Source organism: Malaclemys terrapin, chromosome 14, assembly GCF_027887155.1.
Source record: "Malaclemys terrapin pileata isolate rMalTer1 chromosome 14, rMalTer1.hap1, whole genome shotgun sequence".
In the NCBI taxonomy this organism is placed as follows: domain Eukaryota; kingdom Metazoa; phylum Chordata; order Testudines; family Emydidae; genus Malaclemys; species Malaclemys terrapin.
Genome location: NC_071518.1, coordinates 6,285,631 through 6,403,491, shown reverse-complemented (window position 1 = coordinate 6,403,491; position 117,861 = coordinate 6,285,631). Strand labels below are relative to the sequence as shown.

The window sequence follows — 117,861 nt, the reverse complement described above, 5'->3', positions numbered from 1 at the left end:
ACTGGTTTTGCAGTTCAATATTTACCGACATCTTTGTGCCGAGCAAGTATTTCGCCAACAGGACACTGACAAAAAGACGCCTGGTGAAATCAAGGTGATGCCGCTAGTTCTCGGACGTTGCTGCTGGGGGTCACGGGAGGCCTACAGAGTCACTCCCACCCCCACCCCAAACCTCAGTATAAGCAGAATGTCTCAAAAACGCTAAAGAAAGAAAGTGTGGTCCAGTGCACAGGATACCCGAACGGGAGTCGGGAGATTTGGAATCTATTCCTGGCTCTGCCCCGGATCCACTGGGAGGTCTCGGACAGTCACCTGCATCGCTGTAAAATGGGGATCATCATAATTTAATTTTGAGATTATGGTAGTGCCTAGGGAGCCTGTCTGAGATCAGGGCCCCATGGTGCCAGACACTGCACTCATGCACCCTGTGAGAGACAGCCCCTGCCCTGAACAACTTGCAATCTAAATAGACAAGACAGATAATGGGAGAGCAAAAGGGAGTCTTTTGATTCCCATTTTACAGCTGGGGAAACTGAGGCACAGAGCGATTTAGTGACACGCTCAAGATCACACAGGGAGTCTGTGGCCGAGACAGAAACTGAACCCAGATCTTCTGACTCATAAGAACATAAGAACGGCCGTACCAGGTCAGACCAAAGGTCCATCTAGCCCAGTATCCTGTCTACCGACAGTGGCCAATGCCAGGTGCCCCAGAGGGAGTGGACCAACAGGCAATGATCAAGTGATCTCTCTCCTGCCATCCATCTCCATCCTCTGACAAACAGAGTCTAGGGACACCATTCCTTACCCATCCTGGCGAATAGCCATTAATGGACTTAACCACCATGAATTTATCCAGTTCTCTTTTAAACGCTGTTATAGTCCTAGCCTTCACAACCTCCTCAGGTAAGGAGTTCCACAAGTTGACTGTGTGCTGCATGAAGAACTTCCTTGTATTTATTTTAAACCTGTTTTAAACCTGCTGCCTATTCCCAGTCCAACCATCAGGATTTCCTACCTTTTGCAAAGTGCTTTGAAGATGTACAGATGAGACGCCTTCTATAAGTACAAAGTGTTGTAACAGGAGAGTGCTTTCCTGGCAAAGTGCCCTTTCCTGTTTACCACTGCAGGGAGCAGCAGGACTAGGAGGGAGAACTACTAGGTACCTTCCCTTCCCCACCTCCCCACACAGCGCAGAAGAAGAGGGGGAGATGGCAGTCCCCTTAGAATGCAGCATCAAGCACTTATTTGATAACTGCCAGATCCAAGGGGATTGGCCGAGTGGAACTCATCCTAAAGAAAGAACAGGAGTACTTGTGGCACCTTAGAGACTAACAAATTTATTAGAGCATAAGCTTTCGTGGACTACAGCCCACTTCGTGTTCTTTTTGCGGATACAGACTAACACGGCTGCTACTCTGAAACCCATCCTAAAGAAGAGACCCTGCAGTGTCGAAGGAGTGAAAGTCCTTGGAAAGGCACTGGAAGGATGCAAATGACTACTGATGAGTTTGTGACATAGGTAACTGCTAGGGACATGGGGGCAAATTCACTTTTTAACCTCAGGGAAGAATTTGGGCCATAATTTGTACCAAGGATCTCAGAACACTTAAACACCCCTTTGCACTTTTAGTTAAGCCTCTCTACACCTCAGGGCATGCCGAGTATTACTAAGCCTATTTTACAGAGGAGGAAACTGAGGCACAGAGAGGGTAAGTGACTTGATCCTGGTCACAGAGTGAGTCAGTGGCAGAGATGGGACTAGCGCCCAGGAGTTCCCAGCTCCTAATGCTCTGCTCTAAATCACTAGACTATACTTGGGATGGAGCAGAGTTCCACTGCCCCCATCTGTGATCTAAGCCAAGGGAGGAGGAATGGTGAAGTCACTTAATAAATCGTCTATCCAGTGGTTTTTCATCACTCCATAGATAGCTCGTAGCCTCCTGTGCATTACGCTTGCCATGTTGTCCCTTTGCAACGCGAGCAGGAGGGGCTGGTTCAGGGTACGGACGTATCTACTGTGGCAACGCTGCCCTCCATCTGGATAGTGAGATTGGCCTTTTCGGCCATCTTCTGGCAGTACTCGTATGTGGACTTCTTGATCCACTCGGCTGTGTTGCGCTCTGGCCAGAAGAGGATGACGTAGCATTTGTAGAGGAACAAGGCGGCCAGGGAGCTGTAGGCGGATAACAGGATAACGACACCTAAGACGACATTCGCCATCTTCCCTCTGCTGGAGTGCAGGACGGGGGTGACGGCGAGCCAGGTGACGAAGAAAATCATCATGGCGTAGGCAATGACTTGGACATCATTGAAGTTGGCCGGCAGGGACTGGCTTTTCATAGCGCACGCCAGGGCACAGAAAGCGAGGAAACACAGGTACCCGTTAACAAAAGAGGAGCCCAGACCTGCATCTCCGTGGCATTCCAGGAGTATATGGGGCTCTCCCTCTGGGTAAACTCTCCTGGCATCCGGGGGGTCTAGATAGACCCAAAGCATGCAGGTGAGACACTGGATATAGGGCCCCACTCCCATGATAATAAGATAGAGTCTCATCTGGAGCTTGCTTGGCCTCTCTACAGGACTTTCAAAGGAGCAGAGGATCTTGGCAAGCAGGCTGGAGAGGCAGAGAGCACAGCTGATCCCAAACACCGGCTTCTGAAGTTTGCATTTGAGGCTGGTGGGTTCTCCTATGACCAAGAAGGTGCTGGAGAAAGTGCACAGGAAGCCTGTCATGTTGCCATAGAATATAAACCCACCAGCAGTCTTGACAATGGGTGTGTCGCCGTGCCGGATGTACACGACCAGGACCGAGAGGGTGAGCAGCATCCCCAGGGCAGCCAATCTCGCCAGCAATATGCTGATGGTTTCCAACCAGGACAGGTAGACACAGCTCTTCGGCCAGCATGACGCACTCCCACAGTCTGATCATTCGCTCAAAGGGCAGGGCCAACACTTTTGAATGGCTGGAAAGACAAGACAAGCCTCTGTGACCAAGCAAGGGTTCCCTAAGAGATGGGGGACACGGAAACAGGCCTGAAAAGGTCGAGACCCCAAAGTCTCCTGCCGTCAAAGCAAACTGATGGCCCCCCTCTCATCTCAGCAGGGTCTGGCCCAAACCAAACTGGACCCTGATCCTTCATTGCGGCCCCAGGTATGACTCTATTCATCCAGAGAAGGCCTATGGCACTACAACCTGGTGATATAAGTCCTCCCCATCCCCCAAACCAGCATCCCCCAGACCAGCATCCATCAGTGCACATCAGCAGAGGCACCGTATGGCTAAGCACCGCCTCACCTTTACTCCCTGTGGTATTACTGCAGCCCCAATACCTGTCCTTTTCTCCCCAGAATAAGCACAGTGGACTCTGCCAGTGATGCTTTAACAGGGAATTCCAACCAGCAATTAGCCTCTGAGAGGGAAAACATCCCAGCTCATCTACTTCTGCTGCTGTTCTTGACCCTCCTTATATATTATGACTTCTCCTTGGTGCAAGTGCCTTCTTCTCTGCAGCTCCTGCTCACAGGAACCATCTCTCCATATCTCTTCTCCCCAGTACCTCTCTATCTTATTTCAAGGCACATCTGAGACCACGTCTTTTCACCTTTTTCCGCACCTCTTAAACTTCTCTGCCCCCCTGCACTTCTTTAACTCTAAAGGCTCTGTTCAGCATTTTAAGAGACAAGTGCAAAGTAAAATTCTATTGGATTTATATTAATGGTTTAAATGTGGCAGGAGAAAAATAGAGAGCCCATTAAAAATATCGGAGGGGAAAAGCTCATCTATTGGAAACACAGGAGTTAAGTAGGTACTTCAACCTTTGTCAGATCAGCGTGCCAAGGAACATGGCGTTACCCGAGCCGTTGCTGTAAGTCCCTGCTTCACACTTGTCACAGTTGTAGCAGCAGTTCAGAGGGAGAGAGTCATGGGGTTTCTTCCTCTGGCCAGGCTGACAGCCGCGCAGGCAGGACGAGCTTGGCACCTGTGTGAGAAACAGATAGTCACAGGGCACCTGGGGGGCATGTGATGTGCACAGAGCCCTGTTTCCACCCACCAATCCTAGGCGCCCGGGGGCAGCCAGTTTCTCTGAAGGTTTAATTAAGCCCATTGGAATCACCACTACAATGGGGCACAGAGCGGGGTGTTAACAGAGCTGAAGAGTCACCTGGAGTTTTGACGAGAAACGCATCATCAGGGTGCACGACACACAGGATGACATGGAATTACGTGCATTCCTTAGCCTGTCCCTGCAGAGCCTTCTCGGTCCAAGTACCCGAGTCCTTTTTTGTCCAGGAGGCTTCTCGCACCCCTTCTCTAACCTAGTTGGCACTAACTAGACCCACCTGCCAGCATGACTCAGCAGTCATCACCCTGAATCCCAGCGCCGGAGTTTAGCACCTGACAGCCGAAGAGCCCTCGGTTCCTATACAGGGTCTGAGTCTGTCACCCAATACAGGGGCTTGTGTGGCACTGGCTGGAAAACGTGAACAGACTTTCCTTGGCAGGTCTGGAGTAGAAAATACCACCACCCCCCTCACCTCCCTTTGGCTGGAGTGGGGCCAGGTGGTAGCGTTCACTGCTTGGCGGGTCAGGACTCCATCTTCTGAGACAGTCCAGGAGAAAACATCGAAGAGGTTCCAATTGGGCAGGATTAGTGGAGTGTAGTTGGAAAGAACAAAGGCTTCAAACTAGAGTATGGAGGGAAAGGAAATCATAGAATCATAAAGATTAGGATTGGAAGAGACCTCAGGAGGTCATCTAGTCAAACCCCCAGAGATCAGACACGCCAGAACAGACCAGAACAATAGCAATATTCAGGAACCACAACTTCTGGGCAGGAAGGAAGGAAGAATTTTAAGCTTCAATCTGAGTTATGCATCTTGTTCCTCTGTAACACAGGGGCAGGGCTTATAGGAATCGCATTTTGGTCAAGAACAACTGGAGCATCAGTTTAGTGTGAGAGATGCTATGATATCTCAGCAATGGACATCATAGAACAAATGCAGATGGATTAGATTGGAGTCGGCAACGTTTGGCACGTGGCTCGCAAGGGTAAGCACCCTGGTGGACCGGGCCAGTTTATTTACCTGCTGACGTGGCAGGTTCAGCCGATCGCGGCCCCCATTCGCTGCGGTTCACCGTCCCAGGCCAATGGGGGCAGCGGGAAGCGGCGTGGGTGAGGGATGTGCTGGCCGCGGCTTCCCACCACCCCCATTGGCCCGGGAGAGCAAAACGCAGCCAGTGGGGGCCGTGATTGGCCGAACCTGCCACGTCAGCAGGTAAATAAACTGGCCCGGCCCGCTAGGGTGCTTACCCTGGCGAGCTGCATGCCAAACCTTGCTGACCCCTGGATTAGATAGAAGATCTGGCTGGAAAATAATTTCAAACTTGCAATTTCACCTTTTTTTTTTTAAATGGAGTTTCAAAGAAAAGGTTTTCATACTTCAACCCTTTCTTTGACCAACTCTGATAGAAAGATTGAGCTTTTACCAGTGAACCATGCCCTGCCCTTGTAAATAGATATACTTGATGAGGTAATTGGTACAGGCTGGTCAAAATTTTTTGGTCCAGACCGTTTTTGATCAAAGAAAATTTTTCACAAAAGCCACTGCTGTCCATGGAAAATTGTAACTGTTCATTGAAAAACCGAGCACCTGAAAACTGAAAAGTTTTTGGGTTTCAGATTAAAACTGTGGATTTGGAAATGTCACCAAAAGTACTTCATGGGAATTGGCTGCATCACAGCCAGGGGCTTCAATGATCACTGCAATGGCTCAGCAAGAGGGGATACTATGGTGCATCATGGGAGAGACTCTTGCCTATATGCTCGGGGTATTACTGATCGCCATATTTGGGGTCGGGAAGGAATTTTCCTCCAGGGAAGATTGGCTGAGCCTCTGGAGGTTTTTCGCCTTCCTCCGCAGCATGGGGCAGGGATCACTAGCAGGAGGGTCTCAGCCGATTGAAGTCACTAAAACACAGGATTGGGGACTTCAACGGCAGAGTCCAGGGAAGGGTCTTGCGGCCTGCAGCATGCAGGGGGTCAGACCAGATGATCATAATGGTCCCTTCTGACCTTAAAGTCTATGAGTCTATGAGTCTATGAGATGTAGTCCAGCCAGCAAGCCCAGGCCAGGCCAGCCCAGCCCAGCCCATAGATGGGAAAGAGAAATCCAAACTAAAACTCCCAGGAGATATGTCATGGCTACATTTACAAACTGACATTTTTAGCTTTTGGATGAAAAATTTTAATTTTGATTTTTTGCTGAAAAGTCTAAATTTTTCTGTGGAGAAAAAAAAATTCCACCCAGTTCTATTAATAGATTCTGGATACTCTGTGTTTCACCCTCTTCTGCTAATTTTGGTGGCTTTCTTCTGGCATGCTATTCTGATTTATACATTGGTTTAGATCCCCATGGCTGAAGAGAATTGTACTTATTCCAAGGGTTGGGCTTATGTATTTTTTTACTTCCTTATGATGCTTAAAGAAAGCCTGAAAACTGTTCTACTTTAGAAATGCAGGTTTGTTTAACCTCTTTTACCTGGAAGACTGTGGACAACTGGAGTGCAAGTAGGTTATAACACTAGAGGCAACCAGGTGAGGGAAACATGATTAAAGGAGATGGGAAGTGATTTTTATCCAGAGTATTTGATCTCTAAAATGGTCAATGCCTTTTTAAACTGAAATGCTTGAGGGAAAGTTCTCTTTGTTAAACAGCCAGTGCCCACCCAACTGAAAAAGTTCCCAGTCGACATCCCTGACACATCCAAGGAACGATCCAGCAAAAACAAGGAAGACAGTCCTAATATTTCTAAACAAAAAACAGAAAATAAACCCCCCTAACAAAATAAAAAGTTTTAAAACAACCCATTTAAGTCTTCCCTCTACACATAAACTAAACAAGGGGATACAATACACTTTCCCCATTGCAAGTCACCTTTAAACAATAACCTGTATTTACCTGGGATTTAAAAGTATTCGTTTCCCCCATGTGGGCACAGAGAATTTTGTTGTCTCTGCAAAAGGCATCAATGGCCAGCTGCAACTTGCTGAAGAAAGTGGCCAGCTGGTAGATTACATCATCTGATGCCAACCTATGAAGGCACGTAGCACATGCATTGATGGGCTCCCGGGTGCAGTTCTTTTCTTCAAAAGGAAGATGTACTTCCAGGAAGGGTAGATAGTTAAAGCAGATCTGGTGCTGCAAGGAGTTATTGACGTCACAACGATAGCAAAGTTGTCTAAACATGTACTCAAGTGACTCCTCTCCAGAGTCCTGATGACCTAGCGTTTGCAGGTATTCCGGGAACCCAGGGATAGTCCTAGCTCTCTTGTGCAGGGACATAATGCCATCATAGTGGTGAGGTACAGTAATGAGTAATGGAGCTTTGGACCAGAAGCAACACAAAATCACTTGCTTTCCAGGGACACTTTCCACGAGTGACATCTCGTGAAAGTTACCGCTATAGTCAAAAATGACCGTCACGTTCCCCTTAGTCTTCATGATACTGCTGTGCAAGGCCGTTGCGTTTGCAGAGCCCTGCTCATGCATCTCAAGGCAGAATTCTTCCTTGTCCTTCTGGGTGAAATTTCTGGCTATGTCTAATATTTCCTTTTCATAGTTCTGGATGACACCGAGCACATTCCAGCCCAAGAACTGGACGAGCGTCGTCAAATTCTCAACAGCCCCTTCGCCATCCAACTCAACCTCTTTGCTGTAAATCATCAATCGGTCATGAAGAATGAAGACCTGCAATACAAGGGCCATTCTACTTTAAGCATGGCACATCCCTCACCAGAGGTGGCTCTATGTTTTTTGCTGCCCCAAGCACGGCAGTCAGGCGGATTGCTGCGCTGGTGCCTGGAGCCACCCCTGTCCCTCACCTGAGTGGTCTTTCATGACTAAAGCCAACAAGGGACCTGATCCTGGGAAGCACAGGAAGGCCAAGTCCTGCTTAATTTATGAGATCTGATAAGATCACAGCCTGAGGTACAGTGGTATAGTTGCAAAGTCAAACGTCCTTGGTGGATCTCCATTAAAGTCAATGGATTGCCACCAGGGAAGTGGCCCAAGCAGCACTGCTTTTTCCAGCCAGAACAATTTATAAATTGAGTGTGCGCACAAGCAGGCGTGCATGCACATCCACCCGCACACCCCGACACATACATGCACACATTGCCATGTGCATGCACGCTTACCGTTGGCAAATGCCCTGTACAAAAGACGACATTCCACTTAAATCTCATGCTGGAAGAGGTGATGAGGGTGATGATTGGCTCCTCTCCGTTTACATGGTTGGTCCAAATACGTTTGAGATGGAAAAAGCTGCACCTGGGAGGCATTTCACGAGTAACGATTTTATAGCCCACACGGAGGTTGCTGTCCGGAAACTGTGTCCTGGTTTGCAGAGCAAACCTTATTAACTGGGCCCAGATTAAGTCTTGCAAGCTGGGAAGAGAGAAATCAGTCAAGACAACATGGCACACTAGGGACTATGGACTAGATGCATCAGGATGGAATTGCATTGCACAGGTGCAAACAAATGGATCTGGGGCAAAAACGTGATCATGCGCTTAGCTAGCTGCAACCCATTCCACTTCACTACTAACCAGCTATGAACATCCAAGCACACAAGATCTGCTTCGTCCCATTTTCTCTCCAGGCCATGGGGGGCGGGGGGATGATATGTTAACACTGGCATGAGAAGGCAACATGGGAAATTATTATAATTATTATTTGTATTGCAGTAGTACATAGGAGTTGCAGTCACAGACCAGGACTGCATTATGATAGATGCTGTACAAACAGAACAAAAAGACAACCCCTGCCCCAAAAGGCTTCCAAGCTAAGGATTTCACGGGATTTCTGCATTATAGCTAGGCTGTTGGTCTCTCTTAGCCTTTCCATTATTAACCCTTGCTTGTGGGTGTTATGAGATCAACTGCAAAAGGTCAATCCAAGACAAAGCCATGGGTGGTTTCCAGATGACATGTAGGGAGCCATTGCTAAAATGTAAAGACTATTTAATCCTACTTATTTTTACTAAAAAGCTAGTAGCCGATTTGTTTAAAGGGCATCTGACACTATTCGGCAAGTCATGCTCGAGGGCTACGAATGGGGGAGTGCATTGGATTAAGATAATACTGCTGCGGCTGGAACAGATCCATGCCAACAGCATGAAAATTGGATTCCCGCCTGCCTGTATGCTACTGGGATGCGCTGTACAGCTAAGACAGCACTAGAGTAGCCCGAAACTGATCAGCCAAAGGAAAAAGTCTTGAAGATAAAACGGAGCTGGGAGACAAGCAAATGCAATGGGTTAAAAAACAACCTAACAGGCACGTTACCTGACCTAGGAAGAGAAACACACTTCAAATATCCCCAAGACATAGACGTCGCCCTCCTGTTCCCAGATTCCTTCGCACTCTTGAACGGACTCTTGAGCCGAAACCAGGTGTGTGACAGCAAGCAGCAGAGCCCAGCCAGTGACGGACATCTTGCAAAGTGTCCTCTGCTAGATCCGCTCCTGGATGCTGTATAAACGGATACCTCTGCCCCACAAGCCACAGAATTTAAATAAAGCACTTGACTCTTCCCACACGCTCTCGTCCGTCACCCCAGGTGGTCCCAATGCTGGAGGCTTCAGTGGAAAAGATTATGAAGAACTCCATAATGTTCTTAGTTTGGTGTATATTCCCGACCTGCCCGGCTGGCTAGTGTTATGTGTCGAGGCATGAAAACGGGTAGCTAGTTAGAACAGCTGCAGATTCATGGATTCTGAGGCCAAACCCCCCCTGCTATAAACAGTCCATGTCTGGGTTGCAGAATTCGACTCTTGGAAACCAAATTGGAAGCAAAACCTCAGTAGAAAATTCTGCTAGAAAATGCCTCTCCAGGCAGTCGAGGTTGCCCTGTGCGGTGGTTGAGCCCCGTTCACCCATACCAAACTCCCACCCCATCTCTACCCTGCATTCTGCGCGTTTGGTAGTTTATGCAAACAGGAAACGTCCCGTTCCGGAGCTATCTCCCCCTGGGTTCAAACGACCTGTAGCCTTCAGGCCATGCAAAAGAGCCGGGGAGGTGGTGGAAGAGCCATTTGCAAAAAGACACAATTAGCAGAGAGGCAAATTCTGCATTTAGCATTTTCAAAACAAAAATCTCTTCTCTGGACAGGTGCTGCTTCCAGAGAGGAACCTGCCTCCCGTGGTGCCCTCCTGCCCCAGATAGAGGCGGGAAGATGGGTATTCACCACAGAGAGAGGGACCCCAGTGTATCTAAACCTTCCGTCTCCTCCATGCGTGCATGGAACCTGCAGGATGATTCCGCTCGGCTCTTGTCTCCTTCCCCTGCCCAGCAGTGGCCCCATCTTACTCCTGAACACTTCACACTCCCACCCACCTAATGCACTGAGACTCATCTCCCTTGGTCTGAGTGCCAAGCTAGAAGGCCTCATCTCCTTTCCCAGCAAGCCGGGATCTTCACGTGCTCAGCTCACCTCTTCCTCGCCAGCCAGCCCCGCATCAGAGCACAGTGCCTGTCCACCGGGAGCCTGACCTGAGAACCTCCTATCCAGCCTTCAGGAGCTGGCCTTTCCTTAATGGGATTCACGCCTTAGCACCTACCAGGACCCAAATGGTTAATTGAAATATTCAGGCAGACGACCAGGTGTACAACTGAGACATGCTTATTGGGTTCTAATGCAAAGCCACCAGATCACAGCACTGTCAGTTGGTTGATTTCACCACGTACAAGGTGCCTGATGTCAAGCTCCCAGACCACAATGTTATGTAAGAACAGCCCACTGGCACAATCCCTAACCACTCACCCCCCCCCTTGACCCCCATCAAAGGAGACTGCCCCACCCAGCGGTCTGGGTAATTAGAAGCCTGCCCAGGCTTCCTGCAGTAACACTCCTTGAATTTGCTTGCAGATGTCGGGATCGTCTTCATTTTTCTTTCTCCTCATTCTCCCCACATCCCAGTGAGCAACTCTAGGTGCAACCCCAGGTCTCACTGCGACTCCCCCTCCATGGTGCCAGGGACTTTCTGAGACGTTGCTGCTGTGTGTCAGTGGCAGCCTGTTTTCCTGCCACCCCATTGGAGGCAATGGAGCTGCACGGGGGGGGGTCACAGAAAGTGGAATTTATAGGCAACAGGACAGTATCTGAAGGTACAAGTTGACCAGCAAACCCTTTAGTACTGGTGATGATGCACAAGATGGAAAGACCCCAACTTGGCTCTCAGAGCCCTGGGGTATGTGACTCTACAAGCATCTGAGTGCAGGAGGGCTAGCGGCTCCCTGGTATCTGGCAGTGAGTTTCAGCCGGCCAGTGTACACCGACTCATTAACGTCAGACTGTATCGGATATGGGTCACTTATAGTTTCATTGGCAAACTACCACCATGTTGATCATTAATATTCTTGCGTGGCGTGTGTACGGGACCTGCCCAAGAGACCATACAAATATTAAGAAAATGTGATACTCAAATGTGTTTACTAGACAAAGGACAGGCCATCGCCTCCAGCCAGGTGCCATCAAAGTCAACTAGCAATCACATGTCCATTGGCCATTCATTTGCATTTTAGCAAACACCAGCCAGGGAAGAAACCAGCATGGAATTTCCTTCACCAGCAGACTCCATGTCTCCTTTCTCATGGTCTGAATGAACTTTACTTTGGGGGGAACCTTGAGAGGAATGTGTGACAGGTTCCCCCTAGGGTGCCACTCAGCTCGCCTGATCCACCAGCCTGGGTTCTCTTTACACTGTGCTGTTGTGACAGGCTCTCAAGCCCCCTTCCAGCACACACACAGGTAGGGACACACCCAGCCTTAATTTCACACAGAGGCGTAGATCAGCTCGGCATGGAAAGGCTCAGTTAGGGAACTGCCCAGCACTCACGCACACACCCCCTCTGGAGTGTAAACCCAAAACTGTATCGTCTTGCACTACACAGAGAACTATGCAGTGTAAGCTCATAAAATTCGCTCTCTCCCTCAGTGTGGAGGAAGATCTGCACAGCTTTTTGCCCCCCAGTTATGAATTCCACAAACTGGTTTTAGAGAAAACAAAAAAGTTTATTAACTAGAAAAGATAGATTTGAAGTGATTATAAGGGATAGCAAACAGATCAAAGCAGATTACCCAGCAAATAAAGCAAAAACGCAATATAAGCTTAAGATACTACAGAAACGGGTTACAGGTAGTAATTTCTCACTCTAAATGTTGTTTTAGGCAGATTGCAGAGGTTCTTGAAGGCCAGCTGCTCTTGCTTGCAGCTTAAACTCCAGGTATTTCTTTCACAGGCCAGACACCTTCCCAGCCTGGGCTCAGTCCTTCTCCCCCCCTTGGTCTTTGTTTAGATGTTCACAACAGTCATCCTGGGTGGGGATTCAGTGAAGAACAAACCCTGATTATGTCACTCCCCTGCCTTAAATACGTTTTACATATGGCAGGAATCATTTGTTTTCCAAGGTGGTTCCCCCTGTCCCCCAGTGGAAAATTACTGGATTCTATCATGGCGTCCAGTACCAGGTGACATGATCACATGACCCTGCAGTGTCAAAGCAGCCATGAGTCCAAGGCCATTTGTAGCATCGCTGGAAGGTGGGAGATTAGCATCTTTAAAGACCTACTGTTCTCCCTAATGGTCCACTGACTTGTTCCCAGTTAGCCAGCCAGACTGATTGCATGCTGTCTGGTGGGTGTTCCCCAGGTGCAAACACTTTTGTAGTACAGATGTATAGTCAATATTCCTACCTTTAGATACAAAATTATACATGCATACACATAGGATAATCATATTCAGTAAATCAACCTTTCCAATGATATCTCACATGCCTTCTCTTGCATTAAACATCATAAGTATGCTATAATCATATTATAACAACATTTCTATGAAGAATATGGGGTGTAGTGTCACAGAATCCATTTCAAAGGTTGGTTGGATTATAAAAGAGAAGGGCAAAGAACCCCATGGTAGTGTTCACCTAGAACAACAAAGGAATTGAGCACTTTGGACATGGTGGAAGGTTCTGTCCAAGGGGGTGGGCCGCCATCTTGCTGGAAGGCATGCAGTAAGAATCTGCCCTTGAACCAAGACTGTCGTTTTGTAAAGCCTTGGTCTTCAGAAAAGGTTTTGCAGTTTGGTTTGCTTGTAACCGTTTCTAACTCTATCCTTTATACCTGTCCTCACTTAAAACCCTCTCTCCTTGTGCTAATACACTTGTTTTACTTTTAATCTAAATCAACCCAGTGCTGTGTTTGAACATTTAACCCCAGTTAACGTGCTAAGCTATGCAGCTGCTCTCTTTAGAGGAGCTAACGAACCTTAGCGTTCCTTTGAACAATCCAGGAGAGGACTGGACATTGCAGAGCACATGGTTTGGGGGAAAATTCAGGGCTGGGGAGCACTGGGGGAGACCGGAGTGTGGAACCCAGGATGCCAGTGATACAGTCACTTTGCAAGGTAGAGACACATGTTAAGGAGCAAAATGGAGACCCCGTTTCAGAACTGGCTCAGTTATAGTCAATATAAACAACCCCCTCGTGATTGTTCTGCAACCCAATGAGCTTTCAGTCTGTCCCACACTCATGCGTACAATCCCCAGCCACAGAAATCGATGTTGTCTCATCAGAGCCACACAAAACACACTAGACTGCATCTGCGGAGAGCTCTTCTCTTCCACCATTGAGTGACTTTCCATTGCATCTTGCAGCCTGGTTTCCACGGTTGCTTCCCCCTTTAAGCTCCCTGCCTTTGCACAACACATTTTCTCATAAGCAAAAGGCCAAATAAGTGTCTATGCCCATGAGACTGCCCCACTGCAGGTCAGACAATAAAGGGCTAACGTGTGGCAAATCATTTATGGTTTAAATGAGCTGGTGCTGTGCAGGTTGTGTTTTAACCCGCGAGTGAATTTAGTGATCAGCTAGTGTCTTGCACTGGATTGTACAGCATGGATTTAATCAAACAGTGAATTGTGACCCCCCATGCCAGTGGTTCTCAACCAGGGGTATGTGTACACAGAGGTCTTCCAGGGGTACACCAACTCATCTAGATATTTGCCTAGTTTTACAAGAGGCTACATAAAAAGCACTAGTGAAGTCAGTACAAACTAAAATTTCATACAGACAAAATAAGAAAGTCGGCTATTTTTCAGGACTAGTGTGCTGTGACACTTTTGTATTTATGTCTGATTTTGTAAACGTGTAATTTTTAAGTGAGGTGAAACTTGGGGGGACGCAAGACAAATCAGACTCCTGAAAGTCTGGAAAGGTTGAGAATCGCTGCACTACACTACCAGTTCTCAACAAACGCCTCCTGTGACGAAGCGGGAACTTTCTGTAATATGTTTACAAGGCCTGTATGTGCCTCAGTTTCTCTCTGCACTTTGCTTTGTTAAAAGTGTTAAATCTGCTCTTGGGGGCAGCACAGGTCATGAGGTGAGGGTGTCGCCTGGCTGTCTGGGCTGCAGGGAGCAGGGTGGTTAAGGAACCTGCTGAAAGCAACCCATATCGATGCAAAACCCCAGTGAGACAATGGAAAAACCCCAATGACCAAACATTGACACCTAAGGGCACGTCTTCACTACCTGCCGGATCGGCGGGTAGTGATCGATCTATTGGGGATCCATTTATTGCGTCTAGTGTAGACGCAATAAAATCGATCCCCGATCGCTCTGCCGTCGACTCCGGAACTCCACCGCAGCGAGAGGCGGAAGCGGAGTTGATGGGGGAGCGGCAGCGGTCGACTCACCGCTGTCCTCACAGCCAGGTAAGTCGACCTAAAATACGCAACTTCAGCTACGCTATTCGCTTGGCTGGTGACTTGTGCTGGCTCGGCCAGAATGGACAACGTTTGAACCTTTATTTCTCTGCTAACCTAAGGACTTCCCGTACTGTGTTTCACTTGACTAATAAACCCTACTCTGTTTTGAAAAGGCTGTTTGGGGGCACTGCAAACACTGGCTGGGGTACATTAGTCCCTGAAGAGTGGGCAAATCTCTGCCAGGAGTCTATTCCAGTCGGACACGCCTAACAGAGCTCACAGTGTGAAGCAGGCGCGTTGGAGCTCAACCTAGGAGGGGGTGAAGCTGCGGGGCCTACCCTGAAATTATAGTGGGACTCCTTAGGGGTCTGCACATGGCAGGGGTTCCTCCAAGAGACTGTTTACAAGCGGGGGGGGGGTGTAGCACAGATCCTGTGGCTCCATGACACCGCCCACCCCCAAGCCTTCAACTGTTTTCAGTAGCGATGGCACTGAATCAACCCTGTGGATGCAAACATCCCTGAACATTGGTGGATTTGTTATTATTTGCAACACCACCGCTCATGGTCTCCAATCCAGGAAGGACCCCCACTGCGCTAGGTGCTGTACACTGTGAGAGCCAACACATCCCTGCGTCAGCACGCTGACAGTCTAACCAGGTAAGACAGAAACGGTGAGAGAAAGGAAATACAGATGGGAAACTGAGGCACAGAGAGACGAAGTGACTTGCCCAAAGTCACACAAGGTATGTCTATGCAGCAAGAAGAAACTTGCATCAGCAAGTCACAGAGCCTGGGGCTCCAGCCAGAGCCCAAACAGCGAGGGTAGATTAAGGCAAGAGCAAGTGAGAGGCTGGTCTGAGGGACAAGCTCTGAAGGGGTTGGCTCCAAAATTCTCCATAGGGTCCTCCAAAATTTGTAAGTCCATTTTCCTCTCCCCCTCCCCTTGCTTTGGGCCTTGATGGATTTGTTTGGTTGGAACCAGGCTTTGCCTGAGCCCAGCCCTGCAGAGGCCTTTACACAGCAAAAAGCAGAATTACAAACAATTTGAGCAACACCCAGCATCCCCACGTTCGTTCCACCCCCCGCTTAGGCAGACATGTCCATGGTGGCGGTGCTGGTCTCCAGTTGGATGCTCAGATTGGCTTTGCTAGCAACCTTTTGGCAGTACGCATACGTGGTTTTCTTGATCCACTCTGTAGTATTGTGATGGGGTCTGAATAACATAACGTAGCATCTCTGGAAAAACAGGAAGGCCAGGCCGCTGTAGGAAGACAGCAGGATAGACACGACGGCCACCATATCAACCATTCGCTCCTTTCCCGACTCCAGAGCTGGCATCACGGAGAGCCAGACAGCAAAGAAAGTCACCATCATTAAGGAGATGCCCTGGGAGTCGCTGAAAATCTTAGGCAGGGAGAGGGTTTTGACAGCAGCTGTGAGGCAGCAGAAGGCCAGGGCACAGAGATACCCGATGCTGAAGGAGAAGCCGATGCCTGTTTCGTTGAAGCACTCAATGATCAGGTAGTCTGCCTTCCTGGGGTAGGAACGCCTGACCCCAGGAGGGTCAAGGAGGAGCCACAAAAAGCAGATGATGCACTGCAGAGTGGGGAGGACGCCAAGAACAATCAGATAAAGGCTGGTCTGCAGCTTTGTCGGTCTTCCCACGGGAGTGGTGAAGGCAGCCAGAATCCGGACGCATTTGGCCAGGATGCTGGCAAGGCACAGCGTGAAGCTCACCCCGAAGGCCGGCCGGCGAAGTTTGCACTTCCAACCTGTTGGCTCCCCAACAAAGAGGAACACACTGGCAAAGGAGCCCAGCAGGCTGGCCATGTGGCAGTAAAATATGGGCCCCCCGGCAGCTTTGCCGATAGGGGTGTCTATGTGCCTCACATACAATGCCGTGACAGAAGCAGTGAGGGCCATCCCCACTAGTGTTAACATGATCAGCACAATGCTGGGGGGCTCGGACCAGAACAAGTACACCACGGCCTTCTTCCAGCAGGAGACCTGGCCCCCGTGAGACCACTCATCCTGGGGACAAGACCAGCAGCTCTCCAAAGCTGGAATGCAAAATGACAAGCAGTTGAGGAGTCATGTTTTCCATGCACTACTTAGAGGACTCTTCCAGTTCATTATTACAATTACTGCCACTTATGCTCGCTCCCTGGGAGTCCTATGCCCCATCATCCTTCCAGCTAGAAGGAATTCTCTCTGCAACCTGGCGGGTTAGCTCTAGAACAAAGGCTCAGAGAGCCTCCTAGTTTTAAAAGACTTGAAGTCCATATTTAAACATCTAGATCAGTGGCCTGAGCTACTGAAAACTGCTGAGTCCCCAGCAACTCCCATTAATCTCAGTTGCACCAAGACAATTGTGCAGTGCAATGGGTGAAAAGCCACCTTCCAGACCCCCAGAGAGGATCAACTTGCACCCTGGAGCATGAGATCTACTCGTCTGCACCTGCCAGTGTTTAGAATGGCTGTAGAATTACCCAGCCCTTTCACAAGCTAGCCAGCTTCTCAGCATCTGGCAGGGCTCTAGGTCGCTCCTCAACTCAGGTGGGTGCCCACTGGGCCAGCAAAATAAACTCACCTGATCCATTGCTGTATGTCCCAGGGCTGCAAACCTCACATGCATAACAGCAGTGCTGAGGCAAATCCGGGTGCAGCTTTTGCACTTCCCCTTGGCCACAGCCTCAGGAGCAGTGAGAGGGCAGGATCTGCAGGTCAAACACAGACAGGGTTGTGGGCAAAGGCTTCTGGGAAACAACAGAGAGGCCTAAAATCCTGTGGGGAGTTTATTGCTGTCTTGATGCAGGAGGATTTGCATCGGCAGTATCAGGAACTGCACACCCAAACCCACCAGCCCCTCTGGGGGACAGTTACCCCTTAGCCCGCCCAAGGGAGAGGTGGGACAGGTGGTTTCACTCAGAAGCACCTGCCAGACATGGGTCGGCGTCAGGAATCAGGGTGTGTGGCAGAGCCAGTCTCCGGGCAACCAGACGAGTGCAGCTGGCCTGTAGCAGGCTGCCTGATTGGTAAGAAGTGGCAGCAGACTGGTTCGTAAGTCAAGCAGCAGTTTGGCAGCTGCTCAAAGCATTTGCCCCCAGCTGAGAACATCTGTGTATGCTTGTTCCCTGCCCTGCCCCAGATCCAGCCCTCTCCCTGCCCCAGGCCCCCTCACAGGGCTATATACCCAGCCACTTGATACTGCCCAGCTGAGTCAGACAATTTCCCACACCTGCCTGCCTGGCTCCTACAATGTTCCTCCTTCCCCTCACTCCCGCTGTCTGATTGGGACCTCCCAGGAAAAGGCCCAGTTCCAGTCTCTGGATCCAGTGCAGGTCTCCTACCTCCCGTGTTTGCTCTCTGTGTGGGGGGAGTAGGGAGGGTGGGAAGCAGTGGCTAGGGGTTGGGATGTGGAGTCAGGTTAGACGGGTTCCATTACAGGCTCTGTCACTTTGGTGAAGTCACTTGAAACTCTCTAGGCCGTAAGTTTCCCTGTCTGTGAAAGGTGGATGGGGACCCTGACCCTCCCTTTGTGAGGAACATTGAGATCCTCCTACGAAAGACTCAAGCAATGGCCTTTATTGCCACAGGTGTGAGAGCGGCCTCACTCACCCGGATGGCTCCCCCGCCCCGCAGGCCCACAGTCCTCGCCACAGGGTCGTAGCTGTCAGAGGCCGCTCTCTCCACGTCTACGTCCAGCTGGGGGAGCTTCACTTCTCCGTCGTCGGTGACGTTCCAGTAGAAGACCTCAAAGGAGTTTGGATTGGTGAGCAGGAGGGGGGAATATTTATTGATGAGAAACTGCTCCAACTGAAAGAGAGACAGAAACGAAAGCAGCTTGGACACCAGCTGCGCAAGTTAAACAGAGCCAGAAGACACGTCTGTGTGTACCAAAGATGCTACTACAAGTAGAGCGAAACACACTGGTTTGCTGCTCCCTCTAGTATTACGGGATGTAGAGAATCAATAATATTGAAGCAGGTGCTTGGCCATTTAAGCCCAGTGGAATCTTTGAGACTGTTTTGGTTGAAATACAGTCACAGTGGCACAATTTGCTGGACATTCATGTTTGCCACATTCACAAATCTGGAAGAAAAAAAAACAGCCAAATTAGTTGTACTGGGCTATATTTGTAACAAGCAGCATCACGTGCAGGTTAGCACAGATGCTGCCGTGGGGCTCAGAATCAGCGCTTTCAGTTGGCTGTTCCATGGCGTGGCTAAGAAACCAATTGTTGAAGGTGATTTTGTAGTGTGAAATGGTACCTGTTCTCTATTGAAGTCAGAGCTGTTCTGTGTCCGGGATGGCGGGTAATTCTGGGACAGCTCTTCTAGCGCTCTCGCTAGCTTTTGCATGAACAAATCCATGATGAAGATGACATCCAGATAGGCTAAGCGGTCCAGGCACAAATGGCACATGTTAATAGCTGGAGCTCCGAGGCAAATGTCTGGGTCACGATGGCTTAAACGTGCAGCACTGATGTTGACTGGCCCAGGGTTATTGAAGTTCCTGCAGGGGTTCTCTGAGCTGGGGTTGGCTGTGCACTGGTGACACACCTTGCAGAACAGATACCCGACGGTTGCATTTGCAGATGGGTGTGTATTCGTGTCCAGCAAATAGTCAAGAAACCCAGGAACCAGGCGAGGCCTCTGGTGCAGAGACCATATTCCCTGGAAAACTTTATACTCTAACCCAGCAAGTCCCAAAGTGACCCCATAGCAGCAGTGAATGATGTGTTTCTCCATGGTATGGTTTTCCTCTTGCCCTGCCCTTGACATGTAATACAGAGCAGACTCGTCCATCACCAGTGTGACGTTTGATTTTGAGGAGGAAATCTTATCCATCAGTTTCTGACCATCAAAGATGCTCTGCTCTGTAAATTCGATGCATATCTCCCCTTGGTCGCTTTGTTCAAGGCCAGCAATGACATCCCTGGCTTCTAACTCATACCGATGAATGAAGCCAACCACGTTCCACTGGAAAGCTTTCAGCGGCCCCAGGATGCTTGGCAAGGCACCTCTGAAATTCATCTTTAGCGGGAGCGGTGGATTCGAATCTGGGAAAGGTTAATTTCCACCTTAAAAAAAAAAATCTTGCATCAGTCGGACACTGAATTACAGCAACTTTTCCGCTTCTCAAACCGGAGGTACCATGGCTGGGAAGAGGGGAGAGCAGAGAGAAGGGCTGTGACTAACCCAGCATACACTGAAGGAGTCTAGCAGAGGGGTATGATCCATGGCTCTGCGTTGCACAGCACACTGCAGATCTGAACAGACCCAGACTTTCCATGCTGCCATCCAGTGCTTAATTTGTAATGAACAAGGTGATGGGGCTCAAGCAATTTTTTATTTTTTTTACACTTTCATATGCCAAGCCCACAGGTGCCGGGGCTATGAACTGCCAAGATCTGGCACAAATTGAGCACTGCCACCATCAAACTTTCCACTTTTTCTCTTAAATTTTCCAGTGCTGCCCTGGAGCAGCTGAGGGCTGGCAGAGCATGCTGGGTACTGCCTGGCAGACAACGTCTCTCAGCGAGAGTAAAGGTCTCTCTGGCTTAAAAGGATGGGATTACAGAAATCATTAGCTGGTTGATAATGGAAACTGCCTCCCTTGGTTCTCGGCAGAGTGGCAGAAGTTATGGTGATGGGACTGGATCGGTGTGAAGTTATGGTGATTAATGGATAGAGAGATTGTGACAGAGCAGAGCAGGGCTGATCTAACAGCCATAAATCTGACGAGGTTTTTAAAAGACAAAGCCATCTAGAATCACTTTCATTATTAATACTCAGGACCCCCAGACACAGGAGCACTGGGAAGTTCTTAATAGCCGTACTAGAGATGCAGTACAACGCCACACAGCCTGGAGACAAGGCATTCATTTTATCCCACAGGAGAGGAAAGCTGGGGCAAACCCCCGCTCCCTGCTCTCAGGTTGTAAGTAACAGAGCTGGCGTGGGCTCTGTAATTAACCTCTGGTTTTTAATGACTGAACATTAGAACTTGAGAACTTCATTGGCGCTCTTAAACTAATTACAGTAAATCAGAATTAACACTGCGTAAGAGCAGGGCCGCCCAGAGGATTCAGGGGGCCTGGGGCAAAGCAATTTCCAGGGCCCCTTCCATAAAAAATGTTGCAATACTATCGAATACTATATTCTTGTGGGGGCCTCTGCTGGGCCTGGGGCAAATTGCCCCACTTGCCCTCCCCCGCCGGGTGGCCCTGGGAAAAATAAACATTTAAAAACCTTCCGCATCTCGGCACAATCCCAGTTTTGAGAAAACTTCTTTTCAAGTCACCTTTACAAGGTATCACCGGTTCTCAGCATCAGCTAGTGCTAAAAGGCACTAAAGCTCATTAAAAGGGTTGGACAAATATTTTCCGTCAAAACTTTTTTTGGATCAAAAACTAGGGGTTTTTAAAAAGCAGAAAAAAAATCACGGACAAGGTCTGCTTTCCTTCAAAACTTGTTGTGGTTTTTTTAATTGAAAAGCTGAAATTAGTCTGCCAAAACCTGAACATGGCTTGGGGTTTCAGAAGTGTGTGGCCAAATATTGCTGCTTGCTGTGTTTGATTGTTTAAAGAAACAATACAAAAATTCTGCTTAAATAAAATCCAGAACTTTTGAACCACCTCAGCTTGTGACCAAACGCCTGAGCCCATCCAGTCAGAGATTTTTCCAGGTTTCTGATACTTTGCTGGCTTCCTTGACTCATATCTGTCTCCATGACTTTGGGTTCATTTAGGTTAGAACATAAGAACATAAGAATGGCCATAGTGGGTCAGACCAAAGGTCCATCCAGCCCAGTATCCTGTCTACTGACAGTGGCCAATGCCAAGTGCCCCAGAGGGAGTGAACCTAACAGGTAAGGATCAAGTGATCTCTCTCCTGCCATCCATCTCCACCCTCTGACAAACAGAGGCGAGGGACACCATTCCTTACCTATCCTGGCTAATAGCCATTAATGGACTTAACCTCCATGAATTTATCTGTTTCCTAGAGACTGGCTCCATGGGGTCCCTCACAAACTGGAGACGGTTACTGGGGGTTTGTCTTTAGTATAGACTATGTACATACTCCACGAACTGAGCATTTGAGCTTGTTCCAGAATCTGGGATGAGCCTATGTTGTGAAAACTGAAATGCTCAAAATAGCACATGCCTGTGAATGGACACAGGGTGCTAAAATTAAATTAACCCAGGGGTTCTCAAACTAGGGGTCAGGACCCCTCAGGGGGTTGCGAGGTTATTACTGGGGGTCGCAAGCTGTCAGCCTCCACCTCAAACCCTGCTTTGCCTCCAGCATTTATAATGGTGTTAAATATATTTAAAAGTGTTTTTAATTGATGGGGGGGGGGTTGCACTCAGAGGTTTGCTATGTGAAAGGGGTCACCAGTACAAAAGTTTGAGAACCACTGAATTAACCCCTCTGGAGCCTCGGGGAATGTGGGGGGGGGGTCTCCCTTGGTAGGGTGGTGTAGGATATTGCTCTTCTCATGTGATCCCTCCCCCATGGCTCTATCACTGTTATCTAAAGTGGCTAATTTGAAATGAAGCTCCCTCCGCTGACATGAATCTCCCTATGGCACTGAAATTCAATGAGATGTGAAAGGGACGGCAGCCCTAAGGGAAAAGATAACAGCTTGGCTCTTCTGCAAGCCTCAAACTGCTGAATGAGCTTTAGGGTAGGGAAGGCTGTGACTCCCCAAACAGCCTGGCCCTGACCCCTATCTGACCCCCACCCACTTCCTGCCCCCTGACTGCCCCCCTCAGAATCCCTGACCCATCCTGCTCCTTGTCCCCTGACCGCCCCCTCCCAAGATTCCCCCCCCCAACCACCACCCTGGGACCCCACCCCGCACAAATCCCCCCTGCTCCCTATCCACCCCCCCGCCGAGTCCTGACAGATCCCCGGAACACCCACGATCCAACCCCCCATTCCCCGTCCCCTCACCGCCCCCCACAGAACCTCTGCCCTCTCCCTGTCCCCGGGACTCCCTGCTCCTTATCCAACCCCCCACCCCCGGTCCTGGCCCCCTTACCATGCCACTTACCCCTGCCTCCCCCCTCTCCTGGAGCCTCAGCATGCCACATCCAAATTGCCCCACTTGCCCCCCCTCCCGAGCATCCCTGCATAAGAGAGAAGCAGCAGTGGGTGGAAGGGGCTGCAGTAAGGTATGTTGACCAGACAGCAAGTGTGAAAAATAAGGACGGGGGGGTGGGGTAATAGGCATCAATATAAGAAAAAGACCCCAAAATTGGGACTGTCCTATAAAATCGGGACATCTGGTCACCCTACAGTAAGGTTATTGGGGGGGGGAGGGTATCATCCCTCCCAGCAGCTGCTTGGCATGCTTTCCTTCCTCTGCCTGCCGTTAATTGGCATAGGCCACCACTCACCTGCAGCACGTTAACGAAGAGCGAGCGTGCTGGCTCCGTGTCTGCGTAGAAGATAGTCACAATGGTTTGTGCTCCTTCCCTGTGAGCCCTGTCCATTTCGTCGAGGATCTTCTCAGAGCAGCCCGGGGGCTGCTCGCAGTACGTAACCAGCTTATACCCCAAGGAGCCAGCCCCATCTGGGCTGGCATGCTGCACGGCAAACCTGAACGCCTGGGCAAGGACGTACAGCTGGAGGCTGGGAATCAAAGCAAAACAGGCCGCTGTGTAAGGCTGTGTAAAATCCATGCTGCGAATGACCTGGCAGATCTCATGGGGCGTGATTTCCACTGGTAAATACAGGCTTCCTAATACAGGACTCCTACTGATCTCTCCTTAAGAATCTTTGCTTTCTCTATCCCAGGGCTGGTGTCTCTGGGTCTTAGCATCTAAGGTAGCAAGTAACTTGCTTAGAGGGGAACCTGATTCTGTACCAATCTCCCCCTGCGAGGAAATTTGACATACAATACTAGAGACACTACAGGGCCATGTCCCTGGGACACCTTGCCCCGAGTGACTGCTGTGTATACACAGTTAATAGCTAAACCAACATGGCAAAACCAGCCAGCATGATGCCTCCAATAAGGCCACCAGAGTCAGGCAAACAGGAGAGTAATAATGATATTTTTAGATGCAACTTTCATGTAAATGGAGCCTATACACACAAGGGAACGACATCAGACACCACTGAAATGCAGCTACTTCTGGAGTGGAAAGCCATAAAGCAGCAGCCTGCTGGTACGTATCACATTAGGTAGCAGGACGGGCTGGTGGCAGTTTTGGCCAAGCACAGCGGGGGAATTCCTATGTCTATGGAAACACTTCACCGATTCATTGCTATCCACACAGACCAGGCAGGGTTTGGGTTTGTAAGGTCTCATCTGAAATACTCAGCACGTCTGCTTCAGCAGAACAAAGAGCCAGGTTGTCTCCCAATGGGATTTGGACCTGCAGTTCCAGGGCACCTAGAGGTGACAAACCAGATGGTTGGGCTACTCCCTGGTGGCCATCGATTGCTCTGTAGTCAAGGGTTAAAAGTCACCAGCAGCAGTTCATTAACAGCTTCACTGAGAGGAGTAAAGAAATCACGGAACTGGGCACTGGACTTTTCATCCCCTGCTGAATTGTCTTTCCCCAGAACTGCTGGACAATCAGAGTTAGCCCCTAGCAGCGATCCCCCCACAACCCAGCCATGCATCTTCCCCCTGCCTGGAAAACCCCAGTTGGCCCATCTACCTTAGCCCAGCTACCTGGCTTACTGTCCTCATATTGCTTACTTCCCACTACCCCACCGCACGTCCTCAGCAAAGATAGGGCTGGTTAGGGAGCTCGGAGACTCCACATCATCTTACTCAAAAAACTGTGCGGCTCGGTGTCGCAGACTCTGAACAGCCCCAGCACGTACAGGTCTCCTTCCCTCGCCACGAGGGGCTCACACTGCTCTGCAGCAGCTCGGGTGGGGACCAGTGGCAACTGCACGCCCCCCAGGGCCAGCACGGCCATCAGCTTACAAAGCCCTAGGAGTGGCATGTTCAGCTTCTTGCTTTCAGCCAGTGCCCCAGGGTGGTGTGCAGGGAAAGGTCATTTATGGGAGAGAAACCACAGCATTGCAATAGAGGGCAGAGCGCAGGGAGAGACTGAACTCAACAGGCAGGCACTTGCCCCTCCCCGGTAGGCTTTTGTACTGAACACACATCCCATCTTATCCAAAGGGCTGAAAGGTCACAGGTCGCATGGGCAAGGGAAGCAGGCCAAGTTCCCACCACAAGGGGGTAGAGTTAGGAACTACCTGTAGAAAGTCTATAACTGGATTTTACAATACCATTCTCAAGGGGGAAGACTCCTTACCCCAGCTGGTCAGAGCCACTGCACTGTGAACACTTGTGTTGTTCAAAGATAGTTTCTAGTCACGTCCTGCTGATGCTACAAATACAACTACCTCAGGGGACAGCATAACTAGACTGCAGTGCAGATGGGACCTAAGCATATTGTTACCTGGTCCTGGGACCAAGCTGAAGTCAGACAGATCAGGGAACTATTGTACTGTGGGGGAACCGGGCCTCCCTGACAGTTCTACTGAGCACAGACAATCTCCTGTTGTTTTCCCCCTACGGGAACAAACTAGGGTGACCAGACAGCAAATGTGAAAAATTGGGACACGGGTGGGGGGTAATAGGAGCCTATATAAGAAAGAGACCCAAAAATTGGGACTGTCCCTATAAAATCAGGACATCTGGTCACCCTAGAACAAACATCCCCTCCTATCTTTACTGTACAAGAGTTCTCTCTTGTGCAAAAAGCACCTTCAATTTCCGACATCTCTTATTACTGTTGATTTGAATGAGCGGAACAGGAAAATGGACCCAGAACTTTGAAAGTTACCAAATCCAGCTTCCCTTCTCAATTTGTGCCCCTCCCAGTATGTACCAGGGTCAAAATAGAGCCAAGATTAGTCTGACTTTAGAAAGTAAGGGCCCTCTATCAAATGTGTGGCTACGCATCCTCGAGCGAGTCAGTTACATGGAAAAGAAGCTGGTCTCACGTGGAAGCTCCGTTGGTGTTCAGATGAAGTCCAACCGTCTGGCCCCGTGGTCAAAGTGAGAAGCAGAATTCTAGGCAGCCAATATGTTTATACATGGCTTCAGCCCTTAGCAGCGTGGCCCAGGGAAAGATCTAGGGCCACATTAATTGAAATACTCCCATCTACTTCAATGGGTTTTGAATCTTGCTTCCCCCGTGCCCGGGAAAGTGATACTAGGGCATCTGCTGTCTGGAAGAATCAGGGCATTTCCTATACAAAATACAGTAGCCAACAAATATTGGGCTATGCCTCCTTAAATAAATACTCACGTCTATCCAGACAGGCTTCCGAACAACTTCCCAGTTCCTGTAGGAAGCCTATTGCCCGGGACTGCGCCAAAGCAGAACCAAGCTCCTGGTTACATACACCCTGTGCTGTAGAAATGGGATCGGTGTGTCCATGCCACTGCCATGCATCATGTGACTCAGGGGAGTGTGTCAGGAGCTGAAAGTCACATGAGTGTTGGAGGGGATTGCCTAACAGTGCACGTATATTGGAAGATAGAGCCTGCCTCTCAGACTGATCCATTTTTATTTTTATTTTTTTCACATTGGCCATAGGCAGAGTGGAAAACCAAGCTGCTCTCCACACTCATGCTGGATTACAGAGGTTTTAAGAAGATACACGGACTTCCTTATAGAACATGGATTGGTTTCTGCTGTGAAGTGGTAACCAATCAGTGATCAGCAATAAAAGGCATTATCTGTCACACTGTGAGCTCTCACATCTGCATTTGCCTATTTTCGAACAGTAATCAGACCATGACCAAATTTCTCCATGTAGAAAAAGTCCTATAAAATGTTTAAGCAAAGGCTGCAAGTCGATCTATTTGGTCATAAAACGGTGGCAGCTGTTTGTTATTCTCCTTGCAATTATTCCGTCTTCCTTAATGTGAGACTACACAAATCAGTCCTAGAAATGCCACAGAACACCAGAGACTCCGATTTGAAAGTAGTCTGGTCTTTAGCGGCAAGGTACTCATGACATTGTGCATACAGTTTTGATACTGCTAAGAAATGGTCTTGTCTACGTGACAGGTACAACGACACCACAAGGTGAAGGCCTGGCTGCAGCAAGAACAGGCACACCCACGCTAGCTGCAATCTAGGTCCTAGTGAGGGCTAGCTGCCCCCGTACAAGCCTGCCCAGACCCTGGCTAAATACTCGAGTTGCTAGGCCATGCTGGGTCTGTGCCACTGCTCCTGCACTGTGTTACTCGTTGCTAGCTAATGTGGGTGTACCTGCCTGCACGGCAACCAGACCTCCATATGCAGTGTGGACATACCCTAGAAAGGGTTTGGCAGTGTGGCTAGTCCAGTAAAACCTCATTGTGGGGGGCACAGCTTACACTAGCAAAAGTTATTTTGCCGGTATGGCTTCTTACTAGTTCCCTGAACAAAACAATCGATAAGGAGGCAGGCTGGTTTAGTGGGTAGAGCATTGGACTGGAATGCAGGAGATCTGGGATCTATACCAATTTGTTTCACACTAGTCACTGAACAGCGGACAAAAAGGGAGGAGACTTGGCCACTACCCACCAGTCAGGCTAGATTTGAACCAGACACCTAGAAGTGCAGAACTCCTGTTCCCATTGGAAACTGTTTTCCTCCCACCCTCTCTCCTAGGAAATATTTTATAGCCCCACCACTGAGAGAAGAGGACAAGTTGCATCAGGTGTCTGGGCCCATGTGCACACACGGTGGTAGATGCGGACGGAGATGTCTTGCAAAGGAAGTCTTATGCTCAGTTTTGTTCTAACCTATTGTATATGCAAAGCATCATCTGGGAACCGATTTTACTGGTGAGGATAATTACCATTTTTACAGGCGGGGAGGGGAGAGGTGGCAGATGTATGGAAACGATATGGAAATAGGTTTGCAAGCCTAATTTTGTAGATTATTCCCCATGTGGATAGAGGAGTTTTAAATAAGCTTCCTGGGTTAGATTTGCTAAACAGCAGGGGGGAGTATGAAAGCCAAAGCCCATTATTCAAAGGAAATTCCTTTTATATCTTAACATTGAATAATTGCTTTTTAAAATACAGCAAAGTGAAACGTCCTGGGGCTTTTACAGAATCCCGTCTCCACTGTGGGATCTTCAGGCCATTCTCAAAAAGATTCAGTGTAGGGAAAAAATAAATCAGGCTTTGTTGCCTCTACAGCTCCAGGGCAAATGCTCATGCTTTAAAAAGGTGCAACAACGTTATCGTTTGTAAGAAGTAGGTTAGCACAGGGAGAAGTGAGAAGGGGGACTGAATGGAATGAGAGATGGGGAAATATTGCAAATAATCAGATGGGGAAAGGGGGGGAGAATGGGAACATTGCTTCTTCATGCACTGATATTGCTACAAAAACCAAAACACTCCTCACGCTTAATATACAGTGATGTGCTAAATGTAAGGAAGTTGATTGGGAGCGGGGAGAAAGGGCGTTTACAGACAATTTATTCCAATCCCTCACCACAGTCCAAAACAGGAATGCATTATTTAACCCTCTCAGTCTTCAGGCTTAAAATATGCTCAAACAAATCCTTAAACCAAGATCCCTTGGGAAATCAAGTCACATAATCCCAGTAAAACACATCAATTGTCTAAATCACCCTCAGCACATGATATGGCGGTAACTGTTAAATACAGTGTCAAAGTCAAACTGAGACCAAATATATATATATATAATTATATTTATATAAAGAGTAAAATACAGCATTTAGAACCCCAATGGAAGCAAACATTCTGTAACGTGGGGCAATACATTTAAACATTTTCTTTGCATTTCCGTTAGTTTTTTTTAATTTTTATATTTTTTAGAAAAAATACACGTGCAAATAACATTTTCACTGCTAAACTTTTCTAGTGTTGGAAGAAAACAGCAGAATTCAGGAAAGGAAAAAATGAGAGAGATATTGAGATCAGACATACTGTACGCTAAACTTTGACGATCATCCGCTACCAGCCAAGGGTGGAGAGTTCACTGCTGGAGCTGTCCCTATGTCCATCAACCCACCAATAAGAATAAAATTCTAAGTGCAGGCTACATTCCTAGAGCAGCGATTTCTCCCCAAACAATATAATTCTAGGCTAATACATCCCATACCACCAATCCTTGGGAAAGCGACAACCACTGAATTTTAGTTAGGCAATGCAACATTCAAATTCATCCCCCCTTTGGGAACCAGGATGGAGCAGAGTGTGTGCTCCCAGTTCTTTGGCTTGGCTTTCCCCCAAGTTCAGTACCTCATTTGCACAATTACGGATAAGCACGTCCCACAGGAGTCCGCCCGGGGTTTAGGTACCAAAAGTAATGTGTACAATTGAGATGCTTGGCAATGCTGCACACTTCAGAGCAAGGGGCTCAACCCCTGTGTATTTGCACAGATCTGAACCCTTCTCGTTCCACCTTGGAGGTTTGCAATCATCCCTCGTGTGTCTCAAGAGATCTCAAAAGGGGAAAAACAGGCCAATTTGTCAAACTCTCTCTCCCAGGCTGAGCGCTGTCTTGGGGTGCGGGTCATCTCGGCTGGGGTTACTTTCCCTGACAGGCTAGTGAAGACGAGGGACTTCATCACTTCTACTGCATCTCCAAGGTGAAATCTAAAACCAGCCTCCACAGCTTGAGCAACGCAAACCTGGAACCGACTTTGCCAAAGCCCCTTCTCCAGGCGGCACGGAGGGGATTTTAGAATGGGTCTCGCCGCTGCCCCAACCCCCCACTCATCACTGTATTTACTCTGGCTCAGAAACGCAAGGCTCACGGTATGCCAGGGACACTGACGCATATCAAAGTCAACTCATTTCTACTTGGATCTGGAGGGTAGCGCTGGGGTGCCTGGGGAAGGAAAAGCTACGGAGCAAAGCTCATTTCTGAAGCCTTAAGGCTGTCACAGTTTGCTTGTTTTTTTAAACAGGTGCTGCAGCTCCCAAGGCCGGTAATTACGGGGAGGGTTTGACTCAGCAGTTCCTTGCTACGGAGATGAATCTCAGGACATTAAAATCCTCATTGCGCCAACATGACCTTGCATGGTGCTGAGGGGCAGGAGGTTACCCCCGAAGACACAGCTTTGAAGAAGAAAGGGGGTAAAGTTCATAAACTAAAACAACTGATGGGAAAGGTCACCGGGGCTGGGGGCTCTGAGCCAGCTAGTGCTTACATACCTATGTGTGCAACTTTAATCAAGTGATGTCAGTAGGTCTAGACACATGCTTCAAGTTTTGCTTATCGCTTGAGTGCTTTTGCTGGCCCTGGCTAGTGGGGTCTAGATCTCCCTCCAAACCAGCTGGCTGGTCCGCAGACAGTGATCTCCTAACTTAACTTCAGCAGAGAACCAAGCCTCGCTTCCAGCAGAGCACTCTGGAGACCCTGGAGCTGAGGGGGAATGGGGGTGGAAGGTGACTGCTCCCAATCCAACAGCAAGCAAGGAGCTGACCTTTGCGTCCATATGCTGGACAGGCACAGGAGAGGAGATACAGCCCTATGAGTCAGGCTGGCCATCTGTCATGGATGGCCACTGGATCCAGGGTGTCTGCCTCTTTTCCAAGTGGGGACAAGCACCCTGCAACGCTGGCACGACTCCCCTCTTACCCCCTCCTTGGGTGTCTCCGAGCGAGAGAGAGGGGTTATTGGGAAGCATCTGCCAAGCTTTCTGGGAGCCTGACTGCCCCAGCTCTCCCGCTTTCCACAGGGGAGGGGAGTCTCAGGAGCCTCGCAAGAGAGCAGTGACCAGGGCCGCTCGCCCAGTATTCCCCGGCGGTGTACTTGGCACAAAGCAGCTCTGACCTGAAAGGGCTGAGGCAGGGGATTGTGACAGTGGGCGAGTGCACTTGGCAACTGGGCTGTGGGTGTCAAGGGAGTTAGCTAGCTAGCATGGGCAAAGAGAGGCGACTCTGGGAGCTGTGGGGAACACAGAGGGCTTTACTGCCTTGTGCTACTCAGCTGTTCCCACTTAATATTGCAAAAAAAAACACCTCCTAGAGCACATTCTCTTTAGACTGCTCTGGGATCTCTCATTTGCACTTAGTCGTGACTTCTGCCTTTTAACCCAGGACCAAAGCACGGACTTTTCCTATTAACGCATGATGAACAACAAGTCTTAGTAGTAAGTAACTGACGACAACATGGACACATCAAAACTGGCATGGATCAGAAGAGGCAGATCTACTGCATTTGCAATCTGCAGGAAAAGGATCACCTGCCCCAGAGCTCATGAACACCACAATATTTGGTCGCATACCCAACTCCAAATGCCGCTGCTTCCGACACGCTGAGGAGACTTTAGCACTTTTACAAACATCTACGTAGGACGTTTTTTTCATTTCCTGGGCATCAGTCTACGATTACTGGCTTGCTTTGGGGGCTAGGAAGAATCACACAGCACACTTAAAAATCTCAACATGACTGGGAATATTGGCAGAGAGGTCACTCACGATGTTAAATACCCTTCTATAGATTTAGGAAGTTACACTGCAGGGCCAACAAGTCAAGAGGCAGCATTAAAACAAACCTGCGACACTATGAATCTTACAGTACGTAACCGACAGCACAGAGCAGCCCCGGACAAAATCCCTTGAAACGCAGGCTCATGTAAACAGAGTTCAGCGACGGTAATACTTTTGAGGGGACACAAAGCATTGAACACACACAGCAAAATGGTCACCTGAACACCACAACACAAGCAGCATTTCATGTAGACAACTAAACGATTTCTATTGTAAATTAGTACTAGGCTGTAAATCCTTGCTTGACAGCCACCGAGCATGTGAAGGGGCTCAAAGCTTGCCTGCCTTTTGCATGTGTCTGTGCTCCACAGCCTTTAACATGGGCTTTCGACACGCCTTATGTTCCCAAGGGAGAAGCAATCCCATTTCCCTTGCATAAGGCTTTTCTAGAAGAAATTCCAGCATTGATCTCTAAGGTCCCTGAGTTTTGCTACAAGGTTCCCATTTTTATCGAGCCATCTGCCCCTACCAAAAAAAAAGGTTTATATAGTAAAGCCTACGGCCTCTTTTAAAGTCACTGACATTATACCTGGATAATTCTAGTCACTCCATCCCTCTCTAAACACTTGACACCCAAGCTTCACTGACGCACTCTGCATGCCACACTGGTAACAAGGGACCCAGAAAGAAATGAAAGTCTGTGTACTCTGCTCTACTGATTACAATATATCCAGGAGGCTGGAGTCACAAGGCCAGGAATAAAATGAGTATTTACAAAAGGCCTTTTCAGGATGGCTCATGAAGCTGATTGGTATGGGAGGGGTCAGGAAGGAGAACGGAGGATGATTAAATTTGTGGGAAAATAATAAGATTAATATTTCGTTTCCACTTGGAACAAGAACAGCACAATCTGTAGCGTGGCACGCAGAAAGCCCAGAGGCCGAGTGACTCACTAGCACCTGCACTGGAAGTGTTATTTAAAAGTACAGACAGACGTGCATCAGTCTGGTCTGGTACGTCTGAAAAACTGGTGGCTGGAAGCGGTGGTTAACAGGAAAATGAACCTGGGTTTATTTTGTACTGGGGCAAGTCACAAGGACACACCATGCTCCAATCATTTCTGGTGTGTCTCCTGCCCCCGAGTTACTCCCCCATCTGGGGGCCAGACTCTCATCCCCTATATTTCCATGTCCAAGCCTTGAACTACACTCCATTGCTCCACCAAGCAAACTGAAATGGGGTGAAGCTCTAGGGGAGTGGGCAGCTGCCATTGCTGACCATCTCCTGGTGGGAAGGCGCCACTTGGAGGATTTTCAGAGCAATTTAGAATCTGCAAGAGGAAATGCACCATCTCTACCAACAGAACCCAAGCAAAGCAACCCCTCTCCTCCTCTCTCCAGCTGACGGCTGTGGACCGCTACAGATTCCCCTGAACAAGGCTGCCAACAGTCTATCGAGCGTACTAAGGAAGTTCCTTTATTTGCCCTTATACTGAGATGTACACACTTCACCCGCTTTCCTTGAAGCGGATACAATAATGTTCTCAAAGGGTCACCGTGGAAGAATCTTTGTATTGAAGGAGGGGGCTGGCTAGCCAGTTACTGCGTTGCTCTGACTGCAGCAGAAAGTTCTGCAGGAGTTTCTGCATGCCTGCCTATCACCCAGACCAAGAGGGATGTTTTCAGATAGATAACAAAATGCACTTTGACACAAAAAATCAGACTATCTGCGGGTCCACAATCAGTCTCCTACCCTTTCCCAGAGCGGGTCCCATCTGCCCAGATTTTGCACTAAAGAATTCTCTCCCTCTCTAGCCCCAATAATGGAAGCAATCAACGTTTCCTTTGGAAGGGCTGTGCAAACTGCAAGGGCATCAGCCCATCTCACTGCAGAACAGTAGGTCGAACCAGATGATGGGACAGATCGCTCTGATCTCAAGGCTGGTTCTTATCGCAGCAGCTGCTAATCTGCCAGAGCAAAACGCAGGGTGCACCTGTTGTGGATAAGCTTTCAACGCACGACACACTACAAGGAGGGTACAACTCTTGATCTCTGAGCTGGGGGGGCTTAGAGTCCTGTTTGCACCTGGATTAGCCACTGGGTACCAACCTTCTAAAGTAACAAGCACGCAGTGCTACCATTTAATTCCCACGCTTTACATCCAACCCCCCACCCTGCCTACAGCATCTCTTGACCTCATCAGCTGTTGGCTACTGAAGCAGTCACATCAGGAAACAAAGTTTTCAGCAGCATGGCCAGTGCAAGGCACCTCCTGGGTGCCTGGGATACAGCAATCCTGCCCCTTCCCCGAGCCCACAAACACACAGGGATCTTGAGCAGTTACTCCATTTTACAGACAAAAACACCTCTTGGAACATTCGACTCAGACAATGTGACGGGGCTCAGGGACGAAGGAGCATCTGAAAAGGGTTGGTTTTGTTTGAGCTCCTATTTCTACGGGCTGCACGGCGCAGCTCTAAGGTTTGCTGACAATCATGCAGGTTTATTGTGGTGGTTTTACGTAGCCCATCTTCAGTTGCGGGTGGTCTCTGAGGAGGAAGAGTCATCCTCCCACTCCGCACCCGCACCCACTGCCGCGCCTCTCCGCCTCTCTCCAAACGCCAGACACAGGCCAGACGGCTATTCAGCCGCCATTTGCTCAATGTGATCAGTAAGCAGCTTGTTTTGCTCTGCAATGCAAAGAGAAAATGAGATTGTGAGGCCACGGTTTAGCATTCTGCTAAGATGAAAGGAGAGGGACGGTGGTACGCGCGTGCGGGGCAGATGCTGTTCTAAGGGTTCTGGGGGCAGTGACACAACTAGCAAGGTACCAGCATTTTTGGTTTTTATTTGGTTTAGAAACTATTGGATGGGGAGTTTCCCCAAGTGAGTCTTGAACTGTAAACAAACCAACGGTACACACGGCTCGATTGGGAGCTGCTGTGAAGTGGCATCTCTCCACTGTAATCACCCTGAGCTACATTAATTGACCCCAGCTGGGGATCCAACCCCATTGAAATCAACGGTATGGTGCCCATTTGCACCAGCTGGCGATCTGGCCCGATTTACTCCAATGAAGCTGCAGCAGTTCACACCAGCAGGGAATCTGGGACCATTAACTTCACTGGCACTTTAGCAATTGACCCCATCTGGGGGTCTGGCCCCATTGACTCCAATGGCGCTGCACTCCGAATCTGACCCACATGTACATGAAGAAACATGCCAGGCATTTCAGACTGTGGCGGTGAAAATACGGTGAAACAGTCTGAGTTTGCCAGAGATTAGGAGGAGCCAGTGCTCTTTGCCCAGGATACCCACGGTATTTGACCGATACGCCCTCTCTTCCGCCATTGCAATTTGATTCTCCTGGCATGCGCCTGTCGCTGGGAATGGAAGCCAGCTTGGAAGTCAATTACTTCCCCACCTCTTCCCCACCAGCCATGTTCCCCTCCCTCCAGCGCACAGCCCCCGCGCTTGCCCTACCTTCATCCAGGTTGCCAATCACGGCCTGCTTCTTCAGGAAGTCGTTGCAGAGCTTCTTGCTCAGGCCGAACGCCAACATGTTGTGAGTGAAGGTGCTGGGGAAGAGGAGAGACACATGGCACGGGCACTGCCGAGAGTCTCTCATGAGAAACCCAGGCTGGACCACACCACTCCCCCCTCCCACTTCACTAACTAGCCAGTAGGGCCGGGCCTAACCGCAGCGCTCGGCTCTGGAGCGCCCCAAAAGGCAGCGGTGTTGGGATCGGGCCTCCCTTACAGTTCGGGGGTTGGAACAGGCGTCGGGGGTGTGTGTGTTGGGCATACCCCGCCCTTCCCATATTGCTACATGGGGCAGGGGTCCTGGTCTGGAACAGGTGAAGCCCCCGGCTCTAGAGTTCAGCGTACACCCCCCTGGTGGCTGCAAAGAACCTCTCACCTTCCCCGCCAATCTGGGGGTGTCTGTTGAACTCTCCCCCTTCCCCACACCCGCTGCAGCCATCAAGGTAACCCCATTTCAGCCCTCACCTGACAAGAGTGGGGAAAGGGGCAAAGGGGAGGGTTCTTCCAATCCCAGTCCAAGCCATGGGCAAGAGGAACTTAGTGGATTTCTTCCTATCAAGGCGGGAGAATCCTTGTGTTTGCTCTTAGGAGGGGATAGGCATGAAGAAGAGGGGCTGGAAAACCCTGGACACTAGAATGCTGGTTCTGAGAATCTTTATATAGATTAAAAAAACCCACTACAGCGTTTTCCATGAATGGACAATCTCAATACAGGAATGACAGCATTTCCAGGACAGCGTTCGGCTCCACCACCGAAGCTGTTTAATCAAGGAAGGAAATGCCAACGGCCCAACAACCCCTTTGCTTTGGCATCAGTCTGTTCGTCCCCTCAGACAGACTGAATTTCTGTCCTTCGTTATCAGAGAGAGACCCGACCCAAAGCCCTAAATCTGAATGCTCGGGCCCCGAGCCAAGCTTCACTGCTCTGTCCCCATCTCTTTTTATTGAGTTTTTGTCCATGACGACAACGGACAGGCTCCTTCTGGCCACCCAGACGCAGGCGTTATCAGTCAATTAGCGCATGCCTTACCCAAGCTGCCCAAAAGTGATGTTCTCGTTAAACCGTAGGCTGTCGTCACGCTCCTCCTGGGTCATGTGACACCACTTCTCCCTGCAACCACAGGAACAGATCTTGTAGCAGGAAGTCCCCGTGCAGCCTCCCCTCCCCACCCTCACATCCATCCAAACCCTGCTGGCTGCCGAGACACAGCAGCAGGCTTGTAGGAACTGTGGAGCTGATGAAGAATATATCAAGGCAGCCTGGAGGAGATCACAGGTGGAGAACACCTGCCTCCATGCCCTGCTCTCTCTCTTCTGGGCAAACGGCTGAGCCGTCCCTAGGCTGGAGCTGGCAGACACTGCAGTGGTGAGGGAAATCTGCAGTGTACACGAAAACGAGTCCCTATGCCGATGACAAAAGGGAGAGCTTGACAGCAGGGACACATCAGCATGTGCCTTCCACACGCAGCTCTGAAATCTGCCTTTAATGCCAGTTACTGGGGGTGGGTACTGGGGGTTCGCCGTCTGGAAGCAGCAGTCCCTGAAGGCAGTAGCATGAAGGTAAAGTATTCACCCACGTCTCAGGCTCAGTTTACATATCAGCCTGCGCTAGTTTAACTCAAGGGGATGGAGGGGCTTAATGGATTTATTTAAAGGAGTGTAACATCTGTGTTTAGGCCTGGTCGGCTTCTAAAAATTAGATCCACCCAGCTACATCGCTCAGGGCTGTGAAAAATTTCACGTCCTGTGCATCAAAGCTTGCCTTAACCCCCACTGCTGACGCAGCTGGGTCGATGTAGCTACCACCTCTCGCGGAGGGGAAAAAAACACTCCCGTGGACGTGGGAAGTGTCTACACTCTAGCGGCACAGTTCCCCTGCCATGGCTGTGCTGCTGTGGCAGAGACATGGGCTTAGACCAGGACTCAGTCAGGTTCACCCCACCTCCTAAAAAATAAGATGCAGAGAGATCTGGACTCCTGGATAACAAAAAAAACAAGGGAAAAGGTGTTGGTTATGCCTCCTTTTCCATGGGCTGCAGTCACACGACTCAGGCAACTACCTTAATTACTATGCTGTGCTCCAGATTAGGCTGCATGGCGTGTCACACCGGGCCATTGTGAGCGAGGTCCGACAGGCTGTGTGGACTGGCAATCATCAAATAGAAGGGAGCTGACGAATCAATGGAGTTTGATTCGAGGGAGTTTGAAATGAGACAACAGTCCTCCCCTTGAGGAGTACGGAGGGCTCAGTACACAATGCTAGCCACGCAGCCTGCATTCTCCGAGGAATATTTTGAGCTAGAGGATACGGTCTCAACTTGCCTCCGGAGGTCTAGCAAGGTCACTGAAGTTTCTTGCCACTGCAACTTCATTTTCAAAATAGTAAACCTTGAAAACGGGATCTACGTTTGTTGAATTCCCATTTGGGGGAACTGACAAAAGCCTTGAAATAATTAATACTCTGAAGTGCAAGCGCCGTGGCAGATGATTCCCAACAGCACCGGCAGCTCAGCACCTTTTGGACTGTATTTTGAGCTCTTTACCCAACAAGTCTGCATCCACTCCCTCCTCTCATTAGTGAGGAGCACTGAGAAAAACCGAGTGGATTGACAGATGCAATCACCTAGAATACACACAGCATTTGTGTTCTTGCCGAGCATTTCATTATCAGTGAACGCTACATTATTCCCAGGAGCTAGATGCATGTTTGACCATGAAACTAAATCAGCCTATTGTAATTTCGGTCATAGCCAGCACCTTTTTTGTACGCTCCCTCTCACATATTGCCCATGAAAGGTTACTGTGTGCAATCAAAACTAAAACCGGCGGAGATTGTGGGGCTCCCCGTACAGATGTTTTACTGGGGGTCTTTCACAAAGCCACTATCATGCCAGGACACAAGTCATTCTAGGTATGTTCATTACACTCATTTAATACATGCACATGGGGAAGACTAGAGGTCAGGGTTTCAGATAGCCCTCTACTGAACAGAAATCCGGTGGGGGGTTATGTACAAGGTTCAGAAGAGGATAAAGAAAAGGGAAGGAAAAAGGAACAGGAAGAAGAAACAGAGGAGTGGCAAAAGGAGAATAAAAGGAACAGCACACGAACTTCCACTGCATGTTTAACTCGCCTGCACCTAACTGGAGTTGGAGGTGCTGCTTCCACTAGAAATAGATGGTGGCACTAGGGTATCTTCTCAGCAAATTCCATAGTGTAACCCTAACTAGAACAAGTGTTAATTCCTGCTGGGACTGGTGAACAGCCCTAGTTCTCTCAGATTGCTCCCATGTAGGGCCCAATCCAGCAAGCCCTTCCTCGTACGTTCAGTTTTTGTTAGACAGCTTTGCAAGATTGGACCTAGAAGCTGCAAGGGATCTAGCTGCTTCAGTGGAGTCTGTGTGGCCAAATTCTGTGCCATACTAGAAAGTTTAGGCATATGTTTAAAAGCACAAAGTCTGTCAGGATCAGGTTCACTATAGCAACCAATATATGCACTAAATCTGAAGGCTGCCAAGGCGGGGAAAGAAAATCAGCAAGGTGCTTTAAACGCTGGAAGCAGAACTTTACACATCTCACTGTCCCAGTTACAGAGGAAGCGTATTTAGGTTTTTCTGCTCTCTTTGTATATTCTTGCTGAGAGAAAACAAGATCAAAGTGACCAAGGGAGATTCATGATGCTTCTAGGTCTGTTATTCAGAAATAACATGTTTGCAAAGGAAAAAAAAATATGTCTCTACTTAAATACCTGGATCTTTATACTGGCACAAAAGGCCACTGTAGCGATCAATTTGTTTCTTCACTTAATCCCTATTAGAAGGGCACATGGATTAAAGCTTTGACTATTATTTACAATGTACTAGGGAAAGGATATTTCTGCAAAATGAGCTTCTAAAATTCTAGCTCCTCAGCAGGGCAACGCACCAGCAAGCTCAGGATGTTGGACTACAGAGAACTCCAGGTTTGAGCAGGTACACGTCCAATTCTGGTCAGCAGTGTGATTTGTGAGGCATGAGGGTTGAAATTCACCCCCTCTGCATGCAGAGGAGATGTACAAGGCCCTTGCATCAATTAAGTCCCATTTAGTCTAGGCCCCATGCATGAGTAAATTTCACACCAGGCAACTAATTGAGCAGTGCTCTGCTTACACAAATTGAGTCGATTTCCTTCCCTAACAGACATCAGCTGCACTTTCAAGAACTTATCTGTGAGCTCCAAACAGTCCTTTTTTCAGGTAGGCTTTTTTTGTTGTCACTTAAAATGATTTGTTCCAGGATCAGACATCAAGATCTAAAAAATTTTTTTAAACCAAAGAATCTTTCCCCAGCCCCAAATTCCAGTTTGTTCTTGACTCTGATCCCCAGTAGATCGTTTCTTGAACTTGTAAAGCTCAAGAACATAACTCTCAATGCAACCTGCTAGCTTCCCCTCATGGGCACTTTTTTTTTTTTTAAACATAAGCCACGATTTAAAGAAAAATAAATAAATAAGGCAAGATTGCAAACTGGCAAAACATCTTCACAACCTAAAGCAACAGCAGCGTTGGAAACGCACTAAGGCAGGGGATTGAATATACCTTGATTCAGCACCGCACAGGAGTCAGGAACTGAACGCGAAAAAAGCAATGCTCACCAGACCACACCATTTCACAGAGTCAGTAGCAAAGGAAGAAATAAAATAAGGAAGAGAGGATAGAATGACATTCCCCCCTGTATGCTAGGAGACTCAGTTTGTGTCCAAAAACTGCCCATGAAACTGGAGCATCGCACAGCTGCCAGTGTGTGAAGTGGCACAAGAGAACAGAAGTACAAACCATCAACTGCTCTATCCATCACGGAGCTAGTTCATTACCGAGAGACCTCAATGCAGCGGCCTGTGATTAAGTTTTGTTTTAAAATCCACCAGATCGAAGGATTATGGATATAATTGCTTCCAGTTTTCTTCTAGTCTCACCGATAGCACTATCCCCATTTCCTGAAGGTGGAGCCAGATCTGAATTTGTGCCGATTTCTCATTTGAGCAGGTGGTATTTCTGAGCCCAGCCTGCATCCGAGACATTTTACCATGGTGGCAAAGTTTGGACCTGAAGTGAGTCAATGCTACTGTAAAAATGCAACAAAGTAATGCGGACAGACACACCTCTTTTCCTCTTCCTCTCCAGTGTTCCCTCTGGAGTGGCAGCAGAAACAGGGTCAACAAAGGTTACATGTTAAAGATCATGCAAGATATATGGATGGAGAAAAAGAGAAGAACAGATGAAAGAAAGAAAGTCATTATAGGCAGAGAGAAGAAAAAAGGATTTTTGTTATTTTTCTTTCCCCCTTGCAGGAAAATCGCCTTCCCAGTGATCTCAACTCTTCTCCTGTTCTTCCAAAGCAATTACCAAGTATGAAACCAAACATTTCTACTACATGCCCCCAGCCACCCTGGGGAAGGACTTTAGGAAGTTGTTGCTTTAGGGATTTTCCTCCTGCAGAGGGCTGCGAAGAGAGAGATACAAACCCAGCTCGGTAAGAAAAGGTGTTCACAAAAGCAGACTCTCTCGTGGAGGCCTTTAAGAAAAGGAAGGACAGGGGAAGGTGTCTCACTGCAGGGACCTAGTGTGTCTTTCTAGCCTGGTCAGAGGGGGTCAGTGACTGCTGGGCACACTCAATGACTGCGTCTCAGGAGCAGGTGAACGGTTCAATGGGAAGCTCCCATCTATAAAGCAGGGTTGGAGTCGAACACTGAAAGGGACAAGTCTTTGGACAGAAGATGAGTTTCTCATCACCTTTAATCCCCGAGGGCCAAAGGTCAAGGTCCTTAACTCAGAAACTCCCATCAGCTTCAACAAGAGTCTGCCGCGGGGTACGTCTACACTTGGAGCTGGAGGTGTGATTCCCGGATGAGTGAAGCTGCAGCAGCACGAGCTGCGGGATGAGCTAGCCGGCTTGAGTATGTACCTAGGGTCTCTGACAGGCATGTACTTGCAGTGGCTAACCCGTCCCGCTGCTCACACTGCCATGGCTACCTTCTATTTTTAGCATGGTAGCTTGGTGAGAGCTAGCATGTGTTTATCTCCTCAAGCTGAGAATTGCAACCCCAGCTCCATGTATAGACATACCTCAGTCAGGACTTCAGTGTAGGCCAAACCCTAGCGAGTAACCAGGAGACCAGAACCCATTCTAAACCAATGCTGAGAAAATGAACGACATCAGGATAGCGGCTTCTCTTTGCCAAGCCAAACCCTAACCGAGGCACTGAAACTGTCGCTACCCAGGAATGCAATGAACTAGTTTAAGCCCTTTTCATGCTATGCACTGGACACCATACAAGGAGCTATACAATATGGTGAGAGACTTGGTCTGAGCACTGGACTGGGAGCCAGGAGCTTGCAGGTTCTAATCCCGTCCCCGACACACTCACTTCCCTCCATCTCAGTCACCCCATCTGTACCACGGGGATGAGAATGCTTGCCTGCCTCCAGGGAGCTGCAAAGATTAATGTTTGTAAAATGCTTTGAGAATGAAGAGCCCAAGGTGTTATAAAACGAACCTCGTGGTGCCTACAGAAATGCAGCTATGATCTTTAAAGCACAGAGATCTTTAGAAACAGACCCCCACACCACAGGCCAGAAGGGCTGTAAATCCGGAAGGGGTTTACATCTGCATGCGACTTTTGCACGAAGCCCCTCTGTAGCTCTGGGGAAAAGGACAGAAGGCCAGGGCCTGCTTTGATTGCTCAGATTCAATACTCCATCACCATTATATGAAAGGAAGCTGCAGCATCAGTGTCACGATCCCCTTTGCAATCCATTGCACGTGAGAAGCTGGAGGCATTAATCCCGTAGGAGAAACCCTTAAATACATACATGCTCCTGCATTAATGATCACAGCTGGAAGACACTGCAGGTTCCTAGAACTGGTATTTATCACTGGCTGCTATGATAAGAAGCTGCTGGTGAATCTCTTCTTGCAGATATGAACCCGATTTTCATCTCATTCCTCTCTATGAAGCAGTGAGCGCCATGTCTGCATGCCACCTTACCTTGCACCCACATGGAGCAGGCAGAGCTGGAACCAAGCCTATTGCTTCGCCCCCTGATTTCTAACTTAAAAGGACTTGCAGTGGTTTTATTTTATTTGCAGAGACCAGGGCCGGCTCCAGGGTTTTGGCCGCCCCAAGCAGCCAAAACAAAAACAAACAAACAAAAAAAAGCCGCGATCGCGATCTGTGGGGGCAATTCGGCGGGAGGTCCTTCACTCCCAGGCGGAGTGAGGGACCGTCCGCCGAATTGCCGCTGAATACCTGGACATGCCGCCCCTCTCCGGAGCGGCCGCCCCAAGCACCTGCTTGAGAAGCTGGTGCCTGGAGCCGTCCCTGCAAGAGACTGTGCCGTCCCTGTCTGAAGGGCTGGGATCAGCAGATCTGGCTGTCTCAGAGCTCTGCCAGGACCAAGGTGTCTCAGCAGTTTGCTTGCTAAATTTTGGAAACTGTGGTCATGTGAAATGTGATCCTGGCAACCACTTGTTTTTGCAAGGCGTTTATCAGCCAACTGCACATCTGCAGCATGTTCACGGTCAACTACAGCAGAGCCTGGATAGAGAACGGGATCCAATTTAGGAACACACAAAATTCTTTTCCAAGACAAGAAACTCACGTGCAATGCTCAGTCTGCTGCATGAGTTCACCTGCTGGGGGCTTTGGATATAAAATGGATCCTTTTCTTTTCAAAAGGAAGAAAACCCAGCTTGTCAGCTTTTATATTTTAACTATATTCATTGATTCATAGATTTTAAGGCCAGACAGGACCATTTGATCATCTAGCCTGATCTGCGCATATTGCAGGCTATTCAATTTCACCCAGTTACTCTTATGTTCAACCAAACAACTTGCATTTGGCTCAAGTTTACCCTCTGGAAAGGTTTCCACTTTCACTGGAAGACACCCAGAGATGCAGTAATCATCACTTCCCTCGGTAGTTTGTTCTCATGGTAAATCTGTTAAAAATGTGTGCCTAATTTCCATTTTGAATTTGTCAGGCTGCAGCATCCAGCCATTAGGCCTTGCTCTCCTGGATTAAAGAGCCCTGTGGCACCCAGGAAGGCATTTATACACTGTAATCAAGTCATCTCAATCTTCTTTGTGATCAGCTAGACAGACTGATCTCTAAGTCTTACCGCAAGGCATTTTCTTCAGCCGTTGATTCTTTATGAAACTGTTTTCTGCACCGTCTCCAATTTTTTCAACATCCTTTTTAAAATGCAATCATGATTGTGTGCAGCATTCCAGTATCGGTCTCATCAGTGCCAGATAGAGAGAGAAAAATCACATCCCCACAGCTACTCTCTACTCCCGTTTATACACCCATGGATAGCAGCAGCCCTTTTTGCCCGAGCACTGGGAACTCATGTTCAGTGGCTTATCCACTCTGACCCAGAAATCCTTTTCCGAGTCACTGCTTTCTGGGATACATTCCCCCATTCCGCAGGTCTGGCCTGTATCCCTTGTTCCTAGACTTTGCATTTGGCTGCATTAACACACATTTGGTTTGAATGGGCCCAGTTTACTGACTGATCCAGATCTCTCTGTATAACTGCCCTCTCCTCATCCGTATTTATCTCTGCTAATCTTTCTGTCATCTGCACATTTTATCAGCAGTGATTTGATATTTATTGCTAGATCATTGATAAAAATATTGAATAGTATCAAGCCTAGTACCGCTGCCTGAGGAACGCCACTAGAAACACACCTTCTCAATGAGTCCTCACTGACAGCTGGTTTATGAGATCTGTCAGTCAGTTCTTAATCTATTTCATATGTGCTCCATTGTTATTGCATAGTGATAATTTATTAATCAGAATATCATGTAGTACTACATCAAACGCCTTACAAAAGCCTAAATGTATTATTATCTATGCGGTTATCTTTATCAACCAAACTTGTAATCTCATCAACGAATGAAATCAGGTTTGTTTGACAAGATCTATTTCCCATGAAATCATGCTGACTGGCATTAATTATATTCCTATCTTTTAATTCAATTCCATATCAACTTTTACATTATTTTGTCTCTGACTGATACCAGGTTAATTGGCCTGACCTGGGTCTTCGTGCTTGCCCTTTTTGAATACTGACACAACATTAGCATTCTCTCCATCTTTTGGAATTTCCCTGATATTACAGTGTTTATTAAAAATCTAACATCATCAACAGGCCAGAAATCTCCTCAGCCAACTCTTTTAGGACTCTTGGGTGAAGTTATCTGGACCTGCCGATTGAAATATGTTTATGACTATGAGATGATGTTTAGCATCCTCCTCAGTCGCTAATGGAGCAGAAATAACTTTATCCTGCTGTCTGTCTGATTTGGGAATTTTCTTTTGATTACTGTCATCAGCCTAGGACTTATCTTGAAGTTTTCAGTGACAAAACTACTGCTCATAACTATAACCATGGGGTATGTTAACAGCATACCAAAGCTGCTTATGTCAGACACCACGTTCACCAGGGGAATCTCAGGAGATGTGGGTAACACTAGAAGGTTCCTTTACAGCAAAGTTTTGGTAGCAGAGTTTAGCATAACATTTGCGGAGCAGTGAGAATGAAGAGCTGGGTTTCCCAAATGGTGACTAAGTTAATTCCAATAGGGGGATGACCTCTTTACTGGGGGCAAATTAACAAGGACTGCAGAGAAGCGACCGCTTTAAAAAAAACTATGGGGACAAATTAGGACGACCAAGCACAGCAGAGAAGAGTTTCCAAGGAGCTTTAGACTCAAGATTCAATCCATTACCTCTGGATTCCTGTCTACAAACAGGAATGAGTGTCAAATGCACCTCTGGTGTAAGCAGGTGTAATGCATTCCCATTGAGTACCGCACCTGCATACTTCAGGGCTCAATTTTGGCTTAAGTACTAGAAAAAGGGCCTTCACGCTATCACTTATGTCTTGAACGGTCTCTAACTGATACCACAGACCAGGCAAAGTCATTCTTGCCTTATCCCGAGTCGGCAATTTACCCTGCTTTCACATACCCCGGCGGAGTCTCTGAATGATGCACACATCCCTGCAAAGCTGCTGAAACCCTGGAGACCCTTCGTCACAGCTGCGTGCATGGGGAGGGAGATGGAAGCGTTAACAACGCTACAAATCTGTAGCAGGAATTGGCCCAGTCTGAGGCTTAATGCCGCCACAAAAAGCCTTGGTGCAATACACACCAAGAGTGCAACTTACATCCCTCCCCACAACAGCCAAACCAGAAGGGCGGCAAGGGCAGACTTGTGTATGTGTGTGTGTCTAGGTACCAGTGACAGCACACATGGAAACACCCCACAGTACCCAGGCACTGACTGACTGGGAGCAGAGTTTATGGCCCATCTCCCAGTTGCCTTCTGACTAAGGTCAGGCACTAAAATACTGCGTCCATTTCTTAACATTTGACTTCTACAGCAGACTGAGCCCTTCATTCCTCAGGAAGGGGAAACGCTTCGCAAACTACACACGTGCACCAGAGAAATGCACGCAGCTCTGGGGTGGGCACCGCATGCTCCATAACAGAGCGGGGAGATGTGCCAGTAGGGGCCATTTAGGCTAAGCTAAGACAGTAGGACAAACCATTCCTCTCCCATGAATTAGCATCCTGCCTGTGGGGCGTGGCCACAGGGGGTACGGTTTCACCCCCAATGGGCATAGTACTCGCTGTACACACGCCATGGAAGGATGAGGAGCTGAAACAAGATTTGAAACTGCAGTTCCAGGGGGAATCTTGGAATTTCCAGCCTGAGGCTTAGATTCCCGAGCGCCTCCCTCCTCCCCCCGAGCCAGCACGAACCTGACTATACCATGGCCAATCACCCGCTGGGTGCCAGGTCTGAATGAAGGGATATTGATATGGAAGGGTTCAGACCAGCGCAGAATGTTACTCTGAGTCTAGAGGGCTTCCCCTGGCCTTCCTTGGAGCTGCTAAAACAAACCACAGCGATGCTTTCTGTGGATTTAGGACTGTCCTTTAATTAAAGCTAAAAGGTAAGTCACTGAACCTGATATTTTCACAGTGTCCCAAAGCGAGTTGCAGGACGCTACTCATTTTAAATCTGCTCTTGATATTTTCATTCAACAAGCTGTGCCCAGGCTCACGTTATGCAGCTGCCCTTTCCTACCTTCCCAACGGTGCCACATGAGACAGTGCAGCTTTTCCAAACCTCGGCAATATTTGCCATATCCTGGCCACAGCTGAGAAAACCTATTTATTACAAATGTGTTTTGTTTTTGCAGACAAGGAAAATCAGCCATCCGGTTAGCTCAGAAAGGCATTCTCATCACAGAGCAGCTGCCAAAGGCACATGACCTTGCGAGACATTTGCTCCTGCTAATTTCATGCTTCATAAATGCAAGTTGTATTAATGTTCAGTAGGATCTTCCATTGGTTTGTGTTTAAAAAATACTGAAAACATGCCAGTCTTTTCCGGTCCATCAGGGCACTTCATATCTGGTAAGTAGCTGAGTCCTAGATTTTGGCATTTTTCAACCACCGATCTCAAAGCACTCTACAAAGGTAAGGAAGCATTGTCCCCATTTCACAGGTATGGAAACTGTGGCAAAGAGCTGATTCGCCCAAGGTCACACATTGAGTCAGTGGAAGAGCAGGAACAGAAGCCAGGTCTCCGGACTCCCAATCCAGTGCCTTATGCACATCGCCATGCTATCTTTCTTAAAGGGACACTGTCAGGTTAAAAACAATTTCTTTTAAAGTAAGTGACCCACCCTCTGTTATAAGCAACATTTCAGAATACTAAGTCAGAGAGAATTTTAAAACCCAAATTGATTCCTCACCACTTATGAAGCTTATTTCAACATTTAATTCAGTAACTTGAAAGGTCAATTTCACTTCTCTTTTGAGTCCATCTAATTTCTACTTCTCCTCTGCCTGTACCATGCTGCCACCACCCTTTCACAACACTACAGAGGATTTTGCAATCCTAGCAATGAAACCTCCCATATAATTTTATCATTTCCCTGCAAGGTCTCTATTAACACAGCTCTCGTATGACTTGCATTTAAAAAAAATAAACAAAACAGACAAAAAACCCCTACTATATTTTGGACCCAAGCTCTGCGACTGTGTCCCTTTAAAAGCAACTAAAAACAAGAAAATCTTTGAGATCCCAAATCCTCAACAAGATAAATGTCTAGACTTAAATGACACGTGTATCTATATTCAAAAAGAACACTGGAAAATGTATTCTTTCCTTTGCTTAGCTGCCTAGACCCAAGCTCAGGGTTCTACTTCCATAGCAGCCCTGTAATCAAACACCCAAGGCAGAGCATTTCCCTGCAATCTGCTTCTGTTTCGGTAGATCAGGTCAATAGCGGCAGGACCTTGGGTTCAGGTCTTGGCAGATAGGTAAAAGGAGACTGATCATCATCTATTTGCTATAGAAACGTAGCTATTTTGGAGAGATGATTCCAGGGGATTTCTCCTGCCCCAAAGGCACACGGCCTCTATAACATCGATGGGAACTGCACAGCTGAACCCCTCTAAGCCTATGGTAACCAAGCCCCTCAATGTTATTTGATCACAACTTTCTGTGATCGAATAGAAGCTGCCTTAGATGCTCTCCTATGAAATTGCAACCTCTGAGAAGCGCTGATTTCCCACCCCTGCAAGTTCTAATGGCCGGGGCTGCACTGCAAGGACCAGCCCTTTCCAACAGCTACTATGCAATAGAGGCAGCCTCACTATGCACTGGACCCAATGCAGAGAAAGGGCCTTCAGAAAGAAGGCCTGGAGGAGGGGACAGGCTCCTTTCACCGTACTCCTCCCCCATAACGCTCCACCCGGGATTCCAAGCTCTCGGACCTTCATGCAGTTAGTTCTAGAATTAGCCATGGCAATTGCCTTCGCAGTGCAGCAGGATTTAAACAGCTTTCAGCTGGGCGGATTTCTCAGCAAACTGCTGCAGCGGGACGGGTCTAACCTGTCATCTCCACTGTTGGTGGGACTGAGGAGTTTGAGGGTGAAACATGGGCTGTATTCCCCTTGCCTTCCAGCCCTCCCTTGCCAAGGGCAGCCAGGATTTCATGTTCACGCCCTACCTGGTGGTGGGAGATCTCTTCCTCCTCTCGCAATGGACAGCATCGAAAAAGGCTGCGTTCCAAAACCTCAGGGTGTGCCTGCAAAACAGGGAGAAGGCATTGGAGACGGCGCGTTGCACAGGAGAGCACGGCCGCCACCCCAGCAGCACCTCCGAGCGACTGCGGGGCACTTGTGCACGTACACGGGTGCCCTCCCCATAGATCCAGCCTTTGGCTTCTATGCACACAGCATGCAGCAAAGAGAAGTCAGCTTTACTGAGTTGTTAATTCCTGGTTTTGAGGGGTTTTGATCAGTGGCTGCGTTGACAGATCTCATCATTTGGGGGCTGGGGGTGGGCAAAGGGAAGGCAGAGTCAACTCTCCATGTGCAAAGAGTAGAATACTTGGATCAGGCACATGGCTGAGTTATGGGGAACGGCAGCACGTCACTCGGCCAGCATGGCAGGACCAGCTCTGGGCACTGTTCTCTGAGTCGCTCAGGGCCGGGGTTCCCCCTCATACTGCTGGTGCTGGGCAAGTGGATGCTAATGCCAGCTGACTCAGAGGTACCAGGCACAGCTGGGCCCCGGGGGCTGCAGCGGAAGGCGGATAACCAGTCTTTACCAGATAGGCTGCTGCTTCAGGTGCATATATAAATAGATCTTCTCTCCCTTCTTCTCCTCTTCCTCCTCCTCGGGGCTGTACAAGGAAACTGTCGGGAAGCAGAGTTGCACACCAAGGCTGTGAGGAGGCTGATCTGTACGAACACTAACTTAGCACTCCTAAGCCACTCACCCCCCCCCACCCAAGCAGTCACCCCGAGGTATCGAGGGAAAAAAATCAACTCAGACCATCCCTAGTGGGCGGAGACAAAAGCAGCGCTGCTTTGGTTTTCCTCCTCAGGCTGCTGCTTGAACTAGAGGAGCTGGTCCATTAGCTCAGAGGCAGGAGCCGACACAAACCTCTATACAGGGAAGGGCGACAACACCACATCACAAAGCACCACACTGCGTGCGTGCAGGTTACATTCAGCATCCACGGGATGCTGCTATGGAACGGGAGATGCTACTGCTCTGAACAATGGATTGGAAAAACGTCCTCTGGTTTCACTGCAGCTTCCTTAGGTGCCCCTGCAAACCGCACTGAGAAGTTGTCAGTCATTCCCTGTGGCAATTTCACTCTCCCGGTCACTTGACATGACGCTGGCTGTGCCGGGGCATTTCACACCGTGTCTGCCCCCTGAACCCCACCCTAAGGTCCTGGGGATCCCTTTGCTAAAGTCATTGATTTGCGGCTGCGCTGCTTACCTGTCTTCTGCAGCTTCTCCTTCGGTTTGTCTTCCCCTTCCCTACAGCAAAGAAACCGTGCTGGTCAGCTCCTCCCTCTCAGAAACAGCAGCCAGCTCCCCCTCCTATCAGCCCACATAATTAAGCCATTCAGCCTGCTGGCATCCACCTCCCCCATCCAGCCCTTGGGGCGAGACGCAGTGGTGAGACACAAGAGGCTGACCGAGGTGCTAGCCATGGCCAACGTACATTGGAGCCCTTGGGAGAGTTTCACCCAATAACGTCATGCCCACACAGACTATTTCCCCATAATGTCTCCGGTGCTTTGCAGCCACACTTTCCTCTCAGGAGTGGGCAAGCATATTATCCCCATTCTGCAGATGGGGAAACCAAGGCACAGGGAGGCTGGCTGATTTGCCCAAGGTCACCCAGGAAGTGCAATCCAGCTCTCCCAACTTCCAGTCCCACGACTAACCATTAGAGAACATTCCAGCTCTGGAATCACCCCCCTTGCAGAGTTGGGGCGCTCAGTCGGAAAGCCCCTGGAAGGTTGTTACCCTTCTCTCTGCATTGGGCGTTCTCACACTCTCACTGAGGGAGCCACATCTAAATGGAGAGGGTGTCTTGGGGACACCTGCACGCCCATTTGTGATCACACGGGCCACCTTCCCTCCAGCTCCCACTGGTGGTCAAACATCGCCTCCCTGGCGTTTAGTGCATTTGTAGTTTAATGAACTTTACAGGCTGGAAATGAGGCGCAACAACCAGCAGCCTGTGGCCTGCCAAATCTCTTCCACACATCAGCACGTTCTCTCTGGGCTGCTGATGGTCCACAGAGCAGTTTGGGAACCACTGCTCTACGCCCAAAGAAATCCAGCTCCGGAGACCACCTGTCTCAGCACAGATAGGGACAGACGTGTAGGCCTCGCTGGGAAGCCCACGTAATGCTAAGAGCTACAACCGGAGAGCCTGAATTAGCTCTCAGATCTAGGGGCCTTGTGCTGGATGGAATCATACCTATCCATGTGTCTGTCTCACGCTCTAGTGACTGCAGAGCTGGGTGCACATGCTATAGGGGAGATAAAGCCCTGACAGGTAACGGAGGCCCTCCTTTAGCCACCTGAGTAGAGGCACCTGCTTTCAGAGCAGGAGGTCGCCTGTTCTACCCCAGATAGCACGCGCTGAGGGATGAAGGGCACAGCCCGTTTGTCTAGCCCACAGCACACGTCCCCTACACAGGGCGTCAGAGCACTGCTGGAGCAATACTCACTCGCTTTTCTTGCCCGTGGGTCCCTTGAGCTTGGTTTCCAGCCCCCCGAAGAAGCCCTTCACATTATCAGTCTTGGCTGACGTGTTCTTCAAGAGTCGCTCGGCAATGTCTTTCTTCTCAGCCAGCCAGCTGTTTGCCGACTTCAGGTACGAGTCGATGCTCCCCATGGGCTTCTCCTTAGCCTCTGAGGGCAGCACCTGGGCTTTACCTACAAGAGAAACAGGAGGCTTCTAGAAATGGCTCTTTTAAGGGATCCCAGGATATCTAAATCTAGGCTGCTCCCTACCGCAAAGACGGCTGCACGGCTTTAGCTACAAGCGCCTCAAGTACTTACTCCTAGAAAGGTTACAAAGACACCAGGTTTTAGCCACATGGAGACTAAACCAACACCACAAGGCTTTACAAGGCAAATCCCCTGTGTCAGCATCTCCGTCTCTCCAGGATGCATCCTTCGCTTTAAAGCCAACAGCGTGTGCATGATGGCCAGCATCTCCTGAACCAACAGGTGGTGCAAGACAGACTGCTGAGGGGTTTGGCATCCTCATAGCTAGAGAGCAGAGAGATTCTCTTGGCTGCTGCAAGGACAGTCAGAGGGGGAACAGTCACTCGGGACGTCACTGGTCTGAGATCTAGAGCAGTGGTTCTCAACCATTCCAGACGACTGTGCCCCTTTCAGGAGTCTGATTTGTCTTGCAGACCCCCAAGTTCCACCTCACTTAAAAACTTGGGCTTCAGCTTCAGCCCTGAGTGGTGGGGCTCGGGCTTTGGCTTTCTGCCCTGGGCCCCAGCACGTCTAACACAGGCCCTGGCGACCCCATTAAAACCAACTCGCCCACAGTTTGAGAACTGCTGATCTAGTATATAGAGCCGTATAAACAAGTCATTGTAGGAAATTTCAGTTTGCGTTGACTTCACTAGTGCTTGTTAGGTAGCCTGTTGTAAAACTAGGCAAGTATCTAGATGAGTTGAAGTGCCCCCAGAAGACCTCTGCGTACTCCCAGGGGTACGGGTACCCCTGGTTGAGAACCACTGTTCTAGAGGAAAACTCTTCCCAGCAACCGACCGGATATTTTACGAATGCCATTTCCCCTCTCCACTGCATTCACCAAGTCCCTCACTCTCCAGCCCCCACATTGCTCGGGGTCTCTCATTAGGTTACCCATCTATTTCCTTTAGTCCTTTGGGACCAACTAATCACCGCCTCACTGTGCTACGAGGCCGCATCAGCCCAGCTCCACTCGCTGACTCCCCAAGACAGTTTAACAGTATTCCCTCGCTGGCAGCGGGACAGGAACGGCGAGTCAGAGAAACTCAGCAATGAAAAGACGCTGGCCCCAGTCATGAAAAAAAAAAAAAAAAAAAAGCTGTCACTGGACGTTGATTTCTTATTTGAAAAGCTCCAAGCTCAGCAGAATCAGAGGAGCCCGGGTTCCTAACAGGGGGAATCTTTGAGCCTCACGAGTCCGTTTTAACCTGAGCTCACGAACTTTGAAATGAAGTAAACTCAATCGCGCAGCACTGCCATGACCCCCTCATGCTGTGCTGAGCTGATAACACGGGCCTTAGAACGGCTGCATTTCCTGGCCGAGAACACGGGAACAGGGACCCTCTAATAATAAAGGAGAGATGTTTAGAACAGCCGGATTCCCCTTCTACTGCAGCTAGAGAAAGCATGCGCCGCAGACCCAGGTTTCAATATTTATCTATCATGGCTCCCATCGGCCCAATAGCCAAGCACTCCTGTAATAGCCAGCTGACATCTCTTCTGATGAATGGACAAGGACACACCAGAGTTTGTCCCCCCTTGGGCATTCGTGGTAAGACATTGAGCACCAAGGGGTTCAAAGCAGCCGTGAGCTGCCAGACGACGACATCTGGAGCACCCGCGATACACTGAGAAACACGCTCCCCTCTCTCTGCATATACATAACTCACAGTAGCACTAATGACAATCATGCACAGGAAGAAGAAGAACCCTCAATGCCATAACAACACCGGGCTCCCAAACCCCGCTCAGCTCGTGCCGGACGTTAGTTCCAGTGACTGCGATACCGATTCCACCTCCGCGCTGGGCATTTGGTGCAGGAGCAGCACCCGCAGCCAGAGGAACATGGACAAGGAGAGAGAGAAGCGAGGAAGCTCCTGTTTTTTAAAATGGACACAATTTTCTGTTGAAAATGGCCCCTAAGGCTGAAGAGTTCCCTGTTTAAAAGTGCGTTGGATTTAGACCAAGATTTTCAGAAGTGACTAGTGATTACGGGTGCCTCAGTTTCTGCGCATCCAACCAGAGACCCAGGAAGGAGGCCTGATTTTAAGGTGGTCCTGAGGCCCCCCCGCTCTGAAAAATCAAGCTGCTGAAGTCTCTCAAGTTGGCGCCCCACAAATCACTAGTTAATTTTGAAAACTTTGACCTTTAGTTTTTTAAACTTTGGTTAGAAAATTCAGCCCCCAGCAGATACCATTCTCAGTGACTGCCTCCCAATCTCAAATCAAGCGGATGTTTCTGCTTGGGATTAGGGACGTCATCCTAGAGCCAGCTGTGCCCCTCCGAGTGAACACACGTCTGTTCTAACAACCCACCCTCACGCTTATTCTGAGTCGTTTCAACACCCCTGCTCCTTCAGCCAATATGAGAAAGGCACTGGTACGCACAAGCTGCTTACCGATGTGATAGTAAGTGAAACACATGGTCATTAGATTTTTGGCAGGACCAAAGTCATCCATCTGGTGACACCTGAAATGGGTGGGAGAGAGAGACACAAGGAATTAGCAGCCACACCTACAGCAGCATAGCAGAACTGGTAGATACCCAGAGGTACCAGATGTTTTGGTACCAGGCCACCTCCTCCATAGTGTCAGCTTAACCATACTCACCCTCCAGGTACTGTAGATCCCATTTGGGAAATGTCAGACTTCCCAACTGCTCAGAGCCCCATCCACCCCAGCATTACCATCTCTAAATCCACCTACCTACCCAGGAGCAGCTCCCCCGGCTGCTTTACACTAAACCAGACACTCTGCTTCCAAGCAGCACCGTGCATTCACACTGGAGATGCTGCCAATTGACACGTGGCCCTCAAAGCAATTTTGGTGCAATGCAGCTGGCACAAAAGGTGCTTCCAGAGACATTGCTCTGCGGTTCAACTGTGGACAGGCAGCTATTCAGTTAGTACCGGTTGCTGACTTTCTACTTAGCTGAGGCTGGTCTCCCGGAATTAGGTGGCGTGAAAGCAAAGCGTCCCTCTGATGGCTCGGTGAGTAGGTTACAAGAGGGCTCAGTTGTGAAAAAGGAAATCAATCCTGCTTTGATATCTGCCATTACTTACTCGAACAGCACCACCGCGAAGGACTGCACCAGCCGATAGAAAGTCTGCTCCGAGACGCACTTGGAGTTACAACGCTGCAAAGACAAACAAAGCCGACACACGCCAGTGTTAGCACCGTTTCCTCTCCATTGCCACTGAGAGCGCAAGCTCCGAAGACCTGACGTGAGTGCTCCCAGAGAATTCGCCACAGTGGGGCTGGGCCACTGGATGCTGGTTTGACCGTGTGGAACTTTACTTGGGAGCTGGGAGGGGTTTTGATGAGTTATTTTGATTTTTTTTTTTAAATGAAACTGACAGCTTCTAACATTCTGCTGCCTGGTGATTGATACAGTCGCATTTTTAATGTAATTCAATACATGCATCCCTTTGCCCCCGGCTCTCCCCACTGAGATGAGGCATGGTCTCCAAACACACCACTCTGCTGTTCTAACAGACGTCCAGGAGACCCACCCTCCTGCCAGGCACCCTCAACTGCTTTGACACAGAGTAGTTAGCATCAGGCAGCTGTTATCCCCTGCTCACCTGAGCACTGACGTATCTTGCAAACCACTCCCTGCCTTTTCCGTTCTCTCGGCTGCACAGCTCCCCAAACTTGGCCTTCTCTTCTTGGTCCAGGTCCTCCCTGGAACGGACAAGAAATCAAACACTTTAAATTCCCCTCCCGCACTGAGCTGCTCAGAAAATCCCTGCAGCCTGTGAAACAAGCCGAGGTATTCGGAGAGCCAGGAGCAGCCCGTGGGGGGAAAGAATCCATGAGTTCTATCAAGGACACAATCAATCAGGGACGCAGCTGTATCAGCAGCGCTACATGTACAGGACACAGCTGTACTGTCATGCACATACCTGCTGCTCGGCCACTCCATTCTGCTCCTGGTCTTCACTAATAGATGCAGGACGTCTATAGGAGCAGTTTTTTTGTTCAGTGCATCACAAATCACCAAGGGTATGTCTACACTGCAACATGAGCCCAAGCTTACGTCTAATCCCTACATCTAATTACGTCTAATGAGTCTAGGCTGCAATTGCGCTAACTCAGGGCTCTGACACAGAGTCCCAGGACCCTGCAGGGGTGGAGGGTCCAAGCTCAAGTTAAGCCGGGACTCAGGATCTGAGCTCTATTGCTTTGCAGTGTAGATGCAGTCCCGCTTGACTTGGGGGCTAAGGAGTCAGCTGGAAGTATCCCATAATTCCATGGGACAGATTTCTTAGTCCTCTCTATCCCCACAATCTGCAATGCACTCTATTGAAAACGGAAGCCATCCCTGCTTTGCGAATAGCAGCAGCTCAGGTCGGCGTTGACCCATATTCTTCTGATCACCAACCTGCAAGCATGCTGCCAGAGAGCCGCCTGGGTTTGCAATGGAGAGCGAATCGATCAAGCTTTCTGCAAAAGCGAGCTGCTTCCTGGTAACATGCAGGGCAGACAGTAAAGTTTTCCCACAGTGCACCACATTCGGGAGTAAGGGGTAGCTAGGGACTCGGACATTGTTACTTTGATTCAGGTCTGCGCACGTCAGTGTGGACATCAGAGCTCTAGGTTCAAGCACGGATTAGAAAAACATCTTAACATAAGGTTAAAATACATCGACGTTCAAGCCCAGGATTCCCTAACACAGGTCAGCTGATTCGAGTCCCACTAACCCTGGGCTTACGTTGCAGTGTAGACATACCCGGAGTTACACATTAATCTTGCAGTAACCCCCAGAGGTCCCTATTATTGACTTTTGCTAGACACTGTACAAATACATGGTAAAGATACAGTCCCTGCTCCAAAGAGATTACACTGGCAATATGGATTAATGACAAGACACGATCGGGGGATGAATATTTCTCGCCAACGCAGGGAAGGGAGGGATCGTGGGAGTATAACATTTATTGGTCTACCTGCTGAAAGACACCATGACTATTAATATAGCATCATAGGTGGTACGTGGCATTTTACAGGAGTAGCAAGACAAGTTTATGATCCAATAGTCTTGGACAACTCCTAAACCATGTTAAATGGGCACGTCACCTTCCTTAGCCAGGGAAGGGCTGAGAGAGGTGCCAGAATTTCTTTACACACCGTAAGCAGAGAATAAAGTGCTCTGTGGTGGAAGTAAGAGGCGAGACACCAATACAGCAGCTGAAGCACAGAGAAGAAGCTGTTAATGAAAATCAGGCAGGGGCTAACCAACACCAGCCATGCACAATAGATTCATTCTGCGTTTGGAGCCGAGATGGCTGCCTGGAAGGGCGGGGGTGGGCAAAGCCGCACTGCTTAGTGGGAGTGTGATGCATTTTAATTGGGGCCTCTTCGGCGCATGGTTTCAATTTAGTTTTAAAAAACCCCAAGCAAACCAAGTCATTGTGGCTGTGAGGAGCCGAGGTTTCTGCTCTGGGTTGGGATGATGCAGCATTGCAGTCCCCAGGCGATAGCACTTGTAAACGAGATAGAAACATTACACATCTCAGGGGCTTCTCTAGTGCCAAGAAAGAGTGTTTCTTAGTGAAAAGAATTGCCAGCACGGAGGCAGCCAAGTGGGTTTTCTCCTCTCTCGAGTGCTCAGACTTGCCAGGAACCTTTTGAAAGTGAAACGAGAGCTCTACTCTCAAGAGCTATTCACTCAGCAACTCAACGAGGGCAAAACCTCATCGGAAATAGAAAGGGAGCATCGCAGGGCCAAAAACATCTGCTCTCCCGGCCTGCGCTCTTCACACACAGTGCCCCGGGAGCACTGACCAGCACTGTAGGAGTCAACTCGTTTGTAAGATGAAAGTGCGATGGAAGCTCAGGGTAGCGCGGATGTGAGAGAGCGCAAGGTGCGAACTGACCCCCAAGCTAGCCAGACACAGACCGACTGCACACTCAGGAAGGACAATGTGCCCGACCACCATTGCCAAGTGCTACCTACCTAGAGAGTTTTAGCAGGACTGTAGCAGGGTGTGGCAGTGCCCCGTTGGCTTCTGCCTCTGCTAGGTTCACAAAGTCACTCAAAGACCCTGGGTTTAGTAACCACTGGTGCATTTTATTCTCAGGCTTGTTCCCACACCATTTCACCACGTATGCGTAACCCTTCACCAGCTGCAGGCAGGAGGGAGGGGAGAGCTATCTCCCAGCTTCATTCCCCACCTTTTCCCTTTCCTCCTGCTCTCCTCTGGCTTCATTCCCCTCAGGCTTTTATGCAGCCCCAGGGTAATTAGGTAGCAGCTGTCTCCGCTTCCCCAATTAGGGCCAGGTTATCTCCAGCCCACTCTAATTTGTTCACCTAAGGAGGAGCGGGCGTGACAGAGGGCTGAATCTGCAACCCTTTGCCCAGCACCCGGTCACAAGGACTCAAACCTTCCCTAGCTCCCATCACTCTTAAATTTTGTCTACACTACCGAAGTGAGCTGGGCGTGCCAGATGCAGCCTCAAGCTTTAGCTAAACACAAGGGGGTCAACGTCCCTCGCTGCTAGACAGCTTCTAGGGCACGGTTACGGCACTGCTTGCTGCAATGGGCTTGAGCCCCTCAACACCAGCAAGACAATCACATTCAACCCGGCCCGAGTTGGAGTTCATATTCCCCAGGCATATGCACTCCCAGGAGCTCCTGGGTATTGGGGAAATGAAAAAAGATTCACGACATCAATACAGGCCTGTTGCATCTTACGCTGGGGTTACGTTCCGCAGTCACGCAAAGTGAAAATCGAGTATAGTCAAAATTACATTGAGTGTAATGGTGGGCGGAATCGCCCACACTACAGGTACAGTATTAAAGTTGTTTTTCTCTTTTTTGTTTTTGCAGACCGCGCAAACTGAAATTGCACATGTTAAATGCGCGTAAGATGCAACACATCTGTACTAAAAATTCTGGTCAGTTTCCATTTGAGAGAGAGAGAGAGAGAGAGAGAGAGAGAGAGAGATCTCAGCTTGGATCTGGGATGTCTCTGCAAGGAGAGACAAGGAGAGTGAGGTCATATCTTTTATTGGACAAACTTCTGTTGGTGAAAGAGACAAGCTTCCGAGCTCCACAGAGCTCTTCTTCAGGTCTGGGAAAGGTAGCCCTAGCATCACAGCTAATACAAGGTGGAACAGATCGGTTAGGATAAGTAGTTCACACATTGTCAGAGACCATTCAAAGTGCAGCGGCTCTGCAGTCATGGGACAAAAAAAAAAAGGGGGGGGGCAGATAAGTGGGTTATAGATTGTTGTCATAAGCCATAAACCCAGTGTCTTTTTAGGACCATGATTTTTAGTGTCAAGCAAAGCAGGTTTTCTTTGAGGACAAGGACTAAGAGGTCAGACATGGAGTGATCGCTTTCTGGAAAGTGCTCACCCACAGGTGATAATGTTTTGGTCTTTTATCATTTTTTGTTGTTGTGAGAGGTCATTCAAGTGTGTAGTTGATTGTTTGGCTTCACCCACATAAATGTTATTGGGGCATTTAGTCCACTGGATGAGGTCCCCTACATGTGACAGGCATGCGCAGGACCCAGGAATCTCGAAAGGTGTTTTGTGGGCGGGCACGCGCTCCGTGTCTGACCTCACTGTCCTCGTCCCCAAAGGAAACTTGCACAACATCTTCAAAAGACGAGCCTGGGAACTTAAGTAACTTTGCTAGGACCTAAAATTGGATAACAGGTAGAAAGTTTTTCCTGTTTGGATAGTTAAGCTCTGGAACGGGCTTACAAGGGAGGCTGCGGAATCCCTGTCATTGGAGGTCTTTAAGAACAGGTTGGACAAACACCTGTCAGCGATGGTTTAGGTCCTGCCTCAGGGCAGGGGGCTGGACTAGCCCTCTCAAAATCCCTTCCAGCCCCACGTTTCTAGGATGAGAGTCTGGATGGCATCTCCTGCACCAGCGGACCTGAAGAAAGCTCCAATCCCCACTAACTCTGATCACTCTGGGACATTTGGCTCTTTCAAAAAGAACTCGACAATGCTTCGGCAGTTGAAGTGCTCCAGCCACTGGTTCTAATGCTGACCAGTATTGTCCTCCTGCCATCTTGAATCTGCCCCCAATCTGTCTGTTGCATCCATCTGCTGTCTCTTGTCTTAAGCTAAGTCTACACTACCCTTTTGTCAGTACAACGTATGTCGTTCAGGAGTGTGAAAAAACACCCCACGCCAGCGTGGACAGGGCTATGTCGGGGGATGGTTTAATTATGCTGACGGGAGAGCTCTCCCCGGTCGGCAAAGAGCGGCTACACGAGAGACCTTACAGCAGCGCAGGTGCATTGGGACAGCTGTGCCGCTGTAAGGTCTCTAGTGTAGACAGTGCCTTCTTGTCCTGTGTTTGTACAGCACCTAACACAATGGAGCCTGGTCTAGGATTGGGGCTGCTAGACACTACAGTAATGCAAACAAATAAAACTGCTCCCTTCAGCCACTTCATCACTTATGTTCTGGCAGAATCAGGTAGAAGGGACAGGCCTCTGTGCCCCCCTACAATCTGGACCCCCACATGCCCTGTCCCATCTACCTTTCAGGATTTATCTGCACTGAACACGACCTCCCCAGCCCAGAGGGGCTCAGGAAGCGGGCCAGTTTCTCCTCTGCAATTGACACGATGGAGGCGGCTCCATCTGCCACCCCTCTGACTCTTCCTGGCAGCTCCAATCCCCTGTCCAAGGAGCGCTTTGTCCCTGACAACCCCTAGCTGTGCTCTGAATCCTTCCAGCTCTACAGCAACTCCTCGCTCTCCCTTCCAGCCTGCATCCAGCTCCGCGGTTCAGCAAAGCCGCTTTGGCAGCCTCACGTTACCGTGCCCCCCCCCATCCAGCACAATCCCCAGGTGTGGTAATCTCCCAGTTGGGCTGCTTTATGGCCGTGCTGACAGGTGGCCCTGTTCCCTTTCCCTGCTTCGTGCTGCTCTTTTGCTCTCAGAACGAAGGAAGGAGCCACCGATTTCCAGCGCAGAAATTCCCCAGCAACGACTGAATCACCCCGAGCCAAACTATCAGCCCTGCCTATTGCTTTCCACCAGACAATCTGCTCAATCACACTGGATGCACTGAACCGGGATATTACACAGACCGAAACAAGTAAGCTTCACTGTCGGGATCAAAGGGCCCGAGACATCCGTCGCTGACAAACAGCAAACAGACCCCTGTGTGCATTGGATCCCCTGACATTACGATTAGCGAGGAAGTCTGCATCAGAGCCTGGGCAGCGCAGAGATGTGCAGCAGGGCGAGAATGGAGCAGGGGACACGGTCCCTCCGCCTCCAGACACAGCCCCATTGTGACTAGATGCAGAAAGCTCTCCCTGCTCCTCTCTGCCGACCCCCCTCACTCCCGGATCCTACACCAGGCTAGGCAGAGTGATCGAATCTGGCAGCCGGGCCTGAGTCGGTAAGTCAGCACCGCAGGCAGGCAATCAGAAGGGGACGTGCCGTTCCAGGCATTGCAGTCTGAGGAAGAGCCGCACGCAGGGGACATGCTCGATGCCTCAGCGGCTCCAGCGTATGGCAAGACACCATGTCAAAGGCCATTTCCCTGCAGTCACCCAAATCCAGGTACTTAGCACAGCTCCACTGGCCAAGAGCCTTCCTCTGCTAGACAGCTCTGTGCTACAGTGGCAGGTACAGGGGCTGCCTAGAGAGCCGTTATACCAGACAGGTCAATTCTACCTCTCCTTTCCGGGGTACATGCAACACAGCCACCTGCATGTAGGGCTGGAGCGGGACCACATGCACAGGCAGTGCCCGAATTCGGACATGCTCCTAGAGCGGATGCCCCATACCACTCCCCGGCTGTCACCCCCCGACTCGTTCATTATCTCGCTTCATAACCCGATCTCTGCTTTGTACGGGAGGAATGGAGTACTGGGAAGCATGCATGAGAGCATGCACCCCTAGGCTACGGAGCATAGCAAAAGGCCAGCTGCTGAGCCCCTAAGCAGCCCAGCACGTGAGGGCAAGGAGGGGAAACAATAAGTCTGGTTAATTTCAGTCCTGTTGGAAGAAGGAGGGGAACTTGCAGAACCTGATCTCCCTCTGCGTGGCTACCACCCTCTCCATCAGAGGATCTCCAAGCCCTTTACAAGCATGAGTGAATTTAGTCTCAACCTCTCATCCCCACTCATGAGATAAGTAAATATCCCATTTTACAGAACGACAAAACTGAGGTACAGAAAAGGAAAGGGACTTGCCCAAGGTCACAGAGTGAGTCAGTGGCAGAAGCAGAAGTAAGAGCTGATCCTGACCTCTTGAATCCCAGTCTCAAGTTCCTCTAACACTGTGTGGAGGGGAAAATCTACATTTGCCAAATGCAGAAGGGGGGAGAATTTAAGCTTAGAAAAAGGGCGAACAAAGAAAAGTCATGCCAGTGGAAGTTATTCAGCAGCGTGCTCTGGAGGAGGGGGCAGCTTCATTATTCCCCACTCCTTCCCAGCATGCACCTCTGCACAGGACAATCCCCACCGGGCCTGGCTCAGTCAACCCCGTCCTATTCCAGCATGCACCTCTGCACAGAGCAACCCCCACTGTGCCTGGCTCACTCACCCCCCACTGAAGATCTTCTCCACGTACTGCCTCATGAACTCCCGGCGCTCCACCATCACCTCGTCCTTGGCTGACTCCGTGCTCTGGTTGGACGAGAAGGACTCATTGGACGAGGAGCGACGGTAGTTGTTCCAGCTGTGATGGCTGGGCGAATCCCCCATGTCGTTCTCACTGTCGGCCGACTCCGTGGTGTCGCTCTCCTCTCCTACAGCCGCTGGATCCCCCAGGTCCGCCAGTAACTCATTGCCGCTGGAGGGTTGAGGGGGCGAGGGAGGGGACTCAGCGGGGACAGAGGCAGGGGGCTCGGAATCAAAGTCAATGAGGTTCCCCACCGGCACGTCGGTGGCCTCCATGGCTCGTAGAGCGGGCGTGCAGGGGCAGGTACCAGGGCAGGAGGCCGCTTTGGTGTGACTCGATTTCCCTTTCGTCTGTCAGTGAGATTTCAAGGCCATCTGCAGCTGTGTGTCAAAGACGCTCCTAGGATAAGCCGGCTAGAGCAGGCACGTCCCCCCGAGGCTCCAGGCTATCAGACGGCATCTGAAAGGTAAGACACAGTCACCACTGAAAGGACAGCCTGGGAACTGGCATCATGGAGCCACTCTGTGGGGTCACGACAGCCCCAGCCAGAACAGCGGCGGGCCCAGAGCCTTCCATCCCTCTTTATCCTCCCAGTGACTGACACTTATTCAGCCAATTCCCACTCCTCCTCCACCAACAGTGGTTGCTAGCAGGACAGGGAGACAGTGACTAGCCGGTGCTGGCTTTGCAGCATTTAGTAATGCCATCTAAACAAACAAACCAACCCACCCATCAGGCAGTTGCAGCTTTTCCCCTAATTCGCCCATTTCGCTTGTTAATTTAATTAGCTCAGGCTCTGCTGGCTTGTTGCTGTACACGGCGTTGAATCACAGAAGATTAGGACTGGAAGAGACCTCAGGAGGTCATCTAGTCCAATCCCCTGCTCAAAGCAGGGCCAACCCCAACTAAATCATCCCAGCCAATGCTTTGTCAAGCCGGGCCTTAAAAACCTCTAAGGATGGAGATTCCACCACCTCCCTAGGGAACCCATTCCAGTGCTTCACCACCCTCCTCCTAGTGAAAGTTTTTCCTAATATCTAATCTAAACCTCTCCCACTGCAATTTGAGACCATTACTCCTTGTTCTGTCATCTGCCACCACTGAGAACAGCCGAGCTCCATCCTCTCCTGAACCCCCCTTCAGGTAGTTGAAGGCTGCTATCAAATCCCGCCTCACTCTTCTCTTCTGCAGACTAAATAACCCCAGTTCCCTCAGCCTCTCCTCATAAGTCACGTGTCCCAGCTCCCTAATCATTTTTGTTGCCCTCCGCTGGACTCTCTCCAATTTGTCCACATCCCTTCTGTAGTTGGGGGGGGGGGGGGGGGGGGGGGGGGGGGGGCAAAACTGGCTGCAATACTCCAGGTGTGGCCTCACCAGGGCCTCCACCCCCAGACTATTTACTGGGTCCCGACAGGCCATAAACATTTACAAAGGGGTCCTGAGCATAAAAAGGTTGAGATCCACTGCAATAAAACATATTACCCCTCCCACCTTGTCTCTCTACTAGCCTGGGACCAACAACTACCCTGCATAAAAGCAAAGTAGGCAGATGTTACTCTCAATTAGCTGTCTCAGAACTGTATCCCATTGACTCGGCTGAGAGGCAGGAGAGCTCAGCACCATACAAGACCACACCTTCTTTTGAAGAGCCCAGGAAACAAGTCACTAACTTTGATTTGCTAAGGATAACAATGCAGCTGAGCGAAACTGTGCATGGCACAAGTGCCAGAAGGGAGCCAGGGAAGGACACACTGACCTCTGTGGTGGTACACGGGGATCAGGAAGGAATACTGAGTAACTCACGTCCCAGCGGGCAGCACAGACACACAGTGTTGGGAAAAGGAAAACAAGTCCTTGATTGAGACACAGGCTTTTACTGGTGAATTCGGGTCAACAACAGAATCTGTGCCTGTTTCAGATGCACAGGAACAGGGTCTGAATGATCAACCTCACATACAAATTTATCAATGTAAAGTTAATTTTTAGCACTGACTGATACAAGCCAGGTTGCCTTTGATCTTCATGGTGTTTCACAGACATTTAACCAGTCCTCAGCTCTGCAGGTATTCTAATCCCGGTTTTCCAGCCAGTGAAACCAAGATACAGAGAGGTGGTGTGACACGCCCGAGGCTGGACAGCGAGTCAGTGTCAGAGCTGAATTCAGTAGGTGCTCATTCCCAGTCCTGTGTCTGGCCTGCACACCTGTCCATCTGCCATCAATTTCTGTCACAGGACCCGGGGGGGGGAGGGGGGAGAGACAAGAGGCTTTTAATTACCATCCTGGCTGACTTACTCACCTATCCTCTCTTCTTAATTCTTAGACCCAAGGGGTTACAGCTAATTCTGATGGGAAGAGGGCTTTGGGGGAGACAGTTCAGGCAATTCTACTCTCTACCAGCAGGCGTCACTGCATGGGGGGGGGGAGAAGAGGAATAATCCTAAACTAAACTACACAAGCTTTACCAGTGAACCAATCGAGACTGAGGTCTTGTCTACACAGGAATATGGCACTGGTTCAACTTAAATCAGTTTTTAAACCAATTTAGTTAAACTGATACAGTCTGGTATGGGCATTCCTGTTTTGGCTTAAGAGTGGCTTATTTCAGTTTAGCTTCACCTGTTCCCAATTGATTTACGCTGAACTGGAAAAAAATCACTTTCAAACCCAAATGAGAGTGCATCTACACAGGGGTTTGAACCGGTTTAACTGAATCAGTGTAAATTCACACCTTAGGTTAAACTGGTGCAACCTTCTTATGTAGACAAGGCCTGAGCCTCCTGGAGTATTTGTTTTGGGATATGGGTGCATGGCACCTCTCTGCATTTCTCCCTGAAACTCCTTGTCAATCCAACTCTTGTGGGTGTCTTTCCACTGACTGCAACAGGCATTGGAGCAGACCCTTAAGGAGCAGTAAGGAGTAACGGCCCCTTAGAAAGATGACAGAAGTGACGCAGAGGCCTCAGCCCTTCCCTGGAATTAAGGCGGGGAGAAAGGGCCGTGTTATGCTTTCCTAGAGATGGATGAACCACACAGCCAATCTGCCATCACTCCTCGATTGCAGAGGCGCAAGGAATCCTCCATGCAAAATGAGGGAGATGAAGCTTTACTAGGGACTGAGATCTGAAAAGCTCTACACCTCCCCTCTTCAACATGTTGGTCTCAGGCTCTCGCTCCCCTCCTAAACAGGTCACGTGTGCACATACGCTCTCTAAAACCCCATCACAAACAGCGGATGCTGAATGGACTAAGCAGAGCTTGTTGCCAGCAATGCACCAAGTGACGGATTGCCCTGCAGAAAGACCCTCCGCATCAGGGAGCAGCAGCTTAATTCCCAAGGAGCTAGTTTGACCCAAAGGGAACAACACACAGCAGCGAATGCGTTCGGACAAGCAAACCAAATACGAACAGAAAAGCTGCAGCAGCGAGAGAGACAGGCCCCGCAACCCAGATCAACAGGAGCAAGTACGCACCCACCCAACGGGACATACAGCATGTGCAACATCCCGCGGACCACGGGCAGAGCTAGAAAAGGCAATCACAGAAATCCCTGCATGCCAGCCCTCAGTCCAGACACACACACACACACACCCCCAATGCCTGCAAACCCGGAGATAGTAAAAGCATTTATTTTTCAAAGTACTGTTGTTACTAATCCTGTGCATTATGGGTAGCATCTAAGGACCAACCAAGAATGGGTCCCCATTGTGCTAGGTGCTGTACAGACACAAAATAAAAGACAATCCCAATCCTTGCCCCGAACATTTTACAATTGAAATAGACAAGACAAGAGCAACTAGGGGACTGGGGTATAACACAAGCAGAGTGGACGTGATGGCAAATGGCATGTTGGTGTCACAACTGTTCTCCTTGGGGTAGGAACTAGTGAACCCAGGAGCACAACTGGAGCACACATCACGCTCTTTCACCATTTTAACCCTTGCCTTACCACACTGTGCTTTTCCCCACCTCTGTGTACCAGTATTACTTGCTGCATCAATATCTAATTTAGATTAGTAAATCCAGAGTTGGACTGGGCTGATTGAACGAGCCGGTACTTTCCCCAGGGAGAGGAGTTTTGTATGCCAGAATCTCAGCTTTCATTATATATATATGAGATTTTTCCAAAGATAACTAGAGGATTTAGCCACACAACCCCTGTTAAAATAAATAGTTGTCTGAAAATCTCAACCTAAGTCTCTAGGTAACACGATGCTCTTGGATGGGCCACTGGCAATGAGGATCAAACCCTCAGGATCGAAACACAAGAGCCACTACTGCCAGAGCTAAAGAACCAGGCTCGTCAGTTCAAAGGCTGGAGCAGACCTGAACAGCTGGTCCTGAACTGGCCCAGATATGTCTGCACAGCAGCTGGGAGCGTGCTGCACAGCCCAGGTAGACAGACATGTGCTAGCTCTGCTTGCCCTGAAAATAGTGGTGTGGCCATGGCAGCATGGGCAGCAATCCCACCCAACCCTCTGGGTACGTCCTCGGGAGTCCCAGGTTCAATTCCATGCTCTGCCACAGACTCCCCGTGTGACCTTGGGCAAGTCACTTAACGTGCTTGCTTGAGCAGAGCTAGCGTGTCTGTCTTCCCGTGCTGTGAAGCACCTTCTCGAGTGAAGTGTATAGGAATCCTAAGGGGACAAAGGGAGCATGCTGCACTACATTAGCGTGGGTTACACGTGGCTGGCAAGAAACATGCAAGAATCAATCGATACACCGATGTCTGCCGGAGCCTGCAGCAAGCCTGAAACGAGGGAGGTATCAGCTCAGAAACCTGATTTCAAATCATCAAACATGCACAGTCTCCTAAGGACCATTGCTCCAGCCAGTGGGACCACACGGATGGTGTCTCGCCAGGCATCGTGTACTGAAAGTCCCAGATCTAGCTCAAACCCATGAGAAACCGAATAGTCGCCATTTAAATGTCAACATGTAACTATGGGAGAGACAAGGTGGGTGAGTAACTGGACCAACATCTGCTGCTGAAAGAGCCCAGACCTGAAGAAGAGCTCTGTGGAGCTCGAAAGCTTTCATGGAACCGACTATCCCAGATCCTGGGACCAACACAACTACAACAACACTGCAAACAACAGGTAACTATTTCACTGCTAAACAAAGCACGGAAGAAAAGAAAAGGAGGATCATAATATGGGGACATGTGATGTCTACTGGAAGCAGCATCTCATGAATGGGTGGAGCTTGGGGGAGTAAATCTGCACCGTTCCTCCCCACATCGGGCCCCAGGGGCAGGGATCTACCTTTTTAACTGTCTCTAAAGTTGGGTCTAGCACATATAAATAAAACAGATTACAATAAGCAGTGTTAACATCTGCGATTAGTTTGCAGCCATTGCACGGGGCCAGGTCTGCCCACCTAGTCACCCGGAGTTACACAGGAAAAACGGCACCATTAAATGTTGTTGCCTCCCAACCGGCAGAGCAATTTTTCACCGAACTGATGTGATTTGTTTTAGCTGATTGCTGGTAGGAGCGTGGAGTGCAGACTCCTGCCTATTGGGTGGGCTTGGGTCCTTCTCTGATCTGCCTTCTGCTGCAGAGGAAAGGGAAAACGGTTTGCTGGCATCCCATCCCAGGGTGTCACATCTCCAGGTGCGGGGAGAGATCGCCTTTAACTGAATCCCTTTTGCTGCTGATCGGCCCCTGGCCCATCCCATTCCTTCACTGGGAAGAACAGGGACTTGGTCTTTTAAAGCTCTGAGGGGTGGGGGAAAGATTCTCCCACCTCTTTGCCAGTCAGTAACGTCAATCTGATCGTGATCAATTCCTGGCTCAAAGATGGCTGCCTCCCTCTTTCCGTCATTCACCCAATGCAGCAGGCCACCGCCTCGGCCACTCCTCTCATCCCGTCGGTCGTGGAGAAAGCTTCCAGGCGTTCGGTTCTCTTGCGGCATGCAGGACGTCGCCATCAGCGAGAGCAGTATCAAGGGCAGATGGCGCCATCTCCTGCCCTCCGTTCTTAATGGGCTCTCGTCAGCAAAGCCCCAAACTAATTCCAATCGCCTCCAGCGCTGACAGACACTCCCATCCACATTGGTTAGGTTCCTCCAAAAGGCTCCCCACACAGAAAGGGATTCCTCTCTGCCCCCCGCCTCCATGTCGCATTCCCTCCTCCTGCCTGCCCCATTCCACACACCCAAACACTTCCCTGATCCAATCCCCAGCCCTGCCCTCGACATACATGGCACGTCTACACTGCAAGACGGGGGCGTTCTTAACTCGGGTTAACACAGCAGTGCAGACACGGCAGGTTAGCAGCTCGAGCTCAAGCCGATAGACTAGCCTGGGGTTGAATTGGAGTTGCTAACCTGAGTTAAAAGCCAAGTTGCCACGTCTTCACTGTTATTTTAATCCATGCTAGCTAACCCTAGTGAAGAAACGCACCTTTTTTGCAGTGTGGACATAAACCAAAAGGGATGGAGGACTCCAGGGGTAAGTTTTCAATTTGACACCCCGCCCCCGTAGGGAACCATCTGTGTACTCACTGCTGCTATTAAATCAGGAGCAATGAAAAGCCACTGGGGAGGACAGAATTTCTGTTTCTTGGGAGCACAGACCCATCCAAGAAGCCCCAGCTGACAGCACAAGGGACAAGCTATGGGGGAAGAGACTGGCTACCTGCCCATTCTGTACACAGAGAGCCTTTAGGCCCACCCACTCAGCCAAGCCACCTGCTCAGCAGCGACACCCAGTAATCTGCTAATTGTATGGCCAGCGGCAATCACCAATAATAAGCGCCTTCAGAGTGCTGATGTTTCAGGAGGCATCAGACAGCAGCTGCGGGAGCCCCCACCCCATCCCTGTGCTTTAACAGCCTGCCCCAAACCCAGAACAGCTCCCCACCTGCTTCGCTGAAGGCGGCTACAGCAGGCTCTCCTCTGAGCGAGGACAGCGCTGCTCCAACAGGTGGATTACCATCCGACATACACAGGGTCTCGCCACCAGCCTCAGAGAGTGAGCCGCGACCTGGCCTTTCTGCAGAGCAGTGCAGAGCCCGAGTTCTAGTCGCGCCACTGAGCACTTTGTTTACCGTAGGCTATTCCACACAATCCCACACTGTATTTTAACAGCCTCGGAGCATGTAACACATTAACTAGAGACAGGCCAGGATACGAACTCTAACCAGCCCCAAGCTCCGCACCTGAGTTCTGTGACTTATGCCCGTCTCTCCCCACAGAGATGTGCCATATTTTTACATGCTCAGGTCACATTATCAAAACTGGCTGTTTTTCATTGCCCCCCCCTTCCTCAAGTCACACACAAACATTCCCACCAAAAAAGACACAGGAGGAAGCCCAGCGTAACACAAAGGACAATCTAAAGGCTGTGATTTGCTTTGCTTTATTGGATTTCTATTCCCCAGAATGGCACGCTAGGAATTAAACTGACACGGCAACCCTGCCACGAATAAAGCCAGGCTTCTTTCCCTCCGACATGCCCAGCATCTCATACCACAAGCAAGGGCAGCGTTCGGTTGAGACACATCCCCCCACTCCACAAAAGGTTGTTTTACTTTGGAGAACCACCTTCCTGTACTGGGAGAAGCAAATATACCCTATTCACAGGTTAACTCCGCTCGCCCATCACATATTCCACAGGCTTTCCAGACCTCGTCTGCCAATTTCCAAAGACACTGGACAAGAGTCTCAGAAGCAATACTGATTTTGGATGCCTAGCTTGAGACCCCTGAAAGGGGCCTGACGTTCACTGAGCAGGAACGCAGCCAAAATTGCTAGATACCCACCGAAAGCAGAGTTCAAGGGTCAGTTCCCCCCCGCCCCCGTTCAAGAGCTAATGACTGAAAAAAACTACAATCAAGCGCGGAAGTTCTGCAGTAGGGTGTTCGCAGCGTCAACTGCTCTGGGGAAAGACTGAATTCTGAAAACAAGGCTTGGAAACCGATTTGCACGTGTGTGTGTCCAGAGTAACCATATTCAGCCACTGGGCTAGGATATTATGCTCTTTTTTAAAAAAAAGCTTTTTATTTCAATCTTTAATGAAATAAACGCTCTTGGAGAGCAACAGCAGCTCTCCCCCAGTAAAAACAGATGTGCATTTGGCCACTCAATGAAAGCCAATAACTCACTAATTCAATTTAATATGTAGGAAACCTCCATGCAAAGGATCAACAAAAATGCGCTGCAGAACGCAGAGCCAAAGATGGAACCAAGTTTTATTCAGTATACCTGCAAGACTGAGAGCTGGCCTCTTAGAAGGGCAGCTGCTTAATAAGGATGAGGTTAGAAAAGGAAGATCACGGGTATTTATTTAGGTTTTTAAAACACATCCATCCCACTCTGTTTTGCTCCCATTTAGCTGCACTTCCTGGAACATGACAGCTACACATTAAGAGCACTTTTCAATCTAATTATTCTCAGACAGACTGATCAATAGGGTCCTCTGCACCAGCCTGCACTCGGAGTCCCATCAATCCTGTACCAGGCAGATCAGAAAGGCATGCGAAGATTCCTAGCATCGAGCAAGTACAGCTTAGGGACAAAAGATATTCAAGGTTTGGGAAGCTGAGCATTAAGAAAAAAAGAGCCAAGATCCCTCATTTTGCCACTGTTCCGCTTTAAACCACTGAAAAGGTTCATACCACGTGGCTGGAAATGCACAGGCAACAGCCTAACACCGTCCATGTGCCATTCATCTCTCCCTTACACACACAGAATAGCAGGACTCTCCCCTCAAACATCTCCCTGTAACAAACAACTACGTAGAACACTTTCCTCAGAACTGACTACTACAAATCTCACCACATTACACACCATTATCTGCTTCTCAGCAGGATAAAGGTCCTATGACAGTACCCAGGGCAGTGCCAGGCTTCTGCCTGGGAGAAGTCAGGCCTATAAAGAACCTAATGGATAATTCAGTGCAACACACTACATCTAATTCAAGTTTTCCTGCAAAGCACTGTAACAGGCTAGCAAATGTTTGTCTAGAACAGGGGTGGGCAAAATGCGGCCCGCAAGCCAGATCCGGCCCTTCTAACGTTACTGACCGGCCCGCCAGGCTCTTTGGCTGCCCCCTCAGGATCTCCGGGCCAGTAAAAGTCCCGTGGCGCACTGGGACACTCAGGCAGGCTGCCTGCCTGCCGTGGCCTCACGCCACTCCCGGAAGCGTCCGGCTGCTGCTGGCATGTCTCGGCGCACACCTGGAGGGAGGGGGGCGGGAGGCAGCTCCGAGCACTGCCACCGCCCACCCCCATCCTCACAGCTGTGGGGGCGGTGCCTGCGGGCACCAGCAGTGCACAGAGACACACTGCTCCTCTCCCCCCAAGGGGCACGCAGAGATGTGCAGCGGCAGCCAGCCGCAGCCACTTCTAGTAGCAACATGGGGCCACGGCATGCAGGCATGCCTGAGCCCTGCTGCGCCGCCGGCTGGGAGCCGCCTGTGGTAAGCGCCTCCCGGCCAGAGCCTGCACCTCACACCCCCTCCCGTACCCCAACCCCCTGCCCCAGGTCAGAACCCCCTCCTGCACCCAGACCCCGCACCCCAATCCCCTGCCCCAGCCTGGAGCCCCCTCCTGCACCAAACTCCCTCCCAGCGCCCGCACTCCCTCCATTAATATAGTAGAAATGTGCGGCCCGTGACGACTTACCAAAATTCTTGGAGTGGCCCCCCTGTAAAAATTATTGCCCACCCCTGGTCTAGAACGTACTTCCACACACCTACTGTCAGATGGCGTTGACGCGATCTCCAGTGAATGGGCTAAGTCAGAATCTGCTGATTCACTGAGGCAAGTGGCTTGTTCCCCTGCCTGGACATAGAAGTGTGCGGGCCGAGCAGTCCTAAGGGAGGATCTACAGGAGCAATCAAGCCGGGAAAGAAGGTTTGAGCTGAACACTGTTAAAACTGGGCATTAAGAAAAACCAACTTTTGGAGGAGGGGGTGAATTTCTATTCTAGAAGGCTTGCCGTCTCTGTGAGCAGGTTCAGAAAGGTACCCACCCCAGAAAGCCAATAAAGATTTGTAATCGCTCGCTGGGTATCTAATTATACTATTCTTTAATAAAATTTCATTAAGCAACAAAAAGAAGTTTTTCTATATTTCTAGCTGCTCTGAGTTTGAACCTAGATCATGTTTTGAAAAAACGGACCAGCCCAAACACTTGGGAAAGGTCCCTTCCAAGCACTGCTCAGCACTTTCATTATAGGATCTTGAAGGACTTTGCAAACATGAATTAAACCTTAGCACCCGCATAAAGCAGGAAATCACACCAGCTCCACAGATGAAAACAGAGGCAAAGAAAAGTGAAGGAATTTGCTTCGCTGAAGCACAGAAAGTCAGTCACAGAGCCAGGAATTGAAGTCAAGAGTCTTGTCTTCCATTTCCCTGCTCCTAACTTTAGGGTATATTTCCCTCCCTCCCTCCTTCATCAATAATTACATGGGCAAATTTAGATCAAATCAGACATGTTCCACAACTTCCAAAATACAGCTAGGAACAGCAAAGCCTGTGGATTCAGAGGCACATGGCTCTTTTCAACTGGATTATGATTCCCATTCTGAGTTCAGTAGTGAACTGAAATGGAAAGGGACTTCCCCAATTGATTCATTTACAGGATTATGAAATAGGTACTGCAATTTCAGGGCCGCTTTCTAAACAAAAAATTACACCATTCAACTAGCCGAACAAGGTCAGTGGTACATATAGCTGGCTGCAAACCTGCTTGGGTAGCAAGTGAAGACCCAGGAGTACATCTGCCTCCTCAGAGGGGGAGAAAAGTTGGAATACATACGCTAATCAGCTTCTTCCCATTGAAAACCCAAGAGTGAAATAGCAGCAGCAGAGAAAGAGTTGGCTGGAGCCGACTGTAAATTCAGCTGCCTTGGGCCTGTGGGTTTCACCACATAAGAGGATTTTGTAATCCCAGCTGACATTCTAAAACAGTCTGCTTTATTATTAGAGTACCCTGAAGGGGAAAGGAAATGGGAATCTTTTCCAAGTGCTTTCAGATTCAGGTTGATGACTTTGCAACGCAGCAGTGCATGGTGGGCCTGACCTAACCGCTGTTCTGAGTGGGCTAATGGAAGTTACATCTTTAACCCCTTACTATATAAACGAAAGTTAACAGTAAAGATGCAGTGTTGACATTCACCCGTTTCTAGTTTAAAAGGGACCCTCACTGTCTTAATCGCATTAAAAAAAAAAAAAAAAAAAAAAAGCCTTTGCTACGTTAAATATCACCCCAATTATCAAAACAGTAGAAAAAAGGGAAGGGGAATGACTTTTTATTGTTGGCGCTGTTTATCTTTTTGCCCCTCTCAGCTTGGACAATGGAAAGAGACTGGTTGTGTTCATTTGCTAGACAACTGCACTCCCTGGTACTCCTGCCTTGGCGCAATGCTCCCAGGGAATGCCAGACTGCTTAAAAACATTCCAAGGGGAACGATGTATTTTTAAACACACTGATGCCAGCCTTAAGGTTTGGGAATGGCCTATTTGCATCAATCAGGCTCAGTCTGACCAGCTGGTGGCCTTTTAAACCAAGCGGGATAAGTTAGCTCGACCTGTATGTGCCCAGCTAACCGCAGATGTAGCCTGCCCGTCTTTAAGGGTCATCTCAGACACCCCCACGTCCAGGGTGCCAGTGAAAAGCAAGCCACTGGAGCTGTCCAGTGTGCTGTTTCTCCACTCCCTCCCCCAATGAGCCCCAGTTCAGGTTCCAGTCCACATGTGAATCAGTGACTAGCAACCAGGCCCTCGTGTTCTCTAGGGCTAAAACACACCTGGGGAGCAAGATCACACCTGGCTCCTGCAACAGGGCCAACGGAGCACACTAGCTGCTAGGCCAGTGTAAGGGAGAGAAGAAGGTGCAGGGTCGCCTTCTGTGGATTCTACTTTTCCCAGCATAGCTACTGGGCAGGCAGATGCAGTGCCATCTTCCCCACAGGATAGTGGGCCTCCCCCATCCCCTGGAAGGACCATCGCTAAGGTAAGCGGGTAGTTCAATCTCCACCACCAGTGACCCCTCTGCCAAGATTGCAACAGCGGTGCTAATTCCAGTGTACTATACAATTCCCCCCCCCACACACACACACACCCATTTTAAAGACAAAAACAGCTGGGACAAAGAACAGCACATGAACCCTGGGACGTGAACCAAATTTCATCCCAACATCTGATACCAAAGATCCGTCTCCATCTAAAAGGGCATCAAGCTGTTTAATTCAGGTAGTACCATTCCCCTCCCTAACGGGAACTAACATTAAAACCTCTACTGCTCTGAGCCACCACGCATTTAAAACTTCTGGCTGTCTCCCATCTGCAGGCAGAAAACAAAATGGCCAGAGGAGAATCTGCTCCCTTTAGAAACTAGTAAAATCTAGAGAGGGGATATTGCAATAAAACCATCTGAGAAGAACAGCTTTGAGTTACGCTGAAAGGCAGGCTTTGGGAGCAGAGAGTGCTTGAAAAGAATCCAAGTGAAGACAGACCAGGAAGGAGACTCCGATTTCATAGATTCGTAGAGTTTAAAACCAGAAAGAACCATTAAATCATCTAGTCTGACCTCCTCTATATCACAGGCCATAGAATTTCACCCCATGCCCCTGTAAAACTTGTTTTATTCAAACATATCATCCAGAATTGGATACAGGTGGGAGCTTTTATATCCGTTCTAACAAGGCCTACGCTACTAATCAATTGCTTTGCCAGCATAAGAACGTTAAGATCAGAGTTTAGCGAATAAATCTTGGTCGCTGAGAGCACAGAAAGCTAGAAGAACACCTGACAGCTCTTTAGCGATGATGAAATTTCCGAAAGCCCAATGCTAGATCTGACTGCATCCATTTATCTGCTGATACACTGCTGGAGAGGAAATTGCATCTAAGAATGAAGAAAAGCTGCCGCCATCTGTGGATTTCCTAATCAAGCATGAGATGAAATATACCCCAGCTCTCTCAGCAGCAACTCGTAATAAGACTTTTGCTGATCCAACACCGCAGCTCAGGGACGTGCAGTACAGTGTAATACGTGGCAGTGATGGCATAAATATAGGTGTTGCAATAACCCTGTAAATTTCCTGAGATTAAAGTGTCGTCAGCTCTCAAATGCACAATGTTTGCCAAGTGCCTGATGCTGGAGTTGGTACCAAGAGATACAAAGATAGGTTTCTTTGTACAGCGCCTAACACAATGGGGTCTTGCTCCACAACTGGGGGTCCAGCTATACAAACAGCAACAGGCTTTGCCCCCGGCGACGTAGAGTCTAACAGACATGGAGAAGGTCGGATGTACTGGGTGACCCAGAAGAAGGGGTTAAGATAGAACATTACATTTGACTGATGAAGGGTTAGGGCAGTGTGGGCCACATTAGAGAGGAGAGTCGGTCTAGGAGGATTTGACAGAGGACAGGGTGGAGGCAGGCACGCTGGAGTTGGAATGACTTCCTGTGGCTAGTGGTTCAATGCATGGATGCACAGAGGAGAGAGCGGGGAAGGAAACAAAGGCAGCCTTGAGGCTGGTATCATTGCTGGGGCGGGAGGGGGATGCGATGAGAAAGCAGATCTGAGATGCAACCCAGGCAGAGCTGTGCAGATCCTTGAAGGAAGTAAGTCAGCACTACGGAGTGGCAGGCAAAGGGAGTGAGCCAGTGGATGGGTTCAAAGAGCATAGCGCTTAAATCAGAGCAAGAGACCAGGAGGTAATTTTGTAGGTTTCATTTTGGATGGGCTGGGGGATGACGGTGACTTGGGATTTCCAGGCTCAGCACACATTTTTCCGACGTAGACATGGCCTTTTCTGACACGGCCTTTGAGGTCAGACACTTCCACTCCCACAGCTAACCCAGAAGGAATTACCCACCCCAAAACCTTACGGATTGTAACTGAGCAGGAGGAGAATTCTGGGCCTGGACATGCAAATGAGCAGGGCACAGCCCAGTACCCCAAATGAAGACTGAGTCATTCAGGAAGTACAGAACCAACTTTAATGTTATAACTAAAGAGAAAAGGGAACTGAACAATGACAAGCTTATTCACTAGCCCAGCAGGAAAACAAAGAAACCAAGATTTAAAAACACTGGTTGCAAAACCATCAGAGGAGCAGGATTAGAGAGGAAAGTGATGCAGATGCCAAGGTAATGCTAGCAATCAGACGATTAAGTTGCTTTTAATTATCCTTTTCCCCCCGAATGGAAGACAGTGCAGCTTAGAAACTCATCTACAAAAACAGCACAATCCATTTTTAAAAAGTGAAAGGACAAGGCCAATAAATCAGTCTCCGTACATCAAAAAAAAAGGAGTTTAACAAGGGGGTGTTCAACATAGTTATAGCTCGATTGGGTTACAGCAGCTTGGTCTGATCCGCGTAGGACAGGACACACAACCTTAAAAAAGGATGTGCTTTAGCCCAACTAGAGATAACTGGGTTTAGCATCCATGGCTGAACTGTTTCGACTGCACAGAGAGGAAACCGAGTCACCCTGCCAAGGTCACACAGATCACAGACATCAGGTAACACATGAGAAAGCCAAAGGAAATCCTGCATAACAAATGTTGGCAGCAGAGAAGTGGGTCTCCTGGGAAGACTAACACCCGTTGCAAGGTTCTGAGAGTAAGGAAATAAAACAATTACCGACATGACCTTCACCCTCAACAAGAGCCTTCATACTTGGCTTGCGCACAGTGAGCATCAGGCCAATGCACCACTTATCATTGACAGCCACAGTCTTAAATGGTGAACAGGCCTCACGCTGGCCCTTTGCATAAGGCAGATTTAAGAACGAATGAAATTGAGGAGGTTTTTTCCCTGCAGGTAAATGGATTAAGCCTCTCTAGAACTGGGTCAGAGGGTTTAGGCCTAGCAGCACACACAGCCAACCCAGGCATCTGAAAGCAGAAGATAACATCAGGTGTGAGACCCTCCTCGCAGCCAGTGGGGCCACAGAGAGCAGTCTGCACCTCTCAGCAACTTGCAGGTGGTGCTTTCTTAGCAATTCATCTCTGGACGTTTCTCCCCGCTCTGAATTTCTTCAGGTCCCTGTTGGATACGGAGTCAAAGCAAACAGCAGATCCTTGTTAATATGCACCAGTGACAGCGGAAGTCCCTTTGTGAAGCCCTGAATTTTGTAAAGCCCACTAATGTATGCGATGCTAAGGTGGAGAGAGTCAGGACTCCTGGGTTCCGTTCCCAGCTCTGCCAACAACTCGTTCTGCAACTTTGGGACAAATCCCTTAATCTCTGTGCTGCATTTTAGCTGTCTGTAAAATGGGGATAAAGCCCCAAATATTCAAGAGAAATTATGGTCCGTGCACAGCCTTGACCCTTGTGCCCAAGTCAAGGCTGGCGTGCACTAACCCTAACTCTCTCTGCTTCACGGATTGCTTTTGAAGATGCAAGTCAACACCTATGTACCTCGCAGGAGAGTCAGTATAGCTTAGCACAGCATTTTGCGATCCTCACATAAAGACGCTGCAGGAGCTCAGGGTATATTATTCTGAAGAGCTCTAGCACTACAATGGAAATACAGAGAGCAGAGCAGGGCACTGGCTGCTTCATTGCCCTGAACATGAAACACACACTGCGCTACAGGTAGTTGCGACACAGGGAGCCTGCGAAAGATTAGCGGGCAGATTAACGCGGCCCAGCTGCAGAATTGTCAAGCCCCACTACAGCGAGGCCTCAGCATCCGACCAGAGAGAAAACAGCTCCCGTCTCATCGCAATTAGCATCTGCGATTTCCACAGCTGCTTTTGCTCCCCATCTGCGTTTGTTTAAAAGGCCACTCGACCCCGCCCACCAGTGTCACTTATTATCACTGGAATTATAACCTTGAGTCATCCCTTCTGTGCTGGTGCAATTTGCATAATTATGACATTGGAACCCACACTCACATCTGCGAGCTCCATGGAGACCAAGTTCCAGCCCTGAAGTCAGAGGCTATTAAAAGCTGTAATTAAAATGAAACAACCTTTCGCTGCTTTCTTTGCACGTACAAAACAGACACAATAGCAGCTTGCACCCATGTTCTCCCCAACCCCAGCTGGCAATCTCCTGGCGAGCAAATATTCCTTCCGGGATCTGCAGCGCCCCTCCCTGTGCGTCTACGAGAAGAGAAACGTTAGCTTCTCTAGTTCACAGTGGATAGCAAGCCGATGCTCAATATGCAGGGATACCAATATTTTCAGCATCGGGCGCATGCAAAAACGCGTATGCCCTCACGACGGCAATTCCTGCAACCGTGCAAGCAATTGTGATAGACGTGCAAACAAAGAAAACAGTGCATCATTAGGCCGAGCCTATTCAGCCCCTGGCAGACTTTTGAATCATTCTGTTGCCAGAGTTTTAAGCACTGACTGGAGTGATGTGTCTAAGCACAGGCAGGGGCAGCGTGGGCTAGTGCAGTGTTTCTCAACGCCCCGGCGCCGGTCCCTGAGATCTCCCTGACACAGATTAGGAAGGCAGTGAGCCGGTCCCCGGTATTAAAAAACATAGTCTAAATAGACTAAAAGCATGAGACTAGCAGCCAGGACCTCCTGGGTTCTACCACCAGCTCTGCCACTGATGCTTCACCTCCCCGTGCCTCAGTTTCCAAATTGCAAAATGGTGACATTTACTTGCTTCATGGGAGGGCGGGGATGAGAATGCAATATACTTATTAAATATTATCCTACAACCCAGGCACTGTGGCAAGTAGACAGATCACCACAGAAAGGACAGAAAAACCCACCCAGTTGAACAAAATCCCCTCCATGCTGTGCCACTGATTTTCCGTACTCTTGTTGCCCGTTACAATGATCAGCTCAGGCCAGCTTTCTCCCTTGCAACATACCTTCCCCTCCTACTGGACCCGGCAGCGATGTCCGAATCCTAGAATCAGAGCAAGTCCCTCTGGAAGGGATCACGATGTCACAGGACGCGCGGCCAGATCAGGCGAGAGAGAACACAAACAGTTTAAGACCTGATTCTGTACCTAAAATGTAGGTCGATCTAGCTAAGTCGCTCGGGGGTGTGAAAAATTTCACACTCTGAGCACCACAGTTAGATCGACCTAAGCCCTGGCATAGAAATGGCTGGGTCAATGGACTCCTTCTGTCGACCTAGTTACCGCTTCTTGGAAAACCGATTACCTACGACGACGGAAAAATCCTTCCTGTCATTGTAGGAAGTGTCCGCCCTGCTGCGACGCAGCTGCAGCATGGACGTACCCATAGAATAAAGGGCTGAATAAATGGAGGGCTTACGCCTGGTGGCATTTCCCTGCCTGTAACGTGACAACTTTTGAACGGAGCTCTGCACCCGATCCATTCCAAAATTCCAGGGAACGTTCTAGGTGTCCACGGGGAAAAACTGGCATCCGGTTAGCAGGCTCTGTAGTTTCAACCAAGTCCGTAACCGTCTACAGATCAAAGAACCGGTTGATGGCGCCATTCCAGCCTGGCACACCTCCCATCTCCGCTCTGCCCAGGACACAGTTTAACATGTTGACACCCTGGATGACTTACCTGCCAGACGGAGAAAAGAAAGAAGAATGGTAGGGGAAGGGAGACAGAGCCCTGATGCAGTGGGGAAATGGGGGACAAAGGTATGGGGGAGGGGGATGCAGAACCTTTGCCATGGTAGGGAAGAAGGAAACAGGAGGCCCGAGGGGTGAGAAGGCGGAATAAGGGGACACACAGAGCTCTTGGCATGGAGGTTCAGTGGGAGACAATGGTATTGGGGGGGAAGGACATGGGGGACACAGAGCTCGCTCCATGGTGGGAAAGAGCGGGATGGGGTACCCAGAGATCCTGCTATACAGGGGAGAAGGCGCACTGAGCCCCTCACAAGAGGAAGAAGGTAGGGGGTTGCTGGGAGTCCCTGACAGAGGAGGATGGGAGGGTGGTGTCCAGGGAGCTTCAGGGGAGGGTGAGGAAGAGAGGGATGCAAGGAGCCCCAGGTGTGTGCAATGGGCCCAGCCAATGGAAGCAACAAAGCGTGCGACCCTCTAGTAACAATATCGTCTAACTCTGTGAGGAAAAGCCTGTCTTTATGCGTGATGCTGACATGCAGGCAAAGCCAGAAGAGAGGGACATCAAAGCTTCACAATCCATTTAAACCTTGGTCTACATTTAAAAACCAGATTAGACCTAGCTACCTCTCTCCCCGAGCACCGTAGTTAGGTCAATTAACCCCATGGTTTAGACACGACTAGGTCAACGGAAGCACCATTCTGTTAATCTAGCTACTGCCTCTCGGAGAGACGGATTAAAACTACATTAACGGAAAAAACCCTTCCATCGACATAGCAGCATCCATGCTGTGGCAGCCAGAAATGTGCCGCTGTAGTGTAGACATGGCCTAAAAGGTCCCCTGTGCGACTTCCCCAAATGGGTAGATCATCTCCAGGAGACCCAACCTTTCCTGTCACTGTTGCTCTCATTAGCACCATCTGTGAATAAATCCGAGAGACAAACTGAATTCCTTTCTCCACATGCACTCCCCCTGCCCCCACATAATCAAATCTTCATTCCAAATCTACCAAACACACATTTTAATTGTTTGAGAAACAGTTCTGCTCATACCGAACACTCCTGTAGCCTCCTGTTTGACTCACAGTGTCCCCAAGTCCAACCATTCACCTCCCAGCAAAGCCCAATGACAGCAGGAAGAGGGACCCTGTCAGAAGCTACGGCCTGGTCTACACGGAAGGGTTCGGTCAACAAAGCTACGTTGGTCAGGGATGTGAAAACGCCACACCCCTGACTGGCATAGTTATGCCGACCTAACCCCCAGTGCAGACGCAGCTGTGTCAATGGAAAAATGCTTCCAGGGATGTAGCCACAGTCGTCTGGAGAGGTGGTGTTTCTACAGAGATAGAAAAGCCCCTTCCTCCATTGTAGACCATCTCCTCTATGGGCTTATGCCAGCATAGCTATGCCAATATAGTCTCCGCAGACCAGAGACAGCCTAAACAGTTGCTGCAAAGTGAGTTTAACATCTCCCCAGCTGCGTCAGAACGACCCTGCCTCATTCCTCCTGCATCCCATCAACCCCCTCTTCCTTTCCTGCAGCACACCCTCATTGCAAGGGAGGTAAAGGGAGGAACAAACAAACAGAGCCTGAGACACTGAGAGACAAGAGCCAATTATGTCAATGACCTGCCATCATTTACTTCTGACAAGTAACACTCTGAATTGGAAAGGAAATCAACCATCAGTCAGTCAGTCGCAGGCCCTGGTATCCATTAAAAAGACACATATTTAGTCTTTCTGCAGTGATGAGCTGTATCCCCATCGAAGCTAGAAAGGGAAATGTTTAAGGGATGTGGTCAGGCTAAACACTGGGGACCAAATTCTGCTTGTACACCAGTGTAAATCTGGAATAACTCCATTGGCTCCTGCAGGTTTATACTGGTGTAAGCACACAGAATTTGGCCCAACGCACCAATAACCTTGTGTATGTCACCAACAGCCTCTAAATCATTAAAACTGGAAGGCTTCATACACTAATTTACTTGACACTATTAATGCTGTTTGCTGACGCTTGCTCTCTCTTGGACAATAAAATAGAAATTCAATCAATTCCGGTTTGTTTTTTGGTCTATTTCCCACTACCAACATACGGCTGCAATGCTTGGGTTGCAGACACCACAGAGATCATTTACTGACTTAAAAAAAAAAAAATCGCTTCCTTTGGAGTTTAAAAAAATAAATAAATTATGAAGGTTTTATAAAAACCCTTCCCCCAAAACTCTGGGGCTGAACTGAACCTGAAAGCAACTGTTTAAATAAATGACAGGTTTCAGAGTATCAGCTGTGTTAGTCTGTATTCGCAAAAAATGTACCTACATAATATAATATACATACAAAACACAATTTTTCAAAACAACATTTAAAAATTACAGAACCTGTCACTATTTCATAACTGTGCTAGTATGTCTGCAGGAAGATGCTATTTTGATATTTCACAGGCCTGGGAAGTACAGGAATGTAAAAGGGAAAGTGGCAATAGCCGTAAGAATTCTTAGCTCTTATCTAGCACTTTCCATGAGTAGGTCTCAAAGCACTTTACAAAGAAGGTCAGTATCATGATCCCCATTTCACAGATGGGGAAACTGAGGCACAGGTAGATCAATTACTGTTCACGGTCAACTAAGTTCTACTCATTTTCTTTTTAAGGGTGACCCAGTCCACTTCTTTTCTTTTAAAGAGATGGATAATTCAACCTTGAATATTAAAGCTGATTTGATTTTTTAAAGAAGAGAGCTATCTTGCAATTCTGGAAGTCTCTTGCTTTTCTTGTGCATCCCAACTGCATCATTTCCATTATATCAGATGCCAGCTTCTTATTTTATTATATTTAAAAAAAAAAACAAATTAAACATCTCTTAAAGGGAAGGGCTCTTCAAGAGCACCATTTAGACCACCTTTTCCACTGCACTGAAAGTTTTCCCTTTAATTCCATCCAGCAGGACATATTTTTCAGCATCCAGAGGAGATATTAGACTAAGCCAGATATCTGAGAGTTCCCTTTTTTCTTTTTTGGGGGGGGGGGAGAAGAGGAGAAGACAGACAGGAGCCCAGATTGACCTTGCTAAGCCATTTGATGATCCAGCTACTTTCATAGCTGCAACCCCTTAAATGAAAATATTTTTAACAAGCTTTTCACGCACTAGAGCTCTCAGAAATAAGCTCAGGCACTGACTAATTTGAACTGCTGCCTCCAGCCTTTTATTGAGTTACTGGGATATTACTCCAAGAAGCTGATCAGCAAAGCTGGAAACCTGTCACTGAAGCACAATACTGCCAACGCCTCGGGATAAGATTTCAGATCATGAGTTTCCCACGCCAGCAGGCGGCCTGTCCGTGCACAAAAGGTACCTCTCAGCCAGGGAGAGAAGCTATAAAACGGATTGCTCCACACTGCACCAATGGGCTCTGAAGCGAATGCAATCCAACCATCTGCAACCCACTGCATTAGTGCAATGAGAAGATTTTAAAGGGACAAGGATGTTTTGCAAGGGGGATCCCCAGTGGAAAGAGAACAGAGAAAAATCTCACGCACACACCCTGACCCAAATAATTCAGACCGCTCTGCAAAAGCTGCGCTTCTCAGGCAAAAACCGAGATCTCTCCAGTTCCAGGCTGTCCCCCACACGCCAGGTTCCCTGCTTTGGCACTCAGTCATTTCCCTTCCTTTTCACCTCACCTAGATTTTACCTGTCAAAGCGCCTTTGTTCCCTATGCTGTTCTGCTTGTTCAGTGGCAGGTTATCAGAGCTCAGAGAGGGTCTTATCTGACTTCACAGGAGCAAGGGGAATGGGGAACAAGCAAGATTATCCATGGTGTTCCACTGAAGAAGCTGCAATTCCTTTCTCAGGAGCTCATATGCACCTAATCCACCTCCGCCCCTCAAACATACACCCCTCTCATCTCCTCTCCCCATGCCTGCCCAGCACTCATTGCATGTCAGCTCAAAGAGGAAGGAAGGTGTGTGTGTGGTGGGGGGGGCAGAAACATTGTGTAATTTTGACAGGGTTCACATCAGTGGGTTTCTGTTCCCAAGCACAGGACACTCCAGACAACATTGCAACTAAACTCCCCAACAGCAAACCTCAAAGAGAACAAAACACAAAGCAAGGGCATTGCCTCTCTGCAAAACTAACCAAGCTACACTGGTCAGAATCGGCAGCGGTTTACCTCTTCCACTCAGGAGTCTGAGAATCGAAGCAATATACTTATAGGGCACCGTCTTGCATGCTGGGCTTAGATGCTGTACTGATGGACAGCATGCCAACCCCTAAACCAGACAGATAGTTCCACTATGAATAAAGAATTTCATGCATCTTTAAGTTTAGCAAAGTTAAAATAAATATCTCCAGCTCTCTGGTGATCTCGTTCAAAAGCAGTGCAATTACTGTAACTACCGCGGGTCATAAATTACCTGCTTTGCCACTTGCCTGGTGATCTGTGCCAGGAAAATGAAGAAGAGGAGAGAGGGAGAAACGTCCAACTCTAGGCAGTTGTTGAGAGGGGAGGAGAGAACAATCCAACAGCAAGGGGCAGATGCTCAGCGCAGTGCGCAAAGCAATTCAGCAAGCAACATCCAGCAGCCACCAGAGCTGCGTGTGTGTGTGTGAATCCTCGTGCATCCGTCTCCAAATCAGCCACACGCGTGCACACCCACACGCACCCTGTTGATCACAATAGGCTCTTGTCAGTTTCCCCACCCCGAGTTCCAAATAGCAATTCGCACACAACATAGTCACTGACTCAGCTAATCATTTCTCTCTTTCACTTAAAGGTCAAACGCCGAGGGACTTTTATTTATAATGCCATTTTCGGAGCAGACAGCGAGGAGCACGTCCCAGAGCTACCAAAAGGCTTTGACATTTTAATTCCACAGAGCATCAGAGCAATAAATGGTGGGACATCAATAGGGTGACCAGATGTCCCGATTTTATAGGGACAGTCCTGAATTTTGGGTCTTTTTCTTAAATAGACTCCTATTACGCCCCACCCCGTCCCGATTTTTCACACTTGCTGTCTGGTCACCCTAGACGTCAAGGGGTCTGAAAGCATTCTCCTCCCCGACCCAGCAAGGGGCTATGTGAATTGTGCATCACGAACAAGCCAGGAGCCCACCTCACCATCCTCCGCAAAGCACTCAAGTGAGAGGTTAGCGGATGGAGCGTTTGGCCCTTGCACCTCTATGTGGGGGGTGGAGGTGGAAATGTGGATTCAAAAGAGCAAGTGAGAGGGTGGGAGCCTTGAAAGAGGCAGAAAAGGTTCATCCAAAGTTGGGAACGTTGACAGTTTTTACTTTGAAAAATCACCGCTCTTCCCAGCCCGCTCTAGAAACAACCGGTGCAGATAAGCTCCACAACAGGGGTATGCGACCACTCTGCCCTTCCTACCCCACTCAGTGGGAAAAGGGTTCTAGAAAGGAGAAGGCTGAGATCTCTGCAACGGTGCAAACCCTGCATCTGACAGCAGCAACACTGCAGCATCTAGGAGCCTGCTGTATTGTATTGATAAAGGAGCAGGATATCAGGGAGGCTTTATTGATGAAGCACCAGTTTGCTCCAATACAATAGCTAGCCCCTTCACTTCCATTTTTTATTCTAGCATCTTCCGTCTCTTTCTATTGGTATTCTTTGCTCTCTATTCCCACAGAACAATACAGCAGCTACTAAGAGTTTTGTGGTCACTAGCGAGCAATAAACATGGCTACTGAACTGACTTCACAGATCTCGGCAAAAGCCCCACTCTACCACCTGCTCCTGTTACAAGGCAGAACCTCTTTTCTCGCCACAGGATTAGGACCCTTGTACTAATTAGAGCTGCAGTCACTAGAGGGCGACACAAACACTGTCCAATCAAGGGCAGCGAATCACGTAGCACTAACGAGTTCCGCCCTTGCACTTCGAGAGCCGTCTCGAGCCCTGTCCTCATTGGGAGTAAAATCAGGCTAGCTGTGACTGTGTGTAAAGTGGTACCATTCTTCTCCCAGAGCAGACAGAGACTGATAACAGCACGTGCTCCTCCACCCGAGCTGCCAGGTGAGTCCAACACGGGAGCAGCTGGGACATTTGTACCTCCTCCTTCTAGGGTAAAATTCTTGAAGTCGGGAGAGAAGGCGGCACAACTCCCAACCCCCATCTCACAGGCACTGGAGAGGACATTGCTGAATGCCAGATCAAAAGGCCATCTGATTGGCCACTCAAACAAGGGATCCGGTGGGAGAATTACTCATAAGCTGTAAATACATTTGATCAAAATCACCGGGGAAGACACGCCTCGGCCCTGTTGGTCAAGTTAGATTTCCTTAAAAAGAAGAATGTCCTACAGATCCGCAGCAACCAGTTGTGCTTTAAGCGCATTGCTCCCTTAGCAACCTGCTCAGGACGGCTGCTGTCAGCTGTCCCAGAGCAGTGGCTCTCCAACTTTTGTCCTGGTGACCCCTTTCACATAGCAAGTCTCTGAGTGCGCCCCCCCCTTATCAATATATTTAAAAGTGTTTTTAATTTAACACCATTATAAATGCTGGAGGCAAAGCGGGGTTTGGGGTGGAGATGGACAGCTCGCGACCCCCCCATGTAATAACGTTGCGACCCCCTGAGGGAGTCCCGACCCCCAGTTTGAGAACCCCTGTCCCAGAGCTTAGCCTCGAGGAGGGAGAGATGACTCGGTAGCAAGCCTGGGATCTTACATGCACAGTGATGTATGTAAGCCACTTGTTAGGGAGCCTTACACGTCCGCCTTTCTGTATCTGACCCACGTAGACACTCCTGCTTTCAGCTGTGGTGGCTCCCGGTGTCAAACAAGGCGGCAGCTGTCATGGAAGCGCTTGAGAAGGCCACAGCCCTGTTTAATACACCCTCCGCCAAAGCCTCGTCCTTGAGGCAGAGGGCATTCAGCACTCCAATCAGCATCACTCTCGGGATGGACGGCCTCTCTCTGCCACCCAACCCCACATCACAGCAAACGCGATCCTCTATAAGGCTTTGCAGTACTTTTCAGTAATCCTGTGCATCCAACTCAGAGACACAGAACCTCTGTTCTGAGGGCTCAGACACCCCTCTCTAATTCATGTTTTTAAAAGGCACCTCGCTGCTGTGCATGGTGCGGCGTGGGGCTTGAAGTTACTGATCCAGAGATGCATATTTTTCCATCTTAAGATGCATTTTTAAAAAGAAATATCACGCATGTGAACGTGGCCAGTCGTTTCAAGCAGAAAACCAAATGTGTCAAGTAATTTACTACTTTCCATTGATTAAAATCATCATAATTAACATGTCCACTGCAAAGAACGTTTTAAAAAATTATCCAGACCCAAAGCTTTTATATAACAAGGCTATGCCACCATACCTTAGCTTAGTTCCATCCCTTTCCACCCTCTTCCTACAGCCCACTTTTGTCTGGTATCGCCTGTTTTCAGGTCTTAACTTTCATTGTAAGATCTCTGATGCACAAATAGCAGATCCCAGTTTAATCTCAGTTCTGCTGTTGTAAATCCACAGCAACTTCAATCGAGTGACTCCAGATTTGCACCAGAGTCAAGCAGATCAGAGTCTGGCCCCATGTCTTATTTGCTCTGTGAACTGCTATTCACGTTCATGGCACTGTATCAGTGCACACAACAATCCATCTGTGTTCTCTCTCCATGATCCTGCAGAGCCACCAGACAGGAGCAGAAGGAACAATGGTATTTATTTCAACAAAGGGTATTTCAATCATTCCCCCCACCCCCAACTTTGACATTTCATCCCTAAAATCATTAGTTTCTTCCAAAAAGGAAATAAAGAGCCAACAGCCCAGTCAACCTAATGTCCCATGCATATCTGTAGGAACAGCTAAGGAACGTGAGCTGTCCATCTCTGCTGTGTATCAAGCTTGGTTATTAGTACAGAGATAGAAGAGATTCCATGGTGAGTTACAGAAATATATTTGCAGTCAGAAGTTCCCCTCCCAATTCCTTCTCACGTTAAGCCTTACCTTGAAAACAACTGCATGGAAAACAAAACAGACTTACCCGCCATTCGCTAATCCATGGTGTCTTTGAATCCAGAAGATTACTCAACATCTGACAGCCCCGGCAGCTTTAAACTCACTGGGGCACGTGGGAGATTATTTCTGGTTACGTTTTCTTCCCCCGCCTCCTCCCCAAACTCTGAAGTAGGCTCGCAGCAAAAGAGAAAAATCCCAAACCAGGCCAGATAGCAGAAACGAAGATGTGATTCTGTTAGACAGCACAGCTAATATTTCAATCCTACTGCACTGCTGGACGTGCCAAAAGGAACTAGACAATGGAAGGAACATTAATTTCATAATAGAAGTCCTTGGAAGGAACAACATGGGCCGATATCTTCAGATAAAAACAAGATGTATTTTTTATTCCAGGCTTGTTACAACTTGTCCATCCTTCCTGCTAAACAATGTCCCAGGAAGAGTGCCCCTCAGGCCCTTTGCAGCGTCTTGCAAAGATGCCTCATCTTCGTTGTCTTATTTCCATAAGAGGATCATTTACTTTCCTGCTATTAAATAGGCTGCCCCATGCAAAGAAAATGCAGTCCACAGTTACTGAACTATACACACAGGAATCCCTTGCAGCCACTTCTGCGGTAGAACATTACAGCAGGTTCACAGCGCACAGGAACACTACATGAGTGTTTCAGGCTGGAAATGAAGGGTACTTTGGTTGAAACCATAGGGAGAATGTAGATTGGCAGTAGTTACCCACGTTGGAATTTGGTCAAGGGCACTGGGGATAACCCTCCGGTTCTTGCCAAAAAGGACCCTGGGGACTTCAGCTTCCACAAGCATATAGGACTTTGGCTTTGATGACTCCTTCAAAACAGCAGCAGCAGCCGCCGCCGCCCAGGCATAAGAGCTCCGTGAGAAAAGTAACACCTAGAGAATGAACCAGCTCCACTTCCGAGTCTCCCATCCAAATACCCGTCCAGCCTGATCAGGCTTAGTGTAGGAGATCTGATGAGGTCACCAGCGGCAAGGTGCAATTCTGCAGTGAAAGTCCTTTTCAATTAGGTGCAAGACAATCTATGAAGACATCACAACCAGGCCCATTGAGCAGAGAAAGACAAGCCTTTCCTAAACTCAAGCAATTATGACACCGTCCTAATGAGTCCTGGTGGGATTACAGCAGCATTTGAGCCTACTCCATGGAATGGGGCACAACTGGATGACCATAGAAGGCCCTTCCAACTCAATCATCTAGGAGCTGAAGAGCCCTCCAAATGGGATTGGTAATGAGCTAAGTGATGGAGCTGATCCCCTCTAGGTGACTCATTCAAATACAGCCTGTGTTAGTAATAACTAGAGATCCTTTGCCATTCAATGGCCGGCCGGAGGACTTTGTGAAATAAGTTAGTGATCTAAATTCATTTCCCAAATGGGCAAATCTCTCACGTCACCACCACCAGCGGGCACCTTCACTCGCAACTCAAAGAGAACAACCGTTTGCATGGGCCTGGAGACATCATCATTGTTAGAGCTGGTTATCCCATGCACAAGGTTGAGGCACGTCACAGTACACTGCACGAGGAAGCTTGCACTGCTGCTATCGGCTGCGTGCACATTTTTGGGGGTTCACCGAAGGCTCCAGTTTCCAGGGCCAACAATACGGTGGTTAATTTAGTTTGGTTTTCTGTGTGTTCACAATTAATACATAAGGAGTAGAAGACAGGAAAGTCCCCCTCTGCCACAATTATGCTTTTGACAGCAGAACAATAGAGTCCTTAGCATTCAAACAGATTTGTGTGTATATTTTTTTTTACACTTCATTCTGTTGCCTATAATGAAGATTCTGGGGGTTGGGTTAGTCTGTCAGACTCAATAAGCAACCTACTTTTTTTGTACAATGACAGCAAGGAAGAGCTCCAAGAATAGGCATGATCCAAGTCTGCCTTCAATGGTCAAGTTCACATTTTCCAATGCTGGTTCGAGAACACAGGGAGGGAAAGAAAGAGGAGGAACTGATTAAGAGCAATTGGAAGAGCCAAAAGCACTTCAGTTGCACAGGAGGCAGCTAGCAGGGGATTTGCACAGGACCTCTTCCATAAAAGTTACCCAAAGCACTGCTAATTTATGTCTCATGCCCCTTAGCAGAATGAGAAGCATATTACACTGCCTGACTGCAAGGGGAGCTAGGCTTCAGGACACAGCCTGCCCCATGAAACATCATGATTTCCACGTGAAAGATGTGACACAAACGCCTGTTGCAACGAACTGCAAGCGATACAAGAGGGCAAAATACCCATGAGTCTGCACCGCTGGATTTTGTAAAATCCATACCCCCCTCTGCTCAATATTTCACCCAGCTTGACAGTGCTCTACTGAGTGCTTCAATAAAGGATGAAAAATGGGCCTTAGCTGGAGAGGCCCATGTTGCCCTGGGTGACCCCAGCACTTCTCCAAAGAGAAAGCCTAGTTAGACCAAAGTGGAGCTGCTCGAGTTCTGAAACCAGTTGTTTGCAGGTGTGGTTTGTTTTTAGCAGAGTTCTTAACCCTTAAGTGGCCAGGACCCTGGGCAGCTCCAAATCTGCAATCTGCACAGGGCTGAACACACCCACGGCATCCAAACATCATGCTGAGAACCTGCACATGCTGGCTGCTGCATCACTGCAGGACCCTTGGCTCTGAACTTGGGTTCATTAACTGACTGCTCAATATCTAATTTTGAAAAGTGACAGCATCAAGTTAAGCACCAAATTATACTCACCCTGAAATCCAGGAGACTTTTTTAGAAGTAAAAGAGAAAGGAAACGTGTTCATCTTTCTACGTATTCCACTTCATGGAGAGTTTTAAAGGAAACAAAACATTTATGGAGTAAAACCAACTGGAGACGACAAGCCCTGACTGCACATTGGAAAGCAATCATCAGATCCACTTGTCTCTCATGTGCCCATCCCGGTGGTATTCCAGATGCCAATTTATCATCTCCCAGGCTATATGCAAACATACATAAACACCCACTGCAATAGTGTGTTACAATGTGATTTCACTGCCACTCAGGAGGGGCACTCAAAAAAAAAAAAATCAAGATATGCCATTGCTCCACCATATCCCTTCAGAAAACTCTCCTAATCCAAAGCATGTCCGTGGAATTAAGCTGGCATCTCTCTCACCAAATGTCCCTGTTTACACAGACTCACTGTGAGGCCTTAGGAAAGTCCCGTAGCTTAGATTCCTTCTATCACTGGTTTGACATCCTTTAAGTGGGGTAACAGCACTTCCCTGTACCATAGGGATTTGTGGAGGCATTAATTAAAATTGCTAAAGCTCTCAGATTCTTGGAAGAAGGTGTTACAGAAATGTTGCCACGCATGACAGTCAGTGGCATTCTCTAGCCAGCCTACTACGGTGTATTGCACCGCGGGTTCATGGGGTTTGAAATGGGAATGATGTGATACGTGGACGGCAAGAGTAATACAAAAGGTGTTTTGGTACCTGCCGTTCCCAGAAAGACTCTCTAATTGGGTGGTAGGGAAGTAGTGAAGACTGCAAGCAGCAAACTGCTGATAGTACACTACTAGCATTTGTGAACAGAGTCATATTGTATGCACAGTGCTTGGGGAAATGGCTAGCATCTTTCTGCCACTACCATGCTCCTCACCCACATTATGCCCGTATGCGTGGCACATGGAGTTTATTTTTGAATTAGGATATGCAGAACGAAATAATACATTAGATCCCACCTAGTGCATCTTTCTGTCAGTGCAACATTCTTCTCTACTGTATGTTTTGACCAGAGTCTGGAATAATTTTTAAATGTGCCAAGCAATGGAGCTTCCATCACATCTGATGGGAGGTCAGCCCACAAACTAATAGATCTCACCACCAAGGAAGCTCTTCTTGATAGTCTGCAAATTTCCCTTTTCTTAAATGTACTCCTACTTGTTCTTCCTTTTATCATAGCAAATTCCTCTCTCCCTGGGATTCACAGCCCTTCCAAGATTTTCTCTCTTCTACCCTGGGACCTCTGCTCCCAGATTGCTATCATCTGTGCGCACAACTACCAGATTGATGTGTAATTGCACACACTAGTTAGCTATTGAGTATGCATTGTGTGCACCTTAGCTGTTTGAAAACCAGGCTCATGGATCAGTGCTGGAACTAGAGGTGCTACCGCATCCCCAAGCTTGAAGTGGTTTCCATCACATCCAGGGTTTACAGTTTGATTCATTGGCTCTCAGCACTCCCACTATACAAGTTGTTCCAGCATCCCTGGGCTCATGCTAGATAGTCAACTATGCAAAACCACCTCCAGTCTTTGCAAAGAAAAGTTACACACACACACAAGGAATGACATATAGAAGGCTAGAGAGTGCGCATATTTATTCAAGCACTTGTATTCTTGTAATATTAACTGCCTTACAAAGGAGAACTTTCCCCATTCCCAAAGGTTTTTCTCTATTATGAACAGCTGTTGTACAGCATGCATGAAAAGATCAGCAAGTGACTCATCAGCCTTAATCAAGTTAGGATGAAAGCGTTACATTTACCATCAGCCTCCACACAATCTGCAGAGTGCAAAAGTTATACTAAACAAGTGGAAAATGGCTAATCCCATTCATAACACATTTTGGTTCACATACGCAAACTTGCTTAGATGTCGTCTAACACAATAATGTACTCATGGATTTTAATCAGCTGCCAAATTTAAGACACTCATCACATGTTGCATTTACATTGTAAATCAGATCACACCAATTCCTTTATCTAGGTTGCCTTTTTGTACATCAACATTACCTTCCTCTCTATTTGCAACATGCAGAATCTGTAGACTGCCTTCATCCAAGTCAACAGCAACCATTCCCACAACACAAAAACAACTGCCCTGGCTAACTGAGTTGGAAAGATGCATCTCAGTGCTAAGAATTAAGCACACCTTGAAAGTCTGTGGCAATAATTAAAGACAGAAGAAACATGAAAGCTGCTCTTCTTTCTCTTCCTTGCACTAACACATTAGTTACCTCTCCCAGAAGCTGTTCCATTTGCTAATGGAATCAGATGCTTCAACTTGAATGAAAGACATGACAGCAAGGTGGGAAGGGGGAAGAGAATGTAACCAACGAGAAAGCTTGGGATAGGATCGTGACGCTGGCAGACCCGGTGCCAGCTTACGCCAAGGCCCTGACAAATGCTCAGGTAGAAAGCAGTCTGGCTCCCCATGTGTTAACATTGTTAAAATAGATGTTAGGTTTATAAGAATGTGTTTAATGTTTAGACTTTATGAAATGCTTGTAAATTGCTGCATGCATTACCTCACTTACAATAGCTGTATCCTATGTTATAAGGTAATATTTCAGTGTTTGCTTTGAAACTATAAAAGTGTTTGATATGAAACTGGAACACACACCCCCATCCCTCCGCCCCACGCAACCCCCAGTCAGGAGAGAAGCATTACCAAGTGTGAAATACTAGTTCATGACAAGAGATGTCATCTTCTGCCCAACAAAACAAGGCCTACACACATCAGACAAGCCACTGTGGAACATCAGTGGGCAGAAGACTTTGATTACTTTCCCCACACCATGAAGAGGGGACGTGCACAAAAGCTCGTCCTATCCCAGCTTGAACTCAAAAGGAATGGAATAAAAATTCCTGTCAAGGAGAAATTGTTATCCCTGTGCTGCTTGGAATTCGGAGAGGGCAAAATTTTAAGCATAAGCAAGGGATCCCCAAGCTGTTTGGCTGGGGTTAGCTCTAAAGGGCATATAGAGCTTGCGTATCATAGCAGCTAACACATTTTTGGAACCTACACCTGTAGCTCATTTGTGCGGATACGTTTACTTGCTTTAACCTTGTAAATAACACTTCTTTTTCCTACTTAATAAATCTTTAGTTCGTTTATTACAGGATTGGCTACAAGCATGGTCTTTGGTGAGAGATCTAAGGTACAATTGTCCTGGGGAAAGTGACTGGTCCTTTGGGACTGGGAGTGACCTGAATCTTGCTGTGATTTTTGGTGTAAGGGACAATCTATCACCAAGGCAAGCTTGCCTGGGTGGCAAGATAGACCAGAGTGCCCAAGTGGACTGTCTGTGACTCCATGGTAAGGCTTGAGGAGTTCACACTTGATACTTGGTTGGTAAAATCTAAGTCTAGATCACACAACCAGTTTGAAGCTGGTGCCCTGTTTCTTGACAGTCTGCCCTGAGGTTGGAACCCACGGTCGAGAGTCACTCGAGACTGTTTAACAAGGATCTCCCACCATCCTTAATTCATCCCTGTTTTTGCTGCAGGTATTCCAAGTACCTGAGAAGAGTGGATGAGCTTGTATATCAAGGTGCTTGACACAAGACAGCATGCTGGCAACTTACCGGCAGCGCTGAAATGACAAGACTAGAACCTCTTTGGGGCAGGAACGATCTTTCTGTTCTGTTTATGTACAGCACCGAGTACAATGAGATCCTGGCCCACGACTGGCCTTCCCTGCAGCGCTACCACAATACAAAAAAAATCATAAAAGCGGGGGAGTTGAGTGTTTCTATTCTAGGAGAGCATGGGGGTGTAATTAATTCTCTTTTGCTGTGGAAGCAAATGATGCCACAATCAAAATTATGGCTTCAGGAGGCAAAAGCAGCAAGTGGGGCACAGGTATGTAGCAACAAACCTGGTTTCCATGTGTGGGGTCTCAGTGATATCACAATGGCAGAGAAATGCAGGAACTAGGAAACATTAGCAGGGTTGTTTCTCAGCAAAGCTCTCTTTAAAGCAATCTAAGTAGTATCAGTATCTCCTTAGCAATAAGGAGCTTCCCTCTGACAGCTTTAGACAGGGATATGCAGGGCAGTTGTAGCCATGTCAGTGAGGTCATATCTTTTATTGGACCAGCTACAGTTGGTGAGCGAGACAAGCTTTCAAGGCACACAGAGCTCGCTCTCTCTCACCAACAGAAGCTGGTCCAATAAAAGACAATTCTTCACCCACCTTGTGTCCCTGCTAGGCAGCAAACCATGCAGCAAACGTGCAATGAGATTTAGTTACTGGGCATCAACCGAAAATTCAGGGAAAGAAATTAAGCCAACTTTGGTCCATATAAAACGTTGACAGCTGAGACGGCCCTGCCTGTCAAAGAGATACCTAGGAAAAGCAAGCAGCAACTGCGTAATTAAATGCATGGAGTAGCGTCTGCTAAAACGTATGGGTTGCCCTGGCAAGTGACAACTTGTCCTTATCTTAGTGCTGCTGTCACACAGACAGGTCTCACTCCATTGGTTACAGAGACATTAAATGATGTCTCTAGATGCTGTATCTTAGCCTGTCAACTGTCAAAAAAGGCCTCACTTAAGCATAACTCTCCAGAGGGGTAGGTGAGTATGAGGTTTAAATATGGCTTGTAAAGATCCTCTGAGTTCCTCGAACAAAGGGTGCTATATAAAGTATTATTAATCACCATTTATCACTTAATATTATAAAGTCAGGAAAACGTGGCCACAGCAAGGGGAAATACCCTCAGATTCCAGGGGTACATCAACTCATCGAGATATTTGCCTAGTTTTACAACAGGCTACATAAAAAGCACTACAAAGTCAGTACAAACTAAAATTTCATACAGACAAATGACTTGTTTATACTGCTCTATAGACTATACACGGAAATGTAAGTACAATATTTATATTCCAACTGTTTTATTTTATAATTATATGGAAAAATGAGAAAGTCAGCCATTTCTCAGTAATAATATGCTGTGGCACTTTTATATTTTTATATCTGATTATGTAAGCAAGTCGTTAAGTGAGGTGAAACTTGGGCACACCCAAGACAAATCAGACTCCTGAAAGGGGCACACTAATCTGGAAAGGTGGAGAGCCACTAGTTTAACCCACTATTTCTTAACCAGAGGGACACAACACCCGGAAGTGAAGGGTGACATAAGAATGGGGGGGGGGGGGGAGGGGAGGTTTGCAAGGATTTTATTACACGCTAAAGCAGAGAGACTCACTCCCTACACACCCTGACCTTTCAAGGTCAAGTATTCTCAGTCAACCTCTCCAAACACACATGTAAATAAATTATACAGGCATATCACTGTTAGTATTGATAACATTTTTTACTCTTATATAAATGTAAGAGGATGACAAACATTTTACTTACATACAGGGTTGCCACTGAAAAGGCTGAGAAACAGTGGTCTACCCTCTGGCCCTGATGCTATTCTTCCAAATACTGTAGTGCTGGGGGCTAAACTCTCTGACAACAGGCACATTAAAATGGAGAGAGACAGGCTAAGTTATACCAGTGGTGTCAAGGACCTGATTTTCAGAAGTGCCGAGCATCTATAGTTTCAATGAGGGTTGTGGATGCTATGAAAAATATCAGGCCTTGCATCATTACCTAACTGCTATATGACAGAAGCAGGTGGAAGGAGCAGAATCTGTAAGTGTGTTAGTATGCTGGGCTCCTTGGGGTACAGAACTTCGACATCTGTAAAGCTAAAACACACAAAAAATAAGCTCTTCTGCATGAGTTACAGTACGTGGCATATAAATATGGAGACAAGGAAATTTAATTTACAATTGCCTTAAGCAATCTCTGTGCACAGACTGCAAGGGAAAAATCTCTTTTCCTTCCACAGATATGAAAACATTTCTGAAAATTATTAAGCAAGTTATTTTTGCTCATTTCATTCCATTTTTATTCAGTAAGAGGTTTTTTTTGTTTTGTTTTGGGCTTTTTTGGCCACAACACAAAGCAAAACAAGAAAGTCAGACTTAATACCAAAAAGCTACACACTACTTATTAGGAGCAGGCAATGGATCAATAACGTAATGCTGCACTTGGACATTCTTAAAATGGTTTGCAAAAGTGGCTTGGAATTACCTCTATTTTATAAAGGTGGAAAGCGAAGCAGAGAGTTGAAATGACTTTCCCAAGGTCACATGATGAGTCAGTGGCAGAGCTTGGACTGGGACCCAGGTCTCATATCTCCGACCATAAGACCATACTGCCTCTCTAGTGTATTACACCCTGGACGCAACTCCTGTTTAGGTCACAACGACGACACGTACAAAAGCAAAAGTGAGCTAGGTGGCACTAACCCCGTCTCTGCTCAGCCAAACTATAGAAGCCCCACTACAATTTGAGGCAAGTGGCGTACATGCTCAGAAGTAGTCCAGGTCATAGAGGGGGAATGCAAGTTCAGACGGAAGGTCATGGGAAGAGTTGGCCCAGTACCAAAGCAGAAGGGGATGCCGAAGGACGGGATTGAAGAGCACCAGCAGGCTAGGAAGACTGGAAGGAGCAGGTAAGTGCTGCAGGTCAAAACCAAAAAAACCGCCACACTGGATGAGACCAACAATCCATCTAGGCCAGTGGTTCTCAACCAGGGGTCCAAGGCCCCCTGGAGGGCCGCGAGCTGGTTTGAGGGGGTCCGCCAAGCATGGCTGGCATTGGATTCGCTAGGACCCAGGACAGAAAGCTGAAGCCCCACCATGCAGGCAGCCCAGCGCCCTGAGCTCCAGCACCTGGTGCTGAAACCTGAGCAACTTAGCTTCACGGTGCTCCCTGTGGCGTGGGCCCCGGGCAATTGCCCTGTTTCCTACCCCTTAATGCCAGCTGTAGATTTTATATGGAGAAAAACAACTGTGGCACAGGTGGGCTGTGGAGTTTTTCTAGCATGTTGGGGGGGGGCCTCAGAAAGAAAAAGGTTGAAAACCCCTGATCTAGGTCATGCACCTCTGCCTTCAGACAGCCCCAGATGCATCTCCGTAATGGCCAGCAGTTAAGCTTACATAATACCCACCCAACTGAGGACGGTTTAGAATCCTGGCAATTATTCCTTCATTTTTCTGGGCATGACATTCATTCACAAAGATAAAGGGCTTGAACCTCGAAAGGATTTTACAAAACCTAGCATTATTAAAATGTTTTCCTTCATTCCTAAAAATGGAGAGTTTGCTGTTTCGATTTGAACTTCTTCCTGCAGACTCTGAAACCCAGACCCTGTGGCACTGTGCACAGGACAATCAGAAAGTGAAAATGACGAGTAAATAGATGGGGCTGTTTATTTTTGAACTGCCCAGCCTAAAGTAAAGGGTTAGGGGTTTGTAAGATTCTTTCCATACTGATAAGCTAAACTATGACCAGCAAAGGCATGGCAATGCTTTGCATCTGTGCTTTTAAAATTGCCTCCCTTAAGAACTTGAATCACTGGATAAAAGTCTGATGGTGTTTTCAGAAGGATTGCATTGCACATTTTTACAAACTGAAATTTTCAGAGGTGCTAGGCCAAGAGCCCAACCCTTTGAAAATCAGGCCATTTACTTACTGACCTAAATATGGGCCTCAGAGCCTAATTTTTAAAGCGTTGATCTAGCAGGCAGCCAGCATTCGCCCCAGCTGTTCAGAACATCTAATATTTATCCCACTAAAGTCTAGTTTTGAATGTAGGCAACCTGGGTAATGGGGCTTCTGTTTTGGGATTCTTCCTAAGCATTCTCCGGCTTGTTTTATGCGCCAGACAACGGAAGGCAGGGAAACTGGAAGCAAATAGCTTTACTGTCAATCAGCCACCCAGCCTGAGGGATGGGAATCGTCAAGGAACATTTTATCAGATTAACAATGAAGCAAGGGCAATTTCATGTTTAATAACAATGGGACCGAACAGTCTTTGCTCACAGGATTCAAGGCAAAAAAAAAAAAAAAAACCCTTTTAATCTGGGGTAAGTAATTAACCGCTAAGCAATGCCCAGAAGACAGGACTGGGGCTACAGAACACTGAGCACCGCTCCTCCAGAAGTCAATGCTCAGCGCCTCACAGGATTGAGCTTTTACTGAGGGGATGCTTTTAAAAGACCCACCCTGGAGCTATGGGCAATGATACAAACTTGACCACTGGCCCAGTCAGCTGAGGCAAGTCAAAGACCAGAATCTACCGTTCCACCCTGGTCCACCAAAAAGACACCAGTCAGCTTGGATTAAATAAAAAGCAGCTTTAAGGACAGACACATCTAACCCCGTAATTTTGAGCCCTGAATCAACTGACCCCCAGCCACGCCATGGCTCTTTTACTGCAGCAGTGGAGATGTACCCTAAGAGTCTAATGCTATGGGATCTGAATTCAAATCCCTTACTGCCCTAGGACCGACAAGGGGCTGGGAATGCTGCAGCTGGAAAGGGAAAGAGAAAATGGATCATTCCTGCAACCCCCTCCTCTTGGGTGAATGGCCGGCTCTGGAAGCAGCTACGTTCACCTCTCCTGAGCCAAGACTGTGCAATGCCAGGGTCTCTGTGAGCATAGGACCTAGGCGAGGTACAAACAGAGGAGGGAGTGGCCACCAGCCAACTGGGAACTACGGTAGGTAAACCTTCAAACAGCCATAGGATGGTGTTACTCTCAGGTCAGCACACAATACAATTCCCCAGCACACAGTATAATGCTCTCCTCAGCTATTTATCTACTTTCCAATTATAACGGACAGCAATAGCGACCATTCCCCCGGTTTTATAAAGCTGAACCACATGGAGGGTAACAGCCAAAGAAAAGATTTTTAAAATATATCCCTTAAATCAGTAAGTATCACTAGAACCATGTGTTCGAATTAAGAGCTAGGCAAACAGCAGCACAACATATGCATAAACGTAGCAGGTGAAGCTTCCTAACAGTGAAGTCTACCCGGCTACTGAACAGTCCCCCAAGGGAAGTGATGGAAACTTAAAATTGGGCTGGACAAAGGATTAGAAAAGGTCCTATGGGGAACCACCCTGCCCTGGCCAGGGGATGGACTAGACAGGACCTGATAGAGACTGAAAAGATGGATCTTCCATGGAAATCGGGATAAGTTTGCACCACCTATCTATACCTTGGGTGGAAACCTGTCCATGTAGGTTAAACCAGGCAATAGCTCACAAAGGATCAGCATAGAACGATGCTGTTTCCTGGCCCATTACAGGGGGAAGGGCCTCCTAGGTTGGCAAGCATTTGCAATGCCTAAGAAGAGCATTCCCCGGTCAAATCTCAGCAGGTTGAGATGCAAAGAGGAGCTGCAGGCCAGGACAGAACATGAGTAAATGCCACACACTGAGCAGCAGCTGCAGAACACACCTAATCATGGCCATGGGCAAAGGACAGAAGACACAGGCTTTACCGGAACAAAGAGAATCCCAGAAGGGCGATTTCTCCTTGGGAGATGTGCCAGGGATATTTTAACGGCAGCGCAATTCAGATTGTGCCCTGTACTGTCGAATTCACACTTGGCCACAGTGATATGAGCATCTGTCTTTAGGCTCGATGGCAGCAGCACGCTGTACCTAGGAAGAGAAAACTGACCCAGAAATAGCTCGAGGCTTGATTCAAAACGGAGCAGCCACCCTGCTATTAGCACAGGCTGGCAAATGCACATCCCAGTCCTTTGCTCATTACTTTGGCTCCCTGCTGCACACTGGGTTCAGTCCTCATCTTCAAAGCACTCTGGGGGCTGACTTGAGCTGTCTAAACACGACAGCCTCTCGCACCCCCACAAGCACCATCTCCCTCCACATGTGTCTTATGGAAGCACTCAGAGGCCCATCACAGTGTGTTCTATGCAGTCCCCTCTCAAAGCACTCATTCAGTTCCTAAGAAACCGTCAACTTCAAGGGTGAGATTGGAAAGGGCTCTCTCATCAGCTAGCCTAACGAGCGCAGAATTCTCTTTCATGGGGGATCGGAACCATCATGAATCTCGCCACTTCCAAGCAAAAGGCAAAAACTCCCTTTCTAGCCTTCCTACCACAAGACAAACAATCCCATGATAGGGGGGCTGAAGGGAGAGAAGACACAGAGATCCTCATTAAAGTAGCTTTTGTAAGCCCACAATGATGAGCATGGTATAAATGCCCTAGATTTAAAAAAAGAAGGAAAAAAAAGGGGGGGGAGGATCAGTTCACAGTGACAAGACAGGCAAAGTTACCTTCTTTTATACAAAAAGAACGAGGAGTACTTGTGGCACCTTAGAGACTAAAATTTATTTACAGTAATTTTGTTGGTCTGAAGTTAATACCCGCTGTTTTAATTCTGTTGTGAGGAAGCCAAATAGTTCCATCTTTTAACAGCTCTTCACCACAAAAATTCACATATCTTTTGTCGGCCAGGCATGCAGGATCACACAGACAAATGCCTCATTTCTAAAGCGTTAAAACACACTGCAAGGAATGTTTGGCTTTGGTGGAGTTACCACTTGTGCTCCAGGAGGAAATAGGTCACTTCCTGCCATGCAAATGAAAACAGTTCTCTTTCTCCTTCCTTCGAGTGTTCCCTCCCTACACATATGCTTTTGGCTTGCAAGCTCTCTGGGTCACAGTCCATATCTACCGGTGTGTTCACACAGCATCTAGGCCAGAGTCCTCCATCCCAACCGGGGTCAGTGGATGCTACTGCAACATAAATGTTACAGAATGATTGAATAATGCACTGGCCAAACACACATCTCTGAAACGAATAACCTCCATACAATGGGAAACATCGAACATTCGCCAGAGTTTAAAGGCTGTTGCCTCTTCATAGCTGGTTGTAAAAGTAACTCACACAACAAGGAGAAAAGAGCAAATGCCACAGGAGAGGGATCCCTATTACCAGAGACTGCTCAGTTCGTTAACAGAAGAGAACAGCTGACGACTCCACAGAATGCAGCAGCTCAGGCAGATGCTAAAAAGAACGCAGCAAGATTCCAGTGGTGCATTAGGGGTAGAAGGGTTGCTCTCTCTACACGCACAGGGTTACATCTTTGCTAATTCTGTTCACTTCTTCTCACCACCCTGACACCTTCTGTAAGTGTGAAGTTCACATGAATCCCGATCAGGCGGCTTTGCTCCTGTCTTTGGTGCCTGGAGTCTTATGTTAGCAAGAAGGGGAACTTGCCAGTGCTTTAAACACAGGCACTGGATCAATGACTGTCGGGGTCACGAACTCCTCACTACACGTGTACATGCAAACTGTTGCAGGCTTTCCTGCATCTCCAACTGGCAGGAGACAGTCTCTGATGAGGGGACCGAGGCACCATGACCCAGTGTCTCATGACCTCCAGATAAGAGTACTGCAAACCTCTTTCAGCGTGCAGCCATCACATGGCAACTGAAATTGCTGGAGAGCGTGGAAGCAATAGCGGGCCAACGCAAACACTTTCTACCCGCCCTCACTGATACACCACTGACTCTCTGCTTGCTTCAGAAATGAATTCAATGGCCTGGCCTTAGAATCCTTGTGAATGAGACCGTAAGCTCTTTAGGGCAGGGAATTTTTGTTCTGTGTTCGTACAGCTCCGAGCACAGAGGGTGCCTGGCCCATGGCCAGGCTCCTAAGCTTTAGTGTCATACAAATACACTACAACTGGTTCTACCCTGCTAAGTCCTTAGAATGGGACCTGGCTACTCAGAGACTCTCTCGACCTCCCCAACAACGGTACACCATTGGGACAATCATGTGGAGAGCGGAGATCCAGGTTTAGACCATCAGACACTGGGAGCACTGCCTCTGCAAGTGGACCCCGCCAGTGGAATGCCTCCCCCGACTCGACTGTGTTCAGCTGTGCGCACTCTAACCACAGGAATGATGTTCGTCAAAAGAACATTGTACATGCATGTCCCTGAAGCTCCGGGGAACAGATAAAAGCACATCCTTTCATGGGCTGTACGGAGCCCGATAATGTGTGTTTGACTAAAGCGCATCTTCCAGAAAGACATCCAGATCCTTGTCTGAAGACATCAAGAGATGGAAAATCCACCACCTCCCTTGCTAGTTTGTTCCCATGGTCTATCACCTTCATTGCCAAAAAGCTGGGCCTAATTTCTAATTTGAATTTGTCTGGCTTCATGCCACTGATTCTTGTTCTGCCCTTCTCTGCTAGATTAAACATCCCTTTAGTACCTGGTATCTTCTTTCAGTGAAGGTACTTGTATACTGTAAACAACTCTTCACTGGAACCTTTATAGTCCCTCTTTCCCCATATGCATTGGTCCATGCTAAGGTCTGATCCTGGCAAGCTGCTTTATACGTAGGCAGAAACTTGTGGAGTGGCCTGTGGGATTGGAACCTATTGAAATATCCTCAGCAAGAGATTTCCACTGCAGTTTTCATTGCAGGTAACCCAACTCCCTTAAGTATGAAACACCACTTTGTACAACTTTCTCTGAACCTTTAGCCTCTTTCAGCAGGTTATTTGTCCCATCTGCTGAACTGCCCATCTTGGAGGACAGCCAGCAGATTGTGTCCAGCGCATTGTGTCATCTGCCGTTCATCTGCGTGCTTTTAAAAATCTACACACCAAACAGTTTACAAGGATCACTCTTGCTTCCCAGCTAACCCTGAATAACAGAGCACCATGAATAATTCAAAATACAACTGTCAACATAACCGATGAACAAAGTGAATGCATGATGCATTTTCCGCTTTTTTCATTGCTTGTTCAGTGACACATTGCAAATTGCCGTTAACTTGCAATGAAAGTCCCAGCTATTACAGGGAAGTCACTCCTGTTGTACAAGTAGCCCCCCCTGCAGAACTGCAGCCAGAGCCAACCCCATTATGGACCAGTGGCTAGGCTACCAGCTTAGGACTCGGAAGACCTGGGTTCAAGTCCCTGCTCTGCCCATGAACCCCATGTGATAGCAGAATGGGTACAGGTTTTATAAGCTCTTTGGGGGCAGGGACTATCAATATTTGTGAGTGGTTTATCCAACACATTGCTAGCACTAAACAAATACTAACAGCATCAGCCAATTTGCAATGCTCCAGGATAGCTCAGAATTCAACTAGCTTGACTATGCTGTGGTAAACCTGCACCTTTAGGCAGAGCATTAAGGCACAATACAGCAGACAAAAGGTCTACCGGCTATGCAGCCTCCAGCCCAGGGCTTTCAAAAGAAATTATCCAGTGAAACAATGGGAACTTTATTTCTCTGACAGTTAGTGATCTTTAATGCTGTCAACACAAGACAAGCTGTGGATTCACGATGAGGAGCCAGGGACCCACCTGGTCTTGGTCCGGAAAGGTTTCATTCTAACAAATGGAGGGTTTTTTCCCCTGCAGCGCAAACAGCAAGAAACAGCCGAAGGTTAAAAGGCACAGAAGAAAACGAGATAACCACCATTAGCTGGTGAAGAGTTGGAGGAGGGTCGCTCGGCAGAGCTCGCTACTGCATCTTGCTTACATACCCGCCTCCTCTGTTCTTAAATTTGCCCTGCAGCACTAGATGGGTTGCCCCAGTTATTTTTCAGTCCTGCTATGAGCGCTGATCTCATTCAAAGGGCGACAGGCTACAGCAATGCATTCCAACCATTGGATAGTCTAGTTACTAGGCTAGGAGCTGATCCAGTGACAACTCACACTAGGGAAAAAAAATTAATGGAGCTGCTACTCCAAACGCCTACACTTTTTTTTTTTTTTTTTTTAATTCAAGCATCACAGCTCTCACGTATAAAATGTATTAAAAAATATATTATAACAGTTGGTATAAATCTGTTTCCCTACAATAAGGGGGTGGGAATGAACCTGATGAAAACCTCTCTCTTTGTCAGCAATGCCTCAGGGCAAGCAAAACTAATCCAAAGAATATAATTTGATGCTGTTTCTATACTGAACAAAAAACGCCAGCATCTTCACAGTAATAGCAACGCTGCAAATTACAGACCGTTAAACCGGGTTACATGCTCACAGTCAAAGACTATATGTATTTGAATAGCAAAACATCTTAACACAAACATCCTTTAGCATCCAAGACTTTTATTAGTCTTATATTGAGCGGTCTGGTACCCTTTCAACTATCCATCACAAGTTCAAATACAAGCTAGGTTAGTATCAGTTAAAAAGTCCTTACCATCTGATGGCTATTTGTTGGCCTGGGAGATATAAATGGGTGGGATTCAAGGCAGACACCAGTACCGCAATCAACACCATTCATGGCATGGAAAGGGAATTATTCAAGGTCAGGTTGATGGGACAGCATGAGGGAAGTTTGCACTGTTCATGCTGCACCTGTTCTGTGCAGGAGGAAAGGAATTCAGATTCCAGAGCTGCCAAACAGGCTAGCAATAATGACATTTGGTTTTACAGTATTTGCTTTGGGGAAAAGAAAAAAAAAATCTCGGTAAACAATTTAATCGGCCTGTAGAGATGTCAGCCCAGCAGAATTACTCTGACGGTTCTCTGTTGGTTTCATTGACAAGAAAAAAGAAACCACGTCATGCAAGATTTTGCACAGCATGAATCTTGACTGGCCAAACCACTATATCGCTACAAGACCAAACCAGTTTTTCTTCAGCAAATATCTCACTTCTCTTCAACAAGATCTGGTGCAACATTCCTGTCACTTCCTTCTTTTGGGAGAGAGAAGCAATAGGCATTGTTCACCTCTTGCTGATGCACTACACCCTGCATGATTTAAAGCTTCCCTTTCCCTGCTCGACACAATTGGCTTTCAAAAGCAAGACTCGGGATCTTGCTTTAAAGCTTCGTGTGCCCAATTAAATAACATTTCCAAATTAACAAGGCCAGATTCATCCCTAGGGTAAGTTCCATTGGCTGCAAGGGAGTTTAAACCAGACAGTGGACCAAATGCATCTCTACCAGCATGCCAAGCCCACCATCAAATAATAGGTTTGTTACAAATTAAAAAGATGAGGGGCATGTTGCCCAGCGGCTAGGGCACAAGGCTGGGATTCTAGAGACCTGCATTATATTCCCAGCTGCCAGCCACCTACCCCGAAACAATGGGCAAGCCACTTCGCCACTTTCTGCCTCCCCTATGCCCTGCCAGTCTTTGACTGTCCCATCTATTTAGAGTGTAAGCTCTTTGGGACAGCAAGCCTCTATTACAGGGGTGGCCAAACCGCAGCTCGTGGAGACTCCCCCCTCCATTCTCCACCTACCAGACTGCTTCTACCCTGCAGCGGGGTGGTGAGGCTAGGGGCTTCTGCCAGAGATGACTGGTGCCTGCTGAGTGTGGGGGGGGGGGGGGGGGAGGAGGAACAGGTTCGCAGAGCGTTACAGGGGGTTCACCAGAAAAATTTCACTAATGGCTGCCAGAGAACCCTGGACATTGGAGAGAACAGGTGGGACCCAGTTGCAGGGCAGAGAGCCCGAGCCCCAGGGAGAGCGGGGCCGGCAGCCCGAGCCCTACCCCCATTAGCGGGAGAGCTGGCAGCCCGAACCCCAGAGCTCCGCACGGGGCTGGCAGCCCGAGCCCCAGGGAGAGCAGGGCGGGCAGTTGGGGCTGGCAGCCCAAGCCCTGCAGGGGATCCGGCAGCCCGAACCCCAGCAAGAGCGGGGCCGGGCAGTTGGGGCATCCATCACATTGAAGTAATTTAAAGTTAAATCCCTGAAAATATTCATTTTTAGGAGGGGGTTCACGAGATTTCATAATTTAGTGAAAGGGGTTCATGGGCTGTGAAAGTTTGGGAACCACTGATCTAGCACAAGGGTGCCCCAATCACTGTTGCAGCCAACCAGTGGGCTAGTAGCAGAGAACTGCAAAACTACTGGGTTCAGCATGAAGCAAAGGACCTTTCAGTAGAGGGAAATAAGAGACAGGATGCAGCAATGTGTATAAACAACTACAACAGAAGCCAAAAGGAACTGCTCTTCCTCATATCAGTAGCTCCAAAGCTATTATACGTCTCTTTAAAAAAAGCAAACAAACCTTATCTGTGCGCCTGCTTTACTTGTTCTAGCAATCTATTATTAATGTACTTGTCTATACCGAACCATGCTGCGGCACTCAGATTTAATATTTGAAAACCACTTGGCCCAGCAGCAAGGGGAGCAATCTCTCCAAAGAGCATTTCCTTCCAGATTTGTCAAACTCTCATAAACAAACTCGGCAGGAAGAACTGTTTTATCATCACGATTTCACACCGGCAATGGTTTTCTAAATGATTTGGGAAAGTGACTTTTTTGTGTTGAGAACACTTCAGAACAAGGTGTTTCTATGTTCCCATCACTTAGAAAAAGGTGAAATTCACCCACACAACGAAGTGTTCAAAAGAGACCGCCCGGGACTAGAACGACAAGAGAGCTGCAGGGCAGGATTGAGATGCATTAGCAGAGCTGTGGGGTCCCATACTGCAAGGTGCTTAGCACCCTTCGCTCCCATATAGATTCAGTAGGAGTTGAGAGCGCCGATCATCTGAGAGGAGGTACACAGCTTCCATAAGGATTAGCCGTTGTGGGAATCAAAGACCAGAAGCGCAGAGATACTGCAAGTGGGACCGGAGGTGCATCCGCAGAGAGAGATGAAGACTTGCATAGCTCCTGCCCATGTTCTACTTGTCCGAAGCCAACATAACAGGGACCTCATTTCCATAAGCACCCGTCACGCGAGATGTTTTATAAAACAACCTCAATACACTTCTAACAATATCAGTCTGTCTAAATTATTCTGACCATAAACAGTTGGGAAATGAAGTCATAGGACATTAAAATAAACAGCAATATCCCGACATCAGAAACATTAATGAAGCATTTCATTTTTTCAGGTAACTCTTGTTACTCTAATTATACAGCACAGTGTGTGCAAACACCATGTCTGCACAGTTGTAACCATATGTATATGTATCTAAAATCAATAGGACAGGTCGATTTCAGAGACATCCCCCCTGGCCCCATGAAAGCCAAGTCACAATGGAACTGTCTTGTGACACCACTGCAGGGCAAGGCACTTTCATGTAAGCATTCCAGAGCTTAGGAACATTCAACTACTCAAGCAATTTGCTCATCTGAGCCTCCCCTTAGCCACTTCCAAGTAAAGGCTTAACCAAGCTGTGAGAGAAGTATTTGTTATTGTCTCTGTACATCACGCCTTAGGGCTTGATCCTGCAAGCTGATCTCCGGGGGAAACCCTTACGCCTGCACTGAGTCCCAGTGGAGTCAACAGAACTCAGTACAGGCATTCGGGGATATCTCAGATTGTAGCATCAAGGCCTAAGATATCACATTCTCTAGAGCACAAGCCCGGTTTCTCTCTGCAGACAACACCTAGCAGAAGGGGTCCCCAATTCTAATCTGTGCTCCTGGGGGAACCGTAAAATAAAAGAACCACCATCATGCATCAGTCCCTAACAGCTGTGGAGCCTAAATCCACCCCTTCTCTATCCCACCCAGCACAAATTTCCTGCCCCAGAACACTTCCACAAAACTCAACCCTCAACAGCAGGCAAACTTTCCAACCAACGCTCCCTTCCCCTTTCCAGTCCACACTCACAGCAGCTGCAGGACCACCTAGCAGTTCAACAGCAGCATCGTTGGCAAGTATCACACTATTTTAAAAAAATACAAGTTACAAGACTTTAACATGACAGCTTCTCCTGAAGTCATTTCCCCAAAATTCAGGCCTAGTCTACACTTAGGTTTTGCCACTCTAGCCAACCAGAAAGCCCCTTCTAGTGTAGACATAACTTATCCCTGAAAAACGACAACACAAAGGGTACGTCTTCACTTACCGGAGGGTCCGGCGGCAGGCAATCGATGTTCTGGGATCGATTTATCGCGTCTGGTTAAGACACGATAAATCGATCCCGGAAGTGCTCTTCCTGGTATAGCTTATACCAACTCCCCAAGAAAACTAGAGCTAGGCCTACACTAGGAGTGCTTTGCCAGCACAGGAATCTGGCATACTGTATCAGCAACGCACACCTAGTGTGGATTTTTTTGCATTTTTGCTGGTATCACTTATTTCAGATTCCACACACACACACACACCTCTCCGAGTGAAATACACCAGCAAAAGTGCAGTTTTGCCAGTATATTTGCGGCTACACTAGGACTTCCGCCAATATAAAAGTGTCACACAAAAAAAAGCACTCAGCCCCAGATTACTACTATATATGTAGTCTGTAGATTAATCGCCGTTAACTTACACAATTAATCACGATTAATCACCGTTAAACAACAGAATACCAATTGAAATTAAATATTTTTGGATGTTTTTTGACATTTTCAAATATATTGTATTCTGTGTTGTAATAGAAATCAAAGTGTACAGCGCTCGCTTTATATTATTTTTATTACAAATATTTGCACTGTAAAAATAATAAACAAAAGAAATAGTATTTTTCAATTCACCTCATACAAGTATTGTAGTGCAATCTCTATCGTGAAAGTGTAACTTACACATGCAGATTTATTTTGTTACATAAGTGCAATCAAAAACAAAACAAGGTAAAACTTTAGAGCCTACAAGTCCACTCAGTCCTACTTCTCGTTCAGCCAATTCTAAGACAAACAAGTTTGTTTACATTTACAGGAGATAATGCTGACTGCTTCTTATTTACAATGTCACCTGAAAGTGAGAACAAACGTTCGCATGGCACTTTTGTAGCCAGGGTTGCAAGGTATTTACATACCAGATATGCTAAACATTCATATGCCCCTTCATGCTTCGGCCACCATTCCAGAGGACATGCTTCCATGCTGATGATGCTTGTTAAAAAAAAAAATGCGTTAATTAAATTTGTGACTGAACTTCTTGGGGGAGAATTGTATGTCTCCTGTTCCATTTTACCCACATTCTGCCATATATTTAATGTTATAACAGTCTCGGATGATGACCCAGCACATGTTCGTTTTAAGAACACTTTCACAGCAGATTTGACAAAACGCAAAGAATGTACCAATGTGAGATTTCTAAGGATAGATACAGCACTCGACCCAAGGTTTAAGAATCTGAAGTGCCTTCCAAAATCTGAGAGGGACAAGGTGTGGAACATGCTTTCAGAAGTCTTAAAAGAGCAGCACTCTGATGCAAAAACTACAAAACCCAAACCACCAAAAAAGAAAATCAACCTTCTGCTGGTGGCATCTGACTCAGATGATGAACATGCATCAGTCCGCTCTGCTTTGGATCGTTATTGAGCAGAACCCATCATCAGCCTGGACACATGTATTCTAGAATGGTGGTTGAAGCATAAAGGGACATACGAATCTTTAGCGCATCTGGCACATAAATACCTTGCGACACCGGCTACAACAATGCCATGAGAACATCTGTTCTCACTTTCAGCTGACATTGTAAACATGAAGCGGGCAGCATGATCTCCTGCAAATTGTAACCAAGTTTGTTTAGCTGAGCAATTGGCTGAAGTAGGACTGAGTGGACTTTTAGGTTCTAAAAGTTTTACATTGTTTTATTTTTGAATGCAGTTATTTTTTGTACATAATTCTACATTTGTAAGTTCAACTTTCATTATAAAGAGATTGCACTACAGTACTTGTATTAGGTGAATTGAAATATACTATTTCTTTTGTTTTTTACAGTGCAAATATTTGTAATCAAAAACAAATATAAAGTGAGCACTGTACGCTTTGTATTCTGTGTTGTAATTGAAATATATTTGGAAATGTAGAAAACATCCAAAAATATGTAAATAGTATTTATTATTATTTAATCATGCAATTAATTTTTTTAATCGCTTGACAGCCCTACTAAATACCTAAAAACTACAAGTTGCAGTGTCTGCGATCCTCCCTTTACCACCTCCTATAGAAAGTTGCCAGGGCATGAGAACAGAGAGAAGATCCGATCATCTGGACAGTCAGAGGCGCTTTGTAAGAATTAAGAGTAATTAGGAATGAAAGGTCTTTGTGAAAACAAAGCCACAGTTGTGTGGTGCCAAAAGGCTAGTTACAGCCAATTTTTTTTTTTTTTAGAAAGCTTCTTAGCTAAAAATAAATTGAATGTCACTGTGGTAAACCTGGAAACTCAAATATGAATCTGCCTCCAGTCGGGGTCTATTACATGCGATCCAGAGGCACAGTGGACTTCACTGTATCAAATCAAGCACTGATTCATATGAGGAAACCACATGCAAGTCCCCTGTAGAAGAGAGCACACAGGTAAAGGGGTGTCTACACTGCAACTGGGATTGAGCCTCTCAGGGTGGGAAGACAGAACCCAACTGAAGCTCGAGCGAACATGCTAAAAATAGCAATGTGGATGTGGCAGGGATCGGAGTTCAGGTGAGCTAGCCAAAGGCTCCACCAGAGCCACCAGGCCCACACTATTTTTAGCACACTGGCTCAAGCCCCACTAGTGCAAGTCTGTTCACGCCCAGCTGCCATGCAAACGTCCCCTAAGGATACACCCAGTTTGCATTCAAACCCTGTTTAGATGTAGCACTTGTACCCACCCTTAAATTGCTGTAGCGCTGGTAGTCACTGGGGCTTGCTACCCAGGAAGAAACCTCTCTCTGCCACTGAAGTGTCTAGCTCTGAACAGCACCAGTTCCCACTGGGATCTGTAAGATTCTGCGCCATGTTAGACCCCCACCTCTGTTCCAGGGGAAAGTCACCTCCATCGCAGCTAAGAGGGTGGAGAAGTGTAAAGAAACACACAGCTCCACAAGGTCCCTGCAAGCCACTCCAGAGCAGGGACAAGGGGGCCACACACCCACCTCCCCCGGAACATGCCTCCCTACAGCTCCTGTCTGCCCCACGGGGACGAGGCCAGAGACGAGAGGCTGCACCAGGGCTCAACCCCCCCCCACTCACACTGCTCAGACCCACGGGGGGCCGCTGCCCATCCCCGCCTCCACGCATGATGCAGTCACCGGAGAGCCCACGGCACAGCCACCGGCGCCGTGCAAAGAGCTCCCCCCCCCCCGGGCCCGGCACACGCCCCCACACCTGTGTCCAAGGCGCCTGCCCGGAGCCCCCTCAAAATCCTCCCGCCCCTCTCCCGTGCACAGCGCCCCCGGGCTTCCCCCCCACCGTGCACAGCTCCCCCGCCCCGCGCCGTGCACAACACCCGCCCGCCGTGCACAGCGCCCCCGCGGTCCCTGCCGCCCCCCGCTCACCCGTGCAGCTGCCTGGGCCCGGCCTCCGCGCCCCGCTCGCAGCGCCAGCACCGCGCAGACTCCGAGCCGCGGGCAGCGAACCTGCCGCCACGTGAGAGGGGCGGGGCGGGGCGGAGCGGGGGGAGGGAGCCGCGCTCGGCTTGGGGGCGGGGCTCCGCCAAGAGGGGCGGGGCTTCTGCTTCCCTCGCCTGCCGCCGCCCGGCAGCAGCCGCTCGCTCAGGGCCGCCCCCCCCACCCAGCTCTGCCCCACGGCTTCCCCCCGCCCCCATCTCCGCCCCACGGGCTCCCCCCGCCCTCATCTCCGCCCCACCCCAGGAGCTCCCCCCACCCTCATCTCCGCCCCACGGGCTCCCCCCACCCCAGTCTCAGCCCGACCCTGCCCTATCCCAGGAGCTCCTCCCATGCCCATCTCAGTGCCCCACAGGTTGCCCCCATCCCCATCTCAGCTAAGGTGACCAGACAGCAAGTGTGAAAAATGCGGTCCGGCTGGGGCGGTATTAGGAGCCTATCTAAGAAAAAGCCCCAAATATGGGGACTGTCCCTATAAAATTGGGACAGCTGGTCATCCTAATCTCAGCCCTGCCACACCCCAAGGCTCCCCACATACCCCCATCTCAGCCCTGCAGCACCCCAGGGGCTCCCCTACTGCCCCGGCCCTACAGGAGTTCCCTGCTTCTTCCCTCGCTCCCTGTCTGCCCCCACATCAGACCCACACTGATTACAAACGCTGGTCTCCCCCCTCAGCTCTCTGCTGCAGCTTTATCCACACCCCCTTCCCCTGCCTCACTGGTTTGGGCCTTTGCTGCAATGTTACAGGCCTTACCCTGCTCAGTTATAGAGTTTAGCTTCACTGGTTTATTGAAAAATCTGGATTCAAGTGAAGTAAGATCAACATGCCAGCACTACCTCCTCTTTTCTGTAATTCAGTACACCTCAGTGTAGCTTTTAAAGTGAGATAAGAAAAGGCCATTGGCACTGGAGAATTAGGACTAGTTGTTCTGAGCTTTATTTAATTTATTAAGGATTCCTTTAGCTGATTCTGTTCAGAAAAGTGCTTCTTGCTTTTCCCAAACACAACCAAACCTTCCGAGTTGGTCCCAGTGCTTAAAGAGAGCATTCTGAGAGTTCAACCTGATAGCTTGTTCGTTAGCAGATCTCAGATGCAGTCCCTAGAATTATTTCTTCCCACTGTAGCAAACTTTTTTCTAAATGTGCACGATTGTAATTAAGGAATCGCTGGCTGATTAAAAAGCATAGAACTAAAGTTCCTTACCCATCATTAATAATACCCGAGATGATTAGATTTTTATTGAAACAATTTTGTGTTTAGATTGCAAAGTTGGCACTTTTTTTTATTTTTTTTTTATTTTTTTGGTAAAGCAGGATGCATGCCTATAGGGCACTATATAAATAAATAGCTAATTTACCACTGATACTGGGGGTAGGGCAGTACTCTTTGTACAGCATTCATCTTGGAAACTAAAAATAGATGTCAGTTTCAGCTCTTCTTTTTAGTCAGTTTCACCTTCTGGGTTTCATGCACTAATAACTCAGTGTAATGTTTGGGTTGCAAGCACACCTGGGGAACGTTTAAATCCAAACCCCCCAAAAATATTTCATGGAAACATTTTTGGTAATTAGATTTTGCAAGAGCTCTTATGTCAGCTATATTTTAGAGCTAAATTCCCTTCCAATGTCCATTTAAGTATTGAAAATAGCATGATATGTTTGTTCAATTTTACTCCCGTGAAAGCTATTCTGGTTTAGTCAGCTTGCTCTCTCTATGCAGCTGGATGCATTTGATTATCTAATTTCTCCTTGAAATTGGTAAAGTCTGCAAAAGATATGTACAGCAGTGCTCAACCTGCCCCATTTCCTGAATCCTCTACATTGGCAGTTTTTAGAAAGAGCTAAAGGCAGATTTCTCACACCTCCTGTTTTGATTTACGAATGTAGGTTTTGACACTTAAAAGCCAACAGAAATGGCGATGAAGCAATTCAGCATACAGCCCTAGGCACATTCGTCTCACTTAAGGTCTCTACCGCACAGTGTTCTCTGTATTTTAGGAGTGCAATAATAAATATATTGCATATGCAGGAAGGATTAGATTAAGTCTGTCTATAATACTGTAATTCCATCCTGCTGCTCAGAGTGTGACACTCATTTTCTGGCCGTGAAATGGAAAGCTGTAAAATGGAATTGCCCAAGAATTGGTGACTACTACCCCACCCACGGCATTAAAAAAAAACATCCACCCCAGTAACTGCCCTGTGTACCAACCCAAACGCTAACCCAGGTGTGACACTTCTTGGAATACCCAGAAGTGTGAGTCACCTTATTACCACCTGTCTTCAACACGAGGGAGGCCAGTCTGTGCCAGCTGAGTGTTAGTTCCCTAATTCAACCAGCCCATCCACCTCTCCCAACACTGGCCTCTGGGCTATGCCATCCCTGCCTGGCAGGTTGACAATAGATGCACCCCAGCTCCCAAGTCCCTTCAAAAAGAATCCTGCTGTGGTATCCAACTCCTGATCACTGGATACCCACTGAAATCCCACATCCTCTTGTTCCCAAAGGAGCAGTGTCCCATAGTTTACCAGTTTTACCTTAGCCCTGCATCGCACACAGCGCCCGAGTTCAATGATCGTAAAACAAAATGAAATTTATTTAAGAGCAGAGATTCAAATCAGAACAAGCGTGAGTGACGGAAACAAATGGTTACATTCCAAACAAAGTAATTAAATGCAAATTAGAGCCTACACTTAATAATAGCTACCTTTCTGAGCTAATAAAGTAGATTCTCACCCCCAAAATTCAGGCTACATCTACACTACAGGGGGGTAGTCGATTTAAGATACGCAAATTCAGCTACGTGAATAGCGTAGCTGAATTCGACGTATCGCAGCCAACTTACCCCGCTGTGAGGATGGCGGCAAAATCGACCTCTGCGGCTTCCCGTCGACGGCGCTTACTCCCACCTCCGCTGGTGGAGTAAGAGCCTCGATTCAGGGATCGATTGTCGCGTCCCAATGGGACACGATAAATCAATCCCCAAGAGGTCAATTTCTACCCGCCGATTCAGGCGGGTAGTGTAGACCCAGCCTCAGTCTTTTGCAGCACTTAGTAACCCCCCGGAGCCAGGACACCAGTCTTCCATGAAGCAACCCCCTCATCCAGGTACTTCCTCAGTGAATGGATGCAGAGTGTCTTTCTTCATGCTGTGATATACTGAATCAGTCTCGTGTCTTTATTCACGGACCTGGCGCTCCCCTTGATGTCCTATCTCTCCGTTCCACTTCCAAATGGTTTCAACATTTATAGTTTGTCTTTGCTGGTTTTTCATTGACTGTTCTGGATGGGTGCAAAGGTGGACAACTGAGCAAGACATTACATCATTGGCTAGCCAGGGAGGAGCTGGCACAGAGACATACAATGGGTCAGCATCCAGACATACAATTCCCTGATAACTCCAAGCCATAAGGCATAATTTTCAATTTAGTTACATTATTCCTTAAATATTACCCATACACACCTCACAATGATTATGAGTATTGATAAGTTACAAGCTTTCAGTAGTGACCTCGCATGCTACCCTTCATGGATGAATACCACAAAAACAGTGCATTAGTTGTAGTGAGTTTGTCAGGTCTGAGACAGGAATTGTTTGTAAAGAACCTCAAGCTCTTTGCCAGTTGACACCAATGGATTCTACAAATAGATACAGTAGAACTTCAATTTTACACGCAAACAGGTAAGTGAACCGTTTTTCCAGAGGGGGAGGAGAGATCACTTAACAAAAGTGATGTGCATGAAGAACAAGTCGACATCTCTCCACATGCCAATGCTTGCACTGCATTGGAACTCACTTTGCAGTGGGTTGAAGGACGGACAAGAAGAAAGCAATGCAGTGCAACATATGCAACGCCACTACTGTCATTCTGAGATATTCAGTGGTAATGTTATGAACTCCTCACTCTGCAATTAGTTCATAAAGTGGGGTTCTTATGGTATAAGAAACACTCCCTGCCCAGGGGCACTTATAATCTAACTAGAGGAGACAAAGGGTGAGGGGAAACTGAGGCACAGAGATGAAGCACCTTTCTTGCTCACGGTTTTACAGCAGGTCATTGAGAGAACAGGAATTGGATCCACATCTCCAGAGCCCGCAGCCAGCTATCCATTGACTGCACTGCCTTTCTAAATTGTAAGTCAACCACCTTCCCCGCGTCTCTCTGAGTCTTATCTGCGTCTGTCTTTTACACCATAAGCTCTTCAGGGCAGGTGCTTGCTCTCTTTCATTGATTCTGTGCAGGACCAGCTCCTAACAAATAATGCATTGCACAACTCTTTTCCATCTACGTGGCACATACACATTGCAGCATTTTCCAGTGTGTGTGTGTGGGGGGGAGAACAGCATTATGGATTTAATGTTTACATTCAGCTGCCACGTGATGTGTGATAGGAAACAGTACCAACTTGGCACTTCCGCCCACAACTAAAACAATATGATCCAAGATAAGATGCCTGTGGGGAACGAATGTGTTATCTGGGCTTGAGCCCTTGGAACTAGACTCTTAGGAGACTAGTCACTTCTGTTCTTGCCCCCAAAGGAAACAGGGACCCTCAGAAATATATAGAAATAATGACAAAGATCTCTCCCTCCATAACCACAGAAAATTAAATCTCAGGCTACATCCTCACTACGGGGGGAAAGGGGGAAATAGATTTAAGATACGCGTATCGGAGCTGACTTACCCCGTGGGGATGGTGGCAAATCGACCTCCGCAGCTCCCCCGTCGACGGCGCTTACTCCTACCTCCGCTGGTGGAGTACAAGTGTCGATTCGGAGATCGAATGTCGCGTCCTGACGAGACGCGATAATTCGATCCCCGAGAGATCGATTTCTACCCACCAATTCAGGCGGGTAGTGTAGACGTAGCCTCAGTGTCATTCATTCAAGTGGTTTCCTAAGCCCTTAAATCAAGGCTCTCAACCATGCCAGCACTCTAGAGCTTCACTTGTCCTCAGTCCCCCACTAATTTGTTTTAAATTCGCACCAGCAGGAAGGGAGCCGAGCAGCACAGCTCTAAAGAACAGAGATTTGTTCCTACATCAAGGATTAAATGAGCCTGAGAGAGACAAAGATGAAGACATTGCAAAGTAGCCCTAATACCTTAGGAAGTGGGGTTGGGTAAATTACCTGAGGCAGGTAAACAGGCTGATGCAAGAGAAAGTTTTGTGCATAACTAGGGTATTAAGGGGAAAGGTTCAGATTGAAAGGTCACGCTGAGTCACTAGGAAAGGGTGTGTTGGCACGCAATGGGGAGAGGTGCAAACTTGCCCAACCGTGAGTGGTCAAGACTGTCTCCACTCCCTGGACTATAGGTGGTGGTGCAGGGAAGTGGTGCAGAACAGATGAGGAGGTGGGGGTGGGTGAAGGAGAGGCCAAGCAAGCCACAAAGAAAAATTATATGGAGGAGGAGGAAAAGGAAAAAGAGGGGAAGGCCAGAGAAAGAGATCAGGAGGAGATGAATTTAGAAAGAAAATCTAAACCAAATTGCCCTGCCTAGTTTGGGAGAAATAGGGAAGAACATTGGACCACAGGCTTAGTGTGATCTTGGTTACCTCCTGGGAGAAGCCCAGAGACTACGGTGACAGAGACAGGCACTGTTATAAGACCCTAGGACTCCTGTTCATCATCTTGCATTAAGGTCTTTGCAGCAGGATTTCCTCCCCTCAGAAGATGGCGACATTCATTAAAGGATTTCCCCAAACTGGCATGGATGGTTGGTTCCCCCATGATTGGATCCAGGTTAACAGGAGCTCTCTGCACGGAGAAGACTAGGGCTGCCCATGGGGTGGGGGGAAAAAGGGCAGTTTGCCCTACACAGCCCCCATTTGAGAAGGCCCCCAAGCCTGAGTGGTGTTGCAACCCCACCGACCAGGTGACAATCTCTAGAGCTGGGCCCAGCCCCACGGGACAGAAGCCATTGCTGCGGGATGAGTGTGGGGTGGGCTTGCTCTCCAAACCCCACCCACTCCAGGGCCGCCCCTCAATGGTTTTCATCCTTGGTTGCATGCTATTTGTGAGCATTCTTAAACTCATCTCCATGGTAATATTTTTGGAAGGGGGGGGGGGGCGCTCAGTTCCAGATTTTGCCCCAAGCCTGCCAAAACCTCTGTGCAACCTTAGAGAACACACACATGCAGAGTATTAAAAATGGTAAAACTGCAACACTAATAGCAGCAGATGTCTTTGTAGCTGGATTCATCATCAGTCAGGAGGCAGGTTGGTTGGGGAGAATGCACAGATTGAGCGCCCAGCTCAGGCGGATTCTGCTTAGGATCCTAGAAATATCTAGTTTACACGCCGCATGCTCAGATGCTTATTGCGATCTAGTGTTTTGTAACACATTAGCTAATAAGCAACACGCTCAATTCACAGGCATTGGCAGAGTCCTTATTGCATTGTCTCATAAGCCTCATCACAAGTCGTGACACAGTACAGCGCCTCACACTATTATTTATATCACAGTAGCACGCAGGAACCACAGTCAAGGATCAGGGCCTTGTCGTGCGTGGCGCAGTATGGAGACATAACCACACGGGTCCTTCCCCGGATTGCTCACCATCCACATCAGGCAAGAGGCAACAAGCACTGATAGAACAAGCGGACAAAACAGTCAGGGAAGGACTGGGACAAAAACTGATCAGAGCGTAGCGGAGAAGCAGAAGTCGCAGCTCCCCACTTGTCTAGCCAAAGCTAACTTGAAGCTTGAGGAGAAAGCCCATCAGCTCGATTTAGCACATGATTCAGAAGCTACTGTTTGTTAGAACCAGGCTCCAAATAGTCTCAGAAAAGTTAATCTTCAAAAATACAGTCTCTTTGCAATATCAGCGTTGATCGGCATGAAGCATAAGATGCAATAAATGTCAGCCAAATAGCTCCCTAGGTGTGTCAATACCAGTCGCTAGCAATCACCACCCTTGATTTCTGGTGCGTAGAAAGTATTGTCCGTACTCTCCTTCAGTAACAGGTTCAAGGCACCTGCGTGGTGCCTCCGACAGGGACTGTAACGTGGGCTGTCTCGTAGGTGGAAAGCTCTAGGTCCCTGTGGCATGGCTTCCTGCACAAGACCAGCATGCTATGCTCCCAGAAGCATGAATTCATGCTGAGAGTCTCAGTCTTGGAGCACCTGTTGATGCAACTGGAGCACAGGCAGTCTGGAAAAGCCAGTTTTTGAGGATATCTGTCTTTGTCAGGGTTGATTCTGGAACGACGTTCAGCAAGGCAGGTCTGAAATCAGGGCTTTGAGACAGACTGGAGTAGCCTGGGGAACAGCACAGCTGCCACGTGGGTCAACT

At 48.3% G+C, this 117,861-nt stretch overlaps 1 protein-coding gene across 4 annotated transcripts; it reads right to left on the bottom strand.

Moving 5' to 3' along the window:
• Positions 1–28,223: 28,223 nt before the first annotated feature.
• Positions 28,224–110,576, bottom strand: KIAA0513 (KIAA0513 ortholog). 4 transcript variants are annotated; one of them, XM_054048803.1, is made up of 14 exons: positions 110,496–110,523; positions 109,830–110,002; positions 61,177–61,713; positions 54,232–54,331; positions 53,710–53,783; positions 53,047–53,117; positions 50,384–50,591; positions 49,135–49,175; positions 48,452–48,539; positions 47,849–47,926; positions 39,911–39,940; positions 35,802–35,882; positions 34,712–34,806; positions 28,224–33,918 (listed from the first exon to the last, which is right to left on the bottom strand). In XM_054048803.1, the coding sequence occupies exons 3-14, from the start codon at positions 61,527–61,529 to the stop codon at positions 33,869–33,871; spliced, it is 1,269 nt and encodes a 422-aa protein (XP_053904778.1). In that variant the 5' UTR covers positions 61,530–61,713; positions 109,830–110,002; positions 110,496–110,523; the 3' UTR covers positions 28,224–33,868. The 4 variants fall into 4 exon arrangements, with proteins under 4 accessions (XP_053904778.1, XP_053904777.1, XP_053904779.1 ...); XM_054048802.1 differs by lacking the exon at positions 109,830–110,002 and having other exon boundaries at positions 110,496–110,576; XM_054048804.1 differs by lacking the exons at positions 109,830–110,002; positions 110,496–110,523 and adding an exon at positions 83,151–83,205.
• Between the last annotated feature and the right edge of the window lie 7,285 nt (positions 110,577–117,861).

What these genes read in the sequence shown, in the direction of transcription:
- KIAA0513 (XM_054048802.1), bottom strand. Translation starts at nt 61,529, where the DNA reads ATGGAGGCCACCGACGTGCCGGTGGGGAACCTCATTGACTTTGATTCC. An exon ending in TTCGCGGTGGTGCTGTTCGA is followed by an intron (nt 53,118 to 53,709) that starts GTAAGTAATGGC and finishes CACCCATTTCAG; the next exon opens with GTGTCACCAGATGGATGACT. An exon ending in ATCACTTTTGGGCAGCTTGG is followed by an intron (nt 34,807 to 35,801) that starts GTAAGGCATGCG and finishes CCTCTTCCCCAG; the next exon opens with CACCTTCACTCACAACATGT.